General features: G+C 40.9%; 1 protein-coding gene across 19 annotated transcripts; it reads right to left on the bottom strand.

Moving 5' to 3' along the window:
- Positions 1-40,243: 40,243 nt before the first annotated feature.
- FGFR2 (fibroblast growth factor receptor 2) lies at positions 40,244-143,430 on the bottom strand. Of its 19 annotated transcripts, XM_068951538.1 has the most exons (19): positions 124,327-124,372; positions 121,835-122,091; positions 105,979-106,245; positions 105,215-105,289; positions 98,104-98,273; positions 91,102-91,225; positions 72,626-72,816; positions 71,609-71,756; positions 67,460-67,662; positions 58,071-58,222; positions 54,425-54,546; positions 53,686-53,796; positions 52,830-53,020; positions 49,500-49,622; positions 48,052-48,122; positions 45,906-46,043; positions 44,638-44,743; positions 43,363-43,431; positions 40,746-40,842 (listed from the first exon to the last, which is right to left on the bottom strand). In XM_068951538.1, the coding sequence occupies exons 1-18, from the start codon at positions 124,332-124,334 to the stop codon at positions 43,363-43,365; spliced, it is 2,526 nt and encodes an 841-aa protein (XP_068807639.1). In that variant the 5' UTR covers positions 124,335-124,372; the 3' UTR covers positions 40,746-40,842. The 19 variants fall into 19 exon arrangements, with proteins under 19 accessions (XP_068807642.1, XP_068807640.1, XP_068807643.1 ...); XM_068951541.1 differs by lacking the exons at positions 43,363-43,431; positions 71,609-71,756; positions 124,327-124,372 and adding exons at positions 69,844-69,988; positions 126,571-127,133 and having other exon boundaries at positions 40,244-40,842; positions 67,466-67,662; XM_068951539.1 differs by lacking the exons at positions 43,363-43,431; positions 124,327-124,372 and adding an exon at positions 126,571-127,129 and having other exon boundaries at positions 40,316-40,842; positions 67,466-67,662.
- Positions 143,431-144,179: the final 749 nt, after the last annotated feature.

The raw sequence follows: 144,179 nt of genomic DNA, 5'->3' as shown, positions 1-144,179 counted from the left end.
TCCTACACACCTATGCAATCCAGTTCCTACGCTAACTTGGTCCAAAGCATCATAAGCACTTATGAGTATGCAATTATGAGTATGCAGCTAGCACTTGAGTTTCTGAGATGGTCCATACATTCATGAAGTTTCACAGTACAATCCCAGTTAGGTGCAACTCTGAACAAGCTCCGTGGTCTCTACAGCTATGGGCATATTAGCACAGTGCTATACCCAGCTAACTTACCTGCTCCAGTACTGCTGCACAGTGTTTTATTAGATAGCACAAACCAGATTTCACTATAGTGGACAGAAATCTTTCTCCAGTCTTTAATGAGGGCTGTACTGAGTCTTTTTTACATAGCTGGATGACTTGCTATGACTAAGAGCATTACATCTTCTTTCAAGAGTATTTAGTCACTGTTAACTTTTCCAGTATCGGTGCCAGCATTTTTCATCTTGCAGGAATTAAAAAAAAAAAATTAAAACAAAAAAACCCACACAGTGAAGACCCTGGCAGTGCTAGAATGGCGGTTTCATGGTTGTAGAAATCCTAAAACTATCATGTATTCTTCGAACACGTGTTTGGGAGTTCTAAAGCGGTGACTACACCCACAAGTAGTTCAATATTTTACAGAGTTCCCGTTCCTTGCCCTCAAGAGTTTTCTATCTTAAATGACAAAAACAAGAGAAGTGAAAAAGAACAGAGCAGAAGTGAAAAAATGAGTCCTTTGTTCCATTATTTTTGTCATTCATTGTAAACAACTGCTATTAAGACAGTGAATAACTATAGTGCGGCTATAAAGGAACACTGAAGAATTATAATATCTAATTTAGCACCTAAATTGTTTCATTTTTTAATGATAAAATCTTTCTTTTGCCATTCAACAAATGCTTAAAATGTCTAGAATTTGCTTTACAGCCTCTAACAGGAGCCCTCTAACAATTGACTTCAGTGGGAGATAGAGGAAAAAAATTGGGAGGCCCATATTTTTTCTTATGATACAAATGTCATCACTTCCCAGAAAGATGGCAGCCTCCAGCCTTTGATTTGGAAAGAATAAAAACATATTTATATATGAACAGAAGCATATTTAAAATCTTATTTCAACAAGGCTGAAGAATGTTTCACTCCCTATAAACATAATGCACTGCTAGAGTGAAAAAGCTTTATTCTTATTTTGACAATAAATGTTAACGCTAGACCTGATACTCCTAATATTAAGAGAAAATCTTGTTAAATGAAAGGTATGGCAATACTTGAGACCTGGCATTTATTCATTAAAACGAGTAAGCTGAGGAGTGTCAGTATTAATAAGAAACGCATTATTGTTATTGCTGTACTGGGAATAGCAGTTCTATTTAGAAAGTACTATAGATAAGTTTGAAAAGAAATGATCCAAAAGTTATAAAGGCATTCAAAGGTCAACAGTAGAAAATACAGCGCATACAGACCACAGTTACTGAGAGGAGACAATTTAGAGAGCTAAACTACTATTAAGGAGAATTTAGAACGAGTAAATAGAAATTAAGCAGTGGATCAGGCAGCAGTTGCGGGGTGGGAGATTTTATTTTCTTTTTTTCTTTCTTTCTGATTCAGAACAGTAGGATTTGAAAGCACTTTTCCATTGGAAAATACACAAAATGACAACATTGCGGCCCAGATTTCAAGCCTACGTATAAACATCAGCGCTTGATTTTGAAACTTGTGGTCCTTAAAACCTTGCATTTTGTTTTCAAAACAGCATACCCCCCACCAAGAAGTTACATTTTTTCCCCCTCTTTAAATAAGGAGCCAGGGTAATGGCACGACGAACAAATCTCATTTCTTTCTGTTTAGTTTTTTCCATCTTTAATACAGCCTCCAGCAGGCCAGATGGCACCAATGCAATTGCTAGTAAGTCAATACATCTGGCTACATTCCTGAAATGACAAATCTGATGGATAGAACTCCAGCTCCTATACAAAGCCCCTTTTCAGAACGCTCTCCCTGGTACTTGTCCGCTTTAAGCAAAACCTAATGTGTGAAAACAAAATAAAATTGAGCTCTTTCACCACCCTGTGCTAACGTTTCATTTGCAGTGTTTTTATTAACGCTGCTCTCTCACTGCCCTGCTTCTGTACCTCAACCTGAATCTGCGGAGAGCTCTCTTTTTGGCACAAGACAGGCTCTGTTCCATGGCTCTCCACGCTCTGCTCGCTCTGGAACTGCTAACAGTTCAAAGCAGGTTATAATAAACACTTTGGGTTTTTCTCATTAAGGCCAGCAAGATTGTTTAGGAAATTGTCCTCAAAGAAAGGACAATCTAAGAAAAGCAGAAACGAAGCAATCGCTTCTTTCAACCTCAATAATCTCTCATCGGGCAAGTTATGAGTTAGAAATACGCGTGACCTCTTACCGTCATCAGAGCAGCAATCTGTCAGCAAGGCGCTACGCTAGGACTGGCGCTGCCGTGCCATCCATATAAGGTACAACGGACTCCACAGGCTTGCACAGGATCGCTGCGTTATTTACAAGTGCACAGATAAGTGTCTGGAGGCAGCTGGTCTGACCTGCTTAACAGAGGGATGTGCAGTACAAAACTACGTCCCACAGCACAGCAGGTGTTAACCTTCTCTTAAATAACAGTAGACTTTATCGTTTTATGTACACACATATATATATAAAATATAATTTGTGAAAGTAACTAACACCAGATAAAATGCAAAAGCACAGAAAGGGTGTCACCCCCCCAAAGAAGAGCTGCCCTATACCACATAACCACTCTGCGCGTTCAAGCACCGCGTGAGGTGCGGTGCTTCTAATTTGCTTTGTGCCCTGTTTATCCGTCGCTGACAGATGCATGACAAAGAAGAAATTATTTCTGTGTTCACTACAGCCACTGCAATGATAAGTGGCAAACAATTCAGTTTTGTGTCACAAAATCCAAGTTACTTGAGCACAAAGTAGCTGCAACTCTGCTCTATAGAGCAGTGTATGAAGCTTTTACTCCGACAAATCAGTCCTTTGCCTCCTGAAGTAACCAAGAAGGCTCAAGGAGTCAGAAGATATTCGAACTCAAAATGCAAAAACAAGAAACTAATATAAATCACAGTAATTAGCAACTGGTGAAAAAATTCATTATGTCCAAGTGAGGTAAAACTGAAATTATTCCACTGACCATAAGTCTCAGTAACCCGTTGAGAGCAGTGCATTTCTGTCTGCAACCCGAGCTGAATATGATCTTGATCCAGAAAGTTAAGAGTGCAATAGACAAAAATTTATGATTTATTTGGTACAGTCTTTGGGCATAAGAACAAAAATGACGACAGTGAAGCTCTTCCAACCTTTCTACAGTGCACCCAGGCTGCGTTTCCCTTTCTTAAAGGGGCAAAACAATTGAGGCTGGGCATTTCAAACAGACCTACTGCGTTCAGTGCTCACCTCCACACAAACAGCATTGGGCATTCAGGGCCAGATCCTCTTTGAATGCCCCTGCCCTATGGGGGCATCTGCAGCATGACAGTCAGCTTGCAGGATCTATTTCACTTGGAGAATCAACTTCTTTGACGTATTAGCAAAAGGAACCTGCTGATTTTTTGTGTTCAGTCATTCAGTATCATCAAAATTAGCCCTCTGCTTGAGTTGATATTTTTGTATCTTGTGTTTCCATCAAAAATAAAAAATGATAATAAATACAACCACAGCTAGCATGCAGGACCAAGGATGTGCAATACAGATTTAGCGCTCATCTGTCCTTTCCCTCAGGCAAGAGGAAAGAGAATATAACATCGGAGAGCGATTCAGAGTTAGAAAGCACAAAAAGAGAACTCCAGTTCTTTGACTGTCAGATCTCAATTAACCTCCATAATTCTTAGGAATGGTACTTGTCAGATCCAGATAATGTTACAGGAACCCTTTAAGAAAATACCCCTTAAGAAGTAACGCTAATCTGAATCATTAGCTAGAAGTCAGGACCTGTGGGCCTGGTAAAAATATATTAGGGCATGTTTGGTCTGTTTCTCATATGTGATTGGGGAAGCTGAGAGAGGAATGGGGTTTTTTTTTGTTTTTTATTTTGTTCTGTTTGTTTTAATTTCTTATCAGATAACATTGGTAGTTCTAACAGTTAGACCTACATTTTTCACATTTTTTTAGTGAGCAGTGAAAATAAAGTCCTTCGCTTTATCAGTAATTTATGTGTAAACAATTTAAGCATTAGTTTAAAAATAGCATGATATTCTGAGTGCAAAAAATACTTCAAATACCTTCAATATCAGAAAGCAGCAGAAAACCAAATATTTTTCATTATCAGCTGAAATATGAATATATGTATATAAATGCCTACGTATACACATGTAAATACCTAGCCAATGTGCTGTTGTGTGGGGTTTTTTTCAGATATAAAAAGGATATCACTAAATTTCCACTTTATGATGAAAAACCAGAAGTCTTCACTGACATTTCACGCCATTGTTTTCTGTAGTAACGACTTGTGAGAGACTTGCATGTGTACCTTTTCAAGCTCCGTCCCTGAATTTATCTGAAAAAGTTTATGCTTGGGTGTTATCCCCATAGTCCTACTTAAGAGCTGAAAGAACAAGAGTAAGTAAAAGAAGTCACTAGGAACTTCTGCTGCCCCTGAAACATCTAGCATGGGTCAGTGCAATCAGTAACAGAATCATGCATGCAAAACCCTCCCATCTTCTGAGGAATGAATGCATATGTGTCTACACAATATAGGACTGAGCTACCGTTATTTCAAATATTACCAAGCATCAGGGAGACCTATACGACTTCTCTGACCATTTTAGCCTAAAAGATTAAAATGAACTGACCTTGATCATTATGGGGAGAGTGTTTGGGAGAGAGAAGAACTAGGGAGTAACAGGAGAGAGACAATCAAACATCAGGGGCTCTAGGAATGGAAGAATGAATCCAGAGAGTGAAAGAGCCTAATTCTTCACGGCTTTGTGTCATACTTCTCTCGCTGTCTCATTGTTTTGTGGATCTCATTTATTAACCACTATTTCTCCTTGAAACCTACTGCACCTACTAATTCTTTGACTTTTAGATTCCTTTAATCCCTCCAGGCTGCTTCTTTGGCTATACTTTGAGAAGACGACATTTTATATGATAAATATTTTTTATTTCGCTGTTCATTCATTCAAGTCAAATGACACATTTTAAATTGCTCCTTCCTTATATGCATTTTTTTACCTGGTAGTATAATCAATTCATGGAGTTAAGTCATGTAGTATTATAGCATTCTAAAATAGCGGTAAGTATTTACTTATAAAAGCAAAAATAGAGAAAGAACATTTTTTCTTTTCTCTTTCCAATCAGCCTTCAGTTGTAGACAATACAAGTAATTCTAATTTTCAAATATATTTAAATAAATTGTGGACACAGATAGTCAAAGTTGAACTGATTTTTCCGTACAAGCTTCATTTTGCACAGACTAACCACATTCCATTTTGATTTTCTGAAATCAAAACTTCATTGGCTCTGTCACCCCACTTAATTTGCTTAGTGAAAAAACCCTAGGAACTGATCTGTTTTTGAATATCGAATATTGTCTGTGGATTCATCTATTAAAGTTTGACACACAATGATTGAGAGGGAATCTCATCATATTAAGTAAACTCTCAGGATATGGACACAGGCCAGGTTGAAAAAGGATAGCACACTAGCTATATTTTGAAAGAGGTCTGAAAATCAAAGCAATTACTTTGAATGTGTTAATAATTAGATGAGTATGTAAACCCAGACTTTATAGGCACTTAAATCCCATGAGAGTTTTTTGTTTTGCTTTGTTTTTTTTTAATCTACCCTTAGATATTAAGGTGATAAGAACTGTAGAAAATAGATGGCATCCAGCTCTGGGAGCTCTAATTACTGGAAAATTAGCGTAGCTGAAACAGGCCTAATCCAGGTGAGCAGCTATGGTATGTTATAGTTTGAGTATTATTCAAAACAATAAATAATATATTGAAACGGATTGTCTTGTGACTAACTATCCTAGGACTCTGGAGATCATTACTGCTCATCCCAAATTTGGCACAGCCACCTTGTACCAATGGGCTTGCTTAACTTCTCTGTGCGTTACCTAGAGCAATGAAGCCACAGTCCCAGCAGAAACCTCTAAACGTTGTTATAACGCTGTGGCTAAAAACAGAAATCAGTTCCAGCTAAACTAGCAGTGTAAATGCACCTGAACTTCTGGAAAGTTCGTATTAGGGTGTGATGCCAGCGTGGCAGAAGACAGCTTCCCACTGTAATCTCTTCCTAAGGAATATAATTACATAGTTCGATGTGGGCACTGTTACTTTACGATTATAACACTACAGAGATTCAACAGCATTAGCAAAGGTAATGACTCTGTCTTATCTGACAAGATTATCTACCAGCTCAAAGAGCTTCACCTCTCTCCTGTCTTCCAGTCCTAGTTGGGTTAGGAAGGTTTTGGCAGAGGCTATGTGGTTTAGAAGATAGCTCTTTAGAAAATTTCCATAACTGCTCTCAGTATGTAGCTACACTATCATCACTTACACAGTTTTTATCTAAAGTCTGACCCACGACGTTTTATTTCAATAGAAGAAATGCTGCTGGACTTAAAATCATTGCCCGCTTGAGTTAATTTTCTTAAATTACTGGGTCCTAAATACTTTTATCCCTGGATTTCAACAAATAACGTATAGCAGATATCAGTTTTGACACACGAAGGCTCATATGCTGAGGGCTTCTAAGCCTTTAGTGTTGCAAAAAGCAGCACTCTCACATTCACTATCTCTTGCTGTGATTGCACCTCCTTAGGTACAGAGTAAATGTCCCAGATTCAGATGTTCTCCTTCATGAAAAGTGCATATTGGCATCTGATACCCTGGTGTACCTATGTAACAGATACTGTGTTATCAGCACTGCCCAGTATAAAGAAGTCCATTGTTTTTGGTATAGAAGAAGTTTTTTTGATATATATATTTCTTTTCTCTGTGTATACACACACACATATATATATACACACACACACATATATATATATCTCCAAAAAAAGGTTGTTCTGAAAAAAATGTAGCATATATGAACATAATTACCAAATATGCGCCCCATTATTTTAGGTTTCATTTCAAGAGAAAGCAGAAAACTGGAGATCGTATTTAAACAAGATTAACCTGTGGCAATTATAAATAAAGGTGCTTTTCAAGGTCCATTAAGCACTAATCATACCTTAGATTAAGGGAAGAAGGGGGACCACAGGTCTAAGATTGTTTAAAGGGTATATTTTATACTATTAAGAAATTGAAGACAGAGACGGGTCAGTATGAGTTCTATTTAATTTAAAAGATACTCATCTCTTCTGCGTTAGTCAGAGGTCTCAGAATACTGTATGTTTTTCTTATAACAATTCACACAGAGGAGACAGTGAGAAAAGAATATTTCAGGAGAGGAAGGAGGAACACAATACTGATTAACGACTACGTTTTTTTCATTTTCCCCAAAACCAGAGTTTACAAGGCAACCCCAATATTCTCCTAACAAATTTGCAAATTATTTATGTCAGAGAATACACAATAGGAAAGTGTTTACTTGCAATATCTGTTTGGTGCAAAGCCGTTTTGAATTAAACAACATATCTTAATCACCACTGCTGGGGAAAAGCAGTGATCGAGCGGCCCAATGTTAATACTCTGTGCTGCTTTTCTGTAGAAAAATGTTTGCTTGTTTCCACAGAGAAGAACCTTTGTCCAAGTTCAAATCTATGAAAGACAGAGTTATGTTTCGGCTGCAGTATATGAAACTATCCTTGGCTAAGTTTTACTGGTCTCTAGGAGTATTTTTCTCATACTACCTCAGCTTTTGTATAGCTCTTCCAACCAGTGGTGGTCCAATGAGCATAAGCTAACTGCACCACTGCATGCATACATTACTATGATCTGCTCCCCAAGTCCTCCCTTGATGACAGATATACAACTGCAAATGCTGAGCTGAAATGCTTTCTCTTACCGAAAACAGTCCCTCTATCTGCAGCAGGCACTTTAGAGTAATAACAATTTCAAATATTGTGCAGAGACAAAGTTGTTGGATCAAATTTTGTTGATCTAGATGAGCAATAAAATTTTAACTTTAGCCTAATGGAGAGGATCTAATGATATAGCGTAAAAGGCTGGCAGCCTTTTCAGTGCAGCAGGTAGGTGATTCAAGAGCTACCAGTCATTCAAGCCAACGGGCGCTGGCACCCTTCTGCCAATTTCAGCACAAAGTGATCAGAGTTATCCCATAATTAGTCACCTGATCTGGATAACAGCCCACACCACCTCTCCTGGCAAAGCATTCAAGGGCCTGATACAAACCTTACTTAATCCCACAGGTTTTTCTTCCCAGCTCCAACCACGTCCGACCACCCTTTGCTGCTGCAGCTCTTACCAAATTCCCATTCTCTGGGAAGAATTAACCAACATGCACCACTGCTAGGACAATTACAGATTTCTGCTCTGTTGGCTGGGTGGGAACATCTCAAAACAAGGTTGGACAGGAAAACGTCACCTTTGAATTAGAAGGAGGTTTCTGTTGTAGCACATTATCGTTTAATGTAAACAATGACATTAGAGACGGCAAAAGTTTGCAGCTGTATTATAAACTTTTTTCCATCCTCTCTGCTTGAGAATAAGTCATCCAAACAATCCTGGCAGTTTTAACTGCTCAAGAAACTTTATGGCTGAGCGCTGCACAGATGATTTACTGCTAGGTCCCCCTTTTCCCTTAAGCTTGCACTAAACTAGAAATTCACAATTCTTTAATGGAGGACAGCACACTCGCCTTTTTATTTTGTTTTCTTCTCATGAGAAAACTTTTTTTATAGTTCTTGTGAAAGGATTTGTGATGTCCGATTACAACATGGAGCTATAAATCCAAGTCTTTAAAAAGTGTCTCATTCTTTTTTCCTTTCCCCCCCCCCCCCTCTTTTTTTTGTGCTCAGTAATAACACTCTTGTTCTAATGAGCCAATCAGCTAGGTATGAAAACACATGACTGCTTAGAAAAAGAAGATAAGATGAACCACCCACTTGCATCCTTGACATTGCTGTGATGGATACTGTTCTAACAAAGCATGTAGTTGGTACTCAAAGCTGTTTATAAGCTTTAGGCCAGCTGGTTTCTGCTTGTGAAACAGCCTGAACTATGAAGCAAAAACTAGGCCCTGATGCATAAGACACTGCAGAAGATATATAATTTCAAGCACAAAAGGACACTACTTTCACTGATCAGAGATATAATTGTGGAAATTTTACTAGAATAACTTTTACTCAACTGTTCATTTAGTCTATGAAAGCAATACAGTAAAAATAATTTCTGTACAGACCTGAGTAGAAGATCACATCAAAGGAAAGGCAGCTATCACTTTTAGAGGAACAGAAGTAAAGATAAACAAAATCTGTGCAAGTATATTGAACTCACCCATCTGGGCTCACAGCCCAACTCCGTCTAAACCTAAAGATAGTATTACAACTGCTTTTATGCTTCTAAAGCCAGTATATACACAATCCCTCACCTTAAGAAATCAGACAGCCACCCCACAACCCACTTTTCTCATGGTCTACTCCTTTGCCAGTACAAACGTGGAATTTGCTGACCAGTAGCAATTGCAGTGGTGCAATGATCTGTCGAAGGTCATGACCACCAAGGGACGGAGATGGACCCAGAACATCCCACTGCCCTCGCTCAGCCATGGATTTGCCCACCAGCTAAGGCAGCCACAATTCACCCTCCCCTGCAGCTTGGACTTCCCCTGCAGGGGGTCCTGAGGCTTTTGCCCCAGGAGGATGCTCTGAGTACCAGCAGCTCAGCACAGGCCAGATAGATCTTACCCTTCTCCAGGTGCTAGGATAGCACCAGCTCGTTCCAGCTGCAAGCAGGTGAGGCTGCTCATTAAATCTGCTTACAGCATAGTGGCTGCAAACATAAGGCTAGTTCAGTTGTCATTGACAGCCCAAGGCAATCCAGCAACCAAAGAATATTTGCTGAAGATGTGTACTGGATTGTTTTGAAATGCCATGTTTCATGATATTCTGCTGCCACAGTAGATAAGATATACTGAGGAAATGAAATGCTGCAAGAGACATTTAACTACAATTCAAATTAATTTCTACCGTCTACGTGCAAACACCTGCTGGTACAGACCCTTCTGCCATACAGGCAAACTTCTGTACTGAGCACATTTTCAGAGGCCAATGAGATGCAGTGTGTACGCAGGGCTTAGTCCACAGGGAAGTGACTAAGGGAGTGGGATCAGTAGACAATGCCATCCAGTATGCTCATCATTTTTGCTTGGCTTTTCTACATCAGAACAGTTATTTCCACGAGCCAAAATAAGACGTAGCAAGAATGGACTTAAAAAAAAAAAATTATTTCCTGCATTAAATTATATAAAAGTTACCCCCCCCAAATGGTGAATATAACACCCATTTCTAAAGATCTTTCCACTGCTGAACAGAACAGAAAAGAGCAGAACAGAAAACACTACTGTACTCAATAAAGATAGCAAAAGCAAGAAGGTGGCAAGCACTTAGAGACCTACCTGGGCAAGTTTTTTTTAACTTCATTTTCATTTAATAAAATGCTTTGAAAATATCTAACTTTTTTTTCTCAATACAATTGTTTCATCTGTCGTTCAATGAGAATTGCATGCTATCTGACAACTGGATTAAAATTTTAGACTACCTAACTAAAAAAATCCAAATAGCTGTCTTTATACTGAAATTTTGTCTTTTAATTTCTTGCAATATTAAATTACCAGCATATGGTATGACATTTTTTGACTGATGTACATACCTGTTAGGAAAACGGGGATTTATCATAACAAAAGTTAGCTGCAATAAAACACAATAGCATCTTTTTTGCAATTTTATGCCTGCAAAATTCAGACTGAAATCTTCAATTTCAGTTTGAAATATTTCAGCCTGGCTTCTGAAAACTAAAAGTTCTTACTTTTTCATTTTATGGTTTCAAATTTTTCCTTCTCTCACTTTTTTGTTACTTTCTTTTCCCATAAAGGATGAAGAGGTATGGGATACTAGGAGTACAAGTCCATCTTTTTTATTCCTCTAAGACTTTTTAAGCTAGAAAAAAAATGACAATTATTAAGATGGTATGAGGTATTGAAGAGACCTATTTTTAAAGGATAATCTCTAATTTAAAATAGTTTTAAAAGTCAAGCACTTTATGTTCCCAAGAAAAGAGAAAGAAGTTAAATCGATCAGTTAATTTAGTCAACTGATTTTTCACTCAGCTCTAAACAGCACAAAGGTGTTGAGGAGAACAATATGTTCCTTTTTCCATTCATTATGACTAATGCTTGGCTATATTACAGTTTTTTGCTGTTTAAATTAACAATTTATGTTTCAAATACTACTGAGTTTAGAAAAAAGGGGGGAGCTTTTCAGTAAAAAAAAAAAATCAAATAAATAATAATGCTTATTTAATTAATGGAAAAACAGCCTTATCTGAAACTTACTCTGCTCAGAGTGGGGCAAGAACTCAGTAATGGTGCATGAATTACATTTAAACTGAAAATGCAGAACTAAAATTTAAATCTAAACCAGTTTTATTCAGAAAGAGAAAAAAAACCAATATTATATATATATACATACATACATATAAATATGTAAATTTTTTGTAAGACCCTTCTCTTAAAAGCAGAGCTCTTCCAATATCAGCTTTTAAACCAAGTTTTCAGCAGTATCTGAACAATACAAGGACTCCAGAGGAAGTTAGATAGGACTCCAAGCTGTGATTTTGAACCAGAAATCACAAAAGACCTTTTATTTTCAACATTCAATAACTATTCTAATTTGAAATTTGAAGGGATTCTAAAATGAGGTCCCATGTTAGGGGACTGTATCCCCTATAACTTTATCTCTGTACAGTTCAGTCTTAATTTTAAAAGAGAGCAGCACAAAACCTGCATGATAATATAATATTAAATTGATATTGAATAACTGATATATAGTATTAGATCCACTTATGCTCTTTTTGTCTTTAATACTGTTGATCCATATTTAGGATGTAGCAGGACATGAAAAGTCATATTCCAGAACAAGGAAAACGGAGGCTGAGGAATCAGGTATGGATAATTCCATTGGGTTTTGAACAGCAGTGCAGGATTCGGCAGCTTGGAAGAAAAAAAAAAAAAAAAAAAAAGAGTAACTGCAATAAGTAATATAGTAGTAAGCTTTTAATAGATTTAATAAATCCTTTGATAGATTAGCCATTGGACAACGCGTTCACATACACATGCTAGTTTAGATCCTTATACAGATCAGACTTTTGGCTGTGGTACCTCAAGTGCTTATTCACAGGAGTGCCTGACGAGATGTTTTACGGTGCCAGATCTCAGGCCTGCAGGATCAGGATCCCCTGACGTTATATTGTGCTATTACCTTTTTGTTCCCTGCACACACACACACAACACACATATACATATTAGATCTGGCCTATATATGCCGCATCCCAGGCCAGCCTTGTAAGAAGTTCAACCTTCTGTACTGATAGTTTAGCACTAGTTAAAGTAAAATGTAGGACTTTCTTAAAAAGTCTTAATGCTTGTGGGAAAAAAAGGTCTGAAAAGAAAATAGGATTCTGTATTCAACGAAACAGGGATAATATCAGTGTTAGAAACGCTGTAGAAGAAGAAATATTGCAGGCTGGGAAAAAACAGCATGCCTTTTACAAAGGGAGACCATTAAAGTAAACGAGATGCTCTCATTACAAAAGTATTTGAACAATGGTTAGTTTCAGTTTAGCTGCTGAACTCTTGATGACTGGGTTTGCTCATAACACAAGGTGTACCAGCCTTAAAAAGCCATCCATCAAATAAGGCAAGCTCAGTGTTTTTGTAATAGCTACTTGAGTTTTGTGACTTTGTCTGCATGATTTCAGAACAGAAAGCGTCATAGCTCTGTTTTCAACCTGAATCTCCAGCCTTTAAAGTTCAGTACAATTTCCTGTGTCCCACCATTTCCATCCCCCACATTTCCATCCCCGCTTTCATAATAGACAGCTCACTTTTACTTGCGACTGCACGCGCCGCAGCGCACGCTTCTGGCTCCCCAGGAAAACATTAGGCAGTGGGTGTGCTTCCTTAAGACTGTATTGTGCCCAAAGATAGGCCAAAGAGAAAACAAAGAGCACATTATGAGCAACTGGTATAGCTGCTTCTGAGGATTCCAACACTTCAATATCCACTCCACTTCAAACCTATTTATCACAAACAGCCACTTGCTTGATTAACAGCTGCACCATTGCTTTGCACTGGATGGCTTTGGAGAGAACAGACCTTACTGATAACGATGCCAAGGTTATGCTTGTGATATTAAGCAGTGAGGTGAAAGTCAGTACTACTGTAGTGCATATCTACAGTAGGAAATACAACTTAGGATAGGATATCCAGGCAAATTTACCCAGGTAAATAGGATACCACATTTGCTACTTATCAATCAATACAGAGTGCCACAAAGCCTTCCAAGTAGGTCTATTGGAGTGGAGCATCGGGTAGGTAAGATGCGTTAGACAGGACACGCTCTAAATGGGAGCACATCATTTGCTTACGTCACATAAAATCTTCCGTTACAAAGGAACCTAACAAGGCTTTCTCAGAAAAGTTCTCCCATTTCTGATGTTTGCAAAAAGCTTCTGACACTTGGCAAGCAGGGCATCTTCGCGTTAGAAAAAGTTCTTTTATTTGTCTCATCAAATTCTTTTCAGTTCATGTTGATATTGAAGTTGTTAAAAATCTCCATTTCCTTTCTCTAGCCTGCCAAAATAGCAATTAAACACAAAGGTGGCTGATTAAAGTCTCAAGGGAACACAAAGTTTGGCACAATTTTAACGTTAAGTGATAGACTCTGCAAGTTAAAGCTTTTGTTTTAAATTCCATTATCTGGAATATACCACCTAAAAAGGGCTTGTAATGCACAGGGCAGAAAAAGAGCAATGGTTTAGAAAACAAGAGGATTCTGCACCAATAGAGACTACATGCAGATCTGTTATTTGGGGAAAGAAGTATCAAGCTGTCACAAAGAGATTCTCAGTTTCTGAACGTTACTTTACTACGAGGATATGTGGAACAACGTGCCATCAACCGGAAAACCGCCTGTAGAGATAGCGTAGAAAATAAGGGAAGTATGAATCTGTGGACTGGACAAGTAGCAAGCAGAGCACCCCAAAAAATGAAGAGTAGGGTCTTACTGCCTTATTTTTTTTCCCAGGAATAAAAGTTGGTACAACGGTAGAATTGCCACAGTGAATCATCTAGTGGCTTGCCAAGGTAAAAATACCAAAATTGACCTCTGCAGAGATTCTATTACAGTTATTGCCAATTAGATGTTAACATTGCAAATGATGTAGCATTTGTCTGGTGACAAAGATTGACAAATCAAGCAAGAACAGATGTAGAGATCTGTAAAATTACCATAGAAATACTTCTCTTGACGTATCCATCTAATCAGTAATAAGATCATGCCCAACTTAGAGCTAGGAACACTTTTCAGTATATGAGTTGAGATATAAAACTAACATTCCTCAAGAGTTTAAGGGTCTCTGCATCCATATTTCAGTTAGGTGTCTTCTGGGAGCTCAGAACTCATTTTTAAATTTAGATCCATTCACCTCCGAAGACTGGTAGCATTAACACCTTGCACAATTTTTTGCATGAATCAGGTATAAGAAATTAAATAAAGGCTTAACGTCATTCACTGTCCGTTGCTTAAGAGATTTGGCATATATTAGCAGACAAGAGACATGAAAAATCCATAAAATCAAATGTTGCACAGAAACTAGCCTGCCCTGGGTTCAAATACAAAGGATGAGAAGCAGAGCCATCTCAGAAATTTACTCTCATGTTTATGTTATGCTGAAAGGCTGAAAACTATTGATCTTTACATATCTTTCAGCTTGCTAAATGTAGCTCCCCAAACTCCCTCTCTACTTCCCTTTATATTTCCATGCACTGCAAGCTTCATTTAGACCCTAGATCCACTGATCAGAGTAACAGGCCTACCAAATTTCCCCACAGAAGGGATAGTTAGCACCCTACTTGTTCCAGGAGATCCATGGAGAAGTTCCAGTCCGTTTCCCTAACGAGCCTGGTCAGTAACAGATTTGGCAGAGCTTTATTGAGGGCATGGCAGGCGCGTACATCTTGTGGGGAGATAAAGTCCTTCGTTCAAAGCTTGTCGCCTCTTCTTCCTCTCTTCGTGCATCTTTAAAGTTATGGTGTATGTGCTCTTTACGCATTTCCCCTAGTTAAAACAGTTTTTATGGCCATAAGCCAGGTCTTAAACTAATAAGGAGACTTATATTAAAAGCAGCAGTCTGGCACCTATACTCATAGTTTCTACGGTCCTGTGATGCACAGTATAGCTATAAACTACATTTGTTTTGCTATGCTGTCTTATTTCACTGGACAAAGGCACCATATATAGACTATCCCTTTTGGATCTTGATAAAGGGGTTTTATTTTACTATGTATTTATTTCAAGTCCCAGGGCAGCATAGAAAAGAGGAGAAGTAGATGCAAGAATGAAATTCAGTATGAAAAAGGAAGTTTGAGGTAGCGTCAACTCAGAAGATATATCAGGAAGCATGAAGGAACGATCAAAGCATGCAACTCGCTCAAGACTTAGTTTGTTAACATTACCACAGCTTGGCAAATGTTGACTATTAAAAAACTAACAGCTCCTTTCAGAACGTGAACGGATTACAGGCAAGATGATCTGAACCGAGCCTCTACACACGACAGGCTTCAAAACTCCACGTTGCTCCTTCCATATGGACGTCTTCAGTTAGAAAAAATATATACATCTCTATAACCTCCTCCTTAAAGGCCATTCCAAATGTTTTAAGCTTTAAGAGATAAGCCACCCTATCACATAATTTCCTCCACACCAAGGAGCAGGCTTTTAGATATGTAAACAGGAGGTACTAGCCTTTAAATGGCAACATCTTTGGGAAGAAGCCACTGAGAATGGGGTGGAGACAGACAGGAATGGTGATTTTTGTACCTACATGCGAGTGGCTTCTCCTTTCCCCTCTCAACTCCCCTCACATGCGTGCCTACAGAAGTCTCCCTCCACGTGCTCAGCATTCAAAGGAATTGTGAGAAGGGGCGGAGGCACAATTACACTGGCAAATTTCCTTTGTGGAAGAATTTTAAGTGTTTAAACTATCTGGATTGTTTCTGGAGGATATTTGTGTAACTTGTCTCAGGGGAAGGGGAAAAGTCTCAGAATCCTTGTGAGGTCTCAACAGTTCATGAACCCTCAAAAAAATAGACCTGAAAAAGACACGAATGGCAAAAATAGCTTGCATATTTTTCTATTTGCCTATAGTAAGTACAGACCACAAGAGTTTAAACCCTGCTTTTTCTTTGTTCAATTACTCAAGTGAGGCAAAAATTCTCTCTGAGGTGAATAAACTTGAGCCGTAAGTAAAGTCCTGCTCAAATATTGACACAGAACAGTATATTCTCTACCGCCCACTGTTTTGTTAGCAATTAAAGTATTAGATAACAAGGCACATGTACACAGCTGGATGAAGAAACCTCAAATTTCTGAACGGCGTCCCAGTTTCAAGAGTCGGCATGGAGTCAAAATGACCTTTATCTTGCCAGTGTTAACAAATTTAGATTAAATACACAGATACCAAATTCCTTGCATGATTTATCGACTCTGTAATGTTAATTTTTGTACCCATACGATTTGTACAGTCTCATTTTACTAGATCCTGTATGAAGCAACATGTCAAGTATTTGACAATATTGAAGATGAATAGGGTTGTTGTTTTTTTTGTTGGTTTATCCCCACCTCCGCGGCAGAGCAACCTGTGAATTTCAGAATATTTGGGAAAGCACACGCTACACCTGGCCAACCAGACAGGCAAAGGGCTCTCGGTAGTTCAGCTGTGAAGATGCCGCAAGGAGACAAACCTGAGCTCCGCAGCACTCACCCAGTTGTGAGCAGGAGGGAGCGGAGGTCCGCACAGGAATAAGGACCTGCCTGCCTAATATGGCCTGCAGGCTGAGGCCTCCGCCCCTGAGCATCTTTAGGAGAGAGAGAGAGAGAGAGAGATCACAGATGGGAACAGCAAGTTTTCATTTAGTAAGTCAGAAAGGAATGGGAAAGCTGACGCTGAAAACACAGGTTTGGCCTGCTTTATTTAAAGCAGTACCAGGCGCAAAAGAATAAGCATTGAGATGTAGGCAGAAATGAAACTCTGAATATTACTGTAATTTTTCTGTGCTTAAACCTCTTGTTAAAAGGCATGGCGTACTGTCAAAGTTTAAAACAGATACCTATTTCCCAGCGTCCGCTAGCAGTGCTTCCCTTACATGTGTGTTTTATATGTTTGTTCACATATTGTGTACTAGACTAATTCCATATTCATTGGTAGATATGCTCTGATGATCAGGATGTAATTTAACATCAGTTTTCTTCCAGGAACAAAGCTATTTTAAGAGGTTCCTGCTTTCACTTCCTTCACACGCACATTCCCATCCCAGCACCGCTGTTCGTTGCCCATCATCTGCACTGGTGCAATAGGTCATGATACTATGCTATAAACCACATTAATGAAATGACAAAAGTTAAAAAATTGAAAAGAAAGCAGAAGATGCAACTACCATAAAGACCTATCTTTGCAGACTGGGATTCTCAGAGAGCCCTAACAGGAATTAGGTGACTGTACCACACATAAACCAAACTGTCGTCAGCTGATCTGATACTAGTACTTTTTATTCTGTAGTAAGGTAAATCAGAAGAGTTCATTTGAGCCTCTCAGCCCTAGAATACTTGAGAATCAACATCAGATTATGACAACACCCTGAAGTTTTATTTCACAGGTTCTTACTCTTCAAGAACAGCAGCAAAGCAGTAGTTACAGCTAGCATATTTACCAATTCGCAATAATAGAGAAAGGCAGTCATAAACAATGCTTATGTTCTGACAAAAGTAACATTCTTAAATAAAGTTCTTTCAGTAGCTTAAGAAAAAGCTTCACTACCATTAGAAAAAAGCTGATTTGCTAGCTTGAAGCTTATGGTAAGCTGTGTATCTGACCCTTGTTTCTGCAAAAACTCAGAATAATTATTTTTAAAAATTAACTGAATGCAGATTGTATAAAAGAAATCATTGAAGGATACAATTCCCTGAATACAGCTGTGAGGTCAGAAGGCCAGACACATGCTCCCTCTCACACCCCCAGCTATATATTGAAATATCGTTAGCAAATTACACAGTGAAAGGAGCACAAAAGATGGCTTTAACATTGTCAGTTAAGCATTTCACCAGAGCTGTTGCGTTTAATGGGTTTGCTCAAATCTAAGGATACGATGGTGAGCTGAGAGACTTGCTTAACATCCTTGTGTGGCATGCATACCTCTAACCTACGGGATGGTGTTTAGGTGGCAGAATGACTTACTGCGTGAGCCTTGCTGACTGCAGTCTGCAGCAGAAACGCACAGTCCTCGAGGGAACATAAATTTGCCACTCCTGTTTTTGTAACCATTTTTCAGAGCAAAGAATGAACGCTCACTCCTTCAAGCGCACTTAAAAGTTACGTGGTCTGAATGGGGTGTATTGGGGGAGCTACCATAAATTTTGGAATTATTAGTTTAATTTTCTGAACTCTGCATTCACTTAAAAATACAGCTTGTGAGAAAGATCCACCACAAAATGGGAAGTTACAGTCCATGGTCCTATTTAATGGCAAGTTCTCTTTAAACGAGTCTGCATTTCATAAAGCAGCACTTCAGACACAAATAATCACTAACCAAAAGTAATAGAGTGCAAGATCAAAACCAGGTTTCCTTAGGACAGAACCAAATTTGGATTTCTAATGAGGAAAGTCCCCTGTAGCCAGTGAGGGCTGAAGAGAACATTTGAAAGGAGCAGCTGGGGCAGTAAAAATGCTTCTTGCATGCTGCATTACAGTATTCAAGGCACATTCGGGTTCTGCCTCACCAGGAATCCTGAAGCTCAGAGGCAGCCTTTGTAAGGTTTGCTCACCCTTAATCTTCTTTCAGCACAGCTACAATACCTATTTCATTTAATTATGACAGTCAGGCTGCTACAGGAGTAGGCAGAGAAGATCCTTTAAGGCCCCGCGTGAGCTCATTTTTGGCAAAGTCCCAGTCCTGGGATACAGGACTGAATGGCATTTTGACCTCCTGTTAGCTCCTCAGAAGATGATGGATCTGAAAACAACTTTGGTTCCACCGTCATCTATGAAACAGCGTCTGTGAAACAGCAGAGTGAGTATTTTGAGCGCTAGGCCACGTGCAGCGGCTGGATATTTCCTATGATGGAGGCCCCAGTACGGCTTTGAAAAGTTTTCTTTGTAATGACTAAGCAGCAACGCTCCTGAGGCAGCAGGAGAAGGCTGCCAAGGAAGGACTGACTCATGCTCGCTGTCAATACTCCTGGCGCTCTGCTGGCTCGCTGAGAGCCACTGATCCCGGCGTGGAGGCAGGCTCGTTAGACACTTCATAAAAGCACAGCCAACAAAGTTGGAAGTGGATATGTACCACACCATGTCGCCAAACCTTATCCCTCCGTCTCTTTCCTAGCTAACACTACACAGCATAGCATCTATTACAATCGCTCAAAAGATCATTGTTAGAGGAAAATTTAACTGCTTTCAGAGCTCTGCTGAGGGTAGTTTGGTCTGGCTCACCACAGCTGGCTGTTTAAACCGCAGGTAGTTTCTGAACACGCAAGGAGAACCTCCTTTCCCCCTGTCCTTTCCCTAGGAGCCATCCTGCCGGCATGCGCCCCCTTCCCAGGCAGGTGTGGCACTGCCGTCCCCTTCCCCGCTCCCAGAACATGACCGAATTAAGCCCTGCTGGCGGTGCCGCACTGCAGAATCACAACCCTAGGGTGTTCTCGTACCACTCCATGGATACGTCAAATGCTTCTGCAGGAGCCAGCCTAGACCCATAGCCCAATTAAATCATACTGGTGCAAGATCTGCAGGCAGAATAAAGCTCTCTGCCCATATGCAAAGCTCTGTGACCGTAGTTGTAAAGAACTGAGCACACTGTTAGCATTCTGTCCCAGCAGGGACAAATTTGAGCCGGCACTGCAGAAAACTTTGGTAATGCAGCAGCAGGGCCAGCTCAGTGCACCGGCACAGTGAATGCCGGCTTTCCCTGCATCCTTGCAGTTGCTGCATAGACAGGAAAACTCAGTACAAAGGACTTGAATCTGCTCTTACTCTTCACGGTGTAAATCAGTGGTTATCTCATCGGAATGTAATGAGCCAGTAAAGTCAGGGACAGGCTGGCAGGATATATACAACAGAAACAAATCATACTATGACTCTTGAAATTACAGATTGGTTACTATTTATAGTTGTACAACTGCTCATCTTTGAATAGCTTGTTGAGCTCTAAACACTCTAACGGGTAGAAAAAAATATCCGTATATATTTGTATGTCTTCCTAGAAAGCAGGTTACAGCATTTTTTTTGTTGTTGCTGTTATTACAAAACACCTCTGTAAGCTGAAAGAGGCTGATAAAAAACTGACCTAGCAAGAAAGCGGGTCCAAAGAAACCCCGATCAGTTGAGAACTCTAAGAAGCTTGCAGGATGTGTATATTTGGCAACATCACCCTTTATAACCCCATCCCTTAGCAATAGGCCAGATGAACTACTCTCCGAGATCATTTGCTGTCTGTGCATCTCGGGTTGATGGAACAGCTCAGTGGCCAAATCACAGCTAGCAGTATCGCTCTGTATACTACCACAGAAGCTGCAGTGGCCAACCAACAGCAACCATCACCTTTCGAAATTCAGTCTGTCTTCAGTGGACTTTAAAGGAACAAACTGATAGGAGCTTAGAAAAATAATGCTATTTCTACATAAGAAGAAAAGGAAGGCCTATATTTACATAGCTTTCTTAAAGAGAAAGAGAGGAAGGGGATGAGTGAATCTGGACACTTAACCAATAAAACTGCACAAAGTTGTCAAATATTATGACTTTTACTGTTCATGTCCCAGAGCACTTATTTTCCAACTCTGGGGCTCAGCAATATCTAATGCCTCACAGAACTGCTTTTAGTGCAGCAAGGGTCCTACTCAAAAAGGTGCCACAATATCCAACTACTTCGTAACCAGAATGAACCTATATAGTACCGACAAAACGACATGGGATAAAAGAGTCACTGCACTGGGCCAGCAGCCCCACTGAAAAAATAGCCTAGGCCAAGAGCCAGCCCACACAGCACTGAAGGAAGGCCACATCTTCTCTCTCCTACCTCTCTTGAGAGCTCAGGCATCTTCCCAAGGACCGCAGAATCACACAGCGCGTTTATACAAGGCTCTGGTGACCGGCACACTCACCTGAGTGATGGCTGTCGGCTGGCTGGAAGCAGATATGCCAAGGAGCAAGGGGAAAGGGGGTGTGAAGCCCCCAGCAGGTCCTCTTCTCCAGGTGACCCACTCCAGACTGGGGCTGCTTTCATCCTTGCTTTTGGGCAGTCAGCACTCACCAAAAAGGGCCAATAACCGCCAGGCTCTTCCAGCCTAGGAGTCCCACTGGAGGGGAGCAGAAGGAAGGAAAGAAGAAGGGGAAAAAAAGAAGAGAGAGAGAGTGAAGAGCTCAAACAGAGAACACAGGGATCATGACACAGTGGTTGGAGTGATCACTAGGAAATGGGGAGATACACCTTTCAGTCTTTAGTGCTAGCACAAGATCTACAACTGCAGGCCATGCCAGATCAGTGCCCTAGGCAGGGGTTCAGGCCTCTTGCTAAGCTGATATTTATTTCATTGTTTCCACACCACAAGGCAGCTTCAACAGGCATGTGGAGAGATTTCCCCCTACACACCCTATAGTCTTCTTATTGGGGGCGGGAGACACAGACATGAATCTTCTCAGACCCACAAACACATAAGTCCACCTTGCAGAGCAATTTCTAGCCTATTCCTTCAGCTGTAGTTTCACACAGATCGCAAGCCAGCAGAAAGACAGCAGCGCTACCAAAACAACAGGTCTTGTCCTGCTCCAAAGAAAGCCGTACCACCATCCCATGCCTTCCCTTTAGCTAAGCAAAGCAGCAACAGCCAGACCCTAACCAGGCTTGGACTGCAGCCACATGGACTCTAATGGTGACGCATGGGATGGGGTGGGGTGGTGAAGTGGAGGGAAGAAGCAGTACATGACCCAGCTACTTCTCTCTGGAGCGTTACCAGTTTCCCTAGCTTAAAAAGCATGCAAAAAAACCTCAGCCTAAGAAACAAGCTCCTGCTACCATCACTCCCTGAGAACCACTAGTGCATTTTGTCCTGCAGGTGTGCCCCAAGCAGCGCTGACGGGCATTGCCACCAGAGATACATACCTGATCCTCAAGGAGGCAAACACCAAGCTGCCACATCCTGCTAAACCTGCAGCAGTTCTGGGCATACAAAACAGCTTAACTCATGGCACCTGCTCAGCTTTAATGGCAATCACCCCCTAGGCAGGTGGTTAGATGCTGCAAAGGTTTTTAATAACTGCAGTTCTGCTTGAGTGCTAATGCTTCTAAAGTCCTGCTTTGGACATCTTGTGGCCATCTCTAGGATGTGAAATATCAAAGAATATTTGGGTGATGGGTGTTACTGTACTGTTAGATGGAGTATGGGATCTACTGACTGCTACTTACCCTAGAATTATAATAACTCTTATGATAGTTATAATTATATGGTGCAAAAATGCATTAGGTTTTTATTTGCTAATAGCTTTATAATAGCTTATATTGTGTTATTGCTTTATAATACTTTATAATAATTGCTTTTTATTTTATTAATTGTTTAATAATAGCTTTTTTGTTCTTTATCTTATATTTTAAAAGAAAGTGGCAAAGCAATACTTGTTCTAAATAATGAATTAAATAACTGAATAGAGTAAAGCACAGAAACTGTGAATTTTGAGACTTATTCAGCTGTCTGATGAGTACCTTGAGTGGGAGTATTGTCACATTAACTGCAGTCCAGCAGATTTGATGAGAAGATCCTAAATTCTATTCTACTCAGATTTTATTTCATCAGACTAGTGGATTACCAGGTGGTCCATAAATATGCATGATATGGGGAAGATACTCAACATATTCAAATCACATTTAAAAAAAAAAAAAAAACCCAGCATGTAAAGTACTTTCAAGAGGTCAACCACAGATGAATATTAAATAGCTGGAGTGCACAGTCTCTGCTTTTCCATGCCTTGTCCCCATCCTAATATTTATGAGAGAAGTCTCAAAGTGAAACTTGAGTAGCTATGCAAGTTCCTCTTAAGGAATATTCCTTGTAAGGAGTATTTCACAGCTATCCTCCCAGTTTACAGAACTGTACAACTATTGAACACCAGAGGGTAACATGGGGGCTATCATATAATTTAATAAGTGATTTACCTTGTATTTTACTTTAAAGACTTTGAGCCTTCATTGTTGTTGCTCCACTGCTTTCTGGCATTACAGATTTGTCTTTCAGGACAACAGCAAAGTATTGGCAAAGCAACTGCAAACCAGAAAAATGAAAGACTCCTCAACACCTAAATGTCCCAGATTTTGCAATCGACACCATTAAAGACACTAGCAACAAACATCCAGCCTCAAAGCCACTTCATTCTGTTTTCTGCAAATATTTTTGGAATCTACATTGCTTTGGAGCAGCATGCTGGGCAGGTGTTTCTCATTTGACATAATAGTAATTAAGGTAACAACAGCTTCAGCCTGGGAAAGACGTGCACAAATGGGAGAAAAATCTAATAATGAGGTGAAATAAAGGGGTGTGGCAAGGAGTTCACAAAATTGCTTGTAACAGTGGTTTAAAGCTCATATGGGGAACATTATCAAGCTCTACAACATGGCAACTACAATGCCTGAATATACAGATTGCTTCTGAGATCATTGGCTCAGACTGGCACTGAGGCCTGATTTCACCACCTGGAAGATATCAGTAGATTTTTTTTTTTTTAAATTAGCCAGTTCCAGAAGAACATCAACATAACTGTGCTCACAGAATCACAGATTCAAAACAGACTTTACAGGTAGTTCAGCATCAGTAGGTGTTGCACTGCTCCCCAAACCCTGTACTTTTAGAACCTAATTGTAAAATGACTCTAGAAGTAATAATCTCACCTCTTTCTCTGGACTCTTGCACAATCTACAGGCCTCCTACTAGGCTGTGTTCCAACAGCAAAAGGTTAGAACAGATTTTAAAATCTCTTTGCTAGTGGGTATATTCAAAACTGTGAAGAACAGATTGCTTATTACTAGGTATCTTTACAGCACATGAAAACCTTGAACACTGAATATACAATTTTTATTAGAAGACTGCTTTTCTAGTAGAGAATTAATTTGTAATCAAATGGACATGAGCAGGCACCAAAACAGTAACTCAGCCCTGCCTCAGATACCTGAGGTAGGCATGTTCAGTTGGCACAAAATAAAGTACAGTTCACAGGCTGTGCAAATTGATGCAACTTCCTTGGATATTTATTTATCCTCCTGATACTCTCATTTACTTTCATAATTCAAAAACTTAATTTAACATTTAACATGATCTCGGGAAATAATCCATGCCTCTCTTATATCCGCAGTGATAGTTGTCTCTCTAAACTGATCAATACACTGATGACATTAACATATGAAGCTTAGCAGAGTACAGCTGAGGGCTTCTGCTTCAGCTTTTGGAAATGTGTGCTAAAACAGTTTAAAAAAACCTCAGTCTCCTCTGAAACATAAGCTTAATCTAGCAATTCATGATTCTGACTACACAAAAAGGATAAAGGAAAACAGACTTACCAGACCGTAATTGTGGTCTCAGCTTTCAGCCGTACGACAGTTAACTATTCTTGAAACTAATGTTTATCTGTTGGCTTATATGCTTATTTAGGAGTGGAATGAACTCCCTGATTGCTCAAATGAGTGTTTAAGGTATTAAAGCATTTGGCAGATTTAGCTTACCTGAGTGCAGAGAATCCATGAACAGATTACAGCGATTACAGCCTGTTTGAATATTGTCCTTATCAGAAATCGTTACAGGTTTTCTTTTCTGATATTGCTTTATTTCCCCTCTTTCATTGATTGATTGCTCATATGGCTGCTAAACACTTGCCATTTTATCCAATACTGCTTAGTAAATATGTATGTTCTTTTGTATTAACACCTTAAAGCTTCTCCCCCTCCCCCATCTCCCCAGCTATACAGTCCAGCAACTGAGATAGATAGATCATTGCCTGCATTTACTCCAGCATTTAGGAAGGGACTGAATGATTGCAACTGAAGGGACAAGTCCACAACAGGTCTTGAGAACAAGCAGCCAAGACTGATCAGCCATTTACAGCAAGGGAAACTTTCAAAAGCGGCAGCAAAACCTCAGTAGAGTCCAAGTCCATTTTCCATTTCGAGCCTTCTCCTGAGATCTCCCCCTCCTTTTGTACCGCATGTTAATTGAAGAATTTATGTGGCTACTCTCTGAATGAACTGTAACCTTCAGCAAAAGGTGGGAACTAATATATTTTCTAACATTATTTTTTTCTGAAATTGATCTCCAGTTATGCTTACAAGGCAAAATTATCGGTGCTAATCCCTTCCTTGTTTATCGCTTCAACAGCTTCTGTGATCAGCCAGAAGTGCTGTACCCATTTTTTCCTCCCTCCTTTTTGGAGAGGTGAGCAAGCACCTGTCATGCAAACATGGCAAATAATACAAAACTTTGGTTCTGCCGAAGCAAAAGATTTTAAAAGTTGTTTTTCCAAATGGTCAGAGAAGGTAAGAATTCAATGCTCTTTGTGTGTGAACTCCAAAGAAGTAGGAACATGGCCAAGATGAATTCGGTTCAAAATCCAAACAAATATTCACCAGGTTTAGTCCACACCACATTTTTAATCTGTGACCGTTTCACACTGCCAGAATGATGAGAGATTCCTGCTGTCCACCGGGTTGTCCAGAAAGGCATATTAATAAAACAGAACTTGGAAGGTGGTTAAAGAAGAAACGAAAAGCTCTCTAGAGTTAGTCATCAACTATTAAAAGTGATTTGTTTGTATTTGCTGTGGAACTTGTCCTCCTTGAGGCCACTTTGGCACAAGCAGTGTTTTCATCAGTGTAGAGGTAGGCTCAGAAAGGTAATCCAGAACAGTGACATGTCCTGCTTACACTGAGCATGCATAAGCCTCAGGGAGGTCCCTGCACCATGCCCGTGTGTCTGGGCCTTTCTTGACACAGGGGCAGCGAAGGACCCTAGAAAGCCTTTTGCACAGGCCATCCCCATCTCATTCCCATAGAAGCCCTGATTCTGGCACAGAATTGACATTCAGTTTGGTTTCAGTGGTAGTAAAGGATGTGCAGGAAGCAAGCATTCAAACAATTTCTGAATTAATGCCAGAGTCTTATAGCACTGTTAGAGAGAGAGGAAGCCTCTCCATGTAGGAGTTTCAGAAAGAGCCCGTGAAAACAAAGGCAGATATCGCGTTAGTCACATACAAGCAAGGTCAGGCAGCCCTTGTTTCATCAGGTCCTCTCTAATCATATATGCCAAGTTTTACTCACACAAACTCTCCTAGGAAAAAGTGAAAACTGCAATTCTGACTGCATTAGTGAGCCCGAGCCGCAGATGTACACTGTCCGTGCAATAATGATGCACTTGATGAAGAAATTAATAAGCCAGGAAAAATTATAGATTTGTCTTAAATACCTGAAGCACAAACCTCGTTGCTTATAGCCATGGAAAAAATATTGCTGATAAACAATAAACAAGATGCATATATGGAGTATACTTTATCCTCTAATGAACGATTGACAGTATGGCCAGGGTGTAGTGACTTACAGTAACAGTAGATAGCCTTTCCACTTCTACATTAAAACATGCTTGCTGCCTCTCTCTCTCTCCTCATTCTTATAGTTGTAATTATCTTATTATAATTAGATTGTTCTTTAGTAGTTAAAATGAGGACAACTCTTTGAAGCTGGACATGTGGTTTATTCCTTAACCGTTTATAATTTTGCTATTAGGAGCAATCTGCTAGCTCCTCTTAGACATATGAGACTGCTAACATTTTCATTGCATTACATGCCAGGTTTGTACTATTATATTTTTAATTCTAAAAAATGTTATAGGCATTCAGGTATCATGCTGATCCCTACGTGTAATTTCAAAGTAAATATCCAATGAGAAGAATTTACCTAAAAGATGCTCCAATGAGTTGCATTAATTTAGTCTTTTGACTACTTCTTACAGCACTAACGTGGCAATTATGTCTTCTATAAATTCCTTTTCCCTTTTATCTAAAACAAAACGTTCTACACTGATCAAATCGAAGAGCCAGTCACTTCAGACACAAACAGGAAGTTGCTATGCTCACATGTGAGGATTACCTCGAGGCAGTTTCTTCAGGCAAGCCATTCCATCTTTATTCCATCTTTTCATATAAGGAATTTTATCTAGAGGAACTGGACAGAGAGCTGATCTGAAAACTCAAATATTTAGCCAACTGAACTCACAGTAGGGACACTACTTTGAGTGTCCAAACTCTCAAACTATCTGAATCTTAGTAACTTCTTCAAAAAAGCCCAACTAAAACAAAACAAACATTCTCTAGCAAGTTAAAGGTCTCTAGCAAGTTAAAGTGCTTCGGTTAATTTAATTAAATCTGTTTTAGGACAAAGTTAAAAGCCAGGTTCAATATAGACAAAGGCATAAGCCTTCAACCAGTGAAGCAAATCATCCTAAAAAGTTTTTTCATAGTATCTTTTAGTAAGACTTAATAGAGGAGCTGAGAAGAAATTATCTCTACTAAAGCAAGTCATTATCCAGATATGGCAATAATGGCAATGATGTTTTGATAATACATCGTGTTCATCAAAGCCCTTGGTAAGACTTAGAAAAAGACAGAACATTTTACATGCTCTTTGGATATCTGAAAATCTAAGTGACAGATGTGAGAGCAGCATGTGATATCAGTCAGAGAAGGCTAAACTCAAGTGGGTCCTTTTCATTGCCTGCCAAAACACAACAGCGTTGAAACTTTCCTGTAGTAAGAGGAAGATTTAGCAGTGACCCTCTGCATCCCACTGCTCCAGCTGCTTCTCAGACTTACGACTTCAAACTACTATCCAGCTGCTGGTATTTTCATTCCAATTAAGTTTTGAGTGTTTTTTAAACAAAATACTTTTGTAGCACAATTATTAAGAGATTTCATCATGGTCTGATTTCAAACAGCAAATGCTTACTGAATTGCTGAGACTGAGTCTGAGAGATGAAGAAATGTATGTTTGGAGATTATTAAAAAAAAAATGCTAACAGGATTTAACTTGGCAAACAGAAGTCTGAGAGCTAAGTCTGATTCAGGGGATGCCAGAGTATTGAGGGCTGTGGTAAACAGTAAACCAGACCTCTTTTGTAAGCTGTCCATTAAGAACGGACCTGAGGGACACATTATAAAATTAAAACAATTGGCAAATTTAAAACATATCCAAAATCCAGCATACTGCATGCCTTGTCCAGGTTATATGGTCAATGCAGTAGCTGTCTTGTGAAGATCATATTGTAGCGGCACTGGAAGCTGGTTATTTGTTCTAAACTAAAATTGAGATCCTTTTCTCAGGAGACAAAGTGATTGTGGGTAAGGCCAGGATGGAACCTGCTTGTTCCTACAACCAGTAATATTAACACGGGATTAACACATCGCATGGGGGACCTTTAACAAGTATGAGGTTCTTGCTCTAGACACCCTTTTGGGGTCAAAAGCAAATGTGAGAAAATGTACTTCTACCCCATCACCTGGTTCCTCCTCGGCTACCACTGCTGCTGGAAGAGAAGCTGTAGTTCCTGGTGCTAGCATGAGGGAGCAGAGAAGGTGTTCAAGGAGAGACGGCAAACCATACAAGCAACGTTCCTCCTAAGTGTTTGGTTTTGGAGTTTTAGATGCCTTTATCCAAAGCATCTCAGCAAGCTTTCTGCAGAGAGACAGCAAAGAGCACCCAACATGCCATCACCCTGCCAAGCACTGAGGGTACTGAGCACTGGTAGAAACAAGCCACTGGATTTAGTGGATTAAGAATCTGATCCAGAATTGCAATTAATAATCCTCCTATCTCATTAAGCTTAAGATATGACACACACAAATGTTTAACGTATCACACCATTTACCACAGGACTCCAGAAAGAAACCAACATTTTTCTATTAATTATGTGAAATAATAATCGCTACACCAAGGTAGCTCCTTTCTGTAACTCTGAAGCACTATACCCACAGCAGTGTGAGTGAGGAAATAACATGCCTGCCAGCTCTGGAGCCATCTTCCAAGCAGCTGTGGGCATTGTGTTCCTGTAGGGATGGCTGAATATTTAAAAGCGGTCAACAGATTCCTTTTTTGCGAAGCTTCTCTGTAACTAATTATTTTAATGAAATTGCTAAGTACATGGGAGTTTAATACACAGTGATAATTTCCAACGGAGTGCTGAGAGAGCTGGCAGATGTTATTGCTAGGCCACTCTCCATCATCTTTGAAAGGTCCTGGAGATCAGGAGAGGTGCCTGAGGGCTGGAAGAAAGCCAGTGTCACCTCAGTCTTCAAAAAGGGCAAGAAGGAGGAGCCAGGAAAGTCCAGGCCTGTCACCCTCACCTCCATCCCGGGAAAGGTGATGGAACAGCTCCTCCTGGAGGTCCTCACTAAGCATCTGGAGGACAAGAAGGTGATCAGGAGTAGTCAGCATGGATTCACCCAAGGGAAATCATGCTTGACCAATCTGATAGCCTTCTATGACGGAATGACTGGCTGGGTAGATGAGGGCAGAGCAGTGGATGTTGTCTCCCTGGACTTCAGCAAGGCTTTTGACACTGTCTCCCATCACATCCTCCTAGGTAAACTCAGGAAGCGTGGGCTAGACGAGTGGACAGTGAGGTGGCTTGAGAACTGGCTGGATGGCCGAGCTCAGAGGGTTATGGTCAGTGGCACAGAGTCAAGATGGAGGCCTGTGGCTAGTGGTGTCCCCCAGGGGTCAGTCCTGGGTCCAGTCTTGTTCAATATATTCATTAATGACCTGGAGGAAGGGACAGAGTGCACCCTCAGCAAGTTTGCTGATGATACTAAACTGGGGGGAGTGGCTGACACACCAGAAGGCCGTGCTGCCATTCAGAGGGACCTGGACAGGCTGGAGAGGTGGGCGGAGAGGAACCTCATGAAGTTCAACAAAGGCAAGTGCAAGGTCCTGCACCTAGGCAGGAATAATCCCAGGCACCACTACAGGCTGGGGACTGACCTGTTGGAAAGTAGCTCTGCCGAGAAGGACCTGGGAGTGCTGGTGGACAACAAGTTAACCATGGGCCAGCAGTGTGCCCTTGTGGCCAAGAAGGCCAATGGTCTCCTGGGGTGCATTAGGCAGAGTGTTGCCAGCAGGTCGAGGGAGGTGATCCTGCCCCTCTGCTCAGCCCTGGTGAGGCCTCACCTGGAGTACTGTGTCCAGTTCTGGGCTCCCCAGTACAAGAGAGACATGGCACTCCTGGAGAGAGTCCAGCGGAGGGCTACCAAGATGATTAGAGGGCTGGAGCATCTCTCCTATGAAGAAAGACTGCAAGAGCTGGGCCTGTTGAGCCTGGAGAAGAGAAGACTGAGAGGCGATCTCATCAATGTGTACAAGTATCTGAAGGGGGAGTGTCAAGAGGATGAGGCCAGCCTCTTCTCCGTGCAACAGGAGAAGAGGCAATGGGCAGAAACTGAACCACAGGAAGTTCCACCTGAACCTGAGAAAAACCTTCTTCACTGTGAGGGTGACAGAGCATTGGACCAGGTTGCCCAGAGAGGTGGTGGAGTCTCCTTCCCTGGAGATATTCAAAAGCCGTCTGGATGTGATCCTGGGCAATATGCTCTAGGTGACCCTGCTTGAGTAGGGAGGTTGGACTAGATGATCTCCAGAGGTCCCTTCCAACCTAAACGATTCTGTGATTCTGTGATTCATAGTCCCAGCATTTAAAATGCTTACGTTTGTGTAGATGTACATAGCCATTCCACCTTCAGAAGAAGGTTCCTGGTACACGATGCACATTTTTCGAAATGGTGTGCTTCAAGCACAGCATTCCACACTTCAAATATTCTTTGGCTTTCAAAGAATAGGATGAAGTGGGAATTTAGAGATAAAGACAACTTCCTCATTGCTTTACTCTGGCACCACAGGAAACTCAATCATATGGGTACTGGCAAAAGGCCTGTTATTAATGGCATCTAATATACACAGCTTTTGTTGAGAGAGATCCTTGTTACTTTTTTTAGTTTCACTCTTGAGTACTGTCTCCATAGCAGATCAAAAAGAGAAGTGCAGATAAAGATGAGATTATAATGAAAAATAAACTTATGAGAATGGCTGCTGGCCCTTCCTGACTATTAAACGCAGAATTAGGTGCCAGAATTCAGTGCATTTACAAATGCTTATAATTGCAGTAGATGTAGCGACAACAATATTGACAGTGTGTTTATTAATATATATAATCTCAAGGAATACTAAGCGTTTCTTCTCAAAGTATGAACAGTAGAAGGAAGAGTAAAACCTCAAAACATTTTGGATTTGTTATGTGAACATTGCAATTACTTTGAGGACAAAATTGTGCGCTCAATAGTAAGAAAACATTAAATAAAATCAAGCTACTTCTTAATCCACTTGTGCTCCCTGGTAGTTTTCTGGAAGTCAGTTTCCTAGGCTAGGAGTATGGGAGGATACAGAGATACTGTGGAAATCAAGCAATCTAAAGCTATTTAAGAAATTGTTTACAAATTCAGCATGCAACTTTGCCATGTTTGTATCCTATCTTTGCTATGAATTAATTAAGTGGGAATGTTTTCCCCCCGAAGACCCGAAGAGGAACGTACCATTCATGACTGCTGTTCCTGCTGTTCCACTCAGAAAGAGAAAGCAGACATTGTGCCCACATAAACCATAAAAATTTACTAATTTACCACTTTGTCATCTGACGTCCCTTCCACCCCACTCCTGCCCCAGGAGCCGAAGCGAACCCCTAGCCCTGAAATGGCAAAGAGATTCTTGTCTCCCCTTTGCTCTTCCATTTTTTTAAAAAATACTTCAGACCTTTTGGGTTTTTCGAGTGACTGAAAATAACCTGGAAAAGCTACCGTCTTTTCTTTGTTTTCACTCCGTGCTTCTTGAAGCCCCCACTCTAACAGAACGTTGTTTGAAAAGGATTTTGTGAGCGGTATCTGCAAACTTCAGCTGAACTGATTGATTGTGTTTAATTGCATTTTGGTTTCATAAACACAGTATCGTAAATCTACCAGTTGTCATACGCAGGGGGTTGATTAATGGAGCAACGGCTGTCTGCAGTCGAGTTACAAAGAAATCTCCACAAACAGGAGAGTCTTTGAGGGCGTGTGTTTTTCAACTACCGATGCGGCGTGTGCTCCGGCAGGGGTTCGGGGCTGAGGCTGGGAGGGCAGGAGCTGGAGGAGGCTCCAGAAAGAAAGAATGACTATAGTACTATGAAAAGCAACTAACTGTTACTGCTTCGCTTTTCCTCTGTCTGCAGCGAAGGAAGCAAAGCATAAAGAAAACCACCGCAGCTTTTCTCTTTTTGCGTCTTGCAACACTAAAAATAAAGGGAGCTCAGCACATCTACTTGTAACTTGGTTTCACAGTTATGTCATAGGTGGAAAAATAAAGATGAGAGACTTTTAGAGAGGCCCGGGAATGGATGACTTCCTTCAGCCTGGAGCAGAGTGACAGCCGTCATATTTAGGACAGTCAGTATTGAAGGAGAGACTGGACACAAAATCACTGGGGTGATTTTAAGGCTTGTTGGAGCTACCCAAAACTGTAACTACTGCTTCCCTGTTATTAAGCCCGATGAGGATATGCAGAGTATTTGTGAACAATGAAGCAAAAAAGTCAGATGAGAGGATCAAGCAAAGCACTGCCAAATACTCTGGGGGCGGGGGGGGGGGAGGAACAAACAAACTTTTAGCTCACAATAAAAATATGTTTTCTTCAGAACTTTTCTTACAGTTAGTTACATTTATAGTGAATCCTCCAAAACCCTGTCATGATTAGGTGTATTATACATTAGACTATCGAACATTTAAATGACGTTAGTCTCATAGTTTTGCAGTCTGTAGCAAGGGCTGGAAGAATTCTAATACAGATCGAGTCTTTATAGTTAATTAGAGAGAGATGAATATTCTGTTTTTATGGAAGAATGTCAAAAAAGTACTATTGAACATTAAAAAACAAACCAATGGATCACACTTCATTGCCCAGTTGATAAATAAGTATCATACCTCCTCTGAAGTTAACATCAGCTGAAGAATTCTACCATTTGGTATAGCAGCTGTCAGGGAATAAATCCTAGAAGGTTTAAATGAGAGAAAAATGTAAATTTGGGAGAACATGCAAGCAAATTCCAATTATTCATATGTCTTTAGCAAATAAACACTTGTTTTCTTCCCCAAATTTGTGGTCTGAAAAAATGCAAATACTTTTAAAAAAATTTTTGTATAAAAATAAGAAATGAAAGATAGCCAAGAAATCTGGTAAGAAGAGGGAGTATTCATGACAGAAAATGCTTCATAAAAGTTGGCTGCATCAGGCAAGTTGCTTGCTGGCAATTTTATTTCAAACCTTTTGGCAGTTTCACAAGAGATGAACACACGGCCATTCAGGTTGGCAGCTCCCTGGGACTGGTGAGGAAAAAAGGAGCAGTTTCATAAAGAAACACTGAATTAAAAGCCAGTGCCAACTGTACAAGTTTTTTTCTCTTAGTGTATTGTTCACTTGCAGTAGACCATCACTCCCCCTTTAGCTGAAGCCCTTTGCATGCGTCTTCTGCACCATCAATATGAAGTTTGCACCGAGAATGTTTCTCATCTCTGAAATAGATTTGCATAGGCATAGCCATACTATGCGCTATATCCTCCTCTCTTGAAAAACAGCAGCAGTACCCCTTATAATTTTGGTGGGGGGAAGAGGCAGCTCTAATGGAGAAATTTGTTGTGGAAAGTTTAAGCAGAGCAAATTTGACAGAAATTGGTAAATACATTTTGGATGAACAAATTTTGCCCACTGTGAGCAAAAGCAGGTGCAAAATATAATCCAGCTGGTCAGAGCAAAGAACAGAGGCATCATTCTGCCACTGCGTTTAGTTCCCCTCCGCAGCAAATATCATCATAGGCAGGCTGCAGGTATGAATAGTCAGAGTTTCCTCAAAAACATTTGCACTAACCTTTCTCAGCGGCAAACTGTTCTCAAGTGCTATTGACACTTAGGACTTACTTAACATATAACACTTGAAATTCAGGCATGATGCAACTTCATTTTCTCCAGTGGAGTTACACCCATGCTTTTCAGACAGGGATATAGCTCAGTATTCTGAACACCCAAACCACCGTTCCCAAGACAGATCCCTCAATTGTATTGCATTTAGCAGTATAGCACTATTTAGCTTTCGGTTTATACATCTCTGTAGCAACAATATTTTGGAAAAAAAAAAAGTACCATATGCCACTGAATAGACCTAGAAAGAAATTATAGCTGTGCCAGGGAAACATGTCTAGACGAAATATTGCACCTTGGCTACTTTCTTCTCTGAGATGTCTTTAAAACAGTCTTTGGCAGTATCGATTTTTTTCCAGAAATTTTAGTTCTTTTTGGTTCCAATATAATAGGCCATAGATTTCCCCAGACAGCAGTGACACTGGGGCTTTCACTTCCTGTTATATTTCTCCATTCCTTCCTTAGTGCCTCAGACCATTCAAAGGCACAATGCCACAGCAGAAGAGATGCGTTGCTTTGCCTCAAGGAAATATCAGTCTTCTCTGGAAACCCTCTGAGGCTTTGGAAAAAGCTTGCCCAGTAAGTCACCCTTTCAAGGGAGGCAGCCTGGTCTCAGCACGCGGTGCTCGTTAAGGAAGGGCGCCAGGCTCCTCACACAACCTCCCGAAATATAAATTCCCTCTAAGAAATATAAAAATCATTAGACCTTGTTGATACTTAGAAGGGTATTCCTCAGGAAAGTGTGGTGTTTGGAAAAAAAAATGATTATCAGTATGAACTGGAAGTAAAAGACTTTAAAGGACAAATTATTTGCAGATCTTGGGTGTCACTTTGAGCTAGTCAAACCATTCTTTTTTAATAAAATCAAAATATTCCTTTTTAACTTTGACTTTATATATTTAGTCATCTACAATATAGGAAATACATTTCAGCTAAGTCATTCATTTTCTTCTGACAAGGTCACTCTGATAGGATCATATCATTCTGATAAAGTCAAAACACTTCTCTATCTTCTGCCAGAGACTTGTGCTTCAGAAAGCTTTTGACAAAATAGTGTTTTCCACTGCCTGGGAGTTCAGTCAGAAAACTTTTGGCCAGCTGTAATAACCAGAAGCAAGCCAGGACCTGAATCTTAAAATACACATGCCTTAGTATGGGGGAATCTCTCTCTTGTTAAACATACCACTAAACTGGATTTACTATACAATACATGCCACTGACAAATTCAACACAAGTTAGCACAGCTTTCCACAACTCCTGTGCATGCCTAGGTTATATTACACCACTAATATAGACACGCAGAATCATAGAAAGGTCTCGGTTGGAAGGCACCCCTGAAGATCATCTCGACCAACCTTGTATTGAAAGCAGGGCCTTAGATCAGGTTATCCAAAGCCCTGTCAAGCTAAGTCTTGACTATTTCCAGCAAAGGAGATTCCATCACTTCTCTGGGCAACTTATTCCAGTGTTACATTGCTCTCACAGTGAAGAATTTTTTTCTTATATCCAGGAAGAAATTCCTTGAAGCAACTTGTGCCTGTTGCCTCCAGTCCTGTCACCATCGATCCTTGCGAAGAGAGTGTTTCCATCTTACCTGAAACTACCTTTTTAGGCATGTGAATACTGTGACCAAGAGGCTCATGCTAGGAGTTTTATGGAAAATATGGTTAATAGAAATTTTGCAAGGGTAAAAGGAAAAAACCAGAAGATTCATTCCACAGTTAAAAGTCTATTGCCTTTAACCTGCATGTAACATTCAGGTTAATGTTAATTGTGTTAATCACGATACTGAAAGCTCAGAAGTGTTCAGATATATTTATGGATGTTGCAGGATTGACAGTCTTTCCAAGAACAAATTGTTGAAGGTAACTTATGCCTTATGTTCTGTCACAAGAAGCGCATTACATTTCAATGAAATATATTTATAATAATTGGATCAAAACATGCAGATATATATAACGTCCTGATAATAGAATGGACAGATGACTTTTTAAAAACAGGTCTTGCTTGCCTTTTTTCTGTCTTCTGTGAAAAGTAACTTATTTGCCTCAACTTTTTTCTTTCTTATTTAAGGCTACTTAAAAACATCCAAATAAAACAAAAGCATATGACAGTTTTCTGGAAGTTTTGCTGGAGGGCTGCTTCTCCAACAGTTCTTTACATTTCCTTAACAATGACAAGGAAAATATTGTCGCATACTGATTTGAGCAACCACTTAATGTACCTAATTGAAATTTCCTGGGCTACTGAAATCTCCAAAACTTGCTGTTAAGGACCTGAGTGATAGGAGCTTTCCCATCACAGACTTAGAGGGTAGAAATATTACAATCTGCTTACCCGATTCCTGGATTTTGCTTGCCTTTGAATCTTACCATGAGCCTCATTTCTAGTTTCTTTTTGACCAATAGAGTATCTTCTAAAAAGTGGCCAGTAATGACTTAAAACGCTGCAAAGGTACGTGACCACACCGCCAAGCACAAACCCACATGCACATCCCAGGAGGGCCGACCAGTGCAAGCAGGTGCACTGCTGCAGCTCGGCTGGGCATTTTGGGGAGCTTTGAGCAGAGCCACAGGAGAGCATGTTTGCTCCAAGTGGAGGCAAGCTCACATCAGCCAGCGCTATCTTATGTAGGCAAATGCAGAGTGATGAAAAAAGAAAAAATAGCGCTTCCTTTGCTATGCTCTATCTGTACTGTTTTTTTTAATAATAGTACCACTATAACAGCGCACCTTCCACCTAGCAGATGTGTCTTGCTCCACCTTTCAGGTGCTGCATCTGGAACGTCTTTTATGGAATAGTGATCTTTATTATTAAAAGCACAGATCCAATTCAAGACAAATCAACCTTCTCTTGGACAAACTAATTACACTGATATCATTGAATCTTTCAGTAAAAAGATGGTCTCCAGGCCCCAGATTTTTGTGGTGCTCTTCTCCAAATAGCCTTTCAATGGATAGACATGCAAATTACTAGAGTATTTGCTCAGTTTTGCTCGTGTTATTTCCAAAAATAAAGCAGTAAACTTATTTGTCCTTTGACAACTTTGAAACTCAGAAGACAAGTCAACTCTTTCATAAAAATACAGTAAAATAGGTATTTGATTTGATATCAAATCAATAGATAAGACTAGAAGCCGTCTTCTTATCAGAGGTATATAGCCCACGCTATTTGTTATATTGCAGCAAAAAAGTGAAACAAAAACAAAACAGGGAATGTAAACCCATTTATAGACTTGAGTCATAATAAGCCTGATTTTTTACACACATATTTTTTCACTTTATGCAAGGTTAATTTGAATAAATATTTAAATAGGAAACAATGAACAATTAGAGGCTGGAGAAAACAGTGATCATACACAGGACATAATCCTCACTATCTACACCAAAATAAAGTCATTTTCTGGCATGGCACTACTCTTCATTAGGGTAAAATTAATGCAACACGTTAATGGCATCATTACTTTTAGATGAGACAGCAGTGTAAATTCCTGACCCCTTCTTGTGAAAGAGCCCACGGCAGTCCTGGCAAAAAAGTGCGTGTCCCCTATTTTTATTTTCTGTTGCCTCTTGCAACTCTAAGTGCAGAGAATTTTCTGCTTCTCCGGCAGAAGCTGTGTTCTGTCCTAGAACCCCTGTGTTCAAAGAAGGAAATTAATCAGCAGGCAATGGAGACGAAATTCTTCAGATAGCAGGAAAGAATATTAGCTTAATCCACAGACTATGCTATAAATTAGGAGAAGGAAAACTTCAGCCAACACTTGTGAAACTGTGGTATACCTCCAACGTACAAATCTAACTCTTTGCGAGCTAAAACAAAAATGAACAAAGCACAGGCAAATAAACTATTGGGAACAAAGAATAGATAGCCAAATTACTTTACATTATTTAATAGCTCCTTTCCATTACATTTCTGAGTTTTTACATACTTTTGTTTTAAAAAGACATCCAAGTAGTGAAGAATTTTAAAATATGTTTCAATCTGAGCAGAACAAGACCCAAGATCTTCTGACACCCTTTAAGAGCATCTTCCAAACAGAGAATGTGTTATTAAGAATACTGTGGTTTCAGTCAGACAGTAGCTACCATTGCTGCTAACAGAAAGAGATGTCTTGGGGAAAGGGAACTGTTATTTTTCTAGTAAAGCCAGTGGGAATTTTTCAACCAGATAATGCTTACTTGGAAAACATCAGTCTTTCACAGGCAGTTTTTCAGAAAGTTTCCTGGGATTGGTATGGGACTTCTGGTCAAAGCAGAAAGAGAGGAAAAGAAGCCAAACTGTTGTTTTGTAGCTGGAGCATTTTACGGGCTGTGGTGAAGACTAGGTTCGACAGCTCTTTTCTTGCTAGTCTGAAATGGTAATGTGACCATAAAGTTCCCATTTCTGTCTCAAGCACTAGCCGTTTTGTTGTGTGTTTCTTTTGGTTATTTTCAATCAAAAATTTTTTTGATATTCTTTCCATCTTTTTTTTTAACACAAATGGTACTGTTCCATCCCCAATATGAATATGAAAATTCACTAATTAAAGGATACAGCCTGACTATATTAAACAAAGAGAGAATATATATTACGTTCATACTGTGACCACTTCAAACCATTCAAACCATTTTCCAGCAAGCTAGCGTCCAAGCCCCACAAACACTAAAGAGTCTACGTATGTTTACTCAAATAAGCAAAATCAATCATGAGGAGACATTTTATAAGATGCAAGCAAGAGTTGCATTCCTGAAGGAACAGACTGGTAAAAGGGGATCTGTGATAAAGCCAAAAGGAAGCATTTTTGGATGTTTTCCATCACTTGAAGTCCAGGAGACCATTTGTATGACACATAGGATTAGGAAAAATAAGCTGCATGACATTTATTTTGTAACTTTAACATTAATATCTGTAGAAACATTTTATTGTCAGTACAAAAGTTAACAGATTTTAATACTTCTTTTACCCAATTTTTTTAAAAAAACACATAAAACAGTGTAATTTGCATTCATATTGCATGGCCATATCAGAGTTAGTGAGTGTTCTGAAAGTAAAAACACAAGACCGGTAAAAAGAAACAAATAACAGTGACATTTTAGCAGAGGCCAGTGCTATACCTGCTGTTATGGAATGGATCAGAAGGAAATATTGGAGTCAGCATGAATTAATCCCTTAAAAAGACGCTGATATTCCTACGGAAAACTGTCATTATAACAACTTCTCCCTTTTAACTTAAGTTACAATACAGGGATAATCTAAAAGGCTATTTCCAGGCCAAAAGATCTGGAACCTATTATCAAACTCAGTGAAGAGAATTCTAGTTAATTTGATGCATGTGCAACCCAGGGTAGGAGCTCAGCTCCTTTTAGACCAGTGCATTCTGCTATGGTTATAGACAAATTAATGTCTTTTCCTACTTTAGGAATCCATTATAAGGTTTTCTTTTTTTTTTTTTTTTGTGGCATGATTGTGCCTTTTGGCCATGGGAAACATTGCTAGAGTCAAATTGTTAAAGTGACAGGTATTGAGAATAAAAGACTTTCTTGTTAAAGGATTTGAGTTTGATAAGTATAATCATCTGACACCAAGGTTTTTTAACACAAATAAATCAAAAGTTTAATTCCCCAAAATTAGTTATATACTGTAAATATTTCTTTCTTTAAAGATCTGAAAACTAGTAAAGTCTGAGCAATATATCTACTAGTTCTCTGTGCTGCCTGCATAGAAATGCCATTTAAATTACAAAAACACAACAACCCTATAAACGATTAATTGTTTTGTACATTACCAATTAGTTAATAAATTAATGATATACCATTTTCCCTGAAAGCAAAGTATTTTCCACCTTTGGATGGCGAAAATTAAGATTTCTGTGTAAGAACAGCATTTAGCAAATAGCTGTTAAAAAAGAGACTAATTTGCTAGGTGGATTGGGACATCCATTTTTAAATCAATACAAAAAATAATTCATTGTAAATATATAATATATATATTTATACATATTTTGAATATATTTACATACATCCAGCACCTATATACTGCATTTGTGCTCTGTAAGTGTGTGCCAACATATATTTTCTCCAAATATTACAAAATAAACAAGAAAGGCAGACCCAGAGTTTGCCTTAAGTCCAACTGGTCCATTGTACAAACCAAGTCTGTTGCAGCTTACAGTAAGCCAGAAAATTGATAGGGATGGGTATCTAGACAGCTCATAAACATTCTTCTCTGTTGGGAGTATTTAAAAGTTGCAAATTATATAATTCTTTATGTAGGTTCTGACTGTTTTCCTCCAAGTTTTCTTTTTTCTCTTTTTTCATATTTCATATGTACAAGCAGAAACATTAAGGTCCTGGAGAAAAGATTTTGTGTTTTGTATATTGTAGGTAGCTTGATGTTCTTGTTTCTTTATTCCTCTATACAGTCAGAATGGTTTCTTCTCATGTTTTAACACTGCCATTCATATGTTGGTACTTGGGAAGACAAGGTTCATAAGGCATTGGATCGGGAGAAAAAACAGAGTCATCACCTGAAGAACATGAACTCCTAGTACCAGGGTAACTAGGTGAATACTGTTCGAGAGGTCCACTGAGGTCCAGATACTCCTGTAACAAAAGAAATAAACTGCATTTTAAAATAACACATAAAATTGACAATAACCTATTTCTACTGCTCTGGTTTGGCTTGGTCATACAGTGGGCAAAAAAAAAAAAGTTAAAAAATGCCCATCAGTTCTCTGAATTTTAGTATATTCAAAACTGCCTGGTGCTTAAATGTCTGGTAAAACAAGGAACGCTCAAGGAGCTTGAATAAAGGGAGAAAATGAAACCAATAATTGCGTACTTTTGTGAAGTCCAACATCATCAGCATTAGCCATGTCAGTAGAAATAAATATGCCAACCACATCAAAAGAGGACTTTTCACTTACAATGATAAAAATGAAATTTCAACCTAAATAGAACCATTTTTCTTCAGCACATGGTAATGATTTGGAGATGGATAGATACTTTCAATTTTATATTCCTTTGGTTAGTCTGAATATCTGTTTTATATTCTCTGATATTAATTTTGTGTTTAAACATGCAGTGGCATATGTGTAAAAAAAAAAAAAACCTGAAAGCAAAACAAAATTAAGTTCACTGCATTTGGCTTCTTTTCACTATATTTCTTCCATTTGTGTGTGTGTGTGGGGGGGGGGGTGTGTGTGTGTGTGTGTGTTGGGGTGTGTGTGTGTGTGTGCGTGCACGCACCAGAGTAGCAATGACCAAAGCAGTCATTAAAAAAGGAAATAATATCTGCTGAATCCAAGTTTTAGGTTATGGCTTTTTTGCTAGAAACAACAATTTTGGCAGGAGAATAAAGTTATTTTTCCCCTTGAAATGTTCCTTCTCTTTCAACTTCTAAAGGGCAGCTGCATTCATTTAAATGCAATCTCTTCATTTGCTAAACCACAAGTTATGATCATACTGACAAGACGAGTCCTCCACCTCAGTCAGTATTTTATACTGCTATACTTAGGTTTTGGCTAATTTAGTTCTTTGGTTAACATATTTTCTTAAGTCAGAAATTCATTATTATCATATTATAGTTTAAAATGGTCACCTTTTGAAAAGAGAGGAAAAATGTAAGCTTTAAAACGCCAACAAATACAGTAGATAGCAAAAGAGGTTGCAGAATGCAATTTGCATCTATGATTACCTCCTATTTTGTAGAACAGATTTTTAAAGGATTCATGAGGATGATCTCAGCATGTATTCTTATACTAGGGAACCAGAATGTGGTATTAGGTGACCAGAAATGATCAAGTACTTTCTACATAAATAGAAGAACAAAGTATTCCAATATTTGAAGATTTCAGACACAGCTTGTCGTACTAAAAGATTTCAAGTAATTCAGTTATGAATTCAGTATTGAATGTGGGATCCTTATGTCCTGTTCAGCCTCTTTATCCAACATAAAGGGCCAGAATCACATAAAGGGGCCAAAAACAGTTCACCTCCAGCATCAGGATAGTTCCTCATGTTGATATAATAAAACACAGCCATTAGGCTGACCACCAGTGACTTCTGCACCAAGATCCCATGCTGCTCTGGGAAACACTGCGTGATGCTCTGAGATACATGGGCAGCTGGGTCTTTTGAAATAACAGGTGATGATTCAGTAAGGACAAGAGCAAGACGCTACCGTTTATGCAGCAATAATCACTCGCACAGATGCAGAATGAGATACTATTGGCTGCCATAGCAATTTTGGGGTTTTGGGGCAACCCAGGTTGACCATTTATCAACACTGTCATGTTGTTTGCCATGCTTGCCATTGTGGAGTGGATAAGTAGAAGTACTGTCAGACAGATGCACGAAGGAGCTGCACTTCAGGAAAACTGTGCAGATCACAGAATATCAGAGGTCTCAAAACCACAAGCTATGGAAGTTGATAGGACAAACTGGAGTACTCACAAGACACTGAATGAGAACATGACAAGTCTTCAAGAACATAGAATGTGCCGCAAACAGGAGCGAAGTAATTTGCTCTCTTTGCCCAGGGTGAATAGGAGAAAAGCAATGTCTTAAGTAGTAGGGTTAGATATTAGGAAAAGCTTTCAAGAGGTAATGTTAATGAAATGCTGCCATAGATTGTTGAGGGATGATGCAAAAGTACAACTGTGGAGATATTTAAGAATAAGTTACATAAGCATCTGTCAGGAAAGACAAAGGTACAGCTGATCCTGCTGTAGACCAATTGGATGGACTAGATGAGTTCCCAAGTTTTTTCCAGCCTTTTTTCCTATGATTCCAGTCTAAAGTAATTTACATAATGCTAAAGGCCTTTTCAGGTTACCTTTGAAATCCTTCCAGGTTCATTAGCAATACAGAATTGGGAAGGCAAGATAATGAGAAAAAAGAAAAAGAAAGAAAAAGAAAGAAAGAGCCTCAGAGTTGTAGGCCAGAATCTCACTCTTGAATGTGCAAACGCATATCCAATCCAAGCCACCAAACATTCCGCAGTGGCAGCCAGCCCACCTCCAACTGGTCTTGTGAAATCATATATAAATTAGGCAGGAAAAGATCCAGTCAGTACTTGGATGAGGGGAAAATGGTAATGGTACATAAAGTGATGTTACTGACTCAGTAGGGAGCACATATTCCTGCGTCATCTCTGAGCCACTCTTGAAGGTGCCACTTTTCAGAATAAGCCTTAAAAACAGAATCCAGAGAAATTACAGCTACTATCAAAGCCAAAAGATCTTTTTCAACCAGAAAGGTTAGTCCACCCGACTGGCAAAATGATCATCCTAAATAATGGCATTCCTTTACTTAGATTCCCCATCATCTTTATTGCATGCAAGCTTTCCTAAAGCTGCTGAACAATTGATCTTTTATTTCTGTGGCAATTCTGAAAAATAAGGAGGTACTGTTGGGGATCCACACAAAAGGACCCAGACATTTTTTTCTACCTTTGCCCCTCTCATAAAGAAGTCCCTAAAATTATATCAAATCAGAAAATTTTATTTTGAAATGGTCAAAACAAGTTATTCTGACATTTTTCTGTAAGTGTTTTGTTCTGCTTTTTCTTTCATTATACATATCATTTCTCAGAACAAATAGGAATTTGTAAAATATTTCTGGGACACCAAGCCTTTTTTATCAAGACAAGTTTCCACCAAAAGAATCACCGTTCCCATTACTGTTGTGAACTTCCTCAAAGGTGCCTGTGATTTACTGATAAGAGAGCTGATCCCTGTGTGAATATGCTAATCAGTGTGTTCCTTGCTAGGACTAATAATATTTCAGACCTCTGAAAGAATGCTGTTCGCATAAAACCTTTTTGCATTCATATATCCCAACCTGAAGCAGTGTTAGGCAGGACCTTTGGATAATTGGATGGCTGTTCATACATTCCCTGTGGGTCCTTGTTCCCTCCACCGAGAGCTATTTCAGTGAACCTAATTCACTTTCAGGCATATAATCTGAAATCTACCATTGACAATTACTCCTCTTCTGACCTAGATATCGTGGCTGGGAATCAAACTGAGTTGATAAATAAAAAATACCATGTACTCTAGTTCCCTCCCTCGCATGTTGAAATATAAACATTGCCTCTCAACCTGCCACGTGTGTTCCCTCTATGCTGCTGTGCTAAAAAAAAAATCAAAAGATACAAAGAGAAATAAACAAAAATATTTTAAAGACATGTTTCTGTTTTGTTACATAAATCAAGGCATGCTGGCAAGAAACCGAGGATTTCATAGGATACATACTTTAGCTGCATGTAACCTCAGAGGACAGTGACGAACAGAACAACAAGAGAACTAGAGTAGTATTTCATAAATGAATAAACTCCATCTATCTCCTGAACCATATGTCTCATCTGCAGCTTATGAAGAGAAACAATTTACCTACCTCATTAGTTGTAAGGGTAAGAATTCGATCCAAGTCTTCTACCAACTGCTTAAAAGTTGGTCTCTGTGAAGGCACAGCATGCCAGCAATCTCTCATCATCATATAGCTGTAATAAACATTTCCTTGGGTTAACTAAAATTACATGTTGTTCTCATAAACCTTTTCATACACAGACATTGTTATTCATCATAAATAATACAGTGAGCACCCCACAGTCCTACTCATGGACTAACCACTGTCCTGTAAACCAAGAAACACCCTCACTTCTGTGGCAGGTGCATTTCTATTCTTGTATCTCTTCTTGCCCAGTTCCTAAATTACATCTTTGTGGAGCAGCCTCCATAACTTTTTCCTGTTCCAGGAATTTCAATGGTATTTCGTTTCATTTCACAGAATCACAGAATCACAGAATGGTTGAGGTTGGAAGGGACCTCTGGAGATCATCTAGTCCAGCCCCCCTGCTCAAGCAGGGTCACCTAGAGCACATTGCACAGGATCACATCCAGGCGGGTTTTGAATATCTCCAGGGAAGGAGACTCCACTACCTCTCTGGGCAACCTGTTCCAGTGCTCTGTCACCCTCACAGTGAAGAATTTTTTCCTCAGGTTCAGATGGAACTTCCTGTGGTTCAGTTTGTGCCCGTTGCCTCTTGTCCTGTGGCTGGGCACCACGGAGAAGAGACTGGCCTCATCCTCTTGACACCCCCCCTTCAGATACTTGTAGACAAATTTCATGTCATTTCATTTGTTATATTAGAGACAACGGCCTTTGTGAAGTGAAGAAATTAAAATGGGGAAAGAGTCAAGGGCTATACTCAAATATCAGAAAGTGAAATCTGTGTCTTATTGTCACCGGTGGATAACGCTGCGTTAATGCAGAAGCTTCCCAATATATTTTGTTGTGTACAAAACCAGCGTGATGTAGCTTACATATGATTAGTGGTCTGTGTACCATCATTTAAGAGCCTTTGTGCTAATGAGATTAAAATAAGATAAATATCAGTGTAAAACCACTGACAAAGACTGGCTTGTAGGTTCTCTTCTTTTTTCAGTGAGACCACAGCAAGGCGTGTAAAGAAGTATCCTCTGTCAAACATTTCCTCAAGACCTTTTCATACCTTTTCTTTACATATCTGTATGCATATATAGCCACAATCCTAAAGTCAAGCAATTCTGAAAACTTTAGATACTGCCTGGGGTAGCATCAGTTGTGTGAATTCAGTACAGTTTGTGCCCTTTGATCCTTGTACAGCAAATAAGGGTCCTTACAGCTCATTGGTGCAGTTGGCAGGTTTATCCATTCGGTGCCCTTCCTTAAGCAGCTTAAAAAGTTCCTCCACCGGAATTCCTGGGTAGGGCGATCCTCCTAAGGTGAAGATCTCCCACATTAATACACCAAAGGACCATCTGCAGAACAAGGAGGAAACAGTGCAGTATTAAATCTGTTTTAATGTTGAAAACAAAGATGTTTCCAGGAGAGATGCAGTAAGTAGCGTGTTGCTACTTCATAGGTAAGTCCCGTCTGCTTAAGAGTCAGATTCTGCCAGTTTGACAGACCAATCTATCCTATTTTGTTATATGCAGTACTCCTGGTGGGTTTACTCAGTAGGAAAGAAGCGCGTCAGGATCTAGCCTTAGATTGCCCCCAGGCCAGCTGCCAATCCTTTCGCAAAGAGATTTAAGCTTATCTTCATGCACTTGCTTATCTCTGACAGACTTGAGTGGGACATCAATCCATGAAGTGCATCAGGTGCCTCAGTAGCACATTGAATAGGAACTGACCTAAGCACGATCACAAACACATTCCTAGCCTTTGTCTGGTGTGCTCCAAGCACCCAAGTTTCCAAGGCTACTGCAAAGAACCTCATCTTCACAGTTTAATTATTTACAGAACATGCACGCAGCTGAGTTGGTTTGTAATTACGTGGTGGGATATTTTGGAAAAAGAAGGTTACTGAAAACAAAGATATTTTGCATCAATCCGCTCTGTTTGAGTAATTTTTGTCAGGAAACGGAGGAGGATAATTTTCAGCCAGTTCTGCCTGCCCGCTTGCCATCTCCTTCAGAGCCTGCCTCATCATGTCTTGCTGGCAAGCTAGAGCTCTTTGGCAGGCTGCTCTGCCAGGTAAGCAATAGCACAAAGCCTGCACTGGCTCCCAAACTTCTCTGCAGCTCTCCTAGCTTTACAGCAGTGTATTTTAGCAAACTGTTTGCACAAACTTGCAATAATATTATCTTTAGCAGGCTTCAAAGCCACCATGGGGCCAAGAGTATCAAAGTTCCAGCTCTGAAATTGTTGTGCTCTGTGGCTGTTGAAGAGCTCAGGCTGACTTTCAGTCCTGAACCAGTGAAGCAGTTTACTTCACATTCACTTAGATATTTTGCTAAGGTGTTATTTTAAAAATTTTTAAAGTTCGATCTACCCTTAACCTGTGTATATAGTTTCCTTTGCAATTGTAAAGACTGCAGGAAAAGCCTGAGTAAATGCTTGTCCTAAGGAGAGAGGTCCTTGGGAACAGCACTAGCTAAAGAAGAAGGAGATACCCTCTATTATTTTCTCCACCCTGCTCTTTTTCATGTTAACCCTGCACTGACTTGCATAAACTTTTACACTTGCCCTGGGAAGCATCCAGCCCTTTACAGTTAACAGCTTCTCTTGGAGAAATAGAAAACATGAGATCTTCATCTGCATTGCATAAAAAATACACATCTACTTGAAGTACTGTACATATGAGTACTGCAGATTGGCCTAGGGAACTTTAATAGGAAGCAGAACAAATCCTGAGAGGTTGCATCAGCCAGCTACATTGTGCACATATTAAAAGATTTTGAAGTGTCAGAGTCCAATGACTTCCTACCCTTTGCATGTGCAATACTGCTAGGAAGCAACAAGGCTTCTAAAATCAGAGAAAACTTTTCTACTATATCCATTCTATGCGTTACTGTACCTAATATCAGAACAAATTTTGACAAGAATTTTCAGGATCTTTCTTTTCTCTTCTATCTTTCTTTCTTTCTTTTTTCCTTTCTTTCTTTCTTTTAAATCTGAAGGAAGTCCAGAATATGCCAAAAGCCAAGCAAATTAGATAGACTCTTTGTAGCTGCACATCCGTAAATAAGTTCAAGGGGGGAAACTTCCGCACTGACAAAAGGAGGTTAGCATTTTCCACCTTTCATGTGCTTTGAAGCTGGGCAGATTAGTAACAGAGCACTGGTTAGCAGTCTACCATAAAATCCTCACTTTCTAAGGGCATGTCCTGTTCCATCTATTAATATGTGAAACACAGAATGAAAACGCTTAAAGTTAAAGGACAACAAGAAAACATATTTAAAGATATCCCAAACTTTAAGAAATGCAAACCAAAGCAATCCTCCTCCCCACCTCCAAAAAAATCATTCAAATAAAGTTGCTTACACATCACTTTGATGCGTGTAAACTCTGTCAAACAGGGCTTCGGGAGCCATCCACTTTACAGGAAGCCGTCCCTACGGACAGATTTGGAGGAGAAGGAAAGGAATGAAAAAATTAATTCACTACAGTGGTAGCAATTTACAGGATGCTTTCAACACTGAATTTTTAAAAGATTAATTGGTTCTCAGAGATCAGTCCGCTTAGGCAAACTACCATATAATTTACCTTTAAAATTTTCAGAAAAAAAAGTGAAACGGGCTAAAGAAGGGAGACAGTTGAGGAAAACGGATATAAATATTTAAGATAAAACTGAAAGTACAGAGGGCTTCCCAGAAGTCCCCAGATTGCTTGCTAGGACAATAAGGTAAGGAGATAACATGGAAAAGATCATTCCACTATTGTTCTTTAAAGACAAAAATCTCAATAATTCTCTGAAAAATAGGCCTGCCCGCAACACGAAGTTGGCCACTAAACTCCAGAATTTTGTTTTGCTGTTCAGCCTTTTGCAATGGCCCAAAGCTTGCACAAGTCACACATGCCTGCTGCTTTGCACAGAAAGAAAAAGGGCTCAGAGCCCAGGAATTGCACTAAATTTGATACAAAGCAGGTTCAATTCCCTCCAGTGCCAACATAGCTGGTTGCTCTGCCTTTCCGCAAGCATGCGGATTCAGATGTTACCATTAGAATGCCGTTAATCATACAGTGTTTTATTTTCACAGATCAGCCAGTTAACATGACTGATAATAATAATTAGTATTTTGTACAAGTATTAATAAAGTCTGAAGACCTGAAAGAGTTCTGCAAAGTTCCCATCAAAAATGAAGAGTAGTTAATCAGGCTCTCTGAGAACAAGGTCTCCAAAGGTTCCAAAACCAGGCACTTCAAATCAACAGCTACATTTGAAACTTTTTACCTTCTTGATTTGGTACAGGTTATACAGCTAAACAGTGAGTTTAAGGGAGTAAAAACCAATTTTCTCAACTTCTAGCCCCTCTTTGATACTACTGCAGCAATTTCTTTACAACCAAGTACAGGCCAAATGCATAAAGCTATATGTGATACTACCACACACAAATAGGATTTTTACTGGGGTTGTTGCGATTACTGTTTATATAGCGTTTCTCAAGATCCTAGGCCTAGGTGGGAAAAAAAAAGGTAGCTGGAATCGAAAGGAATATTTCCATGTATTTCAAACGGTCCGAGTCAGGAACACATAAAATGAATACTTACATTTTATCATTTATAATAAATCATATAACATATAGTCTCTTTGGTTTAACTAACTGTCACTGTAAGAGGAGACAGAAATGCTTACTTCCTTAATCCCTTTTTCTTTCTGTGATTAAAAGTTAGGCTGCTGTGCAGGAAGTCCATTAGGATTATAATTACAGTTTTGAAGTGAACCCTGAAAGAAACACTTGTTTCCAGAGATAAGAAAACCATCTACTTACGTTAGTAGTCTTTTTATAATAATCTATATTGTTGATGTCTCTGGCTAAACCAAAGTCTGCTATTTTCATCACATTATTTTCAGTTACCAAAACATTTCTTGCAGCTAAGTCTCGATGGATACACTGAAAAGAAAGAAGAGAAAAATCCCACTGAAACAAGTGGTTGAAATTATTTCTAAAACTTAGAAAAGCCTGGTTTTTTAAGACTTGTATTTTGCTTAGGCTGAAGGTTTGGCTGGTGATCAGAGCGTTCCAAGCTGCTTGTGATTCACTCTCCACTACACATGCCTCACTACAGGCATTGCAGCATTTTCATTACAAACCCTGTTAATGAGTGCTTTATGATGTCGCTTCTCAAATTATACTGCTAGGTCAACAGAGCTAAAACCTGACAGTCTGGATCAGTGCAACCATTTTAAAGAAAGATCTTAATATGAGATACATTTACAGTATACAATTTTAAAACAGATGTCTAGGGTGTGTGTATTTACTTCAGCCATGGGACTACAGCAGTTTAATTTTGAAAGAAATATAACCTGGACCACACTGTTTGCTTTTTAAACAGATCTGACACTGAAACTAAAAACATTATCTTCCTGTCAGCATTCTCCTGAACACTTGCAACTGATATTCTTGACACTGAAAGGAAATTGTGACTACTCTGGATACCACTCCTATGTTCAAGCAGCCTTATCAGGAGTAATACAAGGTGCATTTGGAATCCTCCCCAGGATGTCTTACTTCTCTCCAAGGTAGACATCCTTTTTTTCCCCTCAATTTGGGTTATGTTTTAAGTGTCCTCCCTATTTCAGCACGTGCACAAGTATGCCAGACTGAACGTCTGCAGGTTTTTTACAACAGCCAGTTTCTCTCTTGTGTTGTAACTTGTCCTGATTAACTTTCTGAGATCTCTTATCCTTCATGGGTAAAACAAGTCTACGGAGTTTCTGCTCTGCACGGGGTTAGCCTAAGGCAACTGTCAGCAACTGCTCCAGCAACGTGTTCACGTACACAGGACATGCTTTCAGCACCAAACTGGGCTTCTAATTCAGCATCAGCGAAACACTGGTAGCAGAAATAATATAGGGCAACCTTCCTACTTCCCCTGTCCATGTTCTCACACCTTGCAAAAAATGCTCCGGGAACTCAGTTCAGTTGCCTAATATATAGGTACCTAATGTCATTTGAGATGCCCTATGATATCCAAGGTATCTTGGTGGGTAAGACAGACAGTGATGACACAGACTCTCCAGCAGACCTGGGCCTTTCCAGAATGGCAGGCAGGTGGAGATGCCATCCTACCAAGCGCAACCACAGAGCATCTCATACAACCTGCAACACCTTTGTGTAAGTTCTGCCAGCATATTCGTGCTTTCTCACACCCTGCAGCTTTGCAAATGAGACTTCCTGTCTCCAAAATACAGTTTAATTTCCGTATCTGACAGGGTATAACTGACTCCTTTGCCTAATGATTTGCTCTCTTTGCAGTGATCTGGTTCAACCACCTGAATCTGGAGTGCCCCTGTGATTCTTGTGCCATACTGGAACACTGAAGAGGACACATCACTTTAAAAAGTATCCATGCAGCTTAGAAAAGGTATCCCATTTGCAATGTACAATTGCTTAATGACAAGAATTGAAGTAGATACTCAAATCTCTTCTTTTACATATTAAAATTATATTCTGAGATGGTTGCATTTGCATTTATATTTTTTGCGATTTTTTTTTTTTTTAGGTCTCAGGGAGCCATTTACTGGAGTGAAATAACAAGACAACTGGTCTTCTCACAGTGTTTCAGTTCCTTAACGGTGGAAATACAGTGAGAAGATCAGCTCTTTTATTATTCCAGCTCAATACATGGCTCCCTAAGGAGAAAAAAAAATAGTGAAATATAAACATAAATGGTGGGATATTTGAAGATCTGGAATGCACAGCTTTACTACGTGCTGCCTTTGTTTCCCCTCTTTGGTTTGCCTTGTGCAATGCCCTACATTCAAGTTCAGCACTACAATGAACAAGCGTTTTTGGAAAGGGACTGGATCAGGATGAAATGACTCTGCTATGTGCATCTGTGTGAGCGCACACCCTCTTGGCAGTGTTCTACAATAGCACTTCAGAGCTTCTCCAGTGGACACTTGTTCTCAAGGTTTGCCAGTCAAAATATTTGTTTTTTTCCTTTCACAACAGGTCTTTTTTCCTGACACATGGTTCATTGCCAAGCCAGTGTTTCAATAATCTTCGAAAGAGATATTCTGTATGGTTTACCTAATACGATACCCATGCTTACTCCATTTCCTCTTGGTATCATGCATGACTCTCTCTCCCCTACTGCACGGATATTTAGTGTGTCAAAACATAAGAATAAAACCAAATTAGACCTCGAGTCTGTCCCCCAATCTCTACAAGCACAGAAAAGCAATGAAAAGCCAAGATTGTACACCAATAGGACCAAAGGCTTACACTCAGCTCTCCTCTTTGGTTAAAAACCACTCCATATTTGGGAGCGGACACAACCAGAAGTCACTATAAATCCCACTAACCACTCAGCAACTTGCAGGAAATACTTAGCTCCAATATCCAGTGGACTGGCATAGACACTAGGTCCAAACACCACCCAGGGTATTCATGACTTTATTCCATACAGCCACGATAGATTTAGAGAGTTAGTTATACACAGTTATTTAAGGTTTCATCACAATAATTTAATCAAGGTACTGGCTGAAGAAATGTTTGAAGAAAATTTGAAGAAATAAGTGTCTAGGGACATCAAAGAATAACTAAGCTCTTTCAACAAGCTTGCTCTCCTGACAAATACCTGCTTTAAGTAAAGTGCATAATTAAAGTGTCTAATTTACTATGTCTGTTTTTGCCTCTTCTGTTCACAATTTCTGCCCAGGTATCTTGTCATCTTCTCAGTTCCATTATCATTCCTCAAATCCTTTCAGTAACTGAATTCATTCACTTTACATCACTATGTGAGCTGACTCAGTAGATTTGACAGGAAACAGAAGCAAATGGTGTCTCCTGGGTGAAGTAGTGTGACTTGTATAACCAAGTGACCACCTGTGCTATGAATTCACACTGCAGATACATATTTATATTTACTACAAATGATCAATTCTGGCAATGTTGTTAAAACACAAGCATGAAACTTTGTGTATGAGCTTTCCCACTGATTATCAAGGGCATGGATTATGCAACTCATTGGGAAAAGATTGTTCTCTCAGCAAATTCTTTAACATACATGGGATGAGAACAAGCCTAACCTTAAAAAGTGCCAAACAAATATGTACCAAGTGCTCTGTGCAGTATTTGTGGAGTTCTACGTACTTTTTGTGAAGCCAAGTACTCCATGCCTCTTGCCAGCTGGTATGTGCAAGACACTAAATCTTTGAATGTCATCTGCTCTTCTGGTACCCTGTTAATGTCAAATGAATATTCCATTCCAGGTGGGCGGCGTGCTCGCAGGTACTCACGCAGGTTTCCTTTGGAAGCATATTCTACTATCACATACAATGGACCTTTGGATAAACAGAACCGCGTGAAAATTGGAATCAGGTCAAAAGGTAAAATGATTTTAAGTAAAGAACCTTTTAGTGCTTTATAAACATTTATTAATTCAATTCATTTATTAACTGTGAAATCAGTAAGCGAGACTTGAAAGAAAAGGAGGTCAAGACTTCGTTAAGTGACTGGCCCAAAGCTACTTAACAGGATAGTGCCAGAGCTACAATTGGCAATAGAGAGGACCTAAATCCTAACCTAGCACATGTTCTTTTCAGACGATGTCATCTTCTGAAAGACAAGCATTTTCAGTGCAAAAATGCCATGAAAAACCATTGTGGTATTTAGAGAGTGAAATTGTTCATTTCAAATTTAAGGGATACAAGTTTCACTAAGGCGGGACTGACACAATTCAGAATGACAAACATGGCTGAAAGCACTGCAAGCAAGAGATCAGAGAGGATCAGAGATTCATACGATATACTACCCTTTCTCATATTAAAGCTGCAATGCACCTTTATAAACAGAGACAGAAGTTAAAATATTGCTGCTAAGCTAAGGACATATCTAAAAATCCCATCACAGCATGACTGTTTCCTTAAAAACTCCTGAAAAATGATGATTAATGAGACTTTTGAAGACCTGTTTGAAAGTCCTGGCTTACTTTCTTCTCTCTACTCACCATCCTGGGTACAGGCTCCAAGGAGATTGATGATATTTTTGTGCTTCCCAATCATCTTCATCATCTCCATCTCTGACACCAGGTCAGATAGATCTTTTTCTGTAGCATCATCTGTACAAGACACAAGTTCAGTTCATGTTTTCTAGTGTTCCAGCTTGAACGTTACTTAGGCTCACCAGCTGGTATAAAACACGTCCTTCAAAATGCAGAACATGGGATTTGCTTTCCAGTATACATTGTATGTTATACAAGTCATATGATATGTCCTAATAAACAATAGTCTCAGTCTCTTTGATGGACTAACCAGTTCTTCAGTCATATCATACGCTGAAGCAACACATCAAGACGAGACAAAAAATACTGTCTTTAACTATCGAACAACTAATAACTATAACTTTCCTAAAAAGAAGCCCTACAGTTAAATTCAAAATAAAGAGGCTCCTACCACCTGGAGCAAATGGACTAGGATCTACACATCGACAACCTCTGCTGCGAACAAAGCTAAAAGCAGAGAGACCCAGAGAATTCTAATACCCCTATTGGCTTGCAAATACACGCTACTAAAGATAAACAGGCTGTCAGGGACCCAGATTTACACCACAAACTGCTGAAGGTTGAGGTCAACTATGTGCACTTTGACCCCCCACAATGACAGAGCTCAGATGCCACAAAAGAAACTTTCTGTGGATAAAAACTACCACATCACCCATCTCGATCCCTAATAAGCCAATTTTCTTACCTTTCAACATCTTCACTGCCACAGTCACTGCTTCTTTTGGCCTGTCTTTGTCAATTCCCACTGCTTCGGCCATGACAACTTGCCCAAAGCAACCTTCCCCAAGGGGTTTACCCAACGTCAGCCTAGAGGTGTAAACAGGGGATTAACACACAGCATCTGGTGAAAGGATGTAGCCAGTGAAATTCCAGAGCTAAATATAAAAAGCTTTCAACAACTTGCTGTACCATGAAGCATTTATCATATGGAACTAATGAGACTCTTGGTGCACACTGGTTTTCATGCACACTGTACTATGTTTTCTTAGGGACAGTATAGTGAGCCTCTAACACAGGCAGATCAGTTACTAAATCCAGCTCCTAAGCGCTCCTCCTCCTTGTAATAACAGAGGCTATATTTGATGGCTAGCTGGTCAGATATGCACGGCACACAACGCAGAGGAACGCAGCTTTGAAAAGCGTAAGACTGCAACTAACATTCAGGATATCAGAATAGCCAACAACACGCAAACTTTTCATGTCATTATAATACGGCCGTTTTTCTTCTTTTTCATGTAGACTGCAAGGAGATGAAAGAAAGGTTTCTTTGTGTGCGTTGCCATGTGTTTGCTTTCAGGCAGCTGATGATTTGTGTGGTAAAGGGTGGTATCAAAACCAGAGGGATGTTTGAAATAGTACTAGCTCCTGTGATGTAACAGCACAGTGTAGACAGAAAGGAAACATTCAAACATTCTCTCAGATAGCTTAATTTTAGATCGTAACTCATATTCTCGCTTTCTGTTTGGGGATGTGGGCCATGAACATTTGCCTAATGATCTCTTGAGCCAAAGGGCTTAGACAGGACAGAGCGAGCAGCCTGGTAAACCCCATGTTTGGGCACAGCTGTGGGTAATTATCACACCCATTCCTCTTTCTTGTGGATGATGAGCTGGCCAGACAGCCTTCTTTTTGCGGGGGGAAAAAAGGAGGGAGGACGAAGGCGAGAGAACGGGAAGGGGAAAGATGCCAGTGACAAGCACACAGCTAACTCTTCACTAGCTGCGGCAGGGAGGGGTTACTTCTGCAAAGCAGCTGTGCGAGCGCAGATAAAGGCTCTCTGCATGCTCACGAGCCTTGAACGGCTGCCAGAGCTGCCACGGCCGGCACAGCCTCTGACTCCGCTCCCCTCTTGTAAGTCCTCGTCCTATTGACAGAGAGGCAACCCCTCTCCACGCCTGGTCGCATAAGTAGCATCGGCGCTCACAAAAGCAGCACCCCCCTCAGGACAAAGCACTTGGCAGATTTTAGCATCCCCTACAAGACTTCTTCTCCACAATCTCCCATCCACAGCAAGATTGCTCTTCTTACATCTTCACACATTCCCTCAGCGCTTTGATCCCTTAAGGGGCGAGACGGCATGCTTTATGTGCCCACAGCTGGGTCTAGCACAGCGCCTGTCTCTTGGCTGCGGGCTCTTTCCTGCCACAAATGCCATGTATGAGGGTAACGGAAGATGCCTCCTGTCTGCAGCACTCGGGCTCTGCTCAGAAAACGGGAAGCAGGGACTGGGGGAAACTGAAATTCAAGTATAATCACATTATCAGTGTCAGAAACCTTTTGAAAAGAATGGTCACTAACGGGGTCAACTGCATACACAAAATGCATTTTGTAGAGCATGTACCTGGCTGCAAAACCTGTCCAGCTATAACAGGCTCTGAGAGTTCAGTCTCAATTTTAGGAGGATAAAGAGAAACTAAAACAGGAACTTCAGAGCTTCTGGGCCAAATTTTTTTGGTTCCAGTGTAAGTGCCAATGGCCAGATTCTGACTCCTTTACACACACAGAATGTTACTTAACTCAGAAGCAGTACCACTGCAGGTATCAGGCAGTGTATTCAGGGAATTTGATGCTGCTAACACTATTCAGTGTAAGGGCTCCGATAAGCGTTCTCATAACGGAGTTCTTAAGGTCATGACTTCCCATGGCCAAAAGCAGGAATCACGGGATATATGTAGGGACTGGTTCTCAAGAGCATGGATCTTCAACTTATGCATTCTTCCATGAAAGGGTTGTAATACCATTAACAGGAGACTACTAAACCAGGGCTAAGCGGTCCGAAAACCTCACTTATCTGCTTGGGCACAAGACAGAAAAAAAGGACTGAATGACACTTCCTCCTGAGGGCAGTCCGCAGACCCTTTTTAAATGTGGTCTTAGCATTAGTGAGAATTCCTCAATCTGTTTTGGATTGGTTTCTAAAGCAAATGCTGGTTTAAAAAGGTGCAAAGACTGAAGGGCAGCACATGCTATGCTGAGGTCATCCTGCATTTTGTCCAGAACTAAAATTGAATTTAGGATCTTGGCAGAGAACAAACATTTGCATTGGAAACTGGTTAATTTATGTGCTATTGCCCTGCTAGGCCTAAAGTAACAAACCCCTCATTGTGTGCCTCCTGCCCCCCAACCTCATAAACTGCCTCTAAATAGCCTCCTTTCATTGGAAATCTGCTCCACCTACAGTTGTGCTGAACGTTGGTTTTAAATGTTTAGCAGTCTAAAATTTTCCGCATTTAGTGTATCCCCCTAGGGTATGGGCTGACAGAAGTATGTATACAGGCCCCCACTGTTGACTAGAGTACTGCAGGTGGCAATTACAGCATTTTGCACCAGTTTTCAGCTACATAATTAAAATAATTTCCAGAACAGTTGTCAGAAGGTTCAAAATTACAGCTCCTTCATTCAAGAGTTATGATGCTGAGCTTTCAAAGAAAACTGTTCAGGATAAAAGGAGTTATTTTTTTAAAACCCACCTAAAGACTTGTTAAAATTAGTATTAACTGTAGTACACAATCACGGTTCTACCTGCGTTAATATTACCTCTCCTTACATATCCATTTTACATTAAGAAATATGGTCATGGCTTTGATTAGATTACTCTGCAGTTCTTTTTGCATGTTATTCAACAGACATTGAGGAAAACATTATTTAGCAATGTGATTTTGAATACAGCAATTTTCAGTTAAGCTCTGCTTGAAAACTAATAGTTTTCAAGCAGAGAAGTTACATACGTATATGTACACAATAAGCAAAATGTTCCAATAAATCAAAAATTATCCCCATTAATACAAGCTAATACAAAAACGCCAGAAAATCTTACCCATAAGGTTCAGGCAGTAAGAACAAGACTGTCTAATATCATGGTCTAGATTTCCTCCGTGGCACTGTATTACCTATTTTCTAAACATTAACCAAAGCTATCATGAAGAAACATGGTTTAATGTACAGAAGCATTGCCTGGGCAAATGTCCACTGCCCTTCAACAATGCATGTGGGCTGATATCTATTCTAATCTAGATCCTATATATTTTGGAATAAAATTTCAGATTTACTCCTTTACTAACAGAGAAGTTACATTTCAGCAGGGTATCAGAAAACTTACAAGAAATCTGAAAACAAATCACAATGTCGGGCAGAGAAAATTCAGTTTCTATTAAAACAAACTGAACTCCGATAATGGAATTGAATCTTGACCTTCTGAGAAAGTTCAAATAATTGGGATTTTCTTTTAGCTAAAGAAACCCTAGGAGATGTTCTGAAAGAAGCTTCCTCTTCGTTCTCTGTCACGTTTTTCAGATGCATATAGGTAGTGTTAAGGGAAAGAGACTACGTACTTATCTCTTGGAAACTCCCATTTTGGGTCTTCTGGCAATTCATATTCTGAGACTCCTGCCAGCATCGGGGCATCGGCAGTAGAGGAGAGACGAGTAGTTATCCTCACCAGAGGCGTGTTGGAATTCATGGAGGAGCTTGAGTCAGCCGACACCTGTTTTTGCAATACAAGATGCAGAAAAAAAAGGCAGAGATGTGATCTTCACCCAATATCTGAAAACAGCAGTACATGATAACCAAGCCAGCTAATTCAGTGGTATTAGGAAAAAGAGTGGCTGAAATCATAGTCTTGTAGTGTACTATTCTGTTTACCCTCCCTTAAGCACAATACTGATTCCAGGTAAATTGCCAATAGGGTTGTAGGTCTGCCCCATTGGTTGAAAAATATAGAACTAAAGTTCAAAATGCATTCACTCACAAGTGAATTTACATAAAAGTTTTTCTCGTTTAATTTATCAAATTCAGGGTTTTTTTTATCACCTTATTTACATCATCTACCCTAAGATACCTAAGCGAGCAGCTTATGCCACAAGTTGGGTTACCAATAAACTCTTTAAGACATCCTGCAGAGCAGGATTTTAAGAGTTTCTATTGAGTATATAGGAAACTTCACTGGGAAACTCAGGCACCTAAACGCCTATCTCCTTCCAGGCATTTCTATCTGCCCTTGTTATCATTTCTTCTTCTGAATCAGTGCACAAACTCAGTATTTTTCTAAGAGCTACCAATTAATTAATTTTTTTTTCAATTTTTAATGGAAAAATGGCATTTTTTGCAAAGGCTCTCACATTTTTTTTAATCAATGCCAATGAATCCAGGTATCATACATGTTCACTACATAGGAAACAGAGTTCTCTCACATATTTTCTGAATGTTTAATATCAAAAGTATCAAAAAGCTATCGCATTAGTTTTGGGATGCTTTAAAAAAAAGTATTCCAATAACTGTACTGTTAATTAAAGACACTGAATGCAATGTGGAAGAGAGTTCACAACAATCATTTCATTTGCACTATTTCGAATCTTTGGAATAGCCTCAACATCAATACATTCTCCTTAGAACATCAAAGGTATTTAATGGCAATTGCTATGAAAAAGGAGGCACCAGCTATGACATCCTTGCAACAAAAATCATTTTCGTATAAATGGTATATTGTCCATAAGGCACTTTCCTCAAACCTGCAAACATTAAACTACTGTTTGTCAATCTCAACGTTTCAAGGGAAGATGAAAATAAAACAAAACTGCTTTTACTGCTCCTCTGTCCCTTCCTTTAAGTGGGAATCCTCCTTCTCTCTTCAGGCCACAACAGCCTTTGTGCCAAGCCCGTATCAGGTGGCCTGGGTAGGTTGAAGGTCCTCTTGCAACGCTGGCATCGGTACCAGTCCTCCTCACATCAGCTGGCAGAAGGTCCTTGTCAGCTAGGATGGCTTGGACCCTCCCCAAAGTTGCAGTCTAGAGCATCAGTGTAACTAGCACTTCTGATCTTTGTCTGTATCACCTATAGTCAACTCTGACACCAGCACTGTTTATGAAGAGTGTTACCAGGCTACATATTCTTTCACATTTGTTCCTAGGTCAGTCCTATAACTAGGTACAAAAAGAGCAATTATAAACAAAGATCCTAATAGCAAAGAGCAAATCAGTGATACACAGTGATAAGAATGCAAAATCCTCTCGCCTCTGTGACACCAGATAAGTATAGCTTAGTGCTCCTGTACATTAATCCAGTTAACAATTAGAGTCTCGCTAAATGACTTTAGTTTCCCAGGATGGGGCTGGAAGGCTTTTACAACGATGTCATGCTCTTACGCCAAGTATTTTGACACGACAAGGTTAAGGTTCTCAGATAAATTTCTCCTCAGGACCTTGACAAACTGTTTTGGTTCAGAGGTCTTTTTGCAGGTAAATACGCAAATTTATAAGGTAATAACTTTTTAACATGACATCAAATGCTTTCGGCTTCTTGACACATTTTCCTAAGACCAGACTAAGACTGGAAAGAAAGTTCATAAGGAAAGGACTGATTTCAACATATTAACCTTGGTAACCAGTTTTGCAACTGAATAACAGACCTTTTCTGAAATCAGGAACTCCTGCCTTCTTGCACGTGAGATATGTGTCTATGGAACAAGTGAGTATAACTGCTCAAATAAGGCTAGCCATTCAAATAAAAAAGATGGACCACCTTCACCCTCATTCGTCCCATTATCGTTGAAGTGAGTATTTATTTTCAGGAAATATAAGTACCAGGCACAATGAGGATGATAAATACGCTGACCGCTTGAGATGCGAATAGAAAAATGCTATTAATACAGACTGTGTTGCTCTAAATGAAGCAGTAAATGAATATTGAACAAAGTCCTGAGAGGGAGATGCTGCTGTGCCCAGTCTACAGAAGGGAACATACCTGATGAAGCTGAAGCACTCACTCAGAGCTGCATGGCAAGTCAGCCTGAGAACCAGGGCTGGAATTAGACTCTTACTTATTTTTTCCTCATTTTAGTGATTTCACTGTGGTTTTAAAATGACGCTTCATGAAAGGAACCAGTTCTATACTAAGAAATGTACAAACCTCAATAAGCAATATGGCAATTCCTCTGTCCCTCATCACTTCCCCTGAAGTTCACTTTTCTGTTATTTCTGGTTTCCATTTTTTCCATCTCTTTCATATGAAACCTACTATTAATATTCCACCATCACTTCCTCCATATTTCCAGAAACCACCCACTCTTCCCCAGCTATTCTACCAAGATCCTTATCCAGATCCTAATTTTTTTCTCTTTTAAAACTTCACACTTCATTTTCTTGCCTTCCAAACTCCTGGCTCAGGCTTCTCTAGCTACTGTAAATGCCAGCTCAAAGCATCGTTACTGCTGAACATTCAAAACACATTCAGCTGTTTTTCAGATCTCTTTATTTCTCTCTTATCATCTTCCTGCACCCGTTTTGAATCAAAGTTAGTTCTTTGTCCTGTTTCCTAGACCTACACTGTTTAGCCTGTCTCCTATTGCCCATCACCTTTCATTCTTTCTCCTGTTCAGCCATATTTCCCACTAATATCACTTCAGCTTCAACAACTTATTTTCTTTGTTTACTTACTATTTGGGCTAATCAATCTTTGCTGAATGTAGCATACTATCTTTAAATTTCCCTTTAAAACTTCTACTGTGCCACCACCACTTTGAAAAGTCAGTAGTAATATTTCTGTCTTTCCACAACAAGCGGTAGGTCCCGCTGGGAAAATCCTTGTCACAATGAGGCCACGGCAAAGTTCACTTGGATTTCAGCAGAGGCAAGATAGCAATCTCTGCCCTATACAGGATCATTTCAGGTTTACAAATGTCTGCTTGCCGTTCCTTGTTGGCCAGGAAGTCATAATTCATCCAAAGCGACTTAATGACAGCTGCAGTTCATCCCAGTGTCAGCAGTTTAGAGAAAATTAGGTGAAATTTGTGCAGGATACTTCGAGATAGCTGCAGCTTAAAGTTGCATATAGAAATGGGCATACTCCAGCCAAACTTGAGTACTACTGCTTTCTTAGCATATTCCAGAACTGGTGTTCAAGGAGGTATAACACCTCTTGATCACTTTGGATAGCACCTTCATAGTTAAAACTAATTTACATGAAAAACTAAACTTAATGCCACAAGTAAGGAGACAATGACCTACAGTTTGTCACGGGACAACCTACAGGTTGTCATCACAGCCATTATTCTAATGGGACAGCAAAGTAAAGGCCTGGAACTGAAGCTGCAACCTTAGATGATGGCCCTTATGTACCAGAAATAGCTCAACATGTTCTGGATTCTTTTTTCACTAATTCAATATCATTATTAGAGACCGTTCAAATCTCTGCAAAAGCTTCACCTTTTCACTAGCTCTTATACTTTGAATTCAGCAGTCTTATGATGGTTAAAACCTGAAAATGTAAACTTGCAACAAATTGAAATACACTGGTGATATACTTCAAATATAGAAGTTAGTAATTATAATAATTTAAGTTAAATTTTTAAGTTAATAATAATTATAATAAAAGTTATAATAATGCTTCAGAAAAATAGATGAAAGACATTGCCAATTTCCCTTTTAAGAAAATTGAACATGTTTACTTCACATAGTAACTGTCTAATTGGCTGGAGATGCTGTAAGTAATTAAAGTGCATTAACTTGGATGCGGAAGATGACAGATATCCAGAGGGACTGCTCAGGGTTTGTGACAAGAAAAGGAATGGACTGCACTCCCGGGGAATATTCTTCTAATTGATTAACTGGAGCAGAGCAAGGAGTTATAGGAGCTGAAGGGCCACAAAAAGTCTGCTCCAGAAAAGACTAGGCCAGCTCAGGCTGGCCTGTGGTTGGAAACTTTCTACTTTTAAATGTCCTTTCCCCTCTTCTGCCATAGTAAAGAATTAGCCTTTGAACTCATACCTCAAGCATCTTTTTTCACTAATTTAGAGTGCACTATAAAACAAGGAGGAAAACTCTACGTATGTAAAGGTCAGTAGACTCAGTCAACTCTAATCTACATAATCTGCACGCGCTTAAGTAACGGCAGGTAGAAAACCTTTTTCCACTTTCTCTTTTCCCCTCTTCATCCGCAGCGCTGTTCTCCAGCCCCTTAACAGACAGGTTCAAGAACCAGTTACACTCCTGTGATGAACCCAGCATTTCAGGGTGCTGACCTTCTTTCTCACTTGTTTCATATACACAAATGCTCTTTTTGGTTTGAGTTGTACAAAGAGTCCAGGTACATAGGAAATAGGTGCATAAAGGCCATACTGAGTTGCAGAAGGAGAGAAGTCCATGATCTCCAAACCTCATGCACCAATATGCTATGACATCCCCACTTCAACTACTTTTGTCCTTTGCCCAACACACCGTATTTAATCAGCTTTGAAATAATGCTTTACAAGTTTTACGTGACAACTTCTAAGCAGTGGAACATTTACAACTTAAATGAATCTTTGCTGGAATCTTTAAACGCCACGTGGCAAAATCAGCTACAGAACAGCATATAATTTTCTGTAATTGATTATGAAGGGTGTTTTCCTTCAGTTAGGACTTATCCCTTATCCTGAAGCTTAGATCTGTCAGTTCTGGCACTCATGCTGTGAGATTTTAGCAGCCACGCAGTGATCTCCTATAATTGTCAGTCTTTTTGAAGTCTTTGCTATAAAAGTTGATTTGAAGTCATATGCATATATCCATATAAATATAATTAGTAAGTAATGCAATCAGCTATTGACAGAAAGCCTGAGAGAAACTGTCCATTGAGTGACTGTATCTAAAAATATATAAGGCAAATTCATTACATGAAACTGAAGATTCCTAATGTAAGTATTAGCATTTAAAACACACCCACCCACACAACTCCATGAACAGTTTCTTTCAAAACACATAAACAACAACAAAAAATAACAAACAGCACTACTAAGCAAGTCAACAGTTTCTGTACATAGAAACCCAAGGATAAAGCAAGAGACTAGAATATGTGTTAAGGTAAACTCCTTGCAACATATCCTACTACAAATTGTGTATTAACTTTTGCATTTCAGGGTCTAATCCTTAAAATAAATAATACTTTTACAGCTCAATAGTATGTGAAATACTGTTTCATTACATGTTACAGATTACTTTTCTTTTTTTCACGTTCTGTCATCATCATTTTGAATATAGCTATTCTGCTTGCTGACTTAAGTCTTTCTTTAGACCGACCGCTCTCTGATCATTACAAATGTGTTCACTGTATCTCTACAGCGGATTACAATTAACAACCACAGCAGATATAAATTAATGTGCTTGTATTTAAAATACTTTGCATAAAAAAATCATTCCTCCCTTCTAAGACATGTATATACACACACTGAGGGGTCAAATTAGATTAGCTGTGACAGCAGTTTGAAATGCTCAACAGTGACAAGTATTTGTATTTGACTTTGACTGCGCAAGTCATAAGAGATGGGAGTTTCTATATGCAGCAGAGTACCAATATCTTTCTTTTGGCTTGTTTTATTTTTAATTCATTTGTCAAAAGTCAAAAAAAAAATTAAGTTCCACAAAGTAAATGCACAACTTATTGATACCTGCTCTTTAACTTCTGGTTCCACTGGTGTTTTAATCCCTGTTTCAACCCTGTAAATACCGCTGCTTCCCACCCTCGTGTGAACTAGTACGTCTGTACAGAACGTGGCTAATACCACTGGAGAACAGCATCTCTCACAGCCCAGTGAGGCTGAGGACTGTAGGGGGAGGGAACAGATAATTCGTGACTTCATCATGACCCTTGCTATGAATGTGAAAAGAACCGCATTTTGGCAGGAAAAAATGCCTGCATGCAGGGAATGATAAAATTCTGTAGTAGCTTAGACTAAATAGTCAGTGTATGAGAATCCAGGCCTGCAAACTAAACCATATGTTACTCAGCAAGACTCTTATCCCACTTGGACAAGATGGCATCACAGTCATGCAACTGCCTCTTCTTGCACCAGTATTGTTTTCATACCCAGACCCTTAGGGAACTTGTCCTAAGAGCAGAGAGCTTCGAAAACCACATCAGGAACTCCCCGATATATGGTCTCATTTCACTGGAATCCCAGCAAAATAGGCTAACTGACCCTGGTTCTCTGCCGAGCTCACACAATCTACCTGTCATAAGCATTTCCCCTGCTCATTCTCACTTACCCTCTCTACAGCTCAGCCACTTTTTCTATTCCTCCCCCAGGCAGCACAACACAAAGGCAAAGGAGCATGATCTACCTTCTGCACCTTTGTGATGAACAGGTAAGTAGGGGCTTGGTGGCAAATCTCTGCAAGGCTTTGAAAACAATTATCCAAAATACAAATAAGCTGAAACAATAAAGTAATTCCGGTAGTACAATGAAACAAACCAATTTGAATAATCCAGGAACACAAAACCCATTCAATAAATCACCTCCTGGACTTGTTTCTGCCCTCCTGATTTGTCACAGCAATTCTGAACTCCAACACCAACTTTAAAGATGCAGAAACTAAAAAACTGCTACAGCCTTAGAGACCAACAAGACTGCTAACCAGAAATACAAGAAACCTGCACGAGCAGGTTCTCGGAGACTGCTAGTCTCATCCTGCCTTTGTATTTTAATATAAAAATTGGTGAAATGACCAGTGTAACCATCCAACAGAAATACAGATTTCTTTAAAAACTTACAGTAGCTATTTTCCTGTATGAAGACACAACAGCAGGGAGCCCTTGAACGAGAAACTTGTGCTAATAAAAAAATGCTCAGGAGAACTGAGATTAGTGGAGTTTTTGCTTGAGGGTTGAAATAGGATTCGCACTTTCATACATATATTGTTTTTCGAAGAAATATTCCCACTTTTAGAAGCAAAATGACATTTTTGCTCAGTGAATCTAGAAAAACAAAATAAAACTGATAAAAACTGATCTGACAAGCGTGTTATAAGACAGATTTTTCCTCTGTGACAACAATGCCTTTGGAGAAGTTCCATATTGCATCATTTAATGACAAGTAACTAAACTGAGGGCAGCGGTTGGCACTGAAGTCACACACGGCGAAATAACAACATCCCCTCAAGGAACCATTTCCAACTGACACAACCGAGCTCACACCAAAACCTAGGAACTAGGATAACAAAGATGGTAAGAGGTTTCTTCAGTATTTTTTCTGCCATCAACTCATCTTTGGGCCATTACGATGCTTTTAAATGCAGGCAGAAATCTAATAAACGTCTTTTATCTAAGCAGCTGACATATGCATCTCTCTCCCTCTCTTTTTCTCCCTCTTTGCTTAAGTATACAATATTTGAAAAGCCTTCTTTGTCCAGAAGGCTACACACAGAATTGCAGACATAGAAATACATGTACATTGAGCCGAGGGCTTCTCATAACTCTTTCTGATATGCTCAAAGGTAACTCTCCTCAATAATTTTCAGGCAAATGAAAACACTGTGTAAAAAATACAAAAAAACAGAAAGTGGGGGAAAAAAGTCAGACAAAATAAGAATTAGCATTTTTTACTCATAAAACAAATCAAATGTTTTTGAGATCTGACAAAGTTCATGCCCTGCACCTCAAGATTTCATAAAAACTGCACCTTAGATGAAGATGGCTAAAGCATTACTAGAGGGGGATTTCTCGGTAGTGTTTCTAACTAAGAAGAATTAGAAACCCAAAAGAAAATAAGTAATATTGCTTGAAATCCCAAGACCTAGTCCCACCCTAACTCTATGCAAATGTGCATCTAAACTTTCAAACACCTACCAACCGTGAAGAACTATTTTTAAGGTGCTATGATTGCTACAATATTTTGGACAGGCTGCAAAAACAATCTGCAGAAATTCTGTACAAAGTATTAATACTGCAGATGGACCTGAACTAAACCCTCAGATTCAAAATCGCTTGACCGAAGTCTGGATTCAAATTCTGCAGATGGTCTCTATTTTTTATAATGAGGTGAACCAAAGCCTCAAATTCAGACTCCCCTGAATCCTGCAGTGTTGGAAATCTGGGTGTGGATTTTGCGGGTTTAGATGTCTATTCGGAAGACCTATTGCAAGAAAATCAAAACATATTAAACCACAGCTTCAAAAGAAACAAGTCTTTCAGGAGACGATAGTATGTGGGAATCTAGGTTGTTTTGGCAAGCGATGGCCTGTGACAAAGCCAAAGGCCTGTTACTCGTTCAACTGGTTTGTTGTTCGTGGTATTACCCTCTCCAGAAACTCTCAATGCCAGCGACAAGCAATTGCAAAATATGCTTCATGTAACACTCCTTTGTGCATTTCAAATCTGACATTTGCTTTTGTTCCTCACTCAAAAACACCAGATCTCAGACAGTTTGATTATCTCCCCTATTTTTATTTTATTACAGTCCTTTTCTATTTTGAGGTGGTTTCTGGATGCTTGCGTAGGAAATTCCTTCCCCTTAGTCTTCAAAAATTCTTCCTAAAAATTACCTCTCTGTATCTGGTACCTGGTTACTACAGTAACAGTCACCTTAGAAACATTATAAATATATAATTAAATACGATTCTGTTATAAAGTCCAATGAAGTCAGTAAAAAATTGTCCATTGACTTCAGTGAGCTGTGGGATCAGGCCCCTAAATACTTCAAATACATATTTTTCCATCTATAGACTGCTAATACAGAACATATTCCAATTTCACATTTCTCCTCCGACATTCCTGCCCTGATTTTCTTGCCTTAAAACACACACTGGAGTGTTAAGACCTACTTTCTTCCCATTCCAGTCGCCTAGGCGGCGGATTAAACCCAACCATTATAGCAATTTGCTTTATTGCTTACTTAAGCCTCTTTCAAAGCTCTCATCAGAAGGACTTGCTGGCTTAGAGTTTTGGTAAAAGTTTTTTAAACTCTTTATCTACTTTCTGTTACCTGTCTGCGCAGAGGGATTCGCTTAGTCAGCTTATGGACGGCGGGCTGGCTGCTGAAATCGGGCTTCTTGGTGGTGTTCTTCATTCGACACAGGATGACTGTCAGCACCATGCAGGCAATTAAGAAGACCCCTATGCAGTAAATTGCTATTTCCAGGTAGTCTGGAGATGCCGCATACTCTTTTTCTTTCTCAGGAGCTGGATTGTAAGTTTTTAGGAGGGAACAATCATGCCACAGAGTTAGCACGCAGTACAAGTATGTTTCAGTACAGTGCTTGGAACAACTTGAAACGATAAAATGATACGTAATTCTTGCAGTGCCTTTGTGACATATGGAATACTGCAGATATTTAGGTCATCTTGCAGCCTGAGAGTAATTCCTCTTTCCAGATCACTGCTTTAGTTTTTCAATTTGCCATTGTGTGCATGTGTGTGTTTGTGCGTGTACATATACACACATAAACACATGTCTGTCTGCTTGGGTAAATATCTGTACATAGTAATACTGTGTGTTCAAACATACTTTTAGGGAAAATGAGGAATAAAGCGTTCAAACTAGGCTCAGGTTCATTTTGCTGGTGAAGTCAAACTCCAAATCATTTTCAAAAGCATTGCAATTCCTTTTAACCACATAAAGACACATTTAAAGATAAAATACTCAGTTAGGTAGCCTAAAAGAATAGTCTTTAAACTCCTAAACAGAAGTTTGGGCTCGGGTCTGCATTGCTTGTGTATCCAAATTTCCACTGGATCTTGAAATACAGAAGGAAGGCAGGATGGATCCGTCCCTCATTGTGCTGCTATATTCAGACCGGAGGTTTCGAGAGTGTTTCAAGGATCTGGCTGCCCAGCTCTGTTTTACTCACTTCAGTTAGTTTGTGCTGGGTGCCTAACTCCCTTGAGGTTTTTTGAAGAGCCCCGTGTCAGATTAAAAAGAATAATGCAAGTAAAAGCTGAATTGCTAGCAATACATTTTAATGAGTCCTCCCTTGTCAGCCCTACTAACACTGCATATTTTAAGTAACCTCATCGGTGGTTACTAGTTTATGAGATTAGATTTTAGCGGGAGTGGTTCTACATAGCTGTTACTCTGATTGAAACCATTTTGGAATTATCTTCAAGACAGTTATATGTGCAAACACTGTCCCTAATCCTTTATCTGGAATTCAGCCCCCGGATAAACAGCATTCCATAGCAATCAGCGGTCACTCTACAAGCAATGCACGTTCAAGCTGAAATTTCCTTGTGCCTCATTTTAGGCTTAAAAAATACTTCATTCAAGAAAATTTGTTAAAATATGCTGTTCAAGCCCTTGAAAAATGCAAACACTGCTAGTAGAAGCAAGCTCTGCGCAGGTACTCTGCCTGCTTGATGACAAACCACGCAGGCTTGGTGTTCACATAAGAGTGAGATGTAATAAAGTTGTCTTGCTCAATACATGTTAATAATGGGTAAGAAATTATCTGCAGAAAGTGGGAACATTTTAATCATAACATGAACCTCAGCAATACGCACATGCAGGTTTTGTACCTTTTACTTTGGATTAACCATTAATAAACGGTAAGCACAAGATGACCCAGCATACCTCAGGTTGTTCACATTTTTCCAAAGGAACTCCCAAGGCAGCTGTATTATAGCCAACAGTTATAAATGAGAAAATTTAACTAGTGTCAGAACCAACTACGGTTACATCTTCTAACAGCTGATAACAATTTTCAGGCAATAAAGCACATTGATGTTTGTTTCTTTTAAGGACAGAAACATCATCAACCATCGTACAGCAGGACATGCTTTGCAGTAAAAGCAAATGACTACTTGTCTTCTTAGAACATGCAATGTTTAAAGATGAATGGAGCCAATTCCCAAGATATGGAATGCACTGCTTCCGTACACAATCGGCTGGCATTAAAATTAGAGTTTTCATAAAAGATTTGGATGATAGGTTAAGGTGAATTTAGGCACATTGAGTAGCTTAGGCATGATCATGGCCAGATTGGTCCTAAAGCTGCCTAAGAAAATTTGAATTTTCTCTTCAGAAAACAGTTTACAATGATTAATGCGCTTTCAGTTATCTCTTTAAGTGCTAAGGGAGTCCATTTCCTTAGCATTTCTGATGAACCTTTGACAAGATATAAAAACATTTAAATTAAGCACAATAGCCATGCCATTTGTTTCAGGTTTTGATTTAGTTTTTTGTCATTGCAGACAAGAATATGTGGCATTTGTTGGCTTGAGACAACTGTGTTTAAAAAAAATAATCATTGTAAAAAAAGTTGAGGAAGCCAAAAGTCATTTTCTCGGAGACAGAAGCCGTGCTAACCCTGCAGCAATCAACAAGGGGAAAAAGAAGAAAAACCACTGAAAGAGAGCAGTGTATACCTGGCAGAACTGTCAACCATGCAGTGTGAAAGGATATCCCAATAGAATTACCCGCCAAGCATGTATACTCCCCAGCATCCTCAAAAGTTACATTCCGTATATAGAGAACCTCAATTTCTTTGTCCGTGGTGTTAACACCGGCAGCCTAAAAAAAAAAAAAGAGGGAAGCAAGAGAAAAAAGCTAGACATTGAGAGAATCCTTGTGGATAGGGAGATGGAGCCACAGTGCTTTGCACTTTGTAAAGACAGAGGTGTACAGATGCAAAGCTCCTTCCCCATCCACAATCCCTCATCCAAAAGCCGTTTACCAACAGGTCCCAGCTCACCTCAGAAAGTAATCAACACCCGTCACCAGACCTAAACTCACCACCTAAACATGCATGCAATCAAATGACATGGAAAAATTAACCCACAAAGCTTTTTTCTTCTTTTATTAATAAAAGAATGTTGAAAGAAAAACAAAGAGAAAACAAAGCAGGACAGAATGTGGTATCCTTCACATGTAGTTACCTGTTTAAGAGAAAAGAATTTACTACGAAAATATATTCTGAAAGGGTGAAATAAAAGTCAAATTCTGCTCCAAAGGCACAACTTAGTAGGTGTTTTAAGCAGGCTATAGTCCTTCCATCATCCACTGCACTATAACACTCTACATTGTGCAGTGTTTCCAAATCTCACAGTTTAATCAGAAGTCTGGTGATATTTGGTGGTGTGCTTAGAAGCACAGTGGAGAGAGTCACTTTGCTAGGAAGGAATCGTAGCTCCTGTTTAAAAAAGATCATTTGTGGCTCTCACAGATGTGGAGAAAAGCTGGACCTCAGAGGTTCAAAAATGAGGAGATGGAAAAAATATATTTTTCTAAATCTTAGAATACAAAAAAAAATTCTAGAAGTTTTTTTCTGGCTTCCTTCAAGACTTGCTAAATCTCTAGCTTGACAAGTCATTGTGCAGCACACCGACCACTGTATCAGTGATCATCCAAACTTTTACAAAAGAGTACAGAGACTTTTAGACCTGGAACTTCCCAGCTGTCCCAAGAGAGGCACAACAGGGCATGAGCATCAGGTACTCAATGATGGAGATTTAGAGAAATTATTTTAAATGGAGGAAGTACTTTATTGCTTTTGTTTCTGTTCCATTCAAAAACATTACTTTGAAATATATGATAAGGGAATAAGCATATTTGTACCAGACCACTCTAAAGTCAGTTTAGTTGTGCGTTGTACTCACATCACTGCCAGGTTTTAATGTTATTGAGGCGCTATTACCCACAATAGTGGATGAATACAGTGGGGAAGGACTCCCACCCTGCACAGTTGCAGGTGATGTAAGAAGTTTTAAGTTACTAAATCGACCAGTGGGTACTTATATGAACATTTCACATATGTAAGTGTGTATATATGTATGTGTGTAGGTAAAAATATACATATATACACTAATTAGATCTTAATTATGTTATTCAATGAGTACTCTATATGCGAATTGCGAAGAATGCAGAATTAACAACAAACCTGAACATAAACACACACACAGATAGCAAATACAAGAAAGAATAAAGATCAACTTCAGAAAACATTGCTTATGGTACACGCAGAATGTTGTGGGAATTTTTCCATGGCTGCTGGTGTAATACCAGTTGCATCATCAAAGGAGGATTACAAATATACCACAAGGCCAAAGAGTTATCCTATAAGCTGCCTGCAGTCTCCCAAAGCACCATTTTTTCCAGCTTCTACATCCAGCTTTCTTTAAAAAACATTGTTACCTTGTATACTTGGCAGAACAGAGAGCCAGGCAGACTGGTTGGCCTCCCCTATATAATTGGAGACCTTACAAATATATTCTCCAGCGTCCGCCTCTGTCACATTGTACAGTGTCAGCACTTCAGCATTGGAACTATTTATCCCCGAATGCTAGAATAGACCAATAACATAGGAGAACAATGTAACTGCTGCCCAAAATGGACATCAATCTGTCTATGGTCCCACCACCAACATGTCAAAAGAATACGTCTTCCACTGCATGCAAGTATCAGTGTCAAAACATTGAGAGGGGTTTTTTTTGCTGTTTTGTTTTTGTTTTTAATCAGCAGCATCACATGAGAAGGTAGAAAACAGTGGAGGGGAGAAAAAGCATCCGAACTGGTATACCGGCTGTGTGGAAAGATATGGCATAGAGCTGGCTGTCCTGACTGCCAGCACCCTGGAGTCTGGCAGCACCAACCAACTTGGAAAACTTCACGGTGGAGAATTTCCTTGAACAAACTTGCTTAAAATGCCTGCCAGTAAGAATAACCTGGTGCAACTGATGTGCCACATCAAGTAGGTGAAAAATGGACATCTTTGCAGGCGCAGCATCCAGAAAACCCAGTCCTGCCAACAAGCTTTTGGCAGCAGGTGATACATTACTGAACGGCCTTTGAAATAAAGAGGCTGAAGAAATGTGAGAGAAACGGAGTAGATTCTCCTGGGTATGTTTTGGACATGCTCTACCAAAACATGTCAGTGATGTCCTTTAAGAGGAATTTTTTTTTTTAATAAATCATGCCTGAAATAGTTACAGATCTATGATGTTATGGAAGCACAGAATAGGAAAAGAGTGCCTATGAGCTGCACAATTAGCATTTAGACTACCAAATGTTTGCCTGACATATCATTTCATTTGTAACATAAACGCTTCCAATTCCAAAAAAAGTTCTGATCTCTAAATTCTTGGATTTACATCAAATCAATTCAAGGCCTTAAAGAAGCCGTCACCATCATCAGCATCCGTAAGGTCTCACCTTTAAAACCTGAAGATATGGCAATCCATCTGGCCCATATTTACTGCCATTCTTCTCTACGTGTTTTATCCACTGAATATGAGGTTGAGCATCACTGTAGACTTTGCAGACAAACTCGACGTCACCCCCAACTACCGCGGAGGCATTTGCTGGGAGACCAGCTTGGAGGATAGGTCTATGTGGTGATCGCTCTGTTGAGATGGGGAGGGTGAGCGAGAAGGAGGGAGAGAGAGAGAGAAATAAAGATGCATAAATAAGCTGAGCTGCCAAGAAAACTGTAAGTGAACTCGAGCCAAAAAGCCCTGTAAGCCTGTTGGCTGACTCCTCCGAAATAACACTGCAGCCAAAACGTATAACAAAAACTACAGTTCAAAGGAGATGACTTGAGCACTACACTTGTAATATGAAGAATAGCTGTTCAGGGGGAGGGGAGAAACCCTGCCTAAAAACGTTAAGCATTTTTCGTAATTTAATCACTTAAGAATTACAGAAAAGATATATTTTTAAAGTGTTCATTGTAATAAGTACCTCTAACTTTTGAAGTATTCTAATTGGGCTAAACTCCCACAAATTAGAAAGAAAGATTAATCAATTTTTAAATGAATTAATAAGGTATTAAAATAAACCTAAAGGATTTTCTCATAACTAGCAGCAGAAGCATCGGCACTATAACTCCTTTTGCAGGATACATACCAGATAGCTTTTCAAAATGCTCTGGTCACTATTGCTAAGTTAGCTGTTCTCTGCTGCTACCCAGCCACAGCAACAGAAATACCAGTTTGTTCTCATTTGAAGCGTGACGCGAGGAGATACTGAGTTCTCTGAGAAACCACAGTATATTTAATGTGACCCGATAAGACTTTTTAGTCTGTAGACTTGACTAAGCATTTATTAAACATTATTCCTCGAGCTTATGACATTGAACACACCGAGTGTATCCTGTGTCATCTGGGTGTCCAGACAGCCACTACAGTCAGTGCTCCCAGCCCAGTTTCATGGATATGACAAACACAGTCTTTGGGCAAAATATCAGCTGTGCTGAAATCGATGGGAACCTTGCCCTCAGCTGTGACAGTGCTGTAGCTTTCCACCACACTCACAGAGCCTGACCTAAAAGCTGCTAAAATCTTATGGATGGTGAGCAGAGCATAATCTCAGCTCCCAAGCTACCAGGGCCTCCAACAGCCCTTGTTTTGCTGGACAACAAAAGTGGGCAAAGCATCAAACAGTTCACCTGAACATCACACAAAAGAAAGTCCTCAAAATGACCACCCAAGGAACCAAAGCCTCTTCATTATCCACTGAGTGGGTTGGACAATCTCACCATCCCCAAAAGCCTTCAGAGGGCTGCAGCTTTCTTAATCTATCCAGCAGCTCACCACCTCCTTCACAAAAACTTAACTCTGCCCTTCCCTTGCAGAGGAACAGTAGCTTCATTGGACAAAAAAATTTCCTATGGACACCCGCATATCAGAAACAGCCTTGTCACCTGGATTCTCCCACATATGTCTCAGGTGATAAGAATTCAAAGTTAATGCTGAAGAATTTAAAGTTAATGCTAAGGGAAAGGTCCATTGCTCCCTCCCTGCCCGAGCTGTCCCTTGTCTTCTGCTCCAAGAATTCTTTCAAAGGTAAGTAAAAAACAGTGGACCTAAATGCTTCTTATTAGAGGCTGTATACTGTACAAGCTTGGACATTATGAGCCAAATCAACTGAATTTCAAATCAAGCGCTCCTTCTTAAACATACTAGTTTCCAATAAACTGTTTCACAAGCAAACATTGCGAGTGTAATAGCAAATAATGATGCCCATGGAACAATGGGATCTTTCATACAATCCAATATATTTGGCATGCGGCAAACATCTACTGGGAATTTATTCACTGAGGCAATGCTGGCAGCATACTACAAAGCAGCAGTCTTATTTTACTTGTGGCAAAAGTGCATTTGTGTAGCAGTTATTAAATTATTCCATGGCTATGTATGTCCTTTTCAAAGATCGAGGAACAGTTTAATATTTTTTAATTTTCAAATTACAGTAGAATGTCTAAATTACTATTTTATAGTTCTGGAGAGAACTTTTAAAGTTTCTCACCTTATACTAAATAAGCTCTAATTCCTTCTCTCTCACTCCTTCATTTGGGTACAAAAACAGCAAGCAAAATCTCTCTTTAATAGAAACCTTACACCATCTCCCAAAACTTATTACAGCTGCCTTCAGTATAAAATGAAACCTTAGAGAATGTTATTTAAAATGTTTTTTAGAAGTCAGTAGGCCTCATGTTTCATTTCTCCACATCAGGGTTTGATTTCCTTTGTGACCTTACTCTCTGCCCTTAAACAAACCAGAGAATGAGGCCTGAAACATCTTGGAAAAGTTCCTACTATGCCAGCATCAACACACAAAATGTGTTTAGTTTATCCTGATAGCCATCAATGATTTAATCTTTTATTGATGACTGTCAAACCTTTCCTCTACCAAAAAAGAAAAGGCCAGGTAAAGAAGTAACAGCAAAATTCTTACACTCTTGGCACCACCTTCCTTAAAGAATGTTTGAAAGTGTTTGTGTGCGCATGTGTGTGCGTGTGTGTGCATACAAATATATAACAAATATAAATACATAGGTAAGATATTCATGAAATTTCTTCTCTAAGGGTCAATGCATTAAAAATAAACTTTAGTTACCCTCTGATGTATGGAGCAATGATCAGTGTTCATTCAACTCTTCCATTTCAGCAGAAGAGAGTACTCCTATGGCCATACAGGCAAACAACACAGAAGTAGAACATCCCATCCTGATGCAAATTCAGTGGGGTTTCATGACAAACCTGCAGTCCCAGGACCACAGGAAATAAATTCAATATTGGGGGAAATAACGAAGTATGGAGAAACTTATCTTAATTAAAAATGACCAATGTGTATAAATCTGTACATTATTATTTCTTGGAAATAGTCATTTCAGGTTGTTGTCCTGTCTTACTTCTCTGCAAACTATACGTATTTAGGGACTTTGCTTAAGTATACGTGCTTTCACAAACTGTGTCCACAAATCTCACATCAATACTGGTGTTTAAAAAACAAGCCTTACATTTATAAGCAGCTATCATCACTCAAACAATTGGCTCCACAAACATTAGTTGGAAATGCTGTTTTCTTTTCTTATGAAAGACTGGCAGAGGAGTCAAAGCTGTCTTCAAAAAACACCTTAAAAGTTGGTGAAACTAACTTCACCATGAACAGCACTTCTGAAAAGCATTTAAGAATATGCATTTGCCTTGTATAACATAACAATTATAATCAGGATCATCACTAAACTATAGTGACCATATATGTCTTTAGTTATTTCACTCAGACAGCAATATTTTAATAGGAAACAATGTGGGAACCAAGCTTGTAACTCAGCGGCCCTACTGATTTCAATATTGCCCTTCACTGACTCACACTAAGCTGAATCAGACCCCTGAGAAATAAAGCTTTGCTAATTGACCACTGAAATTTTACAGTGTTCCACTCTCACTGCTAACACAACATGTTTTCAAAAGCAAGTCAGCAGAATGTGCTGTAATATAGAAAATCACCCCATAGGTAAGATGTCGTGTCTTCAAGCCTACTAACGCTACATCATAGAAGACCATAAAAAGCAGGAGGTACTAATTTTATTCCCATAAATATTAGTTACTTAGTGAACTAAATATAGATCTAAAAGATATTTCATAGATATGCCCTGCTTTCTTATCTTAGCTGAGATCTAATGGATTTTAAAAAGTGAAGTATATTTTCTGCATATTGATTTGAAAATAGTTGAACCAAAAATCAATAAACATGTATAAATCTCAGTACAATCCATTTCATTTTATTCTAGTTCTTTCCAATGTCTAACGTGATAATATTTTATGGTGAGAAAGCATGCTCGATGCTCTGTATGTAGGAAGAGCTGGAACTTGCCTTAAAAAGCCCGCACCAGCCTGCTTTCCCATCCGATTTGCAGGTTAGATACAACCAAGGATACCTCCTTTTGAAGGGTCAATCATTTACAAAAGGCAGAGCCATAGTGATTGCTCATGTGAGGAACATCACATTCAAGGCTACAAATACCTAAACTATACACCTTTATAAAGATTCTCAGGGCTCAAGTTCCTCCCCCGCTCCTTAAAAATTTCTGCTTGACAAACAGACTCTCTATTTGAGAAGACGACTGATAAACAGAACTGCCCTTCTGTGGCTTAGAAGAACCTGCTGTTTAACCTGTTAATGTTAAAACTTTGGGACAGAATACCTTCCTCCAAGAAGGAAATCTGCAAAGAATCCAAGAAAGCTGGAAAATTCCAGGAGATTGATCTCACCGAGTTTCCTAAAAACTGGCACTATTGTGGGAGTTGCCCAGGAATCTCCCAACTCTGCAGAATATCTGGAGATGGGTGGGAGCTCATCCTGCCACAGATGATGGAGGGAGAAGTGAATGGAGGAACGATCTCGGAAATACCCGTACTGCAACCTATTTCTCAAGGAGGTCCTGAGAACTGGCTTTTAAGTTTAAGCCCCTGGGCAGGTAGTTCCTACAGAAGGGCCGCATCTCTCAAATTTTTTTCCTGCAGCCAGCACAAGGGGACATCAGAGAGGAGAGAGACATGATGCCAACACATGAGATGAGGGTGCGTGGGTAAGGATGCGTGCGGTAGGGGCCAAAAGGCAGGCTTCACAGTCAACAGATGAGACCAGAAGATTTGATCACACCCCTCTGGTCCCAGGGTAGGGGAGGGAATAAGCAGAGGGAAGGTATGCTGCTTGCTGAGCATGTCTGATGAAGGAGGATGTAGGACGACAGGATTTGCTGCTGCCAGACGCCAAAGTAGAGCGTATTGTGACTGAAAAAGCACCACTGCTGCTGGAGTGCGTTGGCAGGGAGAGGAGACAATATCCCCGGAAGGGGTGAACTCTGGGCCCTATCCAGAGGCCAAGTCTCCTAAGCAACCTGGCTGTGCCAAGGACTGAGAAGAGCTCTGGTAATTGTCTATCCAAACCGCCTTGTCACCCTAGGACAGACAGTTCAGGACCCTTCATGAGAGCTAAAAGCCAGAGCCAAAGCCCACTGAAGTCAGCAGAAAAACTCACATGGAATTCAATGGGTTTTGGATAAGGCATTTGATTCATTTCAAAAAAATGAAAACTAATCTTATTTTCTCCTTTTGAATGTGCTTGTTTCCTCTCCTTGCAAATGTGTGACTGAAGTGCAGGCTAGGAAATAAAAGCTGAATAGCGAATGTAAGACCAAACACGAGTTCTGGGGACAATGGACAGATCCTCAATTAAAAAAAAAAAAAAAAGAAGAAATCAAGAAATCTAATTCTTTTCTACAATTTTTAATTAGTCAGACACATTTATCAGAGTCTTAAATACCAGTTTTTAAATGTTACCAACTCCTAAGGAGTCATCTTGACAGCTGCCACTGTGAAGCTACGGAGGCCTCCCTCAAACTATGCCTTTAAGTGAGACATCAGTAACCATTCTGGGCCTATAGCCCTTGACAGAAATTCTCTATATTCAGTCATCACTGAATATAAAATTAAACAGTTCCAGCTGTCTCTCTGCTTAACAGAAAACACAGTCCTGCCATGCTCTCCTCTTCGCTTGCCCTGGTTGTCACAGCAAGTTCAGCTCCATTTGCTTATTTTGCTTGACTCTGACTGAACTCTGGAAGCTTTTCTGCCCCAGGTACCTCCTCTGTGGCATTCTGGACTCCGTCTGTGAAAACACTGCCCATTCTCAATTGCCTTCCTTCTGGATCGTGCAACATCTGTTGCTTTGGAAAACTGCAAATTATCTTTTAAATTATGGGTCTCTCAAAAGTATCCTAGAGTTTTTTGAGTCGGACTGTAATTACGGCCCTTGTGTGCCTTAGCATCCCAAACTCATAAGACTGGCCCTTCAGCCTTAAATCAATCACCGTCTTTTCTGTCATACATTTGGACTGAAATATTTCTCTCCTATGTTACAGCTTCACCCAGCATGCAGCACTAGTCCAATGCTTCTGCTCCCCAAAGTACCTAACGTCAGGTCCCTGAAGGCAACACAGGTCAAGGAGCTGCACTGCAGCTGGAGGAAAGCGTTGCAAGAAGACTCCTTCCCAGAATAAGCTGAGTGTGTCCTCTCCCATCAAATGAGGTGGCACATCCAGGGGTTCTCCTCAAGCAGGTGATTTTACAGACAGAGGCACATCCATCTGACACATCCCCCATGCAACGAGCTGCCCCAGAGCACAAACCTTGCAGACTGGGAAGACAGCAGTGTGAGCAATCTGTGGCATACACGGGCCCCCTCCTTGTGCTCTCTTCCGAACTATACCCAAAGGATTATCAAAACTGCTCCAAAGGAAAATGTAGTTATATGATAACTTGTCAGGTGATTTAACCACTGCCTGGTGTTGATAAAAAGGTCAAACTTCTCAGGCATAGCTCACATTTCTTACAGGGCCAGTGCACCCTATGCCACCTCAAAGCGGAGATACCTGTATATTCTCAGAGTGGCATGTGGTGAGGGAGCTCAGAATTAGCCAAGTGATACCACTAATGAACACTTCAGTCAAAGTCTTAAGAATAACCCTCTCTGTCTGTGCAAGTCACTCAGTTTAAACCCATTCAACTTTTGGCATCCCCGTTGAGACTGTACACATATGCACTATTATTACTGGCTCTGATGATGGTTTTTGGTGGCATGGAAACCTACCACTGGGTGAAGGCATTTACTCATGTCACTGGGCTAACCACAGGGTATCTGTCTCTGATCACTACCTGTTTGGGCTAAATATAAACTAGTAAAAGAAGGATTAAATGTTCTTTATTAATCTTTCGTCATTCCAGATGAACCCATTCAAGAACTCCAGATGTTCTTGAAGACCTTCCATGTTTCTATCCTGCTCTAGCTGACAGTAAAGGAAATAGCTTGGAAGAACAGGAAACACAGAGAGTCACTGTCCTTCATAAAAGATCCCACCTACACAAGCTGCAAATTTGGCCTAGGTTTATGAACACTCGGGGGCTGGATTAATGATTTCTCTCTAATTAGAGAGCTGGAGAGTTTCAGCAGCAGTCAGGGCATGAGGAATTACAACTCAGATTTCTCTATAAATCCAGCATTATTCAAATTCATATAAAGGACCTGATTTGAAACCACACTTGTTTTCCATACCCCTAGGTGGAGTGACATAGGAGGGGGTCTGACCAAACAGATGTCAGAGTCCCCACAGGAATTTCCTCCTTCAAGGTAGCTTTCTACACACAGGCCAAGCTAAACCTTCACTTCCTTACTCCAGAAATAAGCAATTGCTTAGGGGGCCGGCACACTATGAAATGCCAGAAGGAAAACACTGCTAACGCCACTGATCACTCAGTGATGTGGAGGAGTAAGTTTGAGTGCTGGCTGCTTTTTCAGAAGACCAGGAACAACTGAGCAGGTGTAGGCAAAATGCCTCTATTAATTAATGTCATACACTATATGTGAGCCAGGAATCGAGTAGCTTCCACCAGCTGCATGTCAGTTTGGTTTCTCTTCTGCATAATATGAAGCACTGCATGTTGTTTATAGCCTATTCAGAAGTGCTGCTGAACTGTCATGTTCCATTTATATACACTTCTATAGAGACCCTTCAAATCATCATTTCCTACGTAACTTCTGAAGGCGAAGGTATCATCTACGGTAAGCTAGGACAATGCTGTCTTCCAAGACTCTCTGTAAAATCAGAAGATTCTTTAAGGCTACAAGGAATAACAGGTCAGTGTTATCAAACATTAAGTGGTAAATACCACCCCTGCAAGCCCCTGCAGGCTTGATAAACAACAGAAGTCTTTTAGATAGACTAGTAGAACAGCTTATGGATCAGATCAACATTACCAGTGCTGATGAAATCATTCCTTACAAACTTTGACATCTTTTATCAATAGATATTAGATATTTTATATATATATATATATATATATAAATTAGATATTAGATATTATATAGATTTAGGGGCTCTTTATATAAATTTGAGGTATTTCTTTCTGCTGCTGTGTCATTGCTAATTACTATGCTCAAATGCCCAGCTCAGTGCTTTGGTTCACGCTAGTGAACCCATATCAACATGCAGCACAGAGTAAGGCACCAGGGAACCAGGCTCTGTATTGTTGCTTCCTGTCATTGAATACCACTTTCTTATAAAATTAAACATTTTTAACACTGATTATTAAACAATTTTTGTTCTAAAAGTTAAAATATTGTGATAGAAACCAGAAGCAGGCAGCATTCTATCTAGAGCAAAGCATTTCCATAATCTAACTTCCTTGTGCTACCTAAACCCTCCTTCTTACCAAGGTCAGTTTAGTAAAAGACAATGTCTTTACAGAAATGAATCATGTTTATTCAAACTCTTTGTCCTTGGCTTCATCACCTGCACCTCAGATTTCAGGTAATGGCACTGTTTCTCCAGCAGACAAAGCCCCACTGATGTTATCCCATCTGTCTCTTTGGACAGCTCTACAATACAATTTTAGCTTCTTTTCCTATGTGCGTTTTCGCTAAAACACATGTTCACATAGCAGCACATAGCATGAGTTCATCTGCACACTTCTTTCTCATATGGCAGGAAGACGGTGACTGGGAAGAGCCCAAACTATGCCATCTCAGGAACCCGAAAGCTTTCACAGGCAGAGCACAAGGCAGAGGCCACAACTTGATGGACTTTGAAAAAGGGATAAGGACATAAAGCATTTCCCAGGAGTTTGATGTAATACTTCAGTAGTTCCCCTGCCAGCCAGGGAGAAGAAATCTGTAGCAGGACTGATAAGTCTAGCTTGACACAAAGCCTGTTGATGTCAATGAAAACAGTAGAAAACCACATTAGAACGAGTTAAAAGCTATCCTTTCAAATCACACATATACCAGAGGGTTAAAAGAAATAGAGGAATGTCCAGTAAGTCAAGGACTAAGGCATGCAACATGAATGTTCTTGTTTTAAAATGTGAAATTGTCAACAGGGTTTTAATACTAGTCTGTCCTTAACGCAAAGCCCTATTGTCAGGCTGACATTGTGTGCGTTTCACTAGCCTCATAAAGCCAAAAAGTGTCATAGCAGAGAGATTCTTACCTTACTAGTCTTGCATTATCCCTCACACAGTGCATGTATAAGCAAAAGCTTTTTACATGTCTGAACAAAGGGGGGAAAGGCCTTATTTTGGTGTGAAAAAACACGGGAAATAGAACAATGAGGAACTGAAATTTTCACTGAAATTCCTTTCTGTGTGCCCTAAAAGAAAGAGAGAAAGAGACAGGCTACAAGAGAGTATGAAAAACAACTTCTAACGTCTCACAGACAAATGGTAACGTTTTATTGTTCTAACCCTTTCCAGAGATTGCATTAAGTTTTATGCACAGAGAGATCATCCTTTGTACTGTGTACGGCTCCCAGCGCTCAGCTGCTCCGTAACTGCAGTTAACAGCCCTGGGGTCAAGTAGACTGGGAACTGAACGGTTGGGTTGTCCAGTAGACTCTGCCAAAGGTTTGCCGTACGCCTGGCAAATGGCATCTCTCCCACAGGGATGATGGTCTCTCCCGGCTGCAGGAGATTTAACTCACTGGTGCACCCTACGATTCCAGAAAGCACACAGCGGGAGTTATTATTGCTGTTGTTATTGTGACCCGACCGCATACTTTTCATCCTCCAAATTTCCTTTCCTGAAAACAGTTCTGCCTTCAAAGTAAAATGGAAAAGATTATGTAAACCTTTAAAAGCACTGTTATATTTCTACACTTCTGCCCTCTTCTTATACAACACACTTACTATATCGAGGAATGCAGGTGTGGAGCTATCAGCAAGACTGCAGTGTCCCCCCCTTTCTCCCTGGCTCCAGGCTCCCCACGCTGGACACAGCTGATCGGTCAGCCGGCCAATAACACATCCAGTGTGTGAGCTCCCAGAGCAGGAGAGAAATTCAGACACTCAGAGTTTCCATGCTCTGTGCTGGTCCACTCAAGACATGCCTGTGTTGGACCTCATCAGCCTAAGCCTTTAGGCTTGCCTCCCCTAGTGATGAGTATTCCCATCATACAGCCCTGCGTTAGGAGAGGACATGCTCCTGCGTCTGAGGATGCGCACATCAGGATCGCACTCATTTCTGCAACACAGAATCTATAACCTGTTCTAAATATCGGACAAGATCCTGAAGTGCTCCTTTACTGCTCTTGAAAAGACCTGATTATACATATTGGCTATTATAGTTCAGGTAATTCAGATAAATTCACATAAAGCTTGCAAGACAGATGATGTAACAGCTTTAATGGAAAACACTTAGGCTGGCCACAGTTTTTGTGCTACAAAAATGAGAAAGTCTTTTGCTGTGTAATTTTCTATTTATTGATCTCTCCTCTGTGTCTACATTCCTCTGACATTAAGCATACATATCCAAATGGACAAAATAGCATTACTTTCATAAGCACGCAAAATCAGCGCAGCTATTTCCTCTCATTTGAACATCTATCAGTCTTTTACAGTGAACAAGACACAGGCCCTCACTAAAAAATCCTCTAAGCACGCTAGCTGTGCTTCTTAACGGATAGATTTACACTCTGCCCCTCCAAGACCTTGAAGCACCATCCTCAGCCTTCTGGCTGAGCAACATTTGACAGAACTGCTTTAGGATAAAATTTCATTAAAGAGCGGGGAAAAAACTAATTTGTTTGAATAATCATTCGAATGTAGAGCTAGGAGCTTCTTACAAATGCTCAAAACAGTACATTAGCATAGATATCAAAGAAAATGTACATTTCAAATTGATAGTCTAACTGAAATTATCCTGGCCAGTAATGTGTATAATCTGGTCTAACGGCAGCAACAATGCTGCAAAAAAACACTAACCAACACAGGACTATTAACCTGTAAATACAGAACATCTGAACAGCTTATTAACAACTGTTCAAACGAACAGTTTTGACCACCTAATTTGTGCAGGTAGTTAAAAACCCCTAATAAATGTATTTTAGAATTTCACAAATATCTGGAAAAGTGATAAAGAGTTTTGCAGCTAATGCACTGTAATGTTGATCTTTTCTCTCAGCTCCAATTCTGACAGTGGCAGTGTTTTTCTTTCATGAACTTGAAGGGTCAAAAATTTCGACATGTTCATGCAAACTTTAAAGACTAACCTAAAAAACAAAATCATAATATTTCATATTTATAGAGCAGGTCAATATTCAAATGTGCTTAATGAACTATGATTTTAATCTGGCTTTTCAATTATAATTAAATTAGGTTTCACTTTATTTCTAAGTTTGAATAAAGCAACCGCTATTGAAGCGGTACCACGGGAACAGTAGTGATCCAAAAGATGACCTACTGACATAAAATTCTCAAAACCTGTCAAATACAGCCACCTCTGGATTTCAAGTCACACAGCCGTCTGCACAGCAGTGAGAGGAGAGGAAACCAACGTGAAGGCGGTCAGGGCAACTTTTTTTTCTAATAGCCACAGAATTTCACATTTGTGCTCCCAGATCTCTCACCCTTTTACCTATCTCACCCCAACACCTATCCCCTAGTTGTTTCTCTCCTGAATTTTAAACCTCTGGGGAAGCCCCCACAGCCTTTCACTCCTGTGTCTTCCCAGTTGCCACAACCCCTTCAGCCTCAGCTCCTCAGTTATGAACAAACCCGAATGTCTACTACGTCAATCTCTTCTGTCTGCACCATCCTGGTCCACTTCCAGGTCCCTTCACTGCCACATCTCTTTTATTCCTAGTCTAATCCAGTCACCTAAAAATCCCCAGTGCGCTTTTGTCCCTTTGGAAACATTCATCCCCAAGAGTGAACGTCTCAGTTAAAATTCACCTCCTCCATCATCAATAACTGTCCCATTGCAGCCGTAGAGATTATCCTACCTCTGTTTCCTCCCACGCTCATGGACTATAAGAAGAAATGCAGGTGCAAACTTCTCATTAATAAAGCAGCCATGATCTTGTGTTTTCCTTTAACATAATCCGTTCGTTCCGTTTGTATTAGAGTTCATTTATGACTTTTTTAATACTTGTGATTATTTAACTCTCTTTTTTGGAAGGAAAGTAGCCTTATCAATTTACAGTGAGAAGCACAACACTGCCAGTTTTCTCAGCAACAAAAAGGTTGGGAAAGATTGAGCCAGGTCAAAAAAACTCTCATTATGCACAGATATGGCTTTAACGTGTGCCAATTGCACATTTAACACCACAGCAGTCTTGTTAGCATCTTTAGACAACTCCTGCAAATTCCTACTTGTATTTCCATGAGTATGGTACTGCATGAATTAGAAGGCATGATTAAAAATGATAATAATAGAGCTGAAACAATATCCTGTTCATCATTCATCAAAAGAAAAAGAAATACCTGCCTTGGGGCTGTAATAAGACAGAAAGTGGGACAGGGAGACCAGTCCTCCCACAGAAGATTCTGCAGGAAGCATTCCAAACATGACAAATTCAGTATTCACCCAGCAGATGAAGTAATGACACTAGTATTTGTCCATAAAATGTAATTTAGCCAGACTACTCCAATGAAATCAGAAGCTTTAATGCTATAAAACTAGGCTTTGGGAATATTTTTACCTTATTACGGGGGGGAAAGGAGGGGAGGGAAGCTTTCATTTTCCCTTAGCTTAGCTGAACCATCACACTGCGGTCTTTGTTTTCAACAGCGAACCACACAGCCTCCAGCGCTAAACAATTTGCGTAATTTCTTCTTAGATATACATTTGCTGCCAGAAGTCTAATACCAGGTGTAAAGTCCACATTCAGGCTTATCAGTACTTTAAATAAAATCTTCTCCCCTCTCAGCCTAACCAAATACCTGAGGGCAAGCATCAGTGTGGATTCCTTCGTGCTTTCAGCCTCTGCCTCATCATGTCCCAGGCCGCAAGCACTTGGGCAAAGATGTCAAGCTAAAGCTTGCCCATGTAAAGAGCTAGTCAACAGCTATGAACACATCTGCCAGAAATGCAAGTTTAGGCTTGGTTGTAATACCTACATTTAACTCCTGCCAGACAGTAGTGATGCAACATGCAAGGTATGTATTTGGTTGGTGTCAGTTCCTTTTTCATATGTAACCTGAATCCTAAAAATAATGCTTTGGAAACTAAGGAACATACAGGAGTTAAATCAAACAAATTCTGATCTTCAAAATAAATCTTGGCAAAAACAAGTATCAATGTGTAAGCTTTCATGAATTCAGAAATGACAAAATGGAAACAGGTCTTTGAAAATGTATATGTGTCCATGCCACGTTTGCAGCTAAAGACTCTGAGAGCACATGAAAATCCAAAAATAAAACTGACTAGAAACACAAGCAAAGTTCCTTCTTCTACCTAAACTAAGAGAAATACAAACTGTGAACAAGTATCAACAGTACAAGTAGTTTTCATTTTAATAATGTGCTATAAACAACATGAGTAAAATTCACTCTAAAAACCTAAATCTAAACCTCCAAGAGTTCAGAACACAAGGGTTTTCCTGCACATCCAGCAGTAAAGCTACTCATACGCTTAACTTCTGGGGCACAAGGTTTAATCTTGAGAGTCATTTAAAACCGCTCCCAGATGAGAAGTTATTCTCACACTGTTTTCATATGAAGCTACAAAGTACTGTTAAGGGACGACTGCTTGGTACTGGTCTGCCTCTGGAGTTCGTTCCTCGGTAATGATGTGAACCAAAAGCACGGCTACCAGGCAAATTAGAAACTGATCAAAATACAACTAAACCGGTTTGCAAAAAGGCATGTTTTAACAAAACACATTTGTCGCCAGCTATGTTCATTTCTACAGCAAACAGCAGGGTCTTCTCGCACTTTCTGCGAAGACGTGCTGTGCTATAGCAGCTGCTCAAAAAAAAAAACAGTAAATGAGGTAATGTGCAGAACTTAATCTGAAACCGAACTAATCTTTTGTTTCCCTGGATGATGACATTAAATAGGACAGAAATGGCTACCTGCAGTATGAATGTACATTGACTAACCTTTTTTTGCTGTTAAAGTATAAATTCAATTAGTTACTTCCATGCTTAAACAGAACTGTCGCTGCTGAAATTGTACTCCAGCGATAATTGCAATCCAAGGGTGATCTAATTATATACAAGTCTCAGTGGCTGCATTCCCACGTTGCTTCCTACAACCCGGATTCACTACAGTACGACTCAAAAGCCAAAACCACAGAGTTTTCAATTGTCTTCCCTTAAGACTGTATGACTTTGCACATGGTTAACGAGAACTGAGTTAGTCTATTAGTAAGCTTACTATAAAATGTAAATTTCTACCTGCCATTAAATCCAAAAGAATAAAACGGCACTTCAGCAGCATGTAAAAACCAGCTGATGAGCTAAACTTTACAAGGGAAAGAACATTCTTTTAATTAAGGTGTTGGCTTAGGACTCAAGCATCGGCTTTAGTTTTTGGCTCTGCCACTGGCTTCCTGCGTGACCCAGGGCAAGAAACTTCATCACTCTGCAACACGGTTTTTCATCTGTAAAACGGACGGTGACATTTCCTTCTCCCAGGCTCTCCACGTTGGGGTGGTCAGCAATTGCTGGGTGCAGTGTTGCCTTAGACACCAAATACCTGATATTAATTGAAGATTCTGGGTAGTATTGCAAGAAATAGCTAAAAACAACTATTCTTACCTTCACGAGATCTAACAGATGGAGTTTTGCATCCTCACCATTTCCATTAATGCAATCTAACACACTTTTACCCCTGAGCAAAGCCCTTCAATACAGCCCATTTTAAATCTCTTCTTGAAATAGGAGGAGGATGGGGGAGGAAGAGGGAAGCACAGTGGATCAGGGTATCCCAAACATTTAAAGAATAACTTTGTCCAACACAGATTATCCTCTCCAACTTCACCGGATAACTCCGCTCCACCACTGTAAATGTGGACAAGTATTCTGTGTTATACCTAGAAGCTGCCAACGATTTGCTGCTTTTTCTTCAGTATTTTCTATTCCCATTGTAAAAAATTCAGTATGACTGCTTTGCCAGGTTTGTAAATTTGAATGAGAACATACGAGCTGAGCTGACTATTTTAAAAGGGTTGTTGCAAGTAATTACAAGGTAAAAATGAGAATACTTCACACCTACATTCTGACTGAAAACTTCTCGGCACTGCTGGCTTCAGACTTTTAATTGTCAAAAGAGTTCAAGGTTTGGAAAGTTATTGGCATCAAGTAATACTGGATATTCCTAACTAGAATTGTGTCATTATTTGGCATGATTTTTCCTGGGATACTTCCCAAATCTATGACATAATCAGAGGGTTCTCTACGTTACACCATATAGTCAGATGCTCATGTTAGTGTAATACATTACCATGTTTAATACCATTTGCTATTACTTACACTTAATCAACTCTGGAACCACTTAAACCATACAGGAAAAGCAGTTTCAAAGGCTTTCAGCTGACAGTTTTCCAATGTTTAAGTACACATCTTGACCTAAAATTATGACCTGAAGCTTGTAAGATGCAGTCTACACATGCAATTGCCTCCAAACAAACATCCATAACTCTATAATCCTACGGCAACTGAAAATTCATATGAGGGGAAGGAAAAAAAAAAGGAGCAGAAACTTAACTTCTGTAGAAGTGTCCTAAACCAGAAAAACTGACAGAGTTTCCCCTTCTGGCCTGTCTTAATTTAGTGCTTCAGTGGTTTCATGCCCAACCTCCACAATTATTACAAGGTTCCAGCAACACAGAAATGGCTTAGCTCCCTAACTTCAATCCTCCTTTCAAGCTAAATCCCAGCCCAACATTTCTGGAGAGACTCACCGCAAATTTAACAGAAAGAGTACTAGGTATCCTCGGGCACCCATTCCCATACATATCTTATGTTTTCAAAGTAAACTAACAATTACACTCACTCACTCACAAAATTAAATGTAAAAAGGGAGAGAGAAAATTAAGCATATACATCTCCAAAACGCAGACTGCGATTTGCAGCAGTGAATTTTGGATTAATATATCTCACAGGGCCTGATCATCAGAAGATGCTGAACATTAACCCAGCAAGAAATCGGGTCTCCGTTAGGTGCTACCAGCTGGATACCCAGCACCTCAAAGCACTAGTCACTTTTGAAAGTCTTGGCCTCATTATTTATTTTTCTGCCTCTGTATAGGAAAGGAATAGATATTTAAATAAATGACATAATCCTTATTGCCATTCCATTCATTCATGCAGGTCACTGTAATTTACCGCCAGGAAAAATAAATTTCTGCATAATATTCCTCAATGTGGGACATTCACAAGGCTCAAAGGGGGAGAGGAAGCGAGGGGGCTTCTGACAAATATTTGCTCAAGTGACCGCATCATTCAGGAACACATTTGATAGAAAAAAATGGGTGAAGAAATTTACAGTCAACATGAAACATGCCAGCGTGGGGCTGGGGTAGTTATGAGGAACGGAACTGGGGGAGGGAACAGGGAAGAGGAATTTTTAAGCAGTTTCAAGTCAGCAAGGAAAACTCCCAGTATTACAAAAGTGGCTTTTTCCCCTCATGTGGCCTGCTAAAAAACAGCTTTAATCGAGAACAACCTTGAACAAATCCAAGTTCCTTAAAGGAAAAACGAAACCAGACACAAAAACCGAAACTCATCTCTCCCCCTTGCATTCTTCCTCAGCTGGATTTTGCAAGGGGGAGCAAGCAAGCCTGCTCCCCGGCCAGCCCGCGTGCCTGCCCGCACCCTCCAGCAAGCTGGTCAGCACAGGACGGAGGCATGTGCAATACAGTTTACCACAATCTCTGGCAGCCGTTGGTGCTGCACCCTCCATAAACTTTGTTTAAACAAGTGTTCAAACAAAAATGGCTTTGTCAGGCGCTCAGTTCACCCCAACATTATGCACACACTCTACCGAGGATGAAAAAACATCGCCAGTGCTCTGAAAATCCTCAGGCTGTAACTACCCATAAAAACGGGTAATGGTAACTACCCATAAAAAAAAAAACTAGAGATGAGCTGGGCAGTTCACACACTGACCATTTTCTCAGACTTAAGCGTACGCTGGCTGGTGACAGGGCTTCAGTCTGATGGTGTCCCCTTCCCAACACCCCCTCCTCCTTCCCCTGCTCTACCAGGGCCAACTCTCTCTGGCACTTTCAAAAAATCTTAACTCCAGGCTTTCAGGAGGAATGTTTTTATTTCTTGCAGACTAAGAAGCTGGCATTTGTTTTGTTTTTGTTTCTGCAGATTTAAGTGTCCCAGAGAAAATAAGGTACTATTTTGAAGAGCATCCGAAACAATATGAGAGATGCATTCTTGTTCATATAAAACCAATCAGCAAATAGGAAAATGAAAAATATGACACTGTTTTGCTCCAATACAACCAATTCAGAATAAGACTCCTTAGAAGATAAGCGGGGCCACAAGTCCGCAGCTCAAAATAGCTCAAAATCCAATTTATTTTTGCCTTCAATACTAATTGATCAAAAGTTTTAGTCACAGAGCTTGTGAAGCTCAGATCACCCCACAAGCCTGGTGAAAGCAAAGCCCATTCAGACATACTTCAGAAACTGCAGCTCAGATAACCAAAGGTACTAGTATCCTGTCCTATTATAACAGCTATACTTATTACTTTTGCATAGCAGTCCCTTTAGAGTCAATAAAACCACTCACATTCGTCCAGGCTAATCAGCAAGAGTAGGGGTGAATGAAATTGCTTCCTGAGATTTCAAGCCCTAATTCAGCTAAGCACTTAAGTATATGTGTAAGCCTTACTAAAGTCAATAGGCTTTCGGTATTATTACTTAATAATGTTATTATGCATGTGCTTAATAGTTCAACTGAATTAAGGCTTTATTACTAATAGGAATTTTCACGGCTTTTAAAATTTCCCCCAGTGAAGGACTTCACAATTCTTGTCTTCTGTGTTTCAGGAACTGCTGATAGCATAACATAACAGAATAAATTCTAATGTCAGTTATTCTGGTATAGATGCAAAGTATCTTTTCTGAAACTCCAGACCTACATTAACTTCACCAAAGTTAATATCTAGCTTTTCATAAAAAGATTGTTCCAGCTGTAATAACAGCAATCTAGAGGATCACTTGATCGTTTTGATAACTGCAGCAATCAAAAAGTATGTTAATATTAATTGTACCAGGAATAACTGTAAGAGTAATAATTAAAATTGTATTAGTATTTATTATTTGTTCTTCACAGTAAGCTGGTAAGCGTATCACAGCAACAATATACTAACAAGAGCTCTCACACAGGCATGTTACACCTTTGGCAAGATTAGTCATTGGACATGAGTGAGACAGGTGAATGCATAAAGTTATGCAGGAATTGGTTATGCACTGAATTCCTACCTTCAGATTACCAGGAAATCATCTTTAAAACTTGTGCAAAATTGATAAGCTCAGTTTTTAATGTTTTAACAAAGAAACTAAGCCATTAACTACAAACATCCTCTTGCATTTGACAAAATTGCACTTACCAACAACATCAAGATGGTATGTGTGATTGATGGATCCATACTGGTTTTCCACTATACATGTATAATTTCCTTTGTCAGATGGGACTACACTCTCCATGATGAGACTCCAGTGTTGGTTGCGGACCTGGTGGAATTGCAATTAGAGAGGCTGAGAACTTCACTAGCACAGTTTCACCCTTCCCCCCCCCCCCAAAAGGAACTATTTTCCACAGAAGTTAATCTTTTGTAATCCATTTTTAAAAGCCTCTTCTGTGCTCATTTGAGAGTTCTGGAGACTGAAATACTTTATTTATGCCTGAACAGGTACAGCATGGCTGTAGCCGTGAAAGCTTTCATGCATTCTCTTATAAATTTACCTCATCCCTAATTTGAGCCCTTTAGACTTCAGTGCACATTCAGTCCTATTAGACTTTCGACAATGGTACCAATTAGCAGCAGTTGTCTTACCAGGCTTACCTCTCAATCAACTCTAAAGTGAATTCACACCCTCAAGATATTTCCCATCTGTCTCCAAACAATCATCTGATCATATTAACTACCCACCAGCAATATGGGAGGGATATGATCCCCTAACATCAAAGTCTCCGTTTTTCTCTAATAGCTCAATTACACAGCCCAAGTTTTGGGGAAATAAAGTACAGACGGGCAATGTTTAGGATCCCTCCCACAAGCATATATCGTGGCCAGATCTCTTATTGCTCTAGGAGAACACAACTGAAAGAAATTAAGACGTTTCCACATGAAAAACCTTAAGAAAATCCTCAGTGGAGCGGAATATAAGTGTATATGTTTATTTCATACAATCTTTCTTGGACAGAAAGTAATAAGGTTCTGAATCTGTCCCCATTTGAACTCAAAAGAAGAGCTTGGATTGGTCTCACAGAAAACAGGATCAGGCCCAATACTGGAAGGATATTGTTATGTAGTTCACATATATATTCTCTTCAGCTCAGACTGGCTCCCCAAATGACTTTTTCTGGCTAGCCACCAAACTCCTAACAGTACGTTTTTGACAAAGGACTCAAAAATCCTAGCATTATGTAGCAGTAACATACAACTTTTAAACTGCAACGTACACATTTTAGTAAATGGAATGAAGTGCAGTTTGGTACAGTAATTGTAACCATCCAAACAGAAAGTAGTAATTATCACCCCTACAGTGCAATACAGCAGAAATACGTATTGACCATTGAGTGGCACTTCCAGAAACTATACGTTCTTAAAAGATTATTACAACTATAGGCCTGAAATCCTGCTTCATGATTAACTGCTGTGTAGGTCCTTAACCAGCAGGAAAAGGCTAGTCAGGGCTGCAACCATGGTGCCAATGGCTTAGCTCTCACTGGCTCAAGACTCAAATGTCTTCTGTTCAAAGCTCAGAAGTGAAGAAAGCTCCTGGCTTTCCCAGGTCCCTCAGCTAGCAATTCACTAGCTATTACTATTATTGCCTAGTTATGGGCTAAAAATACCAGCTAATGACTAGCCATTTGGGCTTTGAAAAACAAACAAACAAAATGTAGCATCAGGTGAAGGGCCAGGACACGAACCAAATCTCTCAGAAAAGTCTAACAACGTGAGCCCAAAGTCTCCAGCCCAAACTGACGGTATTCCTCCTGTGGTTCCTCACAAACAGGCTCCAGGACAGGAGCCAGTGAAAGGAGAAAAAGAAATACAGCCCTGATGTCCACAGACCCAGTGACCACTGCCTGGTCTTGTCAAGATCTCTCTCTATTTACTACACAAAGAATCACAACCACGCTCTGTCGCTCGGTGTAAAAGGCAGTATTTCTGCACAGGCTCTATCAGCTTCACGTGCCTGCAAAATGCAAAGAAATACCTTGGACCCTTTCGTGAGCAAGGAGACTAGTTCAGCATTTTTCCCCAAGAAGCAGAAAGCCAACACAAGGCTTTCACATCACTTAAAGGGTCATTAGATGCTAATACAATGTGTTCTTAGCGGTTAATGTTGTCCATAGAAATAAAATGATATGCATCAAAACTATGTATTCGTATTTTTTCAGAGGATCAAGAACTTAGGAAAAAAGTTTATAAAGCTCCAAAGGGTTTATCAATGGTATTCTGTTCTCTTTATTTTGCTAAGTAACTTGCAAAGTCAACTTTTGGGTCAGGAAGAATTACTGTCATAAGACACTAGTAAAGAACAAATGCAACAGCTACATGTTGTGAATATTTTACCATTTTCTATGCTACTTTGGGGGAGACTCAGTCAAAGTTACTTCAGCTTTTGGGCATTCCAAGCTATAATTTTAGAATATTTCTCAGAATATAGCAAGTGTTTTTATCGTATCTGAAAAATAGAAAGCAAAACAGAAAGGATAGAATACGAATTCCACAAAATAACAAATTTTGTTGTTGATTTTGTAAGGAATTAACTTGATAGGAAAACATATAAATTGTGTAGCATTCAAGAAGAAAACAACTTACAGACACAAGTATATTGGATGGCGGTATTTAAAAATAATTTCCTGCCTTATAACTCCAATGCGAAAGAGAGAGTATCCTTATAATAAAACAGCTTAAGCTTCTTCAGTTCAAGCTCCATTGCTGTAGGGGCCCAAAGCATTTATGACGTCATCACACAACTGGATTTATGTCATGAATCTGGAATCAGCCGGTTACACACGCAACGATATAAAGCCCAACACAACACCCTGGGGATGACGGCAATTTCTCTTGCTGAAGATTCCTGACGCAAACCTTTCCTTTTCAGAGAAACCCTACAATTCAGCCACCTCTCTGCAACCACGCAGCCTGCATGTTCTTTTTAAACAACCTGCCTGGACTACCTAGTTAGGGAGCTCGTGTGAACTAATGCAATAGAAAAACTGCGAGGGCAGCAACAAGCTGCTGAAAACAGGAGCGTCCTCGCTAGGCCTGTGGGGTCCAGAGGAGGACAAGTGCCCAAAGCCTGGGCCTCATCAGTTTCAGAAATCTGTTCTGACTCCCCAACCTGACTAAGTCCTTGCCTGCTGTTATCCTAACTCTTATTTCTACTGATTCATCCCTGAAGCCCTGCTTAATACCGAGTTCTTTCAAGCTACCTGAGAATACACACATAGTCCTACCAAGTCCATCATCACTCTGTCCCTTCCAACTTGACATTCCTTGAAATAGTGCCCTTCAGAGACCAACTGCTTTCCAAGCATCCTGAACTGTAGCAGCATATAAAATGACTGTTACTCTAAGAAGCTTGACCCTTAGGATAATTTGTCACATTTTACCACAAAGATACTATCTGATATTTTTTCTACTTTCTCTACAATAACAGAGGGGTAATAAATATATTCCAAATATGGTGTTTGCCTGATCAGGTATAGGTACTTCCAGCACATTACTGAGGTGCTTTTTTTCTTGTTTTTTGCCAAGCCTCTCCACCAAATTTTAACTGATTTTCAGTATCTTCCAGATGGTCTCTACAAACAATTCAATCTTTAAACTAAATAGTCTATATCAAAAGTGTATACAGCTTCACCCCTAAGCTATAGCTTGGAGATGGGAAAGCTAAACTGGAACCAAAATACGAAGAAAGATTGGTTAGAAATCTAGAAAATGGAAAGGAATGCTCCATAGAAACATTCTACTTTCGAAGTACCATATTAAAAAAATTCCACACAATTCTGTTTAATTTGAAGAACAGAAAAAAAGTGTCTTCAGCAAGCAGATACTTCATGAAAATTTTTCATTTGGCAAAACGTGGGAGCGGTAAATTTTAAATGGATTTCAAAAGAAAAAAGGATCAGAAAGCAAAATATAGTTCTCCACACAAAGCAGCACAGTTCAGCCATACATTTTTATTCCTCAGGTGAAGAGACTAAATGCAGAAAATCCCTGAAGAAGCCATAAGTTTTTACAGTCTCTACAGAGTCAAGACTATTTCTTTATTCTATATTTACCCTGGCTGATTTTAAATGTGTAAAAGAAGACTGTAGTGATGAAGCTTATCAAAATGCATATGTGAAAACACACACCTGTTAATGCTTAAACAGTAAAAACTGATAGAAGTACATTTGCTTTCTGGGTGTTGCACAGAAAAGTAAAGGCTCCTTTGCTCTCTCCTAAAGGGTTTAGAGCATTCACTCTGAGAAAGCATAATCTCTTAAAATGAACAAGCAAAAAATTATGATCACTTCAGGGGAGACAGAAAAGATTTAAAAGGGTTTGGAAATGCCATAAATGATCTTTTTTGCCTCCCTCTAGGAACTTTGATTATACCTCGAAAGGCGTTTGAGGTTCGATTTTGAAATCCACCACCCCGAATTAGTCAGTGTGCAGGAATTCCGCCCGGGAGGCTATCGCGCGCGGCACGTACGCCGTACACCCCTTCGCCTGGCCTGCCTCCGTGTAAATTGACTCAAGACATTCCCCAATCGGAGGGACAAAGTGCTACAGGCCACTATCTGATTGTGATAAAGGGAATACAAAGAAGAGATTTCGTAGCTGGAGGGAGCAGGAGAGAGGTGGCTGGAGGATTAGCGAAAAACTTCACATTCTCCTTCCCTTCCTTTGTTCTTAAAGTTGGGGGGGTGATTGTCTCTTCCGAAAGCAACAGGCTGCGTTATGTGATCTGGTAACGGCAGATAAGGCAAAGATCGGTTCTACCTATTGCATTCACTCAGTTTTCCTGTACGCTTTCGAGTATGAAGCTCTACAGCAGAAACACTTCACAGATTCTGCACCCAGATTCAATATAACCTAGTGTACAAAAATCATCACAAACCTGGCTGAACGTAGATCAATATGGAAAGGTTCCACGCTTTTCTGAGGATTCCTTCATTACAAGTTTGTACAGCGATGGTGAGAAAACGTAACTCTCTTCTGATTCCAGAATAATTTTGAATAAGCCAACAGTGACCTCACACAGCCCCTCTAGCAAAAAGAGCACAGGCAGCCTCCTGAAGCTCTGCAGATCTCATTCTTTAACGCTCATTCACTGAAAACAAGATTTCCACCTTACAAAAGATGGTTACTCAGAACGCTAACAGAATCTGCAATATACATAGATTTGGTAAGCAGAATGACGGTGATAAGTAAATGCTTCCAGATCATTTGAAATTTGATGTATTTACGAGCAACGCGAAAGCCTCAAATCCACAGCTGTGTCCCTTCTCCTTTTTTCTTTCAGACTAAAGAGATGTAAAAAGTTTTATGATTTAGAATTATAGGTATATACTTCACATATCCAGCTGGCTCTAGAAATAGACATCTGTGGTTTCTTCCCAGAGTATATACGTACCTAGGAAATTGTACACTTTTAATATACATGACCAAAAATGTAATTTGTGCCATTGAATGTATGTCTACAGTACGGTCGAAAAGAGCTCACACAAGCTAGCAGTGGCAGCATGCAGCTCCACACAGGCTGGTTTACCCAGCTACAGATTACTTTTCTAAACCAGAGAGATCAGGTGGCTCAACCCTGCCTTGCAAGACACATGTTTTCCTTCACCGTTTTCAAGAATGATATCTCCTCTTCGTATTTCCCCTTCATGAGATGTAAAATGGTCAAGCAATGTCTCAGTTCGTACTGAAACGGTTACTATTATTTTCCAAGACAGGATTAGGGGGGGTTTTAATTGGCTTCATTTTTATAACAACTGCAGGAAAGGTGAAAATCACTGAATTGTAGCCAATTCATTAACACTCCATAGCATTATGAAAGGCAGAAGGTGTTGCCAGGTGTACGCTCATAAGCAACAGTAATTTATGGTGTAAGCAAACATAAATGGAAAAGTCTACTTAGATAATTAGCGTTCATGCAGGGAGATTTTCTGGGCTTTGCTCTCTGCTAGCACAAATGTTGGAAAAATTGACACGTTCTACAGTAAATCTAGTCAGGAAAGGAGAGACTAAGGCTCGTCCTCCTCTGCGCTGGAAAACTATTTCTTGTAAGAAACGGGGTCTGAGTCAACAGCACATGAAGCAATATACACACTCGCTACATCAGGGCATTGCAAAACATGGCGCCCTCAATTACAAAGCAACTCTGCTGCAGGTTAAAGCAGCAGTAAGAAAAACATGCAGGAAGGCATGCAGTGTCGCCCCCAAAATTCTGCGAACTTCCCTCTGAACTACCTCACCTAGGCAACTGCTTAGGGATCCTCAGCAGGAGCTCTGCACTGTAGCTCACAACCATGACACAAGATGTAGATCTAATTCAGCAACTTCTTATCCTGGAAAGAAGTTTCTGAGGTGTCAGGTACATGAGGAAGCTATTGATAGAAAATCTGCAGACGATGGTAAAATAACACAGAAATCTGGCTCAGGATGGTGCTCGAACAGCAGCTTAACAAACACACACACGCAGTTCCACGCCCTGTAAGGAGTAGGACAAGATGACCGAATTCTGACTTTTGACCTGACCTAGGTAGATACCTGGAGGTTAAAGGTGTGTGCACTAACCCAGAGAACTAGCTGGCCTCCCTAAATCTCTCTTTTAATCAGTAACCACTAATTTAGAATGAAACATCTAATCTGAAGCTATTTAAAATTCAAACAAAGCCTTGTAAGCAATTGCTGTTACTTTCCCTCAAATTCTGCTTCCCATTTCAGTTTCACAGGCCATAAACTCTGTAGAAAATAATAAGTTTTGAATTCCGACCCTTCCTTTATTAAACTGTCTATAATCACCAAAGTGGATGGTCATCTTTTTAACAAGGCAGCTGAAAAACAATAAACCAAAAACTTCAGTTCTAATTGCACTTTGCAAAGTCAGTTTTTAGTTTTCTAAATAAGTCTTTATAATAAATATTCTCTAGCTGTATTCGTGTTCCACAGGCTTGAACTTAAAAAAATACAGAATTAAACCTCAGTAACAGCCAAAAAAGCCACCCACCCTTCCCCAGAAGAAAACAATTACTTTTTTTGCTTCCAAATTTGATCCAAGCACACTAAAAGTTTTTCTGTTGACTTCAGCAAGTTTTTTTTTTTTTTTGCAACCTTAATCCAGAACAGGAATTGCAAAATAACATAATAGGATCTTACCTTATAACCGCCAATACGATGTTCTTGTTTGAATTCTTTCCCATTTTTCAGCCATCGCATGGTTGGTGTTGGGTTTCCCATAGCTGGGCAACGAAACTTTACGGTGTTAGCTGCTGGCACTGCATGTAGCCTTTTCTCCATTTTGTCCGTGTGTGTCCAATAGGGCGCTCCTGTTTCAAAAAAATACATCCAGAAATATAAGTACTCAGAAACCAAGCTCCCTTTCCAGCCCTGTCCGCAGACGTCAAAGCGTTGTATGCATTTGTTTCGGGAGCGACAGTGTGATTGAGGAGGAGTACACGACTGAAAATCATACACTGTAAGTGTTGACCAGAGTTTTGAAAAAAACTGCAGCTATGAGTATATGATTTGTGACAACGTTTCAATAATTAAGCACAGATATCCTTTGTTTTGTGCATGTCGGAAAAGGGAGAGGGACCAAGCTTTCAGCAGACTCGAATGTTCACAGCTGCTTTTGACCTCAACTTGAAATACTGTGAGCGCTCAGCTAACTTTGATTTCTTGGACCCTAGCTCTGAAGTCAGACATACAAAATCAGAAGATCTGTTTGAAGCCTCAGCATTAATCTTTCCCCAGCTCTGCTAAAAGAGGAGTAAACATACTTACCTGCCTGATAGCGTGCTCAAACCCAGAGCTTTAGCACAGTAATGAGAACGATGTTAACTGCTAGAGAAGCCACCAAAATTTATTTACAAAGGAAAGATATTGCTGAAATCTTACCCGAAGAGCAGGAAGCCAAACTGGTAAACACGGACCTACTAAACTCAATATCTGTTTTTCAACATTTTGTAGAAGTCGAGTTGCAGCCCTGACATGAATTTCCCCCTCTCAAGAGCCTGCCAGTGCCCAAGCGTTCAGTCAGGTCCAACACAGCTTCTTAAAATGAGAGTGACTCTCTGAGCCCGTATGTACTAGAGTGATCACTTTTACTGGGTCCTCCAAGGGCTCCTGTGGCTCTCCCTCACTCCTAACTATTCCCTGGCATGTGCCCTTACACACAGAGGAACACCGAGAGCGCGTGGAAAAGGCCTCTCTTGTCCAGAGTCGCAATCGTTTGTCACGTACCAACACAACGAACGCAGCTGAACAAAACATAAACCCATCAATCTCTTTTACCCTCCGAGAAAGATAAATCTATATACAAACCAGCCCATGACCCATGCATGGGCTAAATTTTATAGTGGTTTCATGACATTGCTCCATTCGTACCACCACAGCTTTTTTAAAAAAAAAAAAAAAAAAAAAAGTAAAAGAATCAAGATCTGCTTAACGGTAGGAAACATTAATTTCTTTTACTATGGATCCTTCCTGAAACAAATCAGATTAGTGAAGAAATTTTTAGGACTGGAGGGGTCCAGAAAAATAACTCTTTCTCTCAGCCCTGTTTCATTTCCTTCATTAGCAGCCTAACACTCCACTATAAATAAACTCTTCCGTTCCTCAAATATTTATAGCAGTTCTTACAATCAGTGCAAACTCAGAAATCCTGCCACCCCCCTCTAAATAAAAATACAGCTGGATAGAAAATACAGGAATAAATCCTTTTACAACATCTCTCTCTGTATAAAGAAAACATTCCAAAAGCAAGTCTTAAAATGATGCTAAGAACGATAAGTGATTTTTTTCTTTAGCCTGAAGAGGCAATTAGTGTTAAAATTAATGAAGTAGAAAAGCAAAGCAAATTTGTGCATGTAGTCAAAACAGAAAATCAGGTAACTATTGACAATCTAACTATAACACTACATCAGGCAAAGGCAGAATTCCTTGTTGGTACTGATAGGTAAAAAGAGTATTTTCTCTGGATCACTAAACATATTGCTCAAGGCAGCTTGATGTGATCGATATTGGGCCCTATTCACAACTTCTGCAAAATTCCCCCAGATTAGCAATGCCGACCCAGCAAGCACTGTCACATCTTGTCACGTCCACAAGCACTGGCTCCCACGTACAGCATGAGATGCTTGGGAAGCATCTGCTGATGAGCGTAAACGCTGAACCACCAGCTCATCCATGCAGCGCTGCTTTGCAGCGTACGAGCTGGACCGCGCTCCCTGGTGAAGACGCAGCCCTGGACCAGTGGAGCCAAGTCAGCCAGGACACAAGCCATCCACAGCTGGTTCCCAAAACAAAGCTGCTCTGTGCAGCCAGGTTTCTAGCTAACTACCAGCTTGTGCTGCAATCCTGTGTTGCTCACGTTATGATTTTCTTACGTATAGCCCCCCTTTTCCAAAAACCCTCATCCATGAAAAAACACTGCTTCTTGAAGAGAAATGCTCAGACAGGCTTCCTACTCAGGGAACGCACAGCGAGCAAAAGACTTTGCTCTATGGAAGAGGCGGGAGCCAAGCACGGGCTGTGAGGACGCGGGCAGGTACGAAGAGAAACAGCTCAGCTCAGTGCCACAGCGAGAGGGAGGAAAGGGACCTCGCTGTGCTGGGGGAAAGGGCTCCGCTTGCAAGACTTCCCCATGCACCACGCTCACGTGAGTATAACTTGTAATGCTGCCCAGCTACAGGGGATCTAGACCCAAACACACGCAGGCATCACATGTTAAAAACACTCTGTGACAATACTTCAACATATCTTGCCATTTTTCATTAGATAGTAGCAACATATATTGGCAGCTTACTGGTCTTTTTTTTAAGAGAAAAGAGAAAGAGGCCGCGATATCTACAGACTGTCACGCTGACACTCATTTTCGGGTTTCACAGACTGACCGATCAGATTAACGCAAGGCATTTCTACATCTGCTAAAACCGAGAAGGAACGCACCTATTCAACATACACCACCAACTGCCGACTCTGTATCCCACGTTTACTAACTAAGAGGGAAGCACCCCTGTTAAAAGTTCACAGCAACACCAGTGCAAACTGCAGCAGGGTAACAGTAACGAGCAGTAGGCGAACTGGTGGGAAATCCTGACTGCGTTTAGAACTCTCATTAGTGAAGAAAATATCCTGCTGACCCACGCTGCACTCAACTGCAAGTACATTAAATCTAATCAGGCAGATCTCCTACATGTGAAATTGAAATTAGACAACCCAGGGGACCACTTCACTTCAGGATTCCTGGATTTTGTTAAACCTATCTAATATAAAGAAATACAAAAGGAGTCAACTGCAAGCCTGACTGACAACTGCCTTGAGCAGGCAACAGTCCATCTGAAATGACCACAAACTACCCCAAGGTTTCCAGTACAATTGCATTTGACCTTTAATTAAAAACCACTTCTAGGCAACATCCAATTTTTGCTGCTCCCTTGAGTGGGTTTCCACTCTAAAGGATTTGATGAATTTGAACCTTTCCTTATCCTTTCTGAAACTCTTCAAGGCATGAAAAGAACAGCATGTGGATTACATTTAGATACTTTTTGTTCCTAGTGCCAATTTACCATAGCTTGGCCTAAAAGAAATTCTTTAAAGGGTGATAAGGAAAAAAAGCATAAAGGTTCCAATTTCCTGACTTGAATTCAAGGTAAAATAGCAGCATTTTCAGGGCTATCCAGTGGGTCTCTAGAAAACTGCTGTTGGTGGGCCTTAGGGTGACTGATCTGGGGCAAAGCATATCAGGCGGACCATCATGACCGCTGCCGCCTTGCCAGGAGTGCATGCCATCGGCCAGGACTACAGGATTCTCTAACATTAGAACTATTTTTCAAAATCATGACGAGCATAAGGCAAGAAGTACCAATAACGTATTCTCCACTGCTGCCAGTAGGAACTGATAAGCCCTTAGCTATGTAAGAGGGAGTCCCAAGTCAATGTCCTGGGGAAAAAGCCTTGGAGATGGCCCTCCAGAACCAAGCAGAGACACCACTTTAGGGCAATGACGGGAAAGGCTGAGTTGCCATCAAAGCCATTTTTTGGTGAGAGAGGACCCTATTTTGCAGTGGAATCTATCCCGCACCTTCCCCATGAGCACTAATCACTTCAACAAAAGCTGGAAGTAATAAAAAGCTATTCAGGATGCAGTCTGGAACAAATCTACCACGTTGTTTTTTCAGACAGTTAAAGTATCTGTCAAGCTAGAAGGACACCAAACACAGGGTGAAATCTGCTATGCATGCCTTTTACTTAAAAATGCACACAGGCCAAATGGTCAAGCACATGTAAGCGCCTTCATTTCCATGAAAGTGGGTTGCTTCTCAAAGCTACCGAGCGCTTACAGCTTCCACTGACTCCAAAAGCAGTTGCATTTTCTGGGCAGCCTTGAAAATTAGGCTGAATTTCCTCATCAGTCTCTCTGCCTGCATCTGAAAAACCTTGGCCTCAGAAAATATATTTGTAACAGAGGAAAAGAAAATAAAAAAGCTTAAAAGAAAACTTACAATCGTAAATAAAACAGCTCCAAAAGGTTTGCTTTAGTTTTAAATATGCAGGAATGAGAATGCCAAGGTTCAGTTCCTGTGGAAGGCACTACAGCCATTTCCTGCCTCATCACATCATAATTAACATGCCAAGACAGCTGGACTTTATCAGAATTGTTTCATCAAAAAGCAACAAGCTTTGAAGACTATGGCCTTTTGTTTTCATCAGTAAAGGCATAACCAGGCCAATTTCCATTGCTTATCCTTAATGATCACAGCTGTAATTTGTATGTAAATTATCAGTTAAATTGGTTTAGATCTGTAATGTTCAAACCATGATTCAGGAAACGCTTAAAGAGTTCTTCAGTAGCAACCAATGACTATTGTGATGTTCCCCAGGCTCTGCCTCACATCAGGCAGGAAGAAGGTGGTAATGGGCATTTGACCGTTATACAGTGCTGCCTGCCACATGGCAGTCTAAGGACGGACTTGGACTACTCCTCAACTCCTCAGAGAGTCGCTTTTCAATCTGTATTGCAACACAGTTTCTCAAATTAGATGTGGTCTTTTGAGCGTCATAAAATCTAGAAGGAGAATTGCAAAGAATACTGATGGGAAAGCTTAGAAGATACTAGAGTACGCAAGCTTCAGCGATTTGCAAAAGCATCAAACTCAGTCCCACCCCTAACTTTCATACAGCTCTAATGTTGCCAAATCACAACCATCTTTCAACAAAGTTTTATTAATCCAACTGAGTTAGTCACTATGATGCAACTTTTCATTGAAAACAGACTACTTGCAGGGATGTTGTGCCACAATCATTTCTCTGGTTCCAGCTCTTCCAGTTGAGGAGGAGGCTGCATGAACGTGCTGCTCCCTGCGGCCACCTGCAGTCTGCAGGAAGCCCCAGCAGTCTGTGGGCACCCTCTTAATGAGCACTCTCATGAGGACTTGTCTCTGAAACGCTCTACTCAGGAGCTCTCTGCCTTATTGCACTTTCCTCATTTCTGCACTCTGAGAGTTTTTGGTCCCCCCTGCCCCCATCTCAGACGTTTTAACATGCACAGTTTAGAGTTATCTTTCATTTTGACCAGGGAAAGTGTGACTGACCCCTTCTAAAGTACATACCCCATCCCCGGCAGATGGAAATTGTCAATAGCCTTTCACCATCTCCTGAATAAAGATTGATGAACAGTAGCTTAGACTGGTAGCTTGTATTACAAGAACATCACTAGTGTGACAAAAGATACCACTGGGTAGTTCTCTCTGCTCCATGAGAGGGAAGGAACGATTACAAGGATGCTACAGAGCACACTTGGCTGTCTTGAAATGTGGTCTTTTTCTTTTTTCTAGCTATATGCACTTTCAAAATCCACTTATTCACAGTGAATCCCCAAAGTGAGAAGCACAGTTGTCTTCACTAACACATTGAAAACATTGCAAGCTCTTTTCTAACAAACATCAAGAAAACTAAGATGATAACAGATACAGGGATGCTTCCTAAAAGGAAGAAAATGAAGAATTTTTACCCAGGAGTCCTTTTCAGGGGTACACTGCCATTGCCTGTGTTTGTGGGCTTTGTCTATACAGCTTCTTTTAAAAGCAGTGTCCCTTTTCCAAACTCGCCAATTATCCTTGCCACCGCATTCCTTTGTCAAGGCAGCCTACAGCTGCTTAATCTCAGCCACTTCGAGCTGCACCTGTGAATCAGACGGGGCTAATCGCACCAACAGATGGCAGGGGCCAAACAAGCAGCTAAGAACTGGTATCATTTTAAATAGCATCTAATGTTTCACAGCTTCAGAACAGAGGCAGTCGTATATAACAGTAACTAACTAGGGTAATCGAAATAAGCCTAGGACTTCATCATCTGAACAAGCATTTCAGCTACACAGTATACACGCCACTTACGGATCAGTCCGAAAAGTAAATATACTGCCTGGCTACCGCATTCTTTAACTAGACGACATATCTAACGAAGGATCTCTGTGTTCTTCATGCTATTGACTTTACAAGACATGAGCAATAATAGCGAACCACCAGTCATCCAAGGGGATTTTGCAATAGTGCACGGGGGCATAAGGAACAAATACTAATTCTACGTTTTTTCCTCTTAGTGACTGCTCTATTTAGAGCATATTAATAACCTTCCAAATCCCATGAAGGGACTGAACTTTAACATCCAGATAGGTTTAAGACTCTTTTAGTCTATTTTCACCAGACATAAGAAACCTAAAATATGTGGGTTTAGAGTTTGATTGATTTCTTTGTGACAAGCCTTGAGGTCCTTCATGGACAAAAGAACCTCATTCTCCCCAGTGGGATTTCTGCCTAGTTCAGGACTTTAGGATTTGCCTCATTACAACTCTATTTTATTTTTAAAGTTTCCATCCCATCTTTTAATAAATTGAGCTAGATCTTTTTTTTCTTCTCTTTAGATTTCAGCTCAGGTTCAGGAAAAGGGAAAATTAGTTCATGTGTGAGACTCTGAAACAGACAAAGGCTGAACTTCAGTTCAGGAAGAAAGGAAACTGAAGAAAAGCTAGGAATAAGTGAGACAGAAAGAACAGACCAGTAAAATGTGTTTAGAAGAATATTAGTTTATTTTTTTCTCATTTCCAAATTATGGACTATGCAAAACAGAAAAGGAAAAGGAAAAAGACACTATTTGGTAACACATGCAGTTAACATCCAAGAAGCTATAAAGGCAGGCGTGCAAAGCACTGGACAGTATTTTCCAAGTGGATCCTGCTAGTCACCTCCGGCAGTTGGCTGTTACTTACTCATCTGGTTGTTGTCATTCACAAAGTCCTCAGAACCGTCATTGTCATCCTCATCATCCCCAGAGGAAAGAGCATCTGCACATTAAAAATAATCAAGGTTTGAAAACAGCATAATCTATGGGCAAATAAACCAATACACTAAATCTTAAATTATCTGTCAAGAAGAACAGATGTTATGCGAGTTGTGCAGAAGTTAGAGAAAAAGAAAACCCGGCCATAAAATATGTGTTATTCTTCTAACATTCTAATAAAACTAGCTAATAATCCTAAAATGCTACAAAGTTTCCAAAGAGAGCTTGCTGACTCCAAAAATCCTTCTACTTGTAATTGTGCTGTTTCTTAAAGACATTCAGTTGAACAGAACTAAGTGTTTCTGAATGATTTGTCTCTAAACTAAAAACAGTGTAAAGGGAGGCAGGAGACCCCTTTTACTCTTCTGATGTGGGAAAAAAACTTTTGTATCCTTTTCGCTGGCTTTATCATCATCTCAGTGATTCTGTATAATTTAATTCTGTCATAGAAGCATAAAACAGAAGGCTCGATCTTCAGCAGCTATTAATCAGCAGAGATCCCAAGAAGTAAATGGAATATATACAAACTGAGTCTGTTTCAGAATCTGGACAAAAGGGAAAATATTTGAAACTCAGCTGCAGAAAAAAAACACTACCTCACCCCCAACTGGACTCTTTCAAGTTATCTCATAACGTGTCTTCATATCACATTGTACAGCTTGTACATGCAAGACCTATGTTTGACTCACTCACCTGTAACATTTACAATGAAGTACAGAGTATCACTGTCTAGGGTCCTAACAGCAGTGCAAGCATACAGGCCCGAATCTCTGGGTGTAGCATCCTTAATTTGTAAGTATTCCCCAATAATCACTGTCCTATTGTCAGGCCCCAAAGGGACCCCATCCTTAGTCCAACTGATCCTGACGGCGTCTTTCAATTGACAGCGCAACTCAAGCGGTTCTCCTGGAAGTGCTGAATATACATCGGGCTGAGAGATTTGGTATTTGGTTGGCGGCTCTGCAAAGATGGAATGAGAGGAGGAAAAAGAAGAAAGAAAAGGGAAAGGAGAGAATTTCCAACAAAAGTCAGTGAGGGCCCTTTTTATCCACAGAAATCAAGTTATGTTAAACAAAAAGTCTCATCCAGATAAGCCCAGCAACCTGTCTCATAAAACTGGATCACACGCAGATATGGAATAGGTTGTACTTCCAAATAGTTAACCACAAAGAAAGCTCGTACCCTTTTGACTGATCTCTCGTTCTGTGCCTTCTCCAGAGCGCCACACGAAGGCACGACCACCCCTTCTCACCAGTCACAGCAATCTGACTCCGGAGAGGTGAATATAAATCTGAGGGTCTCAAAGTAATATAGGGGAGGCAGGAAGAGTTTAAAAATCTAATTATACCTTAACACTTGTATCTGTAATTTAAATGAATGTTTATGTTTCCCCTCTGATTTTTTTTTTTTTAAACGTGAGAAGCACTGTTTAGGAACGAAAGGACAGCCAAGAAAACCCTCAGTAACTAAACTAACAAACATGGGTTCCTGTTCACAGCATATATGATGTCCTCTATTTTTCCCTCTGCACCTTTTCCAAAGTTTCTATATTTGCCTTCTACACTGCCAACTCCAAGCTACAGTAATTTTTTCCATTTTTTTTATTTTATTTCTCATTTCACAACCTTTCCCAAGCAGAATACCAGCAGAAAACCAAGAACACAAGTGACGCTTTCAAAGGCACAGTGTATGCAGAAGTGCATAATGAGATCGCTTGTCCATCAGTTCCCTTTTGTAATCAAGTATCAAAAAGAACGTCAAACGACAGTCGTCTTCTTAAAAAAAAAAAAAATTCATTGCAAAACTACATCTGCCTATAGCTACCCTGGCCTAAATCACCCCCCTCCAAGACAGGCTCCCAGCAGGGGAAAGGGATCCACAACCACGGGTAATCTCTCCAGTCACTTGGGGACATCTCCACAGGGGCAGCAGGACAGCAGGGCACAGGCTGGAGGGACCTCCCGGTGCTGCCTGTAGGAAGCACTGGGGCTCTGCCACACAAAGAAATTTGTACCTGTAACTTACAGCCATAGTATCCCTCTCCTGCTCTCCTGTTCACTTTCCCAAGACTGACAGGAAAAGCAAATAAGGGAAAGAAGCATGAACACATTTTCTGTTTGCTCATGAGGAAGGTCACATCGCGCAGACAGCTGCTCCTCAGCTCTCACCCCAGCACACATCCGTCCACATGCAGACACCAGCTGTGCACCGATATGCATACATATATAAATAAAACACATGCCACTTTGTTTGTTTTTGGGAGCCTGAGGGAATATTAAAATAGGTGAGTATTCAGTGTCCACCCTTGCTTCTAAGAATATCGAAACCCAAGTTCCTCGTCCTTAGGGCACAACGTTTTCGTTTCTTATATCACACTTTCTACAGAGAAGCCCGAAACACGTCATGTCTGAGCTAGTCAACAGACAGGGATTTGGTAATGCTGAAGCTCTGCCACCATCAGAAGTAGCCACCACAACGTGACACTCACGCGTTTAAATATTTTGTTGTACTGGCATGTTTAAAAACACTGGGCCCAACATGACGCTGTCACCCATTTAAACATTCTGGTACACGGATACCCTTGAGAACAGCGCGTCCGACTTCTCCCCTCACTTGTTCTGGCACCACAGAAATTCAGGGAGTTCACTGGGAGTTTGCCTGAAGCAGAGAGAGAGCAGTCCCCAGGAGGTACCCCTACAAAGGCAGCAAAACGTCGCCTCTATTTTTGCCTGCGACAAATGTGTTTTTTCAAACAACAGATTTGACTCATGCATCCCACCAAGATGGTGGCCAGGACAAGGGTATAAAACCATTTGGCCAGGATAAGTATGCAGAACTATTTAAGAAAAACCTGAACAAGACCATTTATGGAAACAGCAATGCTTCTTGGATTTAGATTTTATAAGTGAATCTCTAAACTTTTTAGAGCATCAAATCCCTTATCGAAATCTACAACAAGCTACAACAGCTTTAACGTTTTACAAACTAATTTAGACTTGCTGATACAGTAAGGAACCCACAGATCCATAACGCAGGGGATTCTCGGAGTACCATACAATGCTGTTTGTTAGAAATCTAATCTCCAGATGGAGCACAGGCGGTTTCCACATATATTTCATATCAGTAATGAGCACATATGAGCATTTTTTAAATTATCTTGTAAAATAATTCGGGGAAAAAAAGTAGCTGAAACCAGCTTGCTAATTTACTTTGAAGTTTATTAGAGTTCTTTGTAGGGCTCTACCTGCAAAGTAAATTTCTTTTACGGAGTTTACACTGTGCCAACAATTTACAAGGGTCTTTAAAAATGACTTTACATTTTTAAAAAGCAGCTTGGGAAAGGATAACTCAATCTTCCTCTAAGGGCTTTCGAGGGTTGTGCCGAACAATCCGGGAAAGAAGCGGCAGGTTCTAGGCAGGTTGCAGTGTCCTCCTGCGTAGATTGTTTCCCTTGTGATTATATGCCAAAAAAGGTAAACTATCTTCTACTTCAAAACCCGATTGCATCTCTTTTTGATTACTATCTTCAAATTTACATGGAATCTTTCTAACAAGTCAAAAGCCAAACTCAAGTACCAACCTAAAAGGAAAATTACCAGTAAACTGGAAAAAATAAGTTTCACATAGATATTAGAGGTTGGTAAACATTATTGTCCTCCATTTCTTTCTCTTCAGCGTTTCAGGGAAGATACAACACTAAGAGTTGTCATGAAGTAATGAAGTCATGTTTGGAAATAGCGAGTTATTTCAGGTAAGACTTTGTGTTGCCAAACTAGAATGTAGCAGCACTTAAGACTGTCACTTTTTATAATGTTTGCCTATAAACTTTTCCAATGTGGGTTTGAAATGGTGCCCAAATGCAAACAGAGAACAGGTGGGATTCTGAAGCATTATTCTGTCCAACAGTTTTGCAGTGAAAAGCCATGAGTGTAAACTGTTAAAAATTCCTGGCAGCATGTAAACAACCGTACTCTACAAAGTTAACTCTCTCCAGGACACTGCACGCTGTCATAAGCATTTTTACACTACTCTGAGATTTAGGGCCAAATTTTGAACTCACTTTCACACTGTATAATCACATTGGTGCTGCCCCTGAGGCTTACATGAGGATTGTTTCCCCACTTCCATGTCATTTGAGCATACCAAAGAAATGAGGCTGTAAATTCACTCAGCCTACACGTGTACCCATCCTCTAGTGCTTTCACAGCCGCATCCTCTGGAATTTTCCCAAACATGAGAATCCTAAGTCAAAATAACATCTCACAAGGGAGAAGGAGAAGATAGGACCATAGAGCCTGCACCACCAAGCAAAGCCTGCTGACCTGGTATCACATTTATGCTCCTCTATCCCTCCATGAAGCTCTGTCCGTAACTGTATCCTGCTCCGTCACTGTGAGCTTGTCAATTAGCAATTTACTAGATGAGCTCTGCAAGGCAGAGGGAAGGCAGCAGGGGTTTCCTATTCTAAGTGAGGTCTCTTGCAAATCCTATAATTGTGGCATTAGTTCCTGCTGCAGAGGTGCATTAACTGATGTGAATAACACCTGTCTATCACTCCTTAAAAGAAAAAAAAAAAGAAACACGAACGAACCAAAAAAGGCACGTGTTAAACTTCTGTTGACATTCTTAATCACTGGAGGACAAGGGAGGGAACTTTGCTTACATATTGCCTACTCTCAGCTACATCCTTGTTTGTAATAGTGGCACACACATTGTAAGCATATTTATACTGTATAGGTGGAGCTATTGAACAATACCTCCATGGAAAACCATATTGCTGTTAAATAAACAGACATGGGCTTTTCTTTTGCCTGCTTATACAGTCTCTCAGCATGGTTTATGCCACCCAGCCATCAAATGGGGTAAATACTGTTTGCATAAAAGCCGTGACCACAGTAGAGGACTGGGGACACTCTGAAAGCTCTGTTTCATATGAGATGCCCAATTATATTCCAAATCATGTTTCTATACAGGATCATTGAAACGACAGATTTATACTTCCTTAGGTTTTGTATTATTATTATTTGTCTCCATTTATTAAAACGTTAACAAAGAGCTGCTTATCTTAAGGCTCAAGGCACTTAGTTACTTAGTTACAGAGCCAAATAATTAAACAAATAGCTAATAGCTAACCCCAGCAAAGATTCTCACACACAACTCTCCGCAATACAAAAGCCTCAGACCCCATCAAGCACTTTCCCTTCAAAAGGCTTTAGTAAATAACTAAACACTCACTATAGCATGCCCACAAGGGTCAACAGACCTGACCTGTCAAGAATCCAAGAGGTTCATTGCAAAAAACAATGCCCCCACAGGGAGCGCCAGGCTGCCAACCATGCCTCCTCCTACTGCTTCTCCTTCCCTTCCTCCTACCCCACTCTTTTTCCTGTAACTGTGGAGGATCCAGCAAGACTATGCTGAACGATCAACGGGGAATGGCTCATCAAACTATGCCTGAAGCAGGATAGCCCCAGGCTTCTTAAATTTGTGAGTCAAACCCAAAGCCTTACACTCTGTCCGGAAGGTACAGACAGCCTCTGCAGGATCAGGAAACCCAGGTATCAGGTTCACAGCTTTCCCTCCCACCTCTCTGGTACAAGTTGATGGTCTTCTCCATTAGTTGGCAGACTAATCTTAAGAGCAGTTTCCTGTCCTGTTCTGATAGGATGATGGATGGCAAGCTCAGCCTACAAAAGAAATGGTCACTGGCTTAAAAATGAAGAGTCATTCCTGACTTATCTACTCTTAGCTAGCTGCAAACCTAAGTCACAAAAGCTAAGCACGTCTCTTTATTCACAAGGGGACAAAGTAGTGTTTGCAATTCATCCATCTGTTTCTCCAAAGTTACAGGATTCCTGCTGTCTCATTTGTACTGCGTTTCCGTCAGCTGGCTGCCAGCTATGCCCAGCTATGCCTTGGCCAGGCATAATCAGGAAGTCCCTGTGTTCTAATATAATACTTTTCCTTTGAAAGTTACTGAAGTTTCTTCTTCACACACACACACACACACAGAGAGAGACACAAAATATCCTCTGTCATTGCAAATAACATTACTAAGAGCAGGAATCATTTTTCCCTCTTTCATGTCTAAAAATATTAGATCTAGGCCTGGTTGAAAACCTTCATCAAATGCACAGCATTAAAGAGCAGGAGATGTATGTGGCAATTACAAGCAAGAAAAGGTGGCAGATTCTAAGTTTTCGTCTGTTCCCTTAAAATAAGCTCCTTGGCTGCTCTACTTGAAAACACAGAGACTTCTACAAAACGTTGAGAAGCAGACTCTCCTAAATAAATTGAGTTTTTTCCTGGCATCTTCTTTAACCTTATTATCCTTATTCTCTAAGGATTCTCTGTCATCTGATGCATATATAAAGGAAAAAGAGGACAAAAACTTTATCTGAAGGAGAGGAAGAATCCTTTTGCCCTGGAAGTGAAAAATTGCAAAGCAAGGTAAATCCTGCTGCATTTTATATGCATGGTACCCTAGCAAGTGTATAGCTTTCAGTTATACTGACCTGCTAGAGTGTAGACCTACAGGATCATGTCAACTCCTATTGAATGTTACATATAACAAGCTCATGAAAAAAAAATGAATCTCCTCCAATTGAAAGACTTGCCAATGTCATCATGTGTAAGGGAAAATATTACACTGCACTGACTTGTTTTCCTAAGCTTTGAAGACTTAGAAAAATAAATAATTCTGGTGTATAGCAAAGCGTTCCATCACTTGCAGATCCCACTGGCTGAGATAAAAGCTTTGTATATATACCCAAAATTTATCCTCGCATGATTATGTCGATCTGCCTTGCGTAATATTGTTTGGCAGATCTGCAGTTACAGAACACAAACTCTGTAGGTAACTATCCTCAATGGCATTTAGTCCTGCCTACAGACACAAGGAGGTACATCACACGCTGCAGAACAGAGCGGTGGTGGCAAAGCTGGGCCTCATGAGGTCCCCTGTGGCAAATCCCACATGGCTATCTTGATGGGAGCACGGTTTTCCTGGTTGCAGAGCAGCTGGATTGATGTCTCACACCCCCATTTCCACAGTTGAGGAGGAAACTCCTTCTCAACAGAAAAAAAAAAAAGCATTCGTCTATGCTTCAAACAGAGATTAAAAATTCCTACAGCTTATAGCCTGCCTGCTGCTACCTGACTTTATACTTGTGATCGTGGAGTTATGGCTGCACAACTACCCAACGCACGTCAAAAATGCCAAGTATCACATGCCCATGGGCTTGGCTGTGTGCTTTTGGAAACCAAGCCAGGGAAGACTCAGCGCATGCCAAGTTCAAAGTAAACAGCAGAAAGACCAGCAAGGCCACCTCCCGCTGCTGGGAACTACCCTGCGATTTCTTCCTGTTTGTCCCCATTCTTCATCTTCTGCTCCTTACGGGACAAAGATTTCATTACAGAACTCGTATCCAGATATGGGAGAGAGCAGAAAACAGAGAAGCAGAAAAACAGCACCAGTATGCCTTCTGTGCAAAGGCTTGGTAACCAGGGAAACTACCCCCTAGCAGCGAGTAGCCACACCAGGCACCTTAATGTTACTATGCTGCCTTTTATTACGGCACCATTATGATGAGTGGCTACAGGCCATCTTCAGGACTTGAACCTTTGGTCCCCAAGCACCAAACCTTGACTATTTCCATTCAAGCCATGAACTCCACTAGCTGTGTTAAACAATAGCGATGGTCTTTGTGCTGACTAAGTGTACTGGGGAGTATAATATAAATCTAACACATATGTAATGCAATCTCAAAAATAATTAACTAATCTTCAAACTCATTACAGAAGGGTCTTTTCATATAATCTATTATACAATACAAAGGGGAAATGTATCACCTTTTGTTAGAACCTTGAATGAAGAGCTGAAAAAAAAATTAACCTGCCTATACCTTAAAGGCAGAATCAGAGAAGAGACTAGGATCATTTTCTACTTGTTTCTACTTTCAGCTACAGACCATCAATCTTCCCCACAGGATTCTACGTACAACTAAGTGCAGAGCAATTTAACCACTCCATCTTCCAGCTTAGCGTTCAAGTCTGCTTGGGGAAGGCTTCATATAGGACATACAGACTTGGGAAAAGGGATGAGCCTGTATATTTAATTGTACAGGGTTAATATTTTCTTACATCCATTCCAATCTATAGCCTATTTCAGATCCTTTATTTGCATTTCAAAGTAACATAAAAACATAACAGAACATAGCATAAAACCAAACATAAAAACATAATCTTTTTGTTCCAGGTTTGCCGAAGGCCATGCTTGAGACTATTCTTACTCAATATGCAAAAGAAATAAATTATAACTGTTTGATTAAAAATTGCACAATTTCATGTTCAAGTGTTAGTTCTGGATGCAGAGAACATGTATTCGCATTCCCTATAAGCAAGTCAGCAGCTCTTTCTTTTGTGTGCAGCCCCATTTTTACTTGACTATACAAACCCTCTTAATTTTAGCAGCTCATCTGGAAGTCGCATCTTGCTTATTCCCTACTCTGCCTCTGAAACACATCTTCCACCGCTTCCTTCCTAAAGCAAAATTCGAAAAAAGTCACTGGAAACAAGAGCTCCAAAACATCTCTTTGGCGCTTTTGTAAGTCGTATCCTCAATGAATGTAAGCCATAGGATATTTTCCATATACTTCAAAATGACTGAGCTTCACGACATAGCAGGCTCCCTTTTCACTGAAAGCAATGTTCAGTCAAAAGGAGTCAAAGCTAATTTAAGTCCAGCTCCACACAGTGAAAGTAGGAACCAGTGGTACTTGGGAGTAAGGAAGGACCAGCAGAACAAGGCCTGAAGGTAAAAACTAGGCTAGTTTACTGCAGCTCCAGGTGGCCCACAATCATTTACGTGACAAGGATTATTTTTAACCTAAAGACATGTCAGTCACTCATTATTGTAGCCGTTGCTCTTGGGCACCTAGCCATATCATTGGAAGATGGTTCAAACGTTTCTGAGTTGCTAGTAGAAAGGCAGCAGTGCACTGTGGACTTATTGCAAAGCCTGCATGTTAATCCTGCATGCCTGAAAGGTCCACTAGCGCTCCACTAGTGACCAAAGGCTATCAGATAAATCTGTAAACTCCCTTCGAGTACTTCAACAGCGTAAAATCAAAAGGAGATTATTTTTCATGATTAAATCAATTTACCAGAACTATGTCCAAGAACTGCTCAAAATCTAAACAGAGTTTTTAAATGATTTTTAAGGAGTGTTGGGTGGCCTAAAGCAGCATTCAGGATTATAAATCATATTACTTTACTTGAAGCAAATTAAACATTGCAACACAGCGACACTGAGCAGGGCACTTTACAAACTTGCAAAGCAAGTCCTATAAGAGCAAACACTGGCTGCCCAGCAGCCAGTCATGCTTGCTGCTCACCTGGTACCCTCCTTGCACACCTATTTATGCTCTCCTCAAGAAAGAGTATAACGAACACCGTGTAGCTCTCTATATCAAACCTTTTAATCACATGCAAAAACGAAGCTACCGCATGATGCTGGGAGCCTGTGCTACTCCATCTAACCACAATTCAGCATCCTATGGATTTGTCCTGATTTAGCATCCTATGGATTTGTCCTGGTCAGCACAAACTGCTAAAGCATGCCTAGCCACAGTATCTAATTCCCAATCCCATTTAAACACAGCAACAACACAGACAAGCCCCTTGGGAGAAAGCATGAGGTGATAACTACCATGTTACAAAACCCCTTTCAAAACAGAAAGCCCTGAAAAGCTAGGAGGAGGAAAAAAAGAAAAAAAAAAGTAGAAACATGATTTTGCACTCCCCAGCCAGCTCCTCATCCTCCCCTTTCTCCCTTCCCGTCCCCCAGAACATCGCCTTTCCCACTCCGCTCTCACAAATCAAAGCTGCTGCTTTCATGCAAGTGAATTTTCCTCTCCTCTCAGTTCATATGGGTTTGTTACTGTAAGGAGCTTTGGAAAGCTGCTCGAAATCTGTTAATGTCCCAAACTGTGATGAGCCAGTTCTTTTGTGGGGGAGGAAAAGCAATAATTACACAGAACTTGCAAAGGCATGTGAGGAAGGGAATTAAAGTAGGTCAGATCTCAGAACTCTTCAGCTTCTCTGAGGTTTACCAAATGCTTTCAGCACAGTAATTTTAAAAATACAATTAAAATAAAAATAGCATGGCAACCGAAGGAAGCTGCACAGTACTAACTCAGCTGGCGCTTGCTTTGCCCTTCTGTCCCTCTCTTTGATACGGATAACGTCATCTACGCAGCGACAAGCAATAAAAAGGACCTGAACCAGCAAAAACTAAAGTCTACGAGACCTCGCTATATTAGGCGCTGACTACTCTGATGATCAGAACTTGGCTTAGGAAAGACAAAGCCTTGTATTCCTAAACAAAGGTTGATTAAAAAAGAGCAGCAATGATAACAACAATAACAAGATGAGAAAGGATACAGTGGTGATGTACACTAACTGGTAAATTCTTGTTTTTAAAAAATAATCCCAAAATATCTACCTGCTACTTTTACACAATATTTCATTTTGCAACCGTCATTTTTCCAAAAGAAGGCACAATCAGGCAAGCGCTGCACGCCAGTGACCAATTGTGCTGACGCTCTGCGCTCCGACTGCGGCAAGAAAGGCCACACTCGCGAAAGAGCGCGCCTCTCCACGTGCGCGCTTCGTAGTCGTAACAGGAGCTGCTGCCTGCCGCGCGCTTCAAAACCTGCCCTTTATCTAGGATTTGCCTTTACTCATAAAGTTGCTCCAGCTTCACTTTCAATCAGTTTAAAAACCAGCGCAGTCCCCGGCACGACAAGACGGAGTCTCCGGTTTTGGGGCGCGCTGCGCCGAATCGAAAAACGCCGCCGCACGGCACGACGTGCCGAACCCGAACTCACGCTCGCTCTCCCACTGAAATCCGTCCCAAAACTGCTGCAAGGATAACTTTATGCCGGCAAGGCTCTACGCTAGATCAAGCGTTGTCCGGTTTCCCCCAGCCATCACAAGCACAAACCGGTGCGTTGCGGCTGACTTCACAGAAAGCGCTCTACCTCGCGCGCACGAGCTCTGCCCCGCTGGGAGACCCAGGCGCACAGCGTGCCCGGGGGGTTAATGACGGCGGAAGCAAACCCTTAGCAAAGCTGCTGCACCTCTCCAGTCTCTTAATCATTTTGGACATGTTTTGGGTTCCCGATGTCTTTTCGGCCCTGCACAGATTTTGCACTTGTTTAACTCCACTGAAATGAATTTTCTCTTCTCATTAAACCAGGTGCGCTATTCCAAATAGGCAAGACATAACCTGTCGAAGTGGGTGATGGTTCTTTTAAAGATGCAGATTTATATTGCTGAGGTGTTCTCCTGCTCCCAAGAAAGAACGTCTCTACTCTCACCACAAAGCTTCAGTCTTGAAGATCGCAAAAGTTTTAACACTTAAAAATCTGAGACTTCTAGTAAGGAATTTTCCTCTATTAATGGTACAAAAGAAGCACAGTTAAGTATTTTCCTCCCATTTTCATCTGTTCCTAAACTCAACGTTCATTCTAAGAAAATACTAACCTCTGAATGTATTTGTTTAAAGGCAAATGATCATTTCCACTTAAGCTGGAAAGCTGGATACAGAAAAATATTCATCAAGATCTATGCTAAATTTATTACTAAAGCCTACAGTAGTCCATTGTCTCCTGTACATATAACCTAGAGTTGTGTCAGCATTTTCATCGTAAATTCTACTTTCGTAGATTTGTAACTTGTCGGTAAAAATTTACTATAGCCTGAAATTTAGTTGCGAGTTCTCTGCCAAGGAGGAACTATTTTAAAATTAGAAAAGTATGAATCCGTTGGAGTTGATTGCTGGGTTTGAGTTTTATCTATACAAGCGGTTAAAAAAATAAAGCTCGGCATGTCTGAAAATCTTTTGGCTCCAACAACCACAACAAGAATCAAATTTCTAACAGTTAATGTTTTTCAGAAGCTCAGATTTTAACGTATGTATGGCAGATCGGCCTGAAACGTGCACTTATTTGTGCTGTTTGGCAAACCAGTTGCCATGCTGACACGTTATCAGCTTCCAGTGTTTCATCAGCACCGACTGTGAATAACAACCACGCTCAGGCCTAATTAGTCTGCAGCTCGAGACCGTGTCTCTGCGACAGGACTGCGGATTTTAAACGCAGAACGAACACGTTCAGACTCATTTACATCTGGCTGCTTGTACAGTTCACCAGCATCCCACCTGGCAGTCCCTGGACCAGACCAAGTAACTGCCGGAGCTGGACCTCCGAGAAGGCATCCAGCCCTTGCCTCAATCTGCGCGGACGTCACGCTCCGCCACAAGCGGCTGTGTCGGTCAGCTACTCTTCCTTAAAAAAACAAAAAAAAAACAAAAAAAAGCAAACCCTCCACTTTAACGGTAACCATAACTTTCAGACTTTGAAGCCGCTGCTCTTTCCAAGGCCGTAACGCCGCAAGGGAACCGGGGCACGCTCGCATCTCCCACGCGGACCCTTCGGCTCGGTTTTTCTTAAGAAACGGGAAGGCGTGAGGGGCGCCCATCGGCGCGCAGGGGCCCTGCGGCCGCCCCGGGACGGGCGGGAAGCGCCTGCTGCGCCCTGGGACGGACGGGAGGATCCCACGGCCGCGCCGGATTGCGCCCGGGAGCCCGAGAAACACCTCCCGAGACCCCACGTGCTGCTCCAGCGGCTCACGGCGACGAGCCAAGGATGCCTGCTTGGCCGGCGCTACCTGAGCTGACCAGCGCGCGGTTGGGCTCTGCCAGGCTTGTGACGTTAACCTTTAAGCGCAGCCATTTGCTCACGGATTATGCAACCTTTTTTTGTTTTGTTTCTTTGTTCTGTTTTCATTTTTAAACAAAAATTGTACTGCACTGAATGTGCTCATATTTTTGTGTTGTTTACTGTCAGCAAGCAGCCGTGATAAGAGTTAAAAAATCAAAAGACAAATTGTTGCTCACTTTCAGAGTCCAGCGTAAGCCCACATCACGTGCTAGAGCAAGCCTCAGTCCCTGCTCCTGCTAGGAACCTCCCAAACACACATTTAAGGCCCATTTTGAACTACTGTGATTTTCACAGTACATGGAATTAGGCTGTCTCTTGTGGAAAGCTTAAATTAGTCCTTTGAAATCTGACCTAAATTAAAAGAACTAAAACACATTGTTATTGCACCCGGCGAGGGCTCTGAGCGGGTGCTCCAAGGACAGCGTCAGGGCACTATATGCAGAAGCAACTAAATTAGCTACCCAGCAGAACGATAACACACAACTTGGGCAAGGAAAGGTCAAGGGAGAGCTTGCTATTTATCAAATATATGTCTAAACTAATTATTCAGTTCACAAAGTAACCCTTCAACCTATGTGTGCGGTCAAAGCCCTTTTGAAACGTTGGCTATCATCAAAGGACTTCATAGCCTGGGTACACAGAAAGAGAATAACTCCTTTATACACACTGGGGCAGACATTTTTTCTAAATATTTAAAAGTAGAAATTCTCTAAGCTCCCGAGAATAAAAAACATATATGCAAACACTTGATATAAGTGTAAACACTTTGATATAATTCGGAAGTTGACAGTCCCAAAATTCCTGCAGGTCCTGTTGCCGCGCACACGGCTTGCGGCCTCAGATGTTACTACCTATCACTGCTTAAGGAAGAAAACTGCAACCAGTGATAAACACAAGCAGGATCCAGTCCTTAGTGAGTATCCATTATATCAACATTGACATTATCATTTACAGTAGTGCCTCAAGATACTGTCTTCAGTACAAATACTCCTCCATGTATCACAGTAACACCTAATGGTCACAGGTCAGATTCACAGCTCAATTAGTCCATCATTTCACAAGAGCACCTTAGAGAAGCTTGCCACCAAAGAGATCAGATATACCGCAGATAACCAAAAGTAAAATACTTTGATGCAGTACAACTTCTTACATGTATCCTGTATTGTATGGATAGCAGTGCAGTTGATTACCCTATTAGATAAATATTGCTTGTGCTAAAGTACATATTTAACCAGATACTGGGGACAAAATGGTTGCAAATATCCCTAAACTTGTATTGAGCTAAAAGACAAGAATGTATTTCAACTGGAGGTTATATATTACAATCAAAAGAAATAAAAGGCTACAATCTCAATTCCTGTTAAAGTTGCATACAGCTCTCTGCACATTCTGAGTCACTAAGACAATAAATAGTAACAATAAAAGCATCCAACACCAAAACAGACAAAATTTGAGGTGTGTCCGGGCTTTGAAAAGTTTAGGAAAAGGATATACAAACAAGAACGTACCAACAGATACAGGCTCAAAATAGGAGGTTTTATCAAACGTAAGGAACAGATCAAAGTATGTCATAAAAGGTCATAGCCCTGCCGACCTTCTCAGCTGGTATGAAATGTCATAGCGCCAATGACGGTACAGTCAGCGGCCCGACCACCAGTTTATATTGTTGGAGCACCTGACCCTCCAAATTAGCTGTGGCTCAAAAATATTTGGCATTTACAAAATTAAAAAAAAAAGTCAACTTTGTCTTTGAAGAACTTTTTCCAAAAGGTTTTTTGTTTTGTTTTCAGCCCAGAGAGCCTGTGGGTGGCAGTGATGAAACCCAGAGAAGGTGATTGTGTAAAAAATTAGGTTTTTTTTAAAGGGGTTTAACAAAGTACATAAAGGAGGTTTTATTTCCCAAATCTCAGATATAAATCCCACACAATTCCCTGTATTCTACAGCATAAAAGCTCTTATTATACCATTAACTTGGAAGCTTTTCTCTCCTTTCTGGTAATGATTCAGGGTTCGCACATCTGATGTTGTTTCATATAAGAAACATTCCCGCCCAGGGAAGACATTTTAAACCCCTTTTAACAATTTACACTTTGATAAAACCCAGATTCTACCCGCTGGATATTCATTTTGGAAGAAGCATATTTTTAAACTGTGCTTTTTAAAACAATAAAGGTGAAAAGCTGAAAAATCACCAGGCGTAATGTTACCCTTCTCCCTATAAAATACTATACCAAACATGCAGCCACATTCTTTTTGATTTAACACTAAAATTAGGGGACCTCACTGCAAACAGCTAATCTGAAACCAGAATTATTTATGATTTTGTCATTCCTGTGAAAAGCCAAAAAGGCACCAGATGTACAATTAACAAATAAAACAGTAAGTGGTGAGGAGAGTTGGGCTTTTTTGATTCTCATGTTACCTCCAAAAAAAAAAAAAAAAAAAGAAAAGTTTTGCTATCAACAATCTCCGTCAATGACAGATGACAATATTACTATACTTGTTAGACTTTTTCAGGAACGCTTGCTAGAGAGGATGGCTCATCTTCTCTAAATAATTCAGTCTCTGCCATCAATAAAAATGTACTTGGAAAGGATTCTAAAAATGTGCTGGCTGGTGACATCTATTTTTAGAGGCAGTGGGTAGAAACAAATAAGTTTTGCGTGAAAATTTATTAAACAAAAACAAAGCTGTATGCCTGCACATGAATAGGAGAATGTGTAAAGACCAAATTGTCTCCAGAAAGCTTACTGGATCGAAAATGATCTATGGACTACTATATTGTTTTGATAGTTGAGTTATTACAAAAGCAACCACTTCACTGAACAGCAGACAACAGCCTTATGAAGGAAGCCTCCCCTTCCCGCAAGGTGTTCAGAGAGCAGGAAAGGTCCTACAGAAAATAGTATTATCATTCTTAAATACAGCCGACTCATGCTAATAAAAAACCCAGCCTTTTCTTAACTCTTTACACAGGGGAAGCACGTTGGAAAGTTTATGTTAAGGATATATCTACAAGAACATACCACTAGATGAAGGCTCAGAATAGGAGGTTTCATCGAGACATCTCTTTCAATATAACTGTTTCCGTTAGTCTTTGCTTTCACAGGAATAAACTGCTACTCATGCTATTCAAATATAAACATTCACACTCCTACAATTTGCAATCCATAGAGCGCACTGATTGTTTTTGGACGTGAACAACAATAGGGAAATTTATAGTAACTAACTACAAACACCAATAACGCTGAGACACCCGTTTTTACTCTCTTAGCAGAGTGCCCTGCAAAATCAACTCACCAGGACATACAGCGAAAAATTATTGGGCTTTTTCTTTTCCTCTTAACTTTTCAGGTAGTTACAATCACAAAGGCATGCAGCAATACAAACATTTGCATTTCTGGAGATGTCAATATGTAACAGGCATGTAAGCGCAACACACTGGTTTTCTTAAAGATCCATTCCTGAAAACTTTTATACGTACATTTAGATTTTTTACACGTACATTTAGATTATATGAAGTGATGACAAGCTAAGTGAAATCACTGACACCACTCGCTTGCATATGCTTAACCATACGCAGCCTTGCATGAACACGGCCCATGTGTAAACAGGAAAAGTTGGAAAACACGTAACTTTTGAGAACTAATCTGTTACTTGCCTTATATTTACCAAAGCACAGAAAGATGTTGATTTCTATTTCAAAAATTCAGGCATTTAAAATTAATTTATACTGCAGAATTAAGCATTCTAGACTGATTTACCTTCAGGTTCCAACGTGGCGTCTTCAACAACTAAATTAAATGAAGGTCGAGCCAGGGAAAGTCCAGCCATGGTGACCACCACCAGGCATATAAGGCAACCTGAATCCCAGCTGACCATCTTTTTAGTGTAAATTCCTGGTCCATTTCCATATCTCCATGTGGACTTTAATCCCATCTGAACACCTCTACAGAAGCATGGACAGAAAGCAGTGCCTTCGGCCACGATAATACCTCCTCGCTTGGAACGTCTTCTGCTGCTGTGGGAGAAAGAGAGATTTAACAGTGTCAGTGAAACCATCTCAAATGCAAACCAAAAAAACTTCACAAAGCCCCAAACAGGATTGAGAGTGGGAGGAGAAGGATGGGAAAAGTAGTTTTCCAGCCTCAAGAATATGTGAAAAGTGAGTGACTTTTCATTTTCTGTTAGCAGTTTCCATCATCACCTGAGGCGTAACCAAGTCCTCCTTGTTTTCCCCAAATCACTTCTCAGCACATATTTAGAGAGTTATTTTAATGACAGAAAAATATATAGCTTTAAAAAAATAAGAGCATGCACATGTGCAGGCACATAACCTTTAATATTACAAAATTACCACAATTATGCAAATTGTATTCTTGTTACTGTTTGACAGTTTATGTAAGTTTGCCTTGTTTTTCAGTCCTTCACCTAGGCAGTTCTGCAGTCAGCTGAATTTTCAATAATTCAGTAATCTTCTACAAGGAAAACAATTGAAAAATACTCTCTAGGCTAGAAAATCTGGAAAACTTTGCATCACTGCCTGAATTCCAACTCTTCTCTACACTTCCTTCCGCCTAGCTTAGTTCAGTGTCCATTTGAATGTCTGAGAATCCAGTACAGGTAAAAGGGTCCAGTCTTTGCAGCGGTACTTCTTAATTAAAGGGGATTTCAGGCAATTAAAATCCGTATAAAGTTTGATATAGATTGCCGTTTCACAGGAGATCTCCCCAGCATCATTTTCCATCCACACAATGCTAAGCTGCAAAGCACGCTTACCCATGCACGCACATTTCTGCTCATTCTCGCTTGGGGATGCTCATTGATATGTATTTTACAAATGAGGGGGAAATGTTTATTTCATTCACTGCAAAACAGATCATTTAAGACGAAGATGACTGTTCGGTAAATTAGCTATGCGCTGATGGAAAAGAGAGGAGAAAAAACAGCATCAAACTACTTGACACTGCCTTCAGCGTCAGACCCAGTGACCACCACACCAAGATGCCAGGTGTGGGTCTGAAGAGCATCCTCATGCTTAACAGCTTATCCAGAAAATGGCACCTTATTTTCCTCTCCAAAAATAAAAGTGAGTATACCTCAGTGAATGGATAAATCAAGTAACTGCATCAATTGTTCTAATCTGGCCAATGATCAATCTTAAACATGATGAAAGTTAACCCAAGTTTTGAGGGTGCCCATCTTGAAGGAAAAAAAAAAAAAGCATAAAACCTATTTTTCCCTCCTGCCCTCACCCTTAAAAAGAAGAGGGGGAAACAAAGGGATAAAGGAAAGTTTCTCAAAATTCCCTGCCATCTGAATGCGCAGAACACTAGAGCACCTCAACATGCTGTACTCAGAAACAGAGACAAATACTCTCTCCCTCTGTAAAGGCAACCATTAAAAAGCGTACTCAAATTTTATTAGCCTTTAGCTAAGACCTGGTACATACAAACCAGGTACACCGTATTAAGAGCAGAAATGCTGTTGCGGTGTTTTTTCTGGGATACTATACACAATAATTTCTGGAGTCAGTAGAAATGGATATTAGAAGACATAAATAAGACAGTTGGGGAAAAATCATTAATACGTGGTATTTCTAGTGAAGCCATGGTATTTGAAGTCAGTTTTTTTCACCTCAACTAGTATCAGCTCAATGCTCCATCCTCTTTCAGACCACAAGCTAGCAACCACTATTAAATCTTCAGTGAAAATACCACCAGACCACTGCATAAACATTTGTGAAGAGTTCTCTGAACACCTCTTCTTTAAATAAGTGCAGAGCAGGTGTAGAATTGAAGACTGGTTTGTGTTTGGTGAAGGACTGGAGCAAGCCCTCCTGGACACTATCACCCAGATCAACCCTCTGACTCACTGTCTGACAGCCACAGTGCTGTGGCTCAGTTTATCCAGCTGTAGAGTGGGTAAAAATCCCAATTAACAGACTGCATGTAATGCTAATTCAATTTCCACAAATCATCCTGTGAAACCTGATTAAAGCCTACGTATACAAATGCAAAATTTAATCATAATTTCGCAAAAAAGAAAACATACTGGAATGCTAACATATATTCCAGACTCTTTTTTAAACAGCATCAATTCCGTTCACATTTCAGCTGTTTAAGGCTTTTAGGCTACATTAAAAGTGATTTAAAGCATGCATGTGGCTCCTACCATCATACTAAGTCCTGAACTGTAGCACAGGGCTACTTGCCAACGCACCTTCTCACCTGAAGATTTTTGACAGTTTCTGTACCTGAACATTTGCCAGCAGAAAGAAGGGATTCTTCATCCACAGGACAACAGAAAATTTTAAAAATATCTTGCAAAGGTGTAGCAAAGCAAAAATCAGAGCTCTGGGTCCATCCATGGAACCAAAACACCTTCTACAGCCATGATAGTGACCATGGTTCAAGGACTGCCCTTTCCCCCAAAAAAACAGAGTCCAATGAAAAAGAAATGAAACCAAATTCTTTTCATAGTTTAATTGCCACAGTTGCTGGGGGACGATTCTCTGGAAAGACCTCCTGCACTGGATAATTATGTACCTCTATCTCAATGTTTGGAACACAGCCCCAGCATGCTTTTTGGCCTCCACAATTCTGGCTTCCTGACTACAATACCATAATCCCTCCTGGAGTCTCAGACTCAGTGAAAGCCACACGTAGTGTTTATTTTTCCCCTTGAAAGGGAACTCTGTCTCTCTTCTCAGCCTACACTTTGGGGAGGAGTTGTCAGCCTCCAATGATTGATGGCTCTCCTTGCCACTCGCTCATCAAGTCAATTTTCACCTCGTCACATACCTGCCCAAATTTCTGTGCCAAACTGACAAGCATGGGAAAGCAGACTGGTTTGGGAGCCTAACCAAATTCCTCCAAGCTGTACTTCAGTTTAAACACACACACACACACACACACACACACACACAAACAAGTAGTACTTGTTCAGCAGTGGCACTAATTAAATTCAATGCTCCATGTTCTTTTTAATCTACTTGCATTGTTGTTTATAAGATGTTTATCACTCCCCAGGGAGAGTACAATTTGTAGCGTATGTTAACCAAATCAATACATTGCTCATTGTATAACTCTTTAGCATCTTTCTCTACTAGGCACGGAATAGCAAAATCTGAATGAAACATGAATCTTCCCTCCTCAAAGAAAACCCAGATGCCCTAACAACAGCCTAGTAGCTTCATCAGAAAAGTCTAGGTACATGAAGCTTTAAAACTAACTGTTACGCATGTATATAATCACATGTATGAAAAACATAAATACACAAGTGTGTGTGTGTGTATATATACACTCACATATATATCTACATATACATATATAGACAACAAGACTCTTCATCACTGTTCAATCTCCAAGTAGATTTGAGCATCACAGCTATTAAACATTAATTCTGGAGGACTAATGGGAAACGGCTGGCGGCTTCAATACTTTTTCATTGTTCAAACTTCTTTCATTTGCTTTCCAGGACTATCCTGTTTTTCTCAAGTCTTTTGCCACTAAGAGATCAGAAAAAAAAAATCTGCATTTTAATTGACATTCCAGAGAGAGAGAGAAGTCCAGAGGCTGCTGATTGCTGTCTATTCAGCCCAAACAGGCTTTTCAGATGAAAATGAGTAAAGGCTAGTGGAAGATTTACAGGGATTTGGTACAAAGGAGACAATGAAGTTTTAAATGTTGATAGCGTTTCACACCAAACGCATAATGGATCACTGTTTGAACGGGCCGTTTTGCATTTAAATATATATTTCACTGAGGATCTCTTCTTTTCTCCCCCCCCCCCGCCCCTTATCTCAGGCGGGGGCAGTTATGTACCGCCTGGCCCTCTAACCCCGAGCATCGCGGCGGGGCACGGCGGGCGAGGACCTCCCGCTTCTCGGCGCTTTTCCCCGCCTTTGCGCCGGGCTCCGGGCGGCCCGTCGAGGCGCCGGCGGCCGGGGGCTGCGGGGGCTCCTGCGCCCCCGGCCCTACCAGCACCTCTCCGGGGGTCGGGAGCGGGTGGAGGGGGGGGCAAGGTTAAGCCTCCCTCCTAAAAAGCAGCCCGCTAACCGTGTCGCCGTGCCGTCACCGCTGCAGACCCTCCCCAGAGATTTCCGCGCACCAAACGGGCTCCGTTTTTCTGCCAGGCTCCCGCACCCCGAGCCGCAAAGACGGTCAAGTGATGGAAGTGCCCCCCCGACCTCCGCGGAGCCCCGCACCGCAGGCTGCGGACGGAGCCGCGGGGCAGCGCCCCTCCGCGGGCCGCCCCCGGCCGGGCCCGCACCTCTCCGCGGCCCGCGGAGCGGCCCGCCCCGCCCCACCGCCGCCGCGCACCAGGTGCGAGGCCCCCGGCGGCTCCGGCGCCCAGAAGCCGGGGTGGGGGGGGGAGTCCCGCTCTCGGCCACCTTGCCCCCACCTCGCCTTTTGGGGGGGGGGGTTGCATTTGCCTCCCGCTCCCCCCCTCCCCATCCCACCCCGCGCCGGCGCAAACCCAAGCGGGTGCCGTTTACCTGCAGGAGAAAAGCTCCGCGGGAAGGGTCCGCTGCCGCCGCAACAGGCGGGCAGAGGCGAAGCGCGGTGCCTCGCAGCGGCTCGGCGGGACGGGGAGAAACTCCTCCGCGGCCGCGGGTCACTCCGCAGGTAGCCCCGGCGGGGCCGGCTGGCAAGCCCGCAGCGGCGCAGCGGGGCGCATCCCCCGCGGGGCGCGGGCGGGACGCGGCTCGGCGCACGGCTGCGCGGGGAGGCAGGAGCAGCGGCTGGGAAGGCGAGGCAGAAACCGGCCCGACTGCTCGTCCCCTCGCTGCGCTGCGCTGCGCTGCGGCAGGCTACCGCCTCAGAGGGGCGACCCGGCCGTGCCCAGCGCCAGCAGCCTCGTCCCCCGCGCGGGCATCGCCGAGCGCAGCGCCGCGGGTCCGGGTCCGCTCCATCCAGCCTCCCTCCCGTACTCGCCGCAGCTTTGTCAAGCCGACAACCCTCCTCTTTTTTTTTTTTTCCTCCTTTTTTTTTTTTTTTTCCTCCCCTCTCTCTTCTCTGCACACTCCTCCGGCTACCTTCCTCCCTCCCCTGGTCACTCCCCCCGCTGCAACCCGAGCCGTTTCCTGGACGGCGCTGCTCGCCTCTGCCAATCGCGGCGGCCGCGGCGCGGAGCCCCTTCCCCCGCGGCCGCCCGGCGCGGAGAGGAGCGGAGCGGAGCGGTGCTGTGCCGTGCGCTGCCGGAGCCGCCGCGCAGCCAGCGCGGCTGGGCACCGGCCCGGCCCGCCCCCGCGCAAGGGCTGCGCTCCGCGCCCCGGTGTTCCCGGCTGGGCAGAGGGGGCGGCCGTGTCCCCCCCCCCCCCGGGGCAGCTGGGTCGGGGCCGGGCCCGCCTGCGTCCCCTCCGCGCACCGGGGCCACGGCCCGCACCGGCGGCGTAGGCAGGGCAGGACTGGGCTCCTCATGCAGAAATGGTACCAGCACAACATTCCCGGAGAATCTTTCTTGAAGTTTTTAGGGCCATGGCTGGCTGATCCGTAGCCTGTTCCAGCCTGCGAGGGTGATGAGATAACATGCAGTCAAAAAATCACCTTCGTCTCAGGAGCCCTTTTAGCGCAGAGCCTGATTTCAACTGTTTTGGATTCCTCTGACAGTACACCTTTAATAATTCTGTATGTGGTGCCCAAGGAGGGAAAGCTGTCAAAACAGTTCATCAGATCTTATTTGCCTGCACACACAAGATTTAGAACAATGCATAATATTAGCATTTAAAATTCAGTGCAAGTTAAACTGATACTTGCTTAATAAAACATTTGCTTTAGATATCATTAACTAAAAGGTTGCTAATACAGAGTCCGTGTAATGCTTGCTTTGTAGAATCAGCTCGGCAATGAAATCAATAAGCGGCAGTTGCCTCAAATTAAATCAGCGTTGATCAACTTAGTGTTGCTTTATTTAAGCATAGCTCCACTGTACCTTTTTGTTCTGTGCTCTATCAGCAGAGGGGATCTTCAAGGACTGTGACCCCACAGAACAGTATAACTCTGTACATACTTCCAGACAGCAAAAAACCTGAAAACAAGTTTTCTGTAGAGTATGTGCTTACCTCCCAGAAAGTGTTTTCCCACCATCACCAGCAGCAAGGCAGGCTTTGTGAGGGACAGCAGACAAATTTGTAATTGATTAGAAACACATTTTTTTCTTTTTCTTTTTTTTTTTTTGGTTCCTAGAGCCACAGACATTTGAATGTTCTAATTGAGAAGCTGAGATGTCACAGTCAAGGTCCAATTTTCCCAGGTCCAAGCATGTCCATTGCCCATTGAAAACACTGTTAATGCATTCTCACATAAATTATTGTCTAACACAGGAAGCTGCAATACCTTTCCCCATTCATCGATATCTTTGCATACTTTGAAAGAAAAGGAAGCATTCCACTAAAAATGACAAATCAGAACACCTATTTCCAATGTCTGGAAGCACTCGTCAGGAATTATTCTTCTGAGGAATGAAAAGATAGCAGTCTGTCATTAGCACCCTATTCTCTTAAATGAGCCACATTCTCTTAAAAGTGGCCCACAGCAGCCCCACTCCTCAATCTGAGAAAAGCAGAAGCATGTTTGGAATTAAAGGGGGTGGGGGGATCAATTCTGTCATCATATTTAGGCTTCAAGAGATCTCAGTGGGCCCAGGGAGCCTTTCATAGCAGTTAGGCTGCTGAATGAGAGCATAATCTCTTTACAGTTTTTTCCTCCTCCTCTCAAAGTGGCTGGAATCTTTTTTGTGAGCCCTCCTGCACGTGAATGGTGTGGCTAATAAGCCTATTAATGAGGTTCCACAGTGGAGTGTGAATAGGTAAATAAGCCCCAATCTGTTGAGGTTCAGGAGCAAGGGCAGTAAAGCCATCATGAACTAAAGGTGACAGTTTGAACTGAAATAGGAACAACAGCTCCAGGTTTCAAGCAGAAGAAAAGACAGACAAGGCCCACATTCAGAATCCTTCTACCCCCTACCGAGCTCTATTTTCTTTCCCATTCTTCCTCCTTTATAAAATGTCTTGAGTAGTCACCCATTTTTTCAAAAGCTCTTGAGACGTCCTTTTTCATCCTGGCAATGATACATCAATAGGGAGGAAGGAAAATGAGGACACCAATGCTCCTTTGCACCACAAGTTTCAAAAGCCCCGAACAGCGCTGTCCCCTAGCATATGGAAGCGGGGGAGGAGAAGGAAAGTTAAATTGAATCTTTCAGTATTCCCAGCTCTTTGTCACTGCTGTCAGCTGGACTCCTGGTTCCCCCTTCCACACACAGGCGGGGATACAGTTAATGTTCAACAGGGGGCATGGTACAAACGAGGTGGCTCCAGCTGCAGGGGAAGCACAGCTGGGCTCAGCAAAATCTCTGCAGCAGAACAAGGCTCTGTCCCTGGGAGAGTGAAGACTTAACTCATTTCCACCTGGCATCTCAGGGCAAGATGGAAATGTGCCTGACTTCAGACTGCTCCTGAGTTGGATCCGCAAGAGCCCAGCTCAAGCGCTTCTGGAGATGAAAGTTTAACAAAGCAGAAAGAAAAAGGGCTTGCATCCTCTGAGAGAAAAGGTGAGATGGGCAATTAATTCCCATGGATGATGTGGAAAATGTCACCTTAGAAACAAATGAAATACAGGGTTTCTGAGCAACCCTCAGTTCTGATCCGCATAGATTCTCTGACCTTTTATTATATCCTGGAGATATTAACGCAGTCAGGGTCCCATGGAAACCTGTTCCTCTGTGGGAATTCCAGTGAGGGACAAGCCACAGCTCCTGCCACACTGCAGACAGATGGCAAGGTATGCGACAGGTAGGCCACAGGGTACCTGCCGGCAGCAAATTCTCCTACTACCGGTGCTGGACTTGCTCACATGTCATATTTCTATTTGATGAAAAATAGGAATATAATATGGAAGAAAAACAAAAGAAAGAGAAAATGCATGCTTTAAGGCTTTTGTGAGCTATGGGGAAAAAACCTCTAGATCCTAATTTGGCCATGCACATCACCAAGTGCTTAGCTTCTCCATGGAGGACGATGGGAAGCAACATTTCATCCCTATTCAAGCTGTCTGTCCACAATTTTTGCTTGACCGTGCTGCGTACAATTAAATACTTGTCCAAGATGGTTTTTTTTAAGTTCTTCTAAAACTAAGTGCCTAAACCCAGGCTCTGGCAGCCATAATATTTACCTGGTTCCCGAAGTATTTATGGCTCCCTTTCTTGGCAGCTTTGAACTTTTCTTAAGGTGCCAAAATACAGATCATAGAAACACACTTCTGAAAATCTGGTCAAATTTTTCTTTTAAATGATAAGCAAAGTTATTTGATATATCTGTTTCTCAATTTCTTGGGGGAAAGACTTCACATAAATTAATATTAACCCTTTCTTACATAAAAAGGCTGGCTCCAGCTCATGTGAGACTCATGTCACTAGCCTTCACCACGTATTACTACAAGATGCTGCTAAATTGAAAGACTATGATAAAAAATCTTTATTTTAATGTCAGTAGATCCAGTAATTACCCCTAAGTCTGGAACAAGCTGGCTACCAAGTTCTTCTGCACCAAAATCTATGGGGCGGGAGGGAGGTTCCAGCCTGCAAGGGGATAGTTTTACTGAGTGTTTATCAATAATAAAACTCCTTCTCATTAAGCTATAGATTGTGTCAAATTCATTCCTTTGGACTATCAATTTTTTTTCTCCCTGTCTATTACACCACAACAGAATCTTCTAAGAGAAATCACCTTAGCCAGTACTGCCAAGCAGTTGGAACAAAGACAGATCATCTTCACTACTAAGGTAGCAAGCAACGTTTTGTAACGGCATTTGGGGTTCATCACCCTCTTCAGATAGTTACACCCCATAGCCATGTAACCTTTCTGGGTACTCCTCACATATTGTACGTCTTAAGGAAAAGATGCAAAAATGCTTTGTTATTATTATTACATTGTTGCAAGATACATTTAAACAGGAAATGTGCTGTGTTATAATTAGGGTATTGCACTGTGGGATGCTGGACATTTGATGCTGTCTGCCATTCCACGCCAGCTTTCCTACACAGTCTGGGGAAAGTCACTTAATCTGTCTATGTCCAAACTCTCCAGCTATGAAATGAGAATAATAGTTACTTCCTGTCTCCCATCCTTTAGCCATTTCATCTGTTTAGATGGTAAGCTCCTCATCTGTAACCATGCTTTCATGCACTGCTTAGAACAATAAGACACTGATCCCAGCTGGAACCTCCAGGCACTTCCATAATGCAAATATTGAATACTAATTAATCAAAATAAAAGAAAATCCTCAATTTATTATGTATCCACTCATAAAGGAATTGTCACACACTGTCCTTTCCGGGTAGAGCATCTCTGGCTCGAAATTCACTCAGGCACTATGTTTCAGCCTCAAGTACTGGGCCTCTGAGCTCTTAATATTCATTTGGTCCGACTGGACTGCTCTGCTACACTTTCTGTTCTCCAGGCCCCTGAAGTATATTCTTGGGAAAGGATTATGCAGAGATTATGACAATATTTCATAATATTCAGGGTACCTGCCTCAAATTCCCCACACTAGACTATACGGTTTGTAAAGAAAGAGAATATTAAAACCTTTTTGGGCCAAGAGATGAGCCTGGTGCTGTATGTACTCAGCACTCTAATCCACGCTCCCCTAAAGAGCAAACGGGCAGTTACCTGGGGAGAATATCTTTTCCAAAGCAAGGGGAAGTAGTATCCATTGAAGAGTATCTTTTTACAGTGATTCCCCTTAAAAAGGGCCCTAGAGAAACCATATGAATAAAACCTTTTCCTTGAGAGCAGGGCACAGCAAGACAGAGACAGACTTATAAAAATGAGAAGACAAAGGCTGCACAGACGATTTTTCTTTCTGTTACAGATTATATCTCTTGGAGATATTTGGCTTGTTGGCCCATGCACTTTTTGTTTCTGTTTCCAGTTGATTGATACATGCTGGTTTGTTTTACTAAAGCTCTCCTGTCTAATTAGACCAGCCGGGAGTTGTGGCAGCCTCCCATACAACGATACCTCAGATCAGATTTTGCTCTAGTGACACTACAGAGCTCAGGAAGCTTGCTATGACTTTCAGGCACAACCTCAGGGTAGAAGGTGTTAAGTGGGGATTACAGCAGGGTCAGTGCTACAGTTTAAACCCTGGGAGTAGAAGAAAACCAGTAGGCACAGATCCATAACATAGGCACTCCGTTATTCTTTTCGGGTAGGGTCCTGTGTTCAGGCTGTCCTAGACTACTGAATTCCTGCAGACCCCTTCCGCTTCCCACTTCCTTCGCTAGAGTGCCAAGCTTTTACACTTACAGTTTGCTCTTTCAGAGCGCCAGCTGCAGACTCAGACAGACATGGTCACTTTGTAGTAGTTCAAAAAAAAAAAAAATCACGTTTGACTTTCCACTACCACAGAACATACATATGTAATAAAGTATTAAATGCCTACAAGTATTCCCCTGCCTCATTTTTCTCATCCATCAAGCATCTTTAAGTGAGAATTCTCTAAGCAGTCCATATTCTTTCTTCTCTTCCTGTCCTTTGCACACAGTTTCATTTCTCTGTCTCCTACCACCGTTTCCACAGGAATTTCCTTCTTTAGTGTTTGTGAGGGACCTTATCAGTGAAACCACGTCTTTTATCCCCTCAAATCCCCAATTTGAGATGCCCTCCCATCCACTTTGCAGGTGGTTAAAGTACCCACAATTCCACTTGAGAAACTGGATGGCCTTGGAGGGAAGCCAGTGTTCTGCTCAAGAAAGCCTCCATGTAAACAGGGGATCATCAAGGTTTAACAACCCTTATTTGTTAACTCCGTAACCACCTTTTCAAGCTGCGGTCTAAAAATAGGATAAAAAGGTGATGGTCAGGCAGATAACGTCCAGCACAAATGGAGATTTGCTATTTGTTTCAAACACACAGAGTTCCTTAAATAAGTCGTAGGTTTTACCATAGAAAGGATTCCCAATGCACCACACAGACCTAAACCGTCCTCTTTGCCTACTCACAGAGACATAGAAGTGCACGCAGTTTTTTCTTTGTGTTTTTATATTTCAAAGGAAGGGTTACAGGAAAGCTCAATTTAAATGAAAACTAGATTTACCATACTGAATTTTCATACATATAGCACTGAGTATTCCTATATGTAGGAACATATAGCAGCATTTCAAGACTTGAAGAGGCCTGCTTTTGACTTAGATGGCCAAGCTGAGGTCCTAAATGCTTTCCATCTCTTACAGGATAACAGAATTAATATCAGCGATTCTTGGATGAGAAAATCCAGTAACAACCATGCAGCTCTTTTGATGCCAACTGAGCAGAGAAACAGATACTGCGGGAGAATTCCAGGGCTGCTAAATGCCATAGGTCAGGAAATGTTTTACATTGTGGATACAAGTAAGGAGGCCAGCAACTTGATTACAGGGGAGACTTAGTTAAATATTCACTGGGATTCATTATGGGAAAACCACTAGAAAGGAACATGTTTCTACAGGAAGGGCAGGGCTGTTTTTTTCTAGCTTCTGTTGTAAAAGGCTACTGATGTCTGCGTACATGAGCTACCGTCCTCTAGTGGAAGGAATATGGCAGATCTGCATAGAAGTGTGGAAACTCTTTTGTTAGCTCTTATTGTTAGCTAGAGTTACTGCTTCTTTAATTCGCCACACAGAGTCTTGTAGAGCCAAAGGACTTGATTATCTGACGACCTTCCGTTTGAGGAGCAGGTAACAGGAGTATTTGGGGGCGAAAGGAATGTTATAAACAAGGTTTATAAAGTCTTAGATCTGTTGCTCATTCAGTCTGAAATAACCATGAATGCAAAGACTGCGAGTAAGCAGCCCAAAAGCTTTGAGACTGAGAAAACCACTCAGCAGTCGTACTAAAGCCCTGCTGCAGAAAGGTGATGGCTGGATCCCAGGTTATACGGCCCAGCCAGCGTCGGCTTGAACAGAGGCACGTGAAGCCGGCGCACCGCTTATCCCACCTCGCACTGCTCGCTTTCCCCTTAGCTGTGAAGTGTTGAGTGCACACCGAGCGCTCAGGGACCTCATTCTGTGCTGGCTTCCAGCTGGCTGTGTATAACAAGAAGTAGCGCTTCCCGGCCCCAACCGTGAACTGTTTGGGAAGATCAGGTCCTAAGAGCATAAACATAGGCAAAAAGGCAAACCTCCCGGCAGATCCCACATGATGCTTCCTCTGAGGAAGCAGCGTGTGCGGGAGCACGTGGGGTGGGCCCGCTATACTAGCCCATGTCCCACATAGCGTTCCTCAGCCTGGGCACAGAAGAGCATCTCCTGCTCCTGGCCTCCTGCCGGCATGGCCCTGGGCTGGGATCCCGCAAGACTCTGCCGGCATTGCCACAGCACTTTGCCACTCAACCACTTTACAAGAGAGAGATTCTCCTACAGCCCATCGCCTTTCCCCGCCTCTCCAGGCTGGATGGATCTCAGAATATTTCATGCCCTTTGAAGAGACCTATAATGATGATCAGTGACAGATGATATATCTACTGAGGGAAGAAGGAAGCTTTTTAAATAGGAGACTAATTTTCATTGGCATATTCGGTCTCATTATATCTAAATAAGAGCAATTCAGCAATGAATCAGAGAGCCGCAAGTTTCGTTTTCAAGGCAGAGAACCAAGAAACTGCAGTAATAATTCAAGAACTAGAAAAGCAAAGGGAAATGTTGACCCCTCAGTTGCAGAAAGCATTTGCCCTAGTAAGAGGTTTTTCACTGTATGTAAAGGGAGAAATACCATCGGCCAGTGAGGTATCTATACAGTAGAAAAACACAGGGCAATTTCTGTCCTGTAAATTTTATTCCCTGAAGCCGTACATTCAGCAATCTATTTTCTGAGAGAGAAAAAAAGAAGGAACCAGCAGTCCCACCCTACTCAGCATGTAGCAACAGGCTCCCAGTTAAACTCTGGAAAACAGAGAAGCTGAAACATTTTAAACAGAAACTACTGTGATCTCCAGAGTACAACTAAAAATGGAGCTGGGGGGGAGAAAGCAGAGAAAAATTAAGCCAAAAGCAAAGGAGCTGCATTTGTAATTATAGAGTTCAACAGGAAAAAATATCGTTTACAGGGAAGAAATAACACACACTAATTTATCTCCACAAACAGACAATAGTAACTACAAGGGATAGTCGGCAATAAATTCACTGTCTCTTAAAATCATATATAGAGAGAAATAAACCCTGATGTAACAGTGGTGGAGGTTGCCTGTGCAAGCTAATGTCCAGGATGTTTTTAATTGTACTGAGGGCAGAAATGCAGGTTTGGTCCTTTTGTTTAGAAAGGAAGAAAAGACTGCGAGAACTGCAAGTGTTTGTTCCTACACCAGTCAAAAGGACTACCCCCCGCCCCCCAAAAAAAAAAAGGTCATTAGGGAACACAAATGTTTCCTGCAGTTTCTCTAAATCAGAGGACGGTCTGTCGATTGTTCCTCACTACTCTCCCAGCTCTGCTGTGTTCCCAGCATCCACACATAGACAGGACCCTTGGCAGCTTATCTCCTCCTATGCAGCACTGGGGCTCGGGGCTGACCACAAGCCAGAGAACCCCCCTGGGATGAAAGGAGAGGTAGAAGAAGGGAAGAAGGGGAAGGGAAGCTGCGGGAAGTGCTCATAGGGTGCTCCCACTAAACTGTCATAAAGCCAAGACATGATGTGGAAATACAAAGTTTTTCTACACATCAGCTCCTGGCCTCCCTCAGATACCCAGCTTTCTGCTGGCTTTGGGGTAAGGCTAGACAAGGACCACTTCCCAAAGGGATGTGAGAAATTGAATTAACCCCACCTTCCTGAGGAAACGACTTGCAAAAGACCCCAGAGGAAGATCATGGTGTGATTCCAGCTCTTTAGGGACATTCAGTTGCTTTGCCCTCTAGGAAAATCTATCTGATCCTTGTATATGTCACATCCAGGGTAATGTAATGTAATTTAGTAATGAAGCTTCCTTTTCTCGGATGTCAAGAGGAACACCAAATGGGCTCAAGACAAAATTCCTCCTTATGTCTCACATCCAAAAATCTGACAAACCCATTACCCATTTGAGCTCTTCCCTTAATAGAGAGAACAGTGGGAGATGGCCATTCTCTTTTCACTGGAGGCAAAAAACAAATTGACAACATTTGTCAATGTCTTCCAATATCTAGGCGTCCATGCTCTTGCCTGCCGCACAGAGCTCCAGTCATGAGAAAGATGTAATGTGAATTTGTTCACAGTCAGAGATGTCACTGGGTCCTTCAGTGTTAGTCACTGCCACTATGGCAGTATTTATTTATTTTTTTTTAGTGTGGGACTTGATCAGCAAGTAAAAAGGACGCTACAGAAAAAGCTTTGGGACAACTGGTGTAGGTTACATCAGTTTACACCAGCTAAGGTTCTGGCCCACAAGCCAAACAACCTTTTTACGACAGCCTCTCGATTAACAGAAAGTGCATGGTTGGCAGAACCTACTTTCTGTTGTTTTATAAAACTAATAAGCATAACAATATAATTCTCGCTAGAGAATAGTCAGTGTAAAGAAATAGCCAGAGGAGATGGCGCTACCTCTCAGCGTCGGGTAGGGTGGTCCGTCAGGGTCAGAGTTGAACACATTAGCAGAGCAGTGAGGAGAAGCAGTCTGGAGCTGTTTGTATGATACATATCTTGTGAATAAATAAACACCAGCTCCAGTGCTGCCACCCTCTAAACATCTATAGAGACATGCATTCACTCAAAACATTCAAAAAATAAACAGAAAGAGTGCTGCTTGACTGAACCGTCCTCTAGCCAAAACCTAGTGCTGTAAAATATTCACCTTTCAGTAGATTCAAAAGCCTCGTCAGCCCACAAACATTTCTGTTCTCAAGAAATGCTTTGACTGTCTCAATTTTCTGATGAAGAGGCACCTCAAAAGCTATAGTTTAAGGGTCCCAAAAACTGATGTATATTTTTCCAAATAATCTTGGAGGCAGAGGAGGTAAAGAATAGTTAAATGCAGCACAATTGAAAATCAGCTTAAAATGCCGCAAGCTGTAATTCAGATGGATTATAAGATAACCTCAGTAGTTTCAAGAATGCAACAAGAACAGCCTTAAATCAACACAAATAAACTTACTTAGCCATTTTCACGCAAGGATCAATGGCAGCCTTTTTTTCTACTCCACTGTGGCAGCAAACCATCTTCCAGCTTTTTTAAAAAAAGGCATTTGTAACCACAAATTTAGGAACCCTTAGGGCCAGGAAAAGAGGCCAGTAGCTGCATGGGAACGGTGGCTTTGGACCTTGGAGGTAGGAGCAGGGGAGGCAGGAGCAGGGACGTGCTCAGGAGAACGGGAGAGGGTCTGCACAGTGAAAGGGTCACTCTGAGGAGAGTATCTGGAAGGTTACAGTGCTCTAAAACCGGAGCTGGAGCTCTGCTCTGCAAGCCAGAGACAATCTGGAAAGGATTTGCTGGTGTTCAGTTGGGAGCCAGCCAAATGCCTCGTGCCAGCTCCTCTTTTGTTTCTACCTGCTAAATTGTACTGAAAGGCAGCTATGACTGTTTTCAGGGCTTTTCTGAAGCTCTTTTCCCAGGAAAGTAATTGCTGTAGCTGCCCCTACGACACTGTATGATTCTCCGGGCAGAACCCAGCAGAACACGGGCAATTTTGATATATTAAATCCAGGAGAGCGTTTTGTGTGGGCACAGGGAGTCTCTAGCTGCCTTTCACTGTAGCTACATTCTTGTCCCTTACTGCAGACAGCAAACAGTGCATCTGCAGGGCTAAGCCAATAGGTGTGACTCCCTTCGCAGTGACTGTGCTCACGGGACGCTGATGGGTCCCACACTATGTTCTTGCCCACCCCGAGGAGCACCTCAGGCCCTCAGCAAAAGCAACAGCCTCAGGATGCAGCCCTTTGTGCAGGGATAAATTCTGGAGATTTCTTGATACTCAGACAAAACAACAGAGGCACTTGTGGCCTCTGGGATAAATTTTTGCTTTACGGTTACATGCAAGCTCCCCAGGAGACACACCCTTGCTTGCTGGAGTGAGTGCAGATAAGCTCCCAAGGACTTCAAAGGGATTGCTGAACCAGACTGCAATGAATTTCTGCACAAGTGTAATGCACAGCATGTGTCCAAGGGGATGGGGAAGAGCTAGGGTGGTTTAGATTAGATAGCACTGTTTGGTTTTTGAGGGGGGTGAGGGAAGTAAAGGACACATAATTGTCTCTTAAAGTGTAATATTTGACTTTCATTCACCCGCATTGCAGAGGGGCTCGCAGATAAGCAGTGGAAATCGTTTCTATGCGAGAGCTGGGCGTCGCGCCCATGGGACTAATCTCGCTGAGGCCCATTTTCCATTCAGAATATCATCAGGTGGGAGGGAAGGCTCAGCTGGCTTGTGTCCGCTCCCATCAGTTTATTACTGAGTGGGCCCTATTGCTAGGAAGCACCTCAGAGTTATGACTGCAGCTACTCGCACAGTGTCACCGCAAGGCAGGGTGTTTCACAGCGAGAGCACCAACACGCAGAGGTCAGGTGCGAGTAGCTCCTGGACACAGAGGAAGCCAGGTCCCAAGAGGGTCACCCCTGATGCCCCAGTTGGTGACCATCCTTCCCATGTCTGCACTCTCAGCTAGCTAAAACAGGAAGCCTTTACTGCCTGCTGAGCTGAACCCTGAAATGGGAAGCTCCTTCACAGGAATGGCTGCAGAAGGATGAAGTATTTGTACACTAATAACGCCTTCAATCAACGCTAAAGGTAAATGCATCCCGAAAAAAAAAACATTTCAATCAATCCGGAATCCTTTTTGCAACCAGGCAGAAAGGTCTGGACGTTACTTGGGGTCTAACGCCAGCTCTGTTACTCTCTGCAGTCCCCCCTCCAGCTTAGGGAGACTGTGAACACTTTTGATACGAGTCAATCTCTTACAAGGTGTTTGTGTGTATCCAGCATACCAGGACCTCTAAATATCACAATAAACCCCCCAAAAGTATAAGCAGCTACCTAAAGATACCATCTAATCTATCTGTGATTAGGGTTTCTGACCATTACACACATACTTGCTCTACCGGAAGTTTAATGGTGGGCTTTTTTTATTGTTTGCTTCCAGCTCTGCCCTAGGAAAGAATACAAATATACAGGCTTTTACATGTTTGTCAGAAGCTTACTGAATGCTATCATCTTGCTGGTTATCTAGAGTTTTTTTATTTCAGCTTAGAAGCCAGTACAATATTTCAGGATATAAACAAAAGGCTCAATTTCTTCTTTTGAGTATGTGATGGAAGGTATACCCAAATAGTCCACCTTTATTCAGTTTCTCCTGAGGTGAATTCCCCTTTTAATATCAGGAAAAGATCTTTTTTCCTTGAAAAAAATGTGTGCCACCAGACGTACACCGCAGTTTATTGAGCCTGCCTTTTTTTTTTCTTCTTTTAACATCCATTTCAAGCCTCTCAGATTGGTAGTATCCCTGTAAGGAAACATTGACACTTTTGAGCCAGAGCAGACTACTGAAATATTTTACTGCATTGGCATTTTTTATGAATAAAAAGTTACACTGCTGACCTGCAAAAACAGCCCGTATCCATATAAAGGTATTGGAGGTACTATAATGTGAAAAATCACCGTGAATTTGTCAGCAGAAATGGAAGAGAATACTCACTTTTAAATTTGCTGTAGAGTAAATACAAGCTGGAAAAGCAAAGCCAGAATCACAGCTGATAGAATAAAGATTAACTGCTTGTTTCATTAGATAATTTACTAAACAAAGTGCATGAAGAATTTTAGAAGATAGGCTGTGTCTCAGGCCAATATGAAACATCTGCCCAGAAGAAGATAGCTGCACAGTTCTCCATTGTGTGCTTTGAAATTCCTTGTGTAAACCTCAATGCCTAGCTGTACTAAAGGGTACTCTTCCCACTGCAGTATGTAGTCTTCTTGTGAGCTACAATCTTAAAATGCTATCCTGCACTTATCTGCTGATGATAGCCATCAAGAGAGAACAACACAAGAATTTGCCCAGCTGCCACCTATGAACACCAACAAAGAATCAGCATCTAGCAGAGCTTTTCCGGTCTGTGCTTCATCGCTAGTAAAGGCAAATTCTGTATGGAAAAGCCTTCTCTCTGTCTATTTTCAGTAAACACTGTGAAATAAACATATGCAGTTTCCTTCGAGACAATTTTCAGTAAAGCACCCTTTTCCTTTAAAAATTAGAATTATTATAGATGTTTTTTTTCCAAAGTGTGACATTTCTGAAATGAAAACATGAATTTTTCTGTTGGCTTCAATGAGTATTGGACAAGGGGATCTAAAATGTTATATGGATTTGTGAAGCTGTGCTATACACAATGAAGAAAAATTTAGCATTGAGAAAATGACAGATCCTGTCTTTAGCATGATAACAAATCAAGGAATCATTTTCCAGTATTTCATCCTTTGGGCATTACCTACTTTTCACAAGACCGCCACTTGAAATAAATAGCTAATTCAGGTGTTTGGTGACCCTCCCCTGTTGATGTTAAAGTCATAAGTTAAAATAGCCAGCAACATCTATTAGAATGATTTGCTAAAGTACAGAAGAGGGAGTCTGAGTGAGGTCATTGTGGGGATACGCTTTGAGGGCTAATCAAACCAGCTGACAGGACAAATATATATTTAAAATCATATCACTACAGAGATTTCAAAAAAAATCACTTTTTTTTAAACTAATTTCAGCATATTAACAGAAGACTCCTCATCCTCATACAACCCAGTTAAGTTTGGAAGTTGACAGTTCATGTACACGTTCATTCACTGCTATCGTTAGTGACAGAGAAAAGTCAATCTTGTAAACAGGCCTTTCTTTTACTTCATGTAAAAAGTAAAACTTTACTTCTTCCTGTAGAAACAGCTGAAATAAACAGACACAAGGGTTCATCTAGATCATCTTTACCACTGAAAGAGAAGTCAGAAGGAAGATTAACAGTAGCCTGAAATAGCTATAATAGAAAAGATTAATTTAGTAGAGCTCTACAGTGCAGAAGGAGTACTTAGTTCTGCTGGGTAGAGTTTCTCATTCTCCTCTTCCTTCTCACCAAAAAAACAGCTACTAGCTATTTGGCATGTCTGTAGTAATAACATTGTTAGCTCCTGCCGTTAAATATATTTCCAGTAATATAGTAAACGTTTTCAGTTCTGCCCATACTTGTCCTAACCCATCAGCAGGTGGTTATGGATTCAAGGGGCCATTCAGGCAGGTAGCAATGGTTTGAATGTAGCTACACCGCAGCTACAGCTCTTTTCCTAGGGACTGGAAGAAGCAGGGGCAGGAATACACTCCTGAGGAGGCAGTCCTGCTCTGGCCAGGGAAGTGACTTTTATAAAACTCCTTGTCTCACACTGCACTACACTGAGAAGAGTAGAAAAATATACGTACTCCTTTGACTATGACTTCAAAGTCACTACCATCGCTTTATTTTGCATTCCTTAAATATTTAAACATATGGACGGTTTTTTGCAGGAAAATGAATAGAAAGAGGCCTGCTGAACTGTGCAGTTCATTACTTGGCCTTGGGTACTTCCTGGTAAACTGCCCCTCAGCGCGGCTATTCTACCAGACAGGCAGTAAAGCATACCGCAGGACAAGAAAGGAGGTCGGAAAGCTCTTACAAAGACGATTCAATTCCTTTTAGGTCAAGAGCACTTAACATCAGTGAACCGATATTGGAGGAATAAACAAAAACTAAGAAATGTGGAAGAAAATTCAGAAAATATCATTTGTTCCCACAGTATCCCCATTTTTTCGTGCAGGGGAGGTTCAGCTAGTTAAGTTCCAAAACACTGGGGTAAGTAACGCTTTAATACACAATTCAAACCATTTTATTTCACCCATGTGGAGGCTTGCAGGATCTAGTCTGAACTCTTACACTGCCTGGGTCACATATTCTCTCCCAGTAGCTCCAGCGTCAAGATCATAACTTCTGGTTGAACCAGATTGTTTAGAAAAAGTAACTCCATCTTAATTTAAATTTTCAAAGGGAGAATTCATCACGTCCTTAGGCAAATTGTTTCAGATATTAAATACTCCAGTGGCCAAGAATGCACACCTTATTGCTGATCTGAATTCTTCAGCTTTAACTTACAGCCACAGAATATCATTATAACTTTGCTTCATTAAAGAGCCCTTTCCCCATGGAAGTACCCTTCAACTAAGGGTTCGTCCACACAGAGAACCATGATGTGATGAACATATTGTCGTGGAGAGTTAGTACAGAATAGCCAGTAAACTTAGGAAATGGCCATATAGTAAATTTACGCTGAGTAGCCTTAATTAAGGTTGGGTCTGCAGGACGCAAGCAGATCTTTTATTACACCAGTTTATTATTTGAAAGAAAATAAAGCATGATTACTATGGTTGGAGAACGCTTCTAGCATGCACCAGCTACTACCACGTGACTTATGGCAGTTATATCACCTCCCGCTTCTACTGATAGTTCCTAGAAAGGAAACAGCTCTCGCAGCTTGCTCCCACTTAGTTGTTTTTCTCCCAAAACACCATGCTCCGGGCATGCTCCAGGGCCTGAGGTGCTCCATGGCAGCCCTGGCCACCCTGCGTCCCAGAGCACGCAAACCACACAGCACAGTGCTGATGCAGGGCTAGTTCCCACCAACAAACCTGCACCTGAATTTCCAAAACACGAGGTGCTCATTGTACAGGCTTGGTTCTTAGAGGTTCTCCTCAGACTCCGTGGTACTATCCATTTCCTTCTGCAAAGCCTAGAGTTACACAGCGATGACACTGCTGTAACAATTCTCTTTTTCCAATAGCCCAACAGGTTTAGGAGAGAAGGAGATGGTTCCCAGCAAGCTGGTTATGGAAACAGACAGAAAGCAGTGCCAACTGCACCCAGACAAGCCTGTCAGAACTAAAGCAGTGTCTCAGCAGCTCCTGGCTCCCAGCAATACGGTCAGACCAGTGCCAAGGCACTTCTCCCATCTGCAGCTCGTCAAGAAGGGCACGGGTACCTCTTGGAGACCCTCCCCACCCCATTTCCCTCTGTTAAAACAAAGGATACCGCACCAAACATCATTAAACTGCACAAAACTCTGAAGCACCGCAGCACAGCACACGCAGGCAAGCAGCTGTTGTTTTCACCACAAGCCCGAAGTGCAAAAAGATAGAGCTAGGCATAGTCACAAATCAGCAGGAAAATGTGCTGCAAATAGGCTGTTTCTGTGACTCTCTGCGCTTCAGAGCACAGGGAACGTTTATTGTGTTTGGCACAGAAAATTTGAAAATAAACAATACAGTACCTGATCGTTATTTTCCATTCAATATTTGCACGCTAAAGCAACGACAGACGAAAGGGAAGGCGAAGCATGACTCCAATAGGTGTGTCTAGGTGTCTCCAGCATGTTGCAGCTTGACCGTTCTCCACGTTGCGTGGGTAGCATTCATGCAAAGAGGCTGACTTGTAACTCCAAAATGATACCACAAGGCAAAGTTAACTCACTGTGTGCCTTAAGACACACTGCACAGGGCAGGGTTATGAGCAGCACAGCAGTACAATTGCACTCTCACTCCTTTTTCACGCTGTGATACTCAAATACGCTGCAATGTTCTGTGATTTATTAACATTTAAAGCCATTCGCATTGTTGAGTGAAGGAAAAGAAGAGAGGTGAAAGAGTAAACACTCAGCTTTGGGCAAAGCAAGCTCTCTGCTTTTCTGCTTGGAAATAGGCAATGAATTTGGAGGCAATAATTTCAGCCACAGTCAGGATTTGTTTCATTTGCAGCTGCTGAAGTGTCTGTGCTGATGCACAGAGCAGTGTGATTTGCATCCTCAGAGGGAAGCTCTACTTGAAAGCAGGATAACCTCTTCTATGCAGATACCATATTTTCAAGGGGAAAGCTGCACTGGTAACAAGCAGCTGTTTGATGAAATGCCAGATCTGTACCACTATAGACAGCAAGTCTGTGTTTTAAATGCAGGAATGAGGTACTGGAGGGTTCTTGGTGATAAATATCCTATTACCTATGATTCTTATAAAATCAACATTTTTGTGAAAGAGGCATTTTATTTTCGTGCTCAACTCTATATTATTAAGGAAGATAACAAACAAATGTGGTCTGGCTCTGAGACAGCT

Source organism: Struthio camelus, chromosome 7 (assembly GCF_040807025.1).
Source record: "Struthio camelus isolate bStrCam1 chromosome 7, bStrCam1.hap1, whole genome shotgun sequence".
NCBI classification, from domain to species: domain Eukaryota; kingdom Metazoa; phylum Chordata; class Aves; order Struthioniformes; family Struthionidae; genus Struthio; species Struthio camelus.
This window is presented reverse-complemented; position numbering and strand designations above follow the sequence as displayed.

Coding starts and splice junctions, on each gene's coding strand:
- FGFR2 (XM_068951528.1), bottom strand. Junction 105,290..105,978: donor CTTCATTGTAAATGTTACAG/GTGAGTGAGTCA, acceptor TTTAATGTGCAG/ATGCTCTTTCCTCTGGGGAT. Junction 58,223..67,459: donor CTCTGCGCAGACAGGTAACA/GAAAGTAGATAA, acceptor TTGCAAAAACAG/GTGTCGGCTGACTCAAGCTC.